At 41.9% G+C, this 144,179-nt stretch overlaps 2 protein-coding genes across 3 annotated transcripts; both read left to right on the top strand.

Moving 5' to 3' along the window:
- Positions 1-17,264: 17,264 nt before the first annotated feature.
- Positions 17,265-37,888, top strand: LOC124798072 (general transcription factor IIF subunit 1). 2 transcript variants are annotated; one of them, XM_047261311.1, is made up of 3 exons: positions 17,265-17,553; positions 30,925-31,029; positions 36,067-37,888. In XM_047261311.1, exon 3 carries the CDS (start codon positions 36,109-36,111, stop codon positions 37,660-37,662), a length of 1,554 nt encoding a protein of 517 aa, XP_047117267.1. In that variant the 5' UTR covers positions 17,265-17,553; positions 30,925-31,029; positions 36,067-36,108; the 3' UTR covers positions 37,663-37,888. The 2 variants fall into 2 exon arrangements, with proteins under 2 accessions (XP_047117267.1, XP_047117266.1); XM_047261310.1 differs by lacking the exon at positions 30,925-31,029.
- A 26,587-nt stretch (positions 37,889-64,475) lies between these two features.
- On the top strand, positions 64,476-141,234 carry LOC124798733. Its single transcript, XM_047262261.1, has 3 exons — positions 64,476-64,534; positions 90,897-91,025; positions 140,863-141,234. The coding sequence occupies exons 1-3, from the start codon at positions 64,505-64,507 to the stop codon at positions 141,232-141,234; spliced, it is 531 nt and encodes a 176-aa protein (XP_047118217.1). The 5' UTR covers positions 64,476-64,504.
- Positions 141,235-144,179: the final 2,945 nt, after the last annotated feature.

Here is a 144,179-nt window from a genome sequence, read left to right as displayed (position 1 = left end):
TTAGCTTCCATGACGCATCTAAAAGGTGAATTCCTGACAAAAATTCTGTAGCTATATTCTACTGCATTTGTGAGTGTAAACGGACTTCTCGCTTTTAGGATGTAATATTTATGTAATTTTGAAATGGGTGATACAAATTCTCTCTCTTTCTCCATTCTCAGATTCCAAATTCCACTGAATACTTTAATACTGGAAATGAAGAAGGTCAGGCAGCTAGCCGAATTATTAGTGAAATACACAACATATTTCATGCCAGAAGAGGAAGAAATGATGACTGCTCACACTGTGGCACTCTCTGTTCTAGGATTTCCTATTACCTTAGAGCAGAGCTTAACAACTGGCCGGTTTTGAGCGCAACTACTCGCGTCTGCTCAGGCACGTGCTCGCGAGCAGGTGCAAGGTCGCGGAGTTGGGTGGGAGGGGAGGGAGGGGAGGGAGGGAAATGCGCGCACACGTTTGAATAGGGCCGCAGCGTGCCTATTGAATTCGCGCCGACTATGTAACGTTTAAAGTACTACGATCAGCTCTAACAGTCACTTCGCTGGTTAAGAATCATGTCAAGTCGCCGTTGTGTAACCCCAACCATGCTTTCGCAGTTCAACCCCCATTGGGAGGAATTGTATCTGTTTACAGAAAAAGACGCTGCTGCAAAATGTTTAGTATGTCACTAAACGCTGAATTCTTTTAGGAAATTTAATTTGCAGCGACATTATATGTTGTGCCACGCGAAATACTACGGAAGTGGAAAATGTGATGGACCAGATCGTGCACAGGAAGTTATTAAACTTAAAAGGAAGCTATCGGAAGAAGATCTGGATGACAAAGAAAAATCAACTGAGGCATCTCTCAGAGTGAGTTACAAGATTGCTTTGCTTTTAGCAACTTTCCTACGCCCCTTCACTGATGGCGATTTAATAAAAGAATGTTTGGTAATTGCAGTGGAACATTTGTGTCCATCTCAAGTTGAACAGTTTCGGATTGTGCCATTATCTAACATGACAATTATGTGTCGCATACAGGAAATGACAGACGACGTCCAGAGCCAGCTTGCAAATATCTGTAAACATTTTATGGCGTATTCTCTAGCTCTGGACGAAAGTGTTGATATCACTGGAACAGCGCAGCTTGCCATATTTATTAGAGGTGTTAATAGAAATCTTCAGGTGAGGGAGGAGCTCCTCGATGTAGTAGCCATGAAGAACACTACAACCGGAGGTGATATTTTAAGTAGTGTTGAAGAAAGCGTAGAAAATATAGGATTGTCGTGGAATTTTTTAGTTTCAGTGTCTACAGACGGTGCACCAGCGGTGACAGGGAAAAAATCAGGTTTCGTTGCGCTGTTGAAGGAGAAAATGCAAAAACTGAGCGTGCCGAATGAAATAAGGGGCGTTCACTGTGTGATCCACCAGGAAAACTTATGTGCAAAGAGTATCACTCTAAAAAATGTGATGAGTGTTGTTTTTCGTACAACCAATCATATAAGGAAGCATGGGTTACAACACAGACAATTTAAAAGCTTTCTTGAGGATGTAGAAAGCCAGTATGGTAGCCTGCCTTATTACAGCAAGGTCCGCTGGCTTAGTCGTGGCGAATTATTAAATCGATTTTCTTGCCTATTAGATGAGATAAATATGTTCATGGAAATAAATAACATGTGTGTTCCTGATTTGAAAGAGCCTTCATGGAAATGTGATCTCGCATTCTTAGCAGATTTAACTAGCCATCTGAATGCTTTGAACATTTCACTACAAGGTAAAGATCTGCTAATTACTCATTTCATAGATCGAATACGAGCTTTTAAAATGAAATTGACACTTTGGGTGAGTCAGCTGGAAACAGGAAATCTAGCTCATTTTCCTAAATTATCATCCATGCAAGATGTTCACAAAGACTGTGAACGTTATTCACATAGTTTAATTGCCCTTAAGGAAGAATTTGATCAACGCTTTCAAGATCTGACAGCACTAGACAGTGATTTTGATCTGTTCTCCTCTCCATATTCAGCGAATATTGAAGAGCTTCGTCCTGAGCTGCAACTAGAAATTATTGACCTGCAGTGTGACAGAGAATACAGAGACAAATTTCAGAACAAGAAAAACATTTTGGAATTCTACAGATACTTCCCTCAGGATAGATTTCCTCGTTTGCACAAACTGGCGGCTACAATAATATCATTGTTCGGTTCCACGTATGTTTGTGAACAACTATTCTCTGCAATGAAATGTAACAAGACGTGCATGAGAAACGTATTGTCTGATTGAAATGCACAAGAACAATTACTCCGAACATAGACGCAATTGTAAAGGGCAAAAAGTACAAGATAACCGAGAATCCCACACTTCAGTGACACCTTTTATTGTGCAACAGTTCACAAATTAATACGAATGTAGAGGCATACACTAAGCTAATAAAATTATGTGGTACATGTACATTCTCCTTTATTTGATTCATTTGTCGCAGTAATAATTCGTGAGTGATATCCCTGCAGGTGGCTGAGGATTTACATTGACAGGCGGCAGCTGTTGTGTGCCCCACGTGACTCTCCCCACTCACCACTCTGGTCTGGTAGTGGGGGTAGCGTGCTCGCGCTGCTCCATGCTCGCACCTTGCTGCTCACAGCTTGCTCCGTGAGCACGTATGTTGTGAAGCCCTGCCTTGGAGCATCTGAGATACATTGCCACATCACACTTACTTCGCATAGGAAAAAAATTGAGGAAATCCGAAAATCAGCTCTATTTAGGAATAGTTTGGATATACTGATTTCTGAAACAACACAGGTAGGTGCTGAACCCTAGAATGGTCAGAAATGAACAATGAAACGAGCAGCTGTGGGGTCAGAAGATATCAAACGTTATTGTGACAACCTGAAAGAAGAAATTGCAAATGCCCCTCCTTCAAATCTGTGGAATTATGTCGAAACAGACGCTGTGGTTCATCCTGGCTTCGAAGTTCTTCTAATAGAATATGGTACCAAATATCCGGAACGAATATGAAATGCACCTAAGGTGTGTATGACTATTACGAGCTATGGGGGCTCTATTATATATTGACAACAAAGCAGGCAGTGTTTACAAATAATGGCAAAGAGGTGGACCACCTGGGGCACACTATAAGTGAACCAAATATGGATGGATAGATTTAAAAACTTTTGAAGACTGGTTTGTGGGAACAATATTACCACAGCTCAAGAAACTCCCTTGGAATAATTTTTTGGCTGGATACAATTTAAGTTCCCATTTGAGTTATGCAGTCATGAGTAAATGTCGAGAGAATTATTCACATTTGTGTGCTTCCTTCCCAACTCTGTCCATCTGATGCAACCCTTACATGTAGCTGCATTTCGGTAAATGAAAGTCTCATCGAATGACACACTAACCAACTGGAAACAAATGGGAAAGCAATGTGCAACAGTGCCAAAAGCTGTCCTCTCCAAATTAGTGAACCAATTATTTGAGATGATGAGAACAGCACAACTGAAGTAAATCTAAAATCTTGTTTCAAATCTTGAGGGATATATCCCTTTATTCAGAACAACGTTTTAGGCAAATTAAGCAGTAGCCTGTTGGCAACTGAAAGAGAGAACCTGAAAGGCCGTATATCTGATTTGTTTCTGCAGCGTTTGCAAGAAACATGAAAAGACATAGTGGGTATAGCTAAAAGAGAGCTACAACAAAATAAATGTGATTCTTGAGTTTCTCCTGGCGTATTTGATAATCAAAATATCCACTGGTGTACTGCCGGTCTACAGTGTCCAATGGGCACAATATTTCGGCGATCATACATGTCGCCATCATCAGGTGAACTGACGGACTGAGCCCCTGGGAACGTGCTGGCACGGAGATCCGTACGCTATGGCTGCTCAGAGGGAACTGGGTTCGGTCGCGGCGGCGGTCGATTTAAATACCCTCCGCCCGCGGCGCGCTCCCTCCGCTCTCCGCGCCCCGCGCCACGGTCGCGCGGTGGAACAGATTGCGACGGCGTCTGAGATGACGTCGGAGTGATGGCTCTGTTCGCTGTGGTCGTCACAACTATACGTTTGCTCGATTTACTCTTGATTAACCCAATCGCTGGTTCCCAAGCCTTGCTAAGGTTATAGCCACAGTAACGGTTTATGAGGTCGTCATTGGTGCGAATTTCGATGGCCTCTCTAACAACGCTGTCCCAGTATCTCGACGTCTGTACCAGAATCCTCGTGCGTTCATACTCCATAGCGTGATTTTCCGAAAAAACAATGTTCAGCGACCGCCGACTTGCTCGAATACATTAGTCGAATGTGCCTCTGGTCTTCACGGCATCGATCCTCTACGGTACACATCGTCTGACCAATATACGACTTGCCACACTGACACGGAATCTGGTACACGCCGGATTTTCCTCAATCCGAGGTCATCTTTGGCGCTCCCCACCAGTGCACGAGTTTTATTCGGGGGACAAAACACAGTTCCGACCCGGTGTTTCTTCAAAATGCGGGCGATTTTCCCCGAGAGTGCGCCTGCATATGGAATAAACGCAGTGCCTACCTCCTCCCTCGTGATTTCATCCATCTCCACAGGTTGTGCTGTAGTGGTTGGGCGGAGAGCACGTTGAATCTGCCACTCTGAGTACCCATTTTTTCGAAATACAGTTCTCAGATGTTCCAATTCCTGGGGTAGACTCTGTGTGTCAGAGATAGTGCGCGCCCTATGTACTAGAGTTTTAAGTTGACAATGTACAACACCAAAGGCCTTGCACAGATGAGACAGTAGCTACCTGGTGCGATTATACATTTCATTATAAGTCCAGGATAATGAGAGACAATACTGTGACAGAATTGTTTGTTTGTCAAAAGGCCTTTATATCACTGCATGGTATTTCAAAGAAAAGATTACATACTACAAGGAATTCCTTAAAAAATGAAGGCATGGGGCTAGTTGATAAACGAGGAAAACACAGAAACCAAGTTCATAAACTTTCAACAGAAACTAAGCAAAACATCTGCGCTCACATAACGTCATTTAAAGGACAGTCCACCCATTACAGCATAAATACAACACAGAAACTGTATTTGCCTGAAGAACTCTCAATCAAGAATTTGTTCAAGATGTTTCAAGAGACACATTCCACTTGTTTGGTATCATATGAAACTTATCGTAAAATATTTAATACAGAATTCAGTATCTCATTTGGTGTTCCTCAAAGAGATACATTAAGTACTTACAATAAGTTTGCTGTAATTTTCAAAGCTCCAGAGGCACAACTCACACATGCAGCAGATGAAAAGGAAAGATGAGACGTTCAAAGTAATATTAAGAGAGAGAAGTTTGAATATTAACTGCGTCGCTGTAAAGCTGATGCATTCTATCAGTGTAAAAGAAAATCTCGACAGAGGAGCAGAAAGTTTACAGACACAGAATCGATATGTACGGATTTCCAACGAAACCTTCCATGTCCAAACATCAGCACCAACATTCTCTATTATAAGCGACATCTTTCTCTGTATCTATTTACTGTCTGAGGACAGTAATGCAGTGTTTTATGTTTATCCTGAAATTATAGAGAAGAAACGTTCAAATGAAGTAGTTTCTTTCCTGCACCATTATGTTACTTCTTTTCTGGATGCTGAGGTCAAAAATTTGGAAATCTTCTGTGACTCATGTGGTGGACAAAACAAAATCTACATCCTTTTCAGGTTCATCCATTATCTTGTCCATCATGCAAAGCGATTTTAATCATTTCATGTGAGATTCCCAGTAATGGACATTCATATCTGGAAAGTGACAAAAACATGGGTCTCATCAGATGTAAGACAAATGCTGATCCCCTAAAGGACTGGTCAGACATAATTTGTTGCAACCAAAATACCAACCAAAATGTTAATTCCCGTGGCGAATTATTAAGGAGATGAAGATAGAACATCACCATCCAAGGCTTATCATATATTGTGACACTTACAATGGATCTTGGATTACATCAGTTGTTACTGCTCCTGCTGGACAAATGGAAGAGGAACCAGAATTTACAGAAGGAGAGTTTTTGTTCCCTTCACCCTGTTACGAAGGTACATTGGTAAAGACTTTCGTCACTGTAATTAAATGAAACTAGATCATATCAGTGTGTGAAATAGCGTGTCCTGCTTTATTATAACAAACCTATTGAGATACCATGCTAATAAGATGTCGCATGTCTAGTGTTTCTGGACTGTTACCTATCACCAAGGAAAAGTATCGTGATCTGCAAGAACTGAAGGTGCTCTGTGACACAGGGGCCCAAGTATACTATACTAATATTCCTTTCTGGCAGTGAATTTGCAACAAGTTTTGTGTTACTTGTTTCTAATACTTAAAATGTGAGATGTGAAGACTGTGGATTATAAAAGCTGTGATTTATGCTGATAACTGAAATTATGTCCTATTAAAAATATTTTAATATATGTCTTGTAGCCATTTATTGACTACTTGTTGGTAGTTGTATACCAGATGATTTAAAGATACAGAAGTTGAGACATGGGCTTATTGATCGTTATAATTTACATGGGTTCAATGAAAATAAAACAGAATATTGATAATCAGTATTTTTCCTAAAACCTGATCACTCATGAACATCCTGTGCAATGACTATCCTCAAAAATGAATAGATCTTTGTCAAGGGAGTTGCAGGGAGTTTTTATAGTGAAGTATCAATCCCAATATGACATTACATCCTGACTTTTACATCTAACTAGTGCATTATACGAAGAAATTAAAAAATAGACATTCAGATAAAAAGACATACAGGATCAAATTTTTAATAATACTTTCTTCCACTTTTAAGGAACTCTAAAGAAAAGGTCGTTGAATGTACTGTATGAATTACATAGCATATTTCAATAACCAATCAAATTGTAACGTTTTAAACTTTAAAACTGCTCTCCTGAAAAATCTATAAAATGGACTTGACCCCTTCTTTCCTTGTGGTCGAACCTGAAAGGCCACATGTCTGATTTGCTTCCGCAGCATTTGCAAGAAACACGAAAAGACACAATAGGCATAGTTAAAAAGGAAGTACAACAAAATAAATGTTCCTCTGGGTCAAGCCATTACATCTGATGACTTTCACCAAGAAGACCCTATTCACACAGTTACCAGCACTGGTAGTTCTTCAGAGAAAAAGCGAAACATTTCTCACAGAAAGAACAAAATCAACATTGATGACAATAGCTCTTCCAGAGATACAGATTCCTGTATCAGCTACGCAGAAAGTGATGGCAAACTGCCAACAATTGAAGAACTTTGCCCTGAAAATGACGAAAATGAACTCAGTAAACACATTTATAACGCCAGTCTATTATCTCATAACAACCCAAAATTTCATTATATAAGTTGGTTAGCATGTTGTTCTAAGCTATGAGACATCGCAATGTTATTTTAGTACTAGACAAGAACTTTAAGCTCTCATGTACGAAAAAATGTGACAAACATTGGAAATAGCCAAATACAATTGACGAAAATTGTTTCTCTTGAGAGCAAATACTATGCAAATTGCAATTCACAAAAAATATGTAGAAGGGAGATATTTCTTGTTGACATGAAATTTGAAAGTGTGTTCCTCAGATATAGTGACTTGAGATTTCTTTTTACTGATTTTTTGCCACTACTAGTGAGTTAATTGTGTAGTAGCTGATTTAGTTTATTTCAGTATAATTTGCAATAATTTTATCTAAGAAAACCAATTGACTTAAAAATTATAAATTTAAATGAATGTTGAAATAAGAACGGGGTGGTTATAATTAAACTTTCCCTATTTAACACGTTATAACACGAAAAGTAATTACCATACGAGGACCAGAATTCGTAGCATTAATGTCAAGGACGTGGGTAAGAGAAATAATGGAGAATCAGTTCAATTGAACACTTTTTATATGCTGCTACGCTACATCATACCATTACATATTGGTACCATTATTTGTACAAAAGGAGCTGAATGTGGTTCCCATCAGTGTCCAGAAGAGTCTGAAAGCGCAGAATTGCATTTAGCATAGCAGAACGAAGCATGCCCATAGATATTCTGGCTATCTCTCTTGATATGCTGCGATTCAGATCAACACATGTATGAATGTTCCCCTGGTAAACCTTGTTTTCAAGTAGCTTTAAAACGAGAAATCACAGGGTGTGAGATCAGGTGATCATGTCGGCCTAGCATTTGGAAACGATTGGCTCATAATTCGATCGCTTCCAAATGTGTTTTGGTGAAGCAGGTGACTTTCATGAGTGATGTGCGGTGACGCCCCATCTTGCATGAAAACTGTTTAGTTCAATGCATCTCTCACCTCAGTGGTAGGTATGACATGCTGGCGGAGCATATAGCAGTAATGCTGGCCAGTCACAGTGCATGTATTTGGCACTTGAGCGCCAACCTGTTCAAAAAAGAATGGGCCAATGATGAATGTAGCCCTGAAGCCCCACCATACAGTGACATGATCTCCACACATAGGAACTTCATGCATGATGATGGGAGGCGAAGATCCCCACATTCAGCAATTCTGTATGTTCACCTCAACCATCAGAGAAAAATGAGCTCGGTCCATTCACAGTCCTCATCAATTTCAATCCTTGGGAGAAAGTGGAGAGTGAAGTCATCACGTCATTGTGTGTCCTGTGGTGCAAGCTGTTGTACAATATGTATCCTGTACAGATACGATTTGAGAACGGTTTGAAGCACCTTATGTACAGTGCACCACGGGATGTTCAACAGTCGTGACACAGCACGCTCACAGCCTGATGATCGAGAATTGGGCGCAACATTGTGGGCCATAGCAACAGCGTTTTCATCGGCCACCTGTCGTGCAACCAGTCGTCTGCCTTTTCCCCAGTTCTCCAATTGATTCGAAATTCTTCATCATGCTCCATGCAGCAGGTGGAGTAAGAGGACCATTCCTTAATCCTTTTCAGCTGGCGATATTCTCGAAGTGCAGCTGCAGCATTACTGTTGTTTTGAAAACAGAGCTTCACCTAATATGCCCTGCTCCTTTTGTTCAAGCTCATATTGACATCTAAACAAGTGCACTGCGACTGGTCAGTTGTGTGAAACCTGGTGGCCACAGTTGGAACTATACAGTGGTACTGTGACGCATGGAAATCATGCATCCAATACTGCAGACATTAATGCTACCAAGTTTGGTACTCATACAGTAATTGGTTTCTGTGTTATAATGTGTTAAAAAGGTTAAGTTTAATTATAACCACCTAGTACTTTTCTGTCGTTATTTGATCTAGCTAAGCTGTTAACAGACATATCTTTATGGGATGAGAATGGTGCATTGGACCTTGTTGCAGTTTTCAGAGGTCTTTGAACTAGTGCTAAATTGGACCCACTTTATGTGGTAGCATTTGTACAAAAAAATTATTTCAAAATTTACATAATACACATAAAGGTAGTAACAACAGCTGAATAACTTGACTAGTGTGGGAGATTTAATTTGTGAAATAAAGCAGGTGTTTCTAGCAAACATAGTGTGATACATCTTCAAAAATATGTCAAAACTATGCTCAATGAGACACATATTATGGTAACAAATCCAGTTGTACTAAAATGATTTGAAGTAACTAAATTAACTATACCACATTCAACAATGTTTGGTTTATTAGATGATTTTCAACCACAAAAACAACACAAAAGTGTTTAATTTTAAATTGTTTAACTAAACTTTTATTTCAGAGTTTAATAATCGTCTTATTTTTTAACTGTTTCTTCATGATTCCTTCACCATCTATCTCTATTGCTAAATAATATCTTTTTGTTCTTCTAATTCTGCATTATGTTTTTTATCATGGACTCATTTAGCTACAGCTGCTGCTTCATCAACTAAAGAGCTGATATCTCTCAATGCTGCTAGTAAAACTGATTCAAAACCTTCCTCATGTTTAGTTAAACCTGCTCCTTCTTTCTTTTTCGTAAAATATTCAATAATGTTTTCATAACAGGTATACATACGCTTGTAGGAAAAGTTCCACTACTTTTTATCTCTCTTTCTCTTTTGAGCATCAGTTAAAAATTGGCAATACTATGTAACTGAGCATTACTGAGTATAATTTTAATTGATTTAGCTTTAGTTTTGCCACTTGGTAGAAAAGAATAATCGTTGCTGTAGTTATTTATTTACACAGATTAAGAAAACAATAAAAAAATTATAATCCATATCTATTACAATCTGCTTCAATTTCTTTACCTAATATTCTTTTCGCATACATTACTCCTCTAACTGCTGTTGCGGCACATATTTCTCCAAATGATGCATCCTCACTGTGCTTCCTTTCTTCAGTGAATACTGAATTGTTGTTCTAATTCATGTCTAAATCTATGTCATGATTTTCTCTATATGAACTATCATGTTTTTTACATACTTCATCTAATTGATTTATACCTTGATTTCCTCCAGCTAATGTTTCTTCTACTTCCTGGACCACAGTAATTATAGACAGATGGATGCATTTCAAATTTTAATTTATTAATTAATGTATTGACAATTCTTTTCAGTATTTTTATTTTTTTCTAAGATGAATAGAGTAAATTGTTCGAATAACTAATTAAATAAGGTATAATTTTGGACCACTCAATAGATGTCTTGCTCCACTTGACTTCAGTAGTGTTCCCCCACCAACCACTTCTCCATTGGCTGAAGGCCATCCCCGTCAAAAGTAGATTGCACTTACATTCTACAGGCATCATCTGACTCAACTTGACCACTTTCCATACTAAACGAATACATTGAGGTGACAATGGTCATGGGATACCTCCTCATACAGTGTCCAACCTCCTTTTTCCCGGTGTAGTGCAGCAACTCGACTTGACATGAACTTAACAAATCGATGGAAGTCCCTGCAGAAAGATTGAGTCATACAGCCTCTATAACCATGCATTATTACGAAATTGTTGCTGGTGCAGGAGTTTGTGCATGAACTGACTTGTCGATTATATCCCATAAATGTTCGATGCGATTCATGTTGGCCGATATGGGTGGCCAAATCATTCGCTCGAACTGTCCAGAATGTTCTTCAAATCAATTGTGAACAATTGTGGCCCAGTGACATGGTGCACTGTCATCCATAAAAATTCCATTGTTGTTTGGGAATATGAAGTCCATGAATGGCTGCAAATGGTCTCCAAGTACCTGAACATAATCATTTCCAGTCAACGATCGGTTCACTTGGACCAGAGGATGCAGTGCATTCTATACAAACGCAGCCCACACCATTATGGAGCCACCACCAGCTTGCATAGCTTCTTGTAAACAACTTGGGTCTGTGGCCTCATGCGGTCTGTGCCACACTCAAAACCTACCACTAGTTCTTACAAACTGAAATCGGGATGCGTCTGACCACGCCACGGTTTTCCAGTTGTCTGGGGTCCAACTGATATGGTAATGAGCGCAGGAGAGGTGCTGCACGTGATGCCGTGCTGCTACCAAAAGCACTTGTGTCAGTTGTCTTCTACCATGGCCCATTTACTTCAAATTCCACCTCACTGTTCTAACGGATAAGCTCATCATACTTTCCACATTGTTACCTGCGGTTATCTCACGCAGTGTTGCTTGTATGTTAGCATTGACAATTGTACATAAACTCAGTGGTCAACACAGCCGCAAAGGCTACCGTACCTCGCCTCCTATCAGACTCAAATTCTCAACTACTACCACACATTACTGATGTAGTAACCCTGCTCACCACCCTCATTACTCGCAGAATCCTGCCAATTCCCATAAGAGTTCTAGCTTATATGTGCATCATGTCCAAAAGAACAGACACCAAATATATAATTGAGCTGATGACTGTCAGTGATCCCTTCAGTGTAGAAGCACACAAAGCTCGAACACTTATGGGAATCAATGAGTAATGGGGCTAATGAGCAGGGGCACCACATCAGTAGGTGTAGTATTAGTTGAGAATTTGGGTCTGACAGGAGGCATGCTAGGGAAGTCTGTGTTGTTACAGTGACCACTGTGTCTTGATGACATGGTGGTCAGTGCATTTGCCAAATAAGCAGGACACTCGGGTTCAAGTCCCTGTCTGGCACAAATTTTCAACTTCCCTATTGATATCAGCCAATGCCCACTGGCAGTAAATTCCTCTAATTCCTTTGTGTGTTGATTCATAGTGGTTGTAGGCTCAAAATGGTGTCTGCTCTTTCATAGATGTCCAAAAGAACAGGCACCACTTAGAAAATAATCTCATTAATGTACAGATATACAGTATTGTTACCAAAAGAATACACTTAATTTATGAGCAGAATTGGGTCCTCAGAAGGGTAATACAAAGATGAATTTTCAAAATGAGCTATCAGAATACTATTTCCTCAGTACGCAATTTTTTACAAGGTAATGACTCTTCTATAATTCAGCAGAGGATGATAACTTTGAATCTACAGCACCATGAATTTAAAAGATAATATTCAATCCTACAATCAGCTTCCATTTAACCAGAACATAGTAACCTGTGAGGTTCCATTTCACCATGCACATGGATATTGCTGCAAGTCTGAGTGTTGAGCAATCACAGATAAACTGTGCAAAAATTTAGAATACACTGCAGAAAGAACATAATCAGTCACATAACATTCACCACAGTTAGTAATTAGAATTACCTCACCCAATTTCTTAACCACTGCAGAAATTCCAATGCAGGTCGCACTAAACAGACAAATCCAGGCCTCTTCTCAAATCCAGAAGAACCCTAACCATAACCAGAACAGAATAAAGAATGGTGGAAGCCCATTCAAACAAGGAACATGTTGCGGCTTCTAAACCAAAAAAGCTTCCTATTCTTTGAGAGGCAAGCTGACCTTACAAAGATCCGAAAACACCTCAGTGGATATACAAAGGGGCTGTTCAAGGAGCTTATTTTGATCAGTCGAAGCTGAGTATGGCAGAGATGTGTTTAGTATAGTAAATTTGATACCATAGTTTATGAAAAGTAACAGTATAGTGGGTAAAAGAAATTATCATGTGAAAGGGAACTTTCAACTGCTTGCTTGAATTTCTGATTTCAACTGTTCATTATTTGCTTACAATTCTGATTTTATTTCTGACTTTAACTGTTCACCATTTGTTTACATTTCTACTCTAAATTCACTCTACTGAACTCCAATTATTCTCACCATTTCTGCCAAATCTAGAGTCTTACTTTTCATACCTACATTATTCACATACTGATCTCAACTCTTTTTGTACCTTTCACTCACTGAAAGTCATTTTAAAATATTCACTGATAGTGTTAACAAAAATAAAATACATAGATTTTTAAAGTATTTAACTAACTTTTTGTCAGGAGTCCACTTCATCATTAATCCATGTTCCTCTTACTTTTGTGCACCACTGTTTTTGTTTTCACACATATTACATCATCACCATCTGCTTTTTCAGTGTTAATATGCAACTCTATTTCTGACAGTGGAAGACATAAAAGGCAATAGTATTTCAATCACTTTTATCATATCAAGCATGAGAAACCACCACTTTTCATATACCTTCCTTTATACTGCACAATTAAAATAAACATCAACCAAATTAATACAAATGATATGTAGTGACAATCACCATTTGTGCTCCAATTAATTATCATTGGTAAGATGTAATTACAAATATAATACTTATTTCCAGCTCCTCTTCCAATTTGGGGTTTGTTATGTGATGACTGAAACACATTTATTTGCTTTTTACATAATTTATTGATATGAAAACAATTTCTCAAAGCCCTTCTCCTCAGATATCAAGCAAAATAATAATAATTTTCGGATGAAAGAGAATCAATATATTATGTTTGCGAACTGAAATTCGGCATCTGTACAAATGGGAGTTAAAACACAGACTAAGATGCAATTGGTACAACTCGCCAATACTTATAATCTCTAATTTCCCATGAGAGTGTTGAACAAGCATATGTTTTAATTAAAATGATATCATAATTTATGCATCAATGTTGATAAAAATACACCTTTTTAGAAAGCAGAAACTTAAAGTTAGAGTAATATAATATTAGTTCATTAAATCTTTTTCAGTTTCACAAAAGATCGTTGGCAATTCAAAACTTGGCATCAGTAATGATTTTCAGACACAATGTTTATCGAAAATACAAAGTACTCTTTCATAAAGGAGATTTAAATTGAGATATGTCATTACTAATAAGAATAATTTGTACCTGTTTATGCTTTTATCCAATATCTATTTTGTAGACATGGTAATATTATCATATTTCTTTTAAAAATTGTTTTAAGTAAAACTCAATACTCTGCTACAATGTATAGATTGAGAATTAAATACTGAAAAATAAAGTTGAAGCCAAAACATTGTCAACAAAATTTCTAAATGCCTGGAAGAGAATTATCACACTTATGCTTTTAATATACTGTATAAAAGGAAAACAAAGTATTGCAGGCGTCTCTGGAATGTGACCTCTACTGATGCAGAATGACAAAACGTGGAGTGTGGTGGTGAGGGCCAGTCAGGCGCCCAGGTGCGCTAATGAGACACCATTAACGTTTTATACAATTACTGAAGGCTCTACAATTGAATCATCTACTCTGTGGCAGTGGCGATGGCACCAAAAATGGCACACAGGTTTGGAATGCACTGGTGCATACTCCTCAGTATTGCAGCAGAAGTGGCACACAGTATTGGAATGCATTGATGCATACTTCTCAGTAGTCTTGAAGGCATTGGCATAGTCAGTGTCACCAGCACAGCAGAAATGGTGATGTGCAAGATAGCAAGCCTAGCTGGTGGCAAGTCATTGGGCCTTCAGCAGTGATACCCAACAGTGTGATGACATGGCTTACTAGGGTGCTCTGGTGGATAATAAAGATAGCATTCCAGTAAGCTCCAAGTATGGCATGGCAGAGCTATGTAATGGCTTCTCCACTAAAATAAGGTCGCGGGCAGTAATTTTCATTCACAGATCAAGTTGGGGAGTAGCAGCACCTAGCGTACCTCCTGGGAACAGCGTCAGTTTGGTAGTTCACCAAACAATATCAAATTTGGTCTCAATGAGCATGTGGTAGAAGGCTCTAAGTCTTCACACCAGCAGAGGAGAGGATGGCAGCTCACAAAGGCTAAGTCCAGGAGGGTGGGCTGGCTTCTGTCTCGAAGATAGCAGTCATCTGGCAAACGGAAGTCGGTGCATCACAGGCCCTGCCTTAGAACTGGCGCACTAGCTCGAAGAAGGACTCAAAAGTCCAATTATTTTGAGCTGTGTGTCAGAGACAATGACGTTATCCATATACCAGATGACCAAATGTGTCCTGGTTTCCCAGGCACATCAATGTTCCTTCCCACACCATGCTGTCCTGACCTTTCGTTATGATTCAGACACATCGCTCAAGCAATGTGTAACGATGTCTTGGGTTGTCTGTCACACTGTTTGCACTATAGGTTCTTCTACCTGTTTCACATTCTGATGTGGACGTTGCATATGAGCCTACCTTGGTTTAGCTAAGTGCTAGCCGGGGAGAGACTTCAAAAATCTCATAGATTATTTCATTTATTCAGGAATGAAGAAAAATCTATTATGGTCTGTGTTTGCAACTTGTACAGTAAAAAAAATTTTTAAAAAATAGCTCCACAAACAAAATGCAAGAAACAGGAAGACAGGAAGATATGTCAAAGTGGTCTTGACAGTGGCTGCTTAAATGAAGGCAGGTTTCACACATAAATTTACTTCATGAGTTGCAGGGCGAGCTCGACAACAGGTTAATTGTTTGAGGATGGATTTTGAAAGGTATAATTATATTTTGACACTAATAAATCCTCATACAATATGGAAATATACTTCTATATGGACAACAATTTCTCCACATGAGCAGCTGACAGTGACGTTAAGATTTCTAGGAACAGGGAGGAGCTACAAGGGTCTAGAATTTTCTACTGCAATTTCGAAACAGCATTGACTGAAATCATACTCACCCCATGCAAAGCTATTTACGTTATCCTTAATGGTGATTTCATGAAGGCAACTTAAGTACTATACCTTAGTTCTGACGAGTTCAATGTAATATTTTTACAGTCGCAGACATTTTTGAAACGTAGTATATTTTTGAAATTATTTATGTGGCCAATGAGCTATAGTTTAGTTTGTTTCTGAGTTGGAATTTTCAGTTTTCTGTGTGAAGCCTACCAAAAACGTGTTAAAGATATTCACACAAGAATATAAAACTCTATTCTGAACCGAAGACAGGGATTCATCATTCATCTGAGAAGTTTTACTTTTAGCATTGTGACAGTGAATTCTACAGCTCACCTCCAACTCAATTTTGTTATGAGCCACATATCATATTAGAAAGTGAAAGAAGTGTAATTTTCCCTGACGGCACTGTTTCAAGGTCTTTCATTATCACCTTAACACAACTGTCTGATTGTACTCCTCTTTAGAACGAGTAGGACCTGCTTTTATTGTTTTGCTACGCTGTCTCATAAGATTGTCTCATAGGATAGTACTGAGTGAATTATGCTAGCAGTCTCCCTGCTCCATATCGAATAGATTCCGTTGCTTTGCTTAGCTCTTTCCGGTAAACAGTCCACATTCGGCAATGAGTTCTCGAGGCCAGTGATGTGTAGCTGCCATTTTAAAATTCATTATGAACATACAGCCGAGAAACACGTGACTGAACAAACAGCTATCTGAAACATGTTTCACGCGCTGCATTTGTGGCGCTCTCCTGTCTCCACGATCCGACTTGTCATCGTAAATGTAATTTTTTTTACTATTTACCTGTTTGCTGTAAGTTCAACTATTCATAAAGTCTCTATTAAAAATTATAAGCAGCTACCTCCTTATCTATCGCTCTAGTCTTTGCTCATAATTTTCTATTAACACGTATGGCTCTTACACATTTCGACACATTCGTCAATGAGTTCTCGAGGCCAGTGATGTGTAGCTACCATTTTAAAATTCATTATGCACATACAGCCGAGAAACACGGGACTGAACAAACAGCTATCTGAAACATGTTTCACGCGCTACATTTGTGGCGCTCTCCTGTCTCCACGACCCGACTTGTCATCGTAAATGTGATTTGGACAGTTTCGCTCAAACCTCCAAATTCCAGATTTGTGCACCACTCAAATCTGCGCAAATTTTCTGTTCACGCGCAACTATGTATCTGCGCGTATGTGATGTGCGAGGACATTTGCGCAAACGGATCGTTGGTTGTGGGCGGGCCTTAAATTAATCTGTGGATGAATAGATACCTAAATTGTGGTCGCTTTCAAATATCGACTATATTAGTTACCATCGATATCCGATACCATGTCGTTCAAATCGTGTGAACCTTCCTGTATCGACTACATGTCTAAGACATAGGCGATAGCGATGTGCGGATGTGTTAAACTGTTAAAGTCTGTGACGAAAATATGTAAAGTCAACCAAATCAGATGTTTACGAGTGTCGTGAAACATCAACTATCAAATACTAGTGCACTTTAAGTGTTGTCTGTCAAGGAGAGGACATGAGTGTTTAGAGTTATTACTTTGTGTTGTGGTCCAACTGTATTTGGATGCATGTGTAGTGTGAAATATTACACAACTTGCTCTTACTAAATAGGAATCGTGAGGTAAGAAACAGAAAAGAATACAGGAATACAGCTAAGAATGTTACAATGTGTGCAAATCTCGAGATAGTGGTATGTACGGGGAACAGTAGAACGCCAGATATGTCATCGTGATTTATACTTACTTCTTTTGTATAGTTTAGCTTTTGTAATTCTTGGTGCAGCTTAGATTGTGTATCATTAATCATGGTATGTTTATGAATCCTTCCCCCTGTTTGGCATATATAGTCAATCTGGTGTAAATTGCGGGTCAGTTTGTCATGCTCGAGTGGTTTGGCCTCTTCATGAGCCAACATATTTTCCATTTTCTCTACCCCCGAAGGAGCAGGAAACTCATCTTCATCACTGATTGAATTAATACAGTGGTTTAGTCAGCAACAACTAAATTAAGCCTGCGCATTTGACATTTTGAATGCTGCTAAAAGCTTCTGCACCCTTAGTTGTACTACCAATAGCCTATAGCTGTTGTTGATGTGCCATTACTAGCTTAATAAGCAGGGATGGCTAGCGGACAAATGTAAGGATGTAGAGGCTCATCTCACTAGGGGTAAGAGCTACTGCCTACAGGAAAATTAGAGAGATCTTTGGAGAAAAGAGAACCACTTGCATGAATATCAAGAGCTCAGATGGAAACCCAGTTCTAAGCAAAGAAGGGAAAGCAGAAAGGGGGAAGGACGATGTTCTTAAGGACAATATTATAGAAATAGAAGAGAATGTAGATGAAGATGAAATGGGAGATGATATTCTGCGTGAAGAGTTTGAAAGAGCACTGAAAGACCTAAGTCGAAACAAGGCCCCTGGAGTAGACAACAGTCCATTAGAACTACTGACAGCCTTGGGAGAGCCAGTCCTGACAAACTCAACCATCTGGTGAGCAAGATGTATGAGACTGGCAAAATACCCTCAGACTTCAAGAAGAATATAATAATTCCAATCCCCAAGAAAGCAGGTGTTGACAGATGTGAAAATTACTGAACTATCAGTTTAATAAGCCACTGCTGCAAAATACTAACACGAATTCTTTACATACTAATGGAAAAACTGCTAGTAGCCGTCCTCGGGGAAGATCAGTTTGGATTCCGTAGAAATGTTGGAACACGTGAGGCAATACTGACCCTACAACTTATCTTAGAAAATAGATGAAGGAAAGGCAAATGTATGTTTCTAGCATTTGCAGAAAGCTTTTGACAATGTTGACTGGAATACTCTCTTTCAAATTCTGAAGGTGGCAGGGGTAAAATACAGGGAGCGAAGGGGTATTTACAATTTGTACAGAAACCAGATGGCAGTTATGAGAATCGAGGGACATGAAAGGGAAGCAGTGGTTGGAAAGGGAGTGAGACGGGGTTGTAGCCTCTCCCTGATGTTATTCAACAAAGCAGTAAAGGTAACAAAAAAAAAAAAAAAAAAAATTTGGAGTAGAAATTAAAATCCATGGAGAAGAAATAAAAACTTTGAGGTTCGCAGATGACATTGTAATTCTGTCAGAGACAGCAAAGGACCTGGAAGAGCAGCTGAATGGAATGGACAAGGTCTTGAAAGGAAGATATAAGATGAATATCAACAAAAGCAAAACGAGAATAATGGAATGTAGTCGAATGAAATCGGGCGATGCTGAGGGAATTAGATTAGGAAATGAGACACTTAAAGTAGTAATGGAGTTTTGCTATTTCGGGAGCAAAATAGCTAATGATCGTTCAAGTAGAGAGGATATAAAATGTAGACTGGCAATGGCAAGCAAAGCGTTTCTGAAGAAGAAAAATTTGTTGAGTCGAGTATAGATTTAAGTGTCAGTAAGTCATTTCTGAAAGTATTTGTATGGAGTGTGGCCATGTATGGAAGTGAAACACGGATGACAAATAGTTTGGACAAGAAGAGAATAGAAGCTTTTGAAATGTGGTGCTACAGAAGAATGCTGAACATTATATGGGTAGATCACATAACTAATGAGGAGGTATTGAATAGAATTGGAGAGAAGAGAAATTTGTGGCACAACTTGACAAGAAGAAGGGATTGGTTGGTAGGGCATATTCTGAGGCATCAAGCGATCACCAATTTAGTATTGGAGGGCAGCATGGAGGGTAAAAATTGCAGAGGGAGACCAAGAGATGAATACACTAAGAGTTCTTTTCTTGAAAATGTAGCTAATGAGGTATTATTTTAATTTTCTTTAGAGTTCGTTTGGAATCCACATTTCTTGCTTAGGGGAAGACAGGATAGTAGACAGGAGCTTGTGGAATATCTTACTACAAGAGTATGTAACACCATCCTAAACACTTGAAAAGTAGGCAAAGTCGACATGACAATTATTGCTGTGTCCTATATTGTGAGATGTCACAGTTCAGTTGAAACTGATTTTCGTAATCAACAATGTTCAAATATTTAAATATGTCTGCTTGTGTCTGTATATGTGTGGATGGATATGTGTGTGTGCGAGTGTATACCCGTCCTTTCCCCCCCCCCCCCCCCCCCCCCCCACCGCAAGGTAAGTCTTTCCGCTCCGGGGATTGGAATGACTCCTTACCCTCTCCCTTAAAACCCACATCCTTTCGTCTTTCCCTCTCCTTCCCTCTTTCCTGATGAGGCAACAGTTTGTTGCGAAAGCTTGAATTTTGTGTGTATGTTTGTGTTTGTTTTGTGTCTATCGACGTGCCAGCGCTTTCGTTTGGTAAGTCACATCATCTTTGTTTTTAGATATATTTTTCCCACGTGGAATGTTTCCCTCTATTAATATAACCTACTCCTGCGTTACCCCAATTTGATTTTGTATTTATAACCCGGTATTCACCTTTCCAAACGTCTTGTTCCTCCTTCCACTGAACTTCACTAATTCCCACTATATCTAACTTTAACCTATCCTTTTCCCTTTTTAAATTTTCTAACCTGCCTGCCCGATTAAGGGATCTGACATTCCACGCTCTGATCCGTAGAACGCCAGTTTTCTTTCTCCTGATAACGACATCCTCTTGAGTAGTCCCCGCCCGGAGATCCGAATGGGGGACTATTTTACCCAAGAGGATGCCATCATCATTTAACCATACAGTAAAGCTGCATGCCCTCAGGAAAAATTATGGCTGTAGTTTCCCCTTGCTTTCAGCCATTTGCAGTACCAACACAGCAAGGCCGTTTTGATTAGTGTTACAAGGCCAGATCAGTCAATCATCCAGACTGTTGCCCCTGCAACTACTGAAAAGGCTGCTGCCCCTCTTCAGGAGCAACATGTTTGTCTGGCCTCTCAACAGATACCTCTCCGATGTGGTTTGCACCTATGGTACCTCCATCTGTATCGCTGAGGCATGCAAGCCTCCCCACCAACGGCTAGGTCCATGGTTCATTGGGGGGAGGATGTAAATACTTTTGGATTAGAGGAGACCACCCAGTGAAAAGCAGAAGTGTTCTGAGTCATTGATATGTACACAAAAAGAAAGAAATTGTGCAAGCTTTCGGAGTAAACCTTTTTTCAAGCTAGAGTTAACTACCACTGAAAACATACACACACACAAGCATGCATGCATACATACATACATCTGTGCCCCTACATGATGCCAATTGGATGTACACTACCAGTACTGCAGTTTGGCAGGTGGACTAGGTTTTGATGGAGATTGTGTCAGGTAGTGTGGGTATAGGAAGAGAGATGTGGAAGGCCTGGAAGGGACAGTGGTAACCATAATGTTGAGAACCCTGCACACCCAAAATCAAAATCATCTTCATCAGTGTATAGATTGAATAACATTGGGTAGAGGCTATGACCTTGTCTCACTCCATCCTAATCTACTGCTTCCCTTTCAAATCCTTCAAGTCATAATTGCAGTGTGGTTTCTGTACAAGTTGTAGATAACTTTTCGCTCCCTATATTTTATCCCTGCCACCTTCAGAATTTCAAATAATATATTTGAGTCGACACTGTCAAAAGCCTACTCGAAATCTACAAATGCTATAAATATAGCTTTGCCTTTCTCCAGTCTATGTTCAAAGATAAATTAAAGGATCAGTATGGCCTTGTGTGTTCTCCAGAATCGAACATATCTTCCTTGAGGTTTACTTCTACAAATCTTTCCATTCTGTTGTAAATAATTCATGTCCGTATCCTGCAACTGTGACAGATTCAACTGATGGTTTGTTAATATTCGCACCTATCATCTCTTTGGAATAAGAATTATGTTGTTCTTTTTGAAGTCTGAGGGTACTTCAGGCTGACTCTCCCAGTGATCTCAGTAATTCTGGCAGAATGTCATTTACTCCAGGAGACTTGTTTTGTCTTAGGTCTTTTAGAGCTCTGCCAAATTCTCTATTCATGTTGTCCGTGTTTTAATATTTCAGTTTTCCCTCTGCTCTTATATTTCACCACCCCTGGCTGCTTGACAAATACACAATTGAATTTTATTTTCTTGCCACAGTCTTTTTTGTGTTAGGTCACTGCAGATTTGTTGTGCTGCCCAAGTGAAATGTTGCACTTGTGCTCTTGTATGCATATGACTACTGGCCTGATGGTTTCACCAATGTAGAATTGTTCACACTCATGGCCCCCCACCTACACATCTGCAGTGTGGAGTCCAGCACAATCTGGATCGTTCAGGTGCTATAGAAGACAGGTCAGACACCAACTTGGCAAAGGTGTTCATCGTTTCGGTCACAAGGACACTGTAACTTTAGCCCAAACATTGGTTTCATCAGTGATAGTTATTTACAATACAAAGTATGTAAATAAAGTAATGAGGCTGATTTTTTTTTTTCACCTCTTTTGTTCCAATAACATCACAAGAGGACATTGTCCCCATCAAAGTACTTGCATTAGAAAGCCACACAGCACCGTAGATCATTCTCCGACTCCTCAAACCAGTGCTGGAACTCTGATAACGGAATAACCTTCAGTTGGTTGGTTACAGACATTTGAATGTTGTCCAGGGCCCCAAAACCATGTCCCTTGATATGCATTTTCAGTCTTGGAAAGAGGAAAATATTAAGGACTCAAGTCGCGTGAATAGGGAGGATGAAAGGCCACAGGAATGTTCTTACAGTCCAAATAATGGTTTACTGAAACTGCTGAGTTAGAAGGCACTGTGTTGTGATACAAAACCCAATTGTTTTTTATGTTTATTCTCACACACATGACTCTTTTGTTTAGTCCTTCAAGAACCTCTCTATAAGTGCTGATGAACCTCTTGGTCTTGATGCACAAACTCTTTAAAACAATTAAAAAAGCCTATCAGCATGCAGTTGATCTTTAACTTGCTGAGTGTTGCTTTTTTTGTCTTGGGTGGCTTGGAGTGTGCCATTCCATTCTGTGGTGCTTGGTACTAGGTCACACTCAAACATTCTAGTCATGTCACCTGTAATGGCATGTTTCAGAAAATGGGGATCATTTTCAGTTGATTTCAAAAAGTTAATGCATCTGTCCCCCCCCCTCCCCCCCCCCCCCCCCCCTCATGTTCTGTTGACTGTGCATGAGGTTTCTGAGAACCAATTTTGAGCAGATTTTTCTTATCCCATACCAGTATTCATTGGTCAGCATCCGATGAATGGTGGTGTGACTCAAACTCAACTTTGCCCCAATCGTTCCATTGTCAGTTAATGATCTGCATGCACAAGGTCATGGTCAACATTTGCACCAGTTCTTGAAACCAAAGGCCTTCCACTGTTAGGTTCATCTCAAATTGACTGTCTGCCTTCTGCAAATGTCTTACACTGGTGAAACACCTGGGAGCTTGACAAAACACACTATCTATAGACCAGCCAAAGCTTTGCAGACATTTCTGTTGCACTGAATTGGAATCCGAAGAAAATCTTATCGCAGACTGTTGCTCAGAATTAGTCACTTATTGTCAGAATGCACAAGCAAACCCTTCTTCATTAAAATGTCCAACAGTAGCATGGTCCAACACATACTGACGGTGCATCACAAGTTCACCTGCCTCCCTTCCAAGTGTGGCATCATCAGCATAGCTGGATCAAACACAGTGCTATCAGTTTCATTAGCTTACACCTGGTATGAGACAGTACCATACCCAGCAAACTTTCATGTAAATCTGTACATCATATTAGTAAACCTGCCAGTGTTTCACAATTACTAAATATGTCTATCCATCTCCTAATCTCTACTCTCTTTGTCCCTCTTCTCAACCCCCCCCCCCCCCAATCTCGCTCCCCCCCCCCCCCCCCCCCCCCCAGTGTATGTGTGTGTAGGTGCGCGCAGGCGCATCACCTCGATTCCACCTCTCTCTGTCCATCTCCTCTTCCCCCCTTTTCCATCTTCTGCTCCCCATTTCTGTCCATCCCTTCCTCTGCATCTCTGTCCATATCCTCCACCTCCTCCCCTCTCTCTGACCTTGAGCCGTGTTGCTTGTTATTGTGAATGAAACTTTGATTGAGAATTGAAGTTGCTTAACATGAATGGGTAATTGGTTGGGATCATTTGTGTACAGTGTCTGAGAGAGATTTCTCCAGATGTTGGATCTATGAGGATAGCATTTCTCAGTTTTAATCTGCGAATGGGTAGAATCACAAAATTTTGGACAATTCAGATTCTGTAGTTGTATTCTGATCATAATCCCCTGCTATCATTGTTAAAATTGACTACAAGAAAGAAAATGAAACAGCATAGTACAACATTTTCTTTCTGGCAATTGGGTTTAAAAGAAAACCTGTACATTTTCTTTGAAAAATATGGCCTATATTTGTCAACGAGGGGCGTTTGAAAAGTCGGTGCAAAGCCCTAGAGATGGCACCATCGGCGCGTATCGAGGTCATGTATAGTTAGTAACAACTTTGGAAAGAACACACACCAAGCTTCAGCCATATTGGTCTGCTTCTTTGTGTTTGGCATTCTTGTGAATCAAGGAAGTCGAGTGATTGTCAAAAAATGAACGAAAAAGAATTTTGTGTGGTGATTAAACATTACTTTATGAAAGGAAAAACGCCTCAGGAGACTAAAGAGAAGCTTGCTAAACATTACGGTGACTCTGCACCTTTGATTAGAACAGTTTATAAGTGGTTTCAAAATTTTTGGAGTGGCCATATGGGCACCAGTGATGCTGAATGTTCTGGTGATGGATGACAGAAAAGTTAAGGTGCATGAGATTGCTAGTGCGGTGTGAATCTCAAATGAACAGGTACATAATATTTTGCATAAACATTTGGACATGAGAAAGCTATCTGCAAGGTGGGTTCCGCGATTGCTCACACTTGACCAAAAACGGAATCGTGTGAAGTGTTGCAAGGATGATCTGCAGCGGTTCAGGAAGAATCCGCAGGACTTTAAGCGTTGTTTTGTCACTGTGGATGAAACATGGATACAACAATCCAAACAATAGGTTACCAAAGGAGAATCTGTACCAAAAAAGGCGAAGACCATTCCTTCGGCCGGAAAGGTTATGGCGACTGTCTTTTGGGATTCGCAAGGGATAATTCTCATTGACTATCTGGAAAAGGGTAAAACTATTACAGGTGCATATTATTCATCTTTATTGGACCGTTTGAAAACCGAGCTGCAAGAAAAACGCCCACAATTGGACCACAAAAAAGTCCTTTCCCATCACGACAATGCACCTGTACACACCTCAGCAGTTGTGGTTGCAAAATTATTGGAAATAGAATTCCAACTCGTTTCACATCCCCCCTATTCTCCAGACTTGGCTCCCTTGGACTACTATTTGTTCCCCAATTTGAAGAAATGACTGGCGGGACAAAGATTTTATTCAAACGAGGAGGTGATTGCAGCAACTAATAACTATTTTGCAGACTTGGACAATTCCTATTATTCGGAAGGGATCAACAGATTAGAACAGCGTTGGATGAAGTGTATAAGTCTAAAAGGAGACTATGTCGAAAAAGAAAAAAGGTTTATCCCAAACACATAAGTAGTTTTTCTTTTTGCATGGACTTTTCAAACACACATCGAAAAAGTTAGTTAGTCAAGAACCTATCAACATTTTTGGTAACAACATCAAATGATGACTTGTCTTTATATAGTAGCAGGGATTAACAGTGAAATATCACTATAATGTTTAGTGCTATCTCTGCTTGTGTCATCTAAATTTAGTAGAGCAAATTAGTAATAAAGTTACTATTTTCAAAAAAACTGCTGTCTCTTCAATTTTACTAGACAGGTGCTGTTTAACTGATATTAGTAGCTTAGTATTTACTTGATTACAGTGGTATTTTTCAAAGGAAGAGTGTATGTCACAGTTCAGTTGAAATAGATCTTTATTATCAGCAACAAAAGTCATTAAGGGGTAAATTTGTTGGGGAGTGAATGTAACAATTCAAAGATCCTTAAAAAGGGTTCTGAAAGATGTATGCTTATAAACTTTAAATAATATTCTTATTGCTTACTTCTGCTGAATAAACACTTTATTTATTTTAAGAGCATTACCCAGAAGATAACTCCATAATCCGATAAGGGTGAAAATATGCAAAGAAAATGAACACTCTTGTCTTAAGATGACAACAAGAGATGCTTCTATGGGCATAACTTGCTTAACTGAGGTTCTTGATTAGGTATTATTATTATTATTATTATAATTATTATTTTCATCGTCATGATGCCAGAAAGAGACAGATTTACATAATTAATGAACATTACAGTGTATAAAATTTGACCAAAGCTTGGCTACTTCTAGCGCATTCTTCCACAGCTGCAAATGAAGTAGTTGGACACAGACAACACTGAAACAGATACGATTAACTGTGTGATTTTCTCCACAGCTGCACTAGACACTGTCGTCTTTGTCGTAGTCCTATCTTGCCATATTAACCTTGGGTCTACTCGCTTCAGATCTCAATCTGTTCAAGGACTTCGGTGTATGTTATCCCTTGTAATAACTAGAGGTTGGAATTTCATATACTCCTTTCTATTGAAGGAGAATGGGGTCCATTTCTTTCCACATTTGTAACCTGGTTAATTCATCGGTGGTTGTGAATATGTGTGATGTTCTGAGAAGCTCCTCCTGGATTTCAGTCTGAGCACATACCTTTCATGTCCAATTAATGGATAAGTTATATCCTGCTCTATTTTCTGTCATACCTTGTTTGAAATTATTTCTCTTTGAACATAAGCTGGAGCTTGCCAAGTGTTAGTCATGTGGTGTAGATTTTAAACAGACTTTTATAAGTCTGCCTTTGCCATTGAGGGGTACATCCACATGTTTGATGTGACCTGAGTTGTACTAAACAAAAGAAGTGTATTCGGCAGCAGAATAAATAATGTCAGTGCAAAAGTACAAATTGTTTTGGGTTGACTACCCCACTGTGAACCATCCAGTTATCTAAGGCAATTATTTCTGGTGGAAATTGTCAACTTGGTGTTCGTTAAATGATTCTTGAATGTGAGAGATCTGTCGAGTGTAATTTCTAGGTGTATTGGAATATCACATTGTTCCAGTTCAACCTCCTTTTTAACTTGTTATCCAACTAGAGCTGAATCAATTTTGCTCACTATGTTTCATTCATTGTATGACCATTTATGTCTACTCTCTGCTAAAATTAAAGGTTATTCCTGTGTTGTGGAACCACATTTAGGGCTGTTCAACTGTCATTTGATCTGTCTCTGCTAGGGTTGGATTTGGACACTTGCTTGTGTCATCAGCAAGTGTTATAGTTTTTGATCTGCCCTTTAAAGATATTGGAAGATTGTCTCTGTAGGTTAAAAGCAAGACTGGGCCCATACCAATCCTCATGGCACTCCACATGGATGCTCCCCCTTTCTGATGCTATTTTAATACCTGAGCTAGTCATGAAATTTATTCCAGAAATTCAGTGTAACTGTAAAGGTACTGATGTATTACACAAAGTGGCACGTGAAAATTTGTGCCAGACTGGGATTCAAACACGGATTTTGTGCTTATCACGAGCAGTCACCTTAGCTCTTAGGCTGATCGGGCGCACTCCCTTGACTGACCCAAACTCCTGTATGTGACACACACACATCTATTTCTTCTCATAGATTATTAATTCATTTACTTGCACTCATACACCTCGTGGTTCCCATGCAGGGTTTAGAATCAAGACAATGAGAAGCAATGTCTACTGTTGTAGTCATTTTTGTCACAGTCCCATTTTCACCCTATTTATATTTACATTGGACGACGAAATGTAAATAAGATTTGTAAATAATAGATTTCAGCTATCAGTTGTCCGTTTTAAATTTCATTGGCAGATCTAGATTTCAGCTAGAAACTAGCCATTCTCAATGCACTATTATTTTTGATCAATGCATGTAATGCCTGTTGGTCGGGTTTCATCCACAGTGGATGAAGCCCGACCAACAGGCATGCATTGATCAAAAATGATAGTGCGTTGAGAATGGCTAGTTTCTAGCTGAAATCTAGATCTGCCAATGAAATTTAAAACGGACGACTGATGGCTGAAATCTATTATTTACAAGTCAATATAACAGTCGCTGAGTGCAACAGCCTTCTGAATGGAAGATAACCTGATAAACAAGACTTAGTCTGTTAATGAGTCCCTCTGCTTTCTGTTATGGAAGTAAGGTTCTGTTGCTACAAGAGGGATTCCATTAATGCTATAACACTTTAATTTGGTAAGTACAATCCTGTGATCCACACAATCAAAGGCTTTGCAAGGTTAAAGAACAGACCAGCAGGGTTATATTTTATATTTATCTGTGATGGCTCTTCTTTTGTGAGTTCTTCTATTGATTTTGGTGTGGAAAATTTTATATTGAAATTAGAGGTGGTTAACAAGTTCCGCTCATTTAAATGAGTCTGTATTCTATTAGAGGCCACTTTGTCAAACACTTTTGGAGTGACTGGAAGAAATGACAAAGGCATATAATTAGAGGCGGCTTGTCTGCCTCCAAATTTGTAGATAGCTGTTGCTACAGCATATTTGAAAGAGTCAGGAAATGCCTCCAGAGTCATTGATTGATTATAATGTAAGATTTTAATATTTTGGTAGAAACACTATCATAGCAAGCAGAATTATTACTTTTTAGTGACGTGGTTGAATTGTATAATCTCCTTAGGTGTTGTACTTGAAACTAATGTCTGTTGGTGATGCATGCAGCATCTGCATGAGTAAATGTAACACTCCTGTGTTTGATTGTTTATCAATGGGTATAGTGTTCGCAGTTGCTGTGAGTAAGTGATCATTGAATTTGGTGGCCATTGACTTGAAAGTATCGCCATTTATGCTGGATTTATTTTCCGGAGAACTCAGTTTCATGTGAATGACTGGTTTTGTTTCTTTCTTGTTTAATAGTTTTCCAAATAGTATTTACCTTAGAGAGACTGGTCTTCATGGCAGACATCTTACAATGTATATTGTGGTTAAGGCAAGGCAGATGCAGGCATTTTTATTGTGGAGTCACCAGCAGTGAGGTTTAACCATGAATGATTTTTCTCATTGTGGTTTACAGAACACTTTGTATCAAACATGTGTCTCGTGGGGAAATGGTATTCAGTATAATAACATAGGTATAGTGGAAAGAAACTAGTTTAGTGGGAATGGGGCTGTGATGTATGAAGGCATATTATGAAGCTTCACATCTTAGTAGTTGGGGGAGTAATGTTAATGCCCAGAGATACTTCAACTACAGTGGTCTGTTCTCTTGTGCAGTTGATGCAGACTCCCTATTCATTAAACCTAACTGGTGGCTGAATTTCTCACAGGTGAATATGTCAATATCCGAGATATCCAGATCTGAATCTCAGAGATCATGTGTGAAAATCAATGGAGAGATGTGCTGGAGGCCACCAAGGAGTCTTTCAGACTGCTGCATTGCTCTTCTTCAGGGACGGAATTAACTGAAAATAGACCTCCCACACAATAGAGAGCATGTTGTGTTGCTGTCAAGTATTCTGAGCTTTTCTAATTATATTCCTTGACCAGTGTTGTGTTCCCGATGTACTATTGTATTGTTATGGACTTTGGCTTATGCGGCCTGACTGCAGTTTAGCTTCAGTGCTTGGAGATGACAGTGGAAATGTGTGTGTTGAGTTGTGCGTGCATGAATATGTACATGTTTTTCATAATGTGAAGGACTTTGTCTGATGGCATAGACTACTTTTAAATGTTTTTTAAACATGCAACATGCCTGCCAGCCACACAGTGCCTCATCTGTATGGTGAGCACAATATGCAGGGTGTCCAGCAAAGGAGTTCAAGATTTCAAAATTAAATATCTTGTTAACTAAAATCAGTAGATGAGGGTGATGCAGTTATGTTTATTGTGAAAGCTCCAAGAATTTTATATAGAAGTTTTTAAATAGTTTAAGAAGCTGCTAACAGTTGGCACTGTAATCACAATGCATAGTATCTGTAAAAATGTGATGCAGCTCAGAGCAATCACTTCCACTGTTGAAACTTGAAAGGAATTTAGCATACTGAAGGAAGAAGTTGAAATCACTTATTCCATTGAACAACGTGTTTTTTTCTGAAATATTGGAATACCACAGGTTAGAACACAGTCCTACAGCAACAAAGCACAGTTTTCAGACACGATTTAATGTTCCAAAAGGTCCAGATGTGAAAACCCTTTGGAAGCTACTTGCCAAATTCTGACTGACAGACAGCGTGGCTGATGATCTAGCAGGGTGTATCAGCCCCGAGTAGATTGTAGTTACTCCTGAAAATGTTGCCACTGTTTCTGGAATTTGCTACATTACCTTTATGAAGAATATCTATTCATAATTTTGCTATATCCACTGACAAATTATAGTGCTATTTGTTATTGCATTAATTTTGAATCTTACTCATTTTTGTAGGACTGGTGGTCACTTATAGTCTCATTTTTATTGGGCAGTGTGGCATGATGGTGTGTTGACATTCCACCTTGTGTGAACACACCACCCATTTGCCATTTCATGAGTTGACATTCTGTTGATGTCCTGCATGAATCGGCATTTTAGGAAACCCTCCAGCATGTTTGGTGATAACCAAATAAGACGATTGTTTTCAGATGTTTCCATTGTGGTCTTCTCTTTTCCTGATTACTGAATCTCATAAAATCCAGGAGAAACAATGTCAGCAAGACAATGTAAGTTATCCATAAGGGTGAGCTGCAGGCAGGCTGTAAAGATGCTGCATGTCTTATTGGCAGTACTTTGATATGATATCTGTGCTGTACAGGGCTTGCATACTGTAGAAAATGCAAAGGTAATGCAGAAATCTTGATGGTGTCCGCTTGTGCTCCACATGTTATTCCTCTCAAATAGAACACAACATTATTCTCGACAATCCCCCTTAGCTTGATACTGGGAACTGCTTCTTAGATGAGATGCTTCCAGGAAAGGTTCAAGGTCCCATTGCCTCCCTGTTGCCTCGGACTGAAAGCTCTCTGTGAGTTCTCAGCTGGTATGATTTCAGTTGATTACTCTCACAGTATAGGTGTCAAGAAATTTCCCTCTCCTTTCAGATTACCTTTCTTGGGCTTGGGGTTGCACCAATGTGGAATGTAAGAGAATCCTTATGGGAAAACAAACGACAGATTCTGAACACTGGCACCACCTGCCGACTGGAGGTAACTACCACTAAAATGTTATTGATAATAAACATTTCAGACTAAGATTTTGAATTGTAAGTCATTTCCAGGAGCAGACATGGATTCTGGTCTCAATTTATTGGTTATGAACTGTAGACCAAAACTGAAGAAACTGTAAAAAGGTAGAAAATTAAGATGATGGGACCTGGATATGTTGAAAGAACAAGGGGTTATTGAGAGGTTCAGAGGAAGCATTAGGCAATGGTTGAATAGAACAGGGGTAAGGAACAAAGAAGAAGACAAATGGATAGCTTTGAGAGATCAAATAGTGGAGGCAGCAGAGAATCAAATAGCTAAAAATACAAGGCCTAGTAGAAATCCTGGCCTAAAATACAAGATATTGTATTTAACTGATGAAAGGAGGAAATATAAAAATGCAGCAAATGAAGCAGGTGAAAGCGAATTCATACGTGTAAGAAATGAGACTGATGACAAGTGTACAATGGCTAACCAGGAATGGCTTTAGGACAAATGTAAAGATTTGCATTAGGGGAAATATAGATACCACCCACAGGAAAATTAAAGAGGACTTTGAAGAAAAGGGAAACAGCTGTACAAATATCAAAAGCTAAGACAGAAAGCCAATCCGAAGCAAAGAAGGGAAAGCGGGAAGATGGAAGGAGTATATAGAGGATCTGTACAAGGGAGATGAACTTGAAGGAAATAGTACAGAAATGTAGAAGGACGTAGATGAAGATGAGATGGGAGATGTGATACTGCGAGAAGAATATGACAGAGTGCTGAAGGACCTAAGTTGAAACAAGGCCCCCAGAGAAATGACATACTGTCAGAACTACTGATAGCCTTGGTACAGGCAACCATGACAAAATTCTTCCATCTGGTGTGCAAGATGTATGAAACAGCCAGAATACCCTCAGACTTCAAGAATAATGTATTAATTCCAATTCCAAAGAAAGCAGATGCTGACAGGTGTGAATATTACCGAAGTATCAGTGTAATAAGTCATGGTTGCAAAATAATAACATGAAAATCTTTACAAGAATGTAAAAACTGGTGATCCTGACAGACTGCATTTATCACTGTGAACATGTACATCTATATGATTACTCTGCAATTTACAATTATGTGCCTGGCAGAGGGTTTATCGAACCACCTTTAAGCTGCTTCTCTACTGTTCCACTCTTGAATGGTGTGTGGGGAAAATGAACACTTAAATCTTTCTGTGTGAGCTCTGATTTCTCATATTTTATTATCATGAACATTTCTTCCGATGTAGGTGGATGCCTACAAAATATTTTCACACTATGTGGAGAAAGTTGGTGAGTGAGTGAAATTTCATGAGAAATGAAAAAAAGCGTCTGTTGTAATGACTGCCACCACAATTTTTGTATCATATCTGTGGCACTCTCTCCCTTATTTCGCGATAATACGTAACACGCTGCTCTTCTTTCAACTTTTCCGATGTCCTCTGTCAATCCTACGTGATGCAGATCCCACACTGCACAGCAATACTCTAGAAAGTTATGTACAAGTGTGGTGTAAGGTAGTCTTTAGTAGACCTGTTAAATTTTCTAAGTGTTCTGCCAATAACACTTTGGTTTGCTTTCCTCACAGCATTATCTATGTGATTGTTCCAGTTTGTTATTCATAATTGTAATCCCTAAGTATTTAGTTGAGTTTACAGGCTTTATCATGTAACTGAAATTTAGTGGATTCTTTTTAGTGCTCATGTTGATGACTTCACACTTTTCATGATTTAGAGTCAATTCCTACTTTTTGCACGATACAGATATCTTGTCTAAATTATTTTGCAATTTATTTTTGTCATCGGATGATTTTACATGACAAGAAGTGACAGCCTATATGCAAACAATCTAATATGGCAGCTCACATTGTCCCCTAAATCATTTATGTTGATCAGGAGCAATGTAGGGCCTGTAAACTTCCTTGGGGAACACCTGATATTACTTCTGTTTTACTCGCTGACTTTCCATCAGTTATTATGAACTGTGACCTTTTTGACAGGAAGTCATGTATCCAGTCACACAACTGAGATGATACTCTATAGCCATGTAATTTAATTAGAAGTCACTTGTGAGGAACATTGTCACAAGTCTTCTGGAAATCCAAAAATATGGAATCTATTTGACATCACGTGTCAATAGCACTCATATGTTAGTTGTGTTTGACAAGAACGATATTGTCTGAATCTGTGCTGACCGTGTGTCAGTAAATTGTTTTCTTCGAAGTACTTCATAATGTTCGAATACAGTATATGTTGCAAAACCCTACTGCATACGAATGTTACTGATATGGGTCTGTAGCTCAGCAGGTCACTCCTATTTCGTTTCTTGGGTATCGATGTGACTTGTAAACTTTCCAGTCTTTGGGTACCGATCTTTCTATGAGTGAGCCATTGTATATGATTGTTAAATATGGAGCGATTGTATCAGCATAGTCTGAAAGGAACCTAACTGGTATACAATCAGGACCAGAAGCCTTGCCTTTCTTAAGTGTTTTAAGCTGTTTCACAACACCGAGAATATCTACGTCCAAGTTACTCATGTTGGCAGTTGTGCGTGATTCACGTTCTGGAATAGCTACATCATCTTCTTTTGTGAAGGAATTTCAGAAAACCAGGTTTTCAGTGACTCTACTTTAGTGGTACAGTCATCGATAACATCACCATCGTTACCGCACAGTGAAGGTATTGATTGTGTTGTGCCACTGGCGCACTTTACATATGACCAGAATCTCTTAAAGTTTTCTGCCTATATTTTGAGACAGAATTTCATTGTGTGAACTATTAAAAGTATTTCACAGTGACGTTCATACTAAATTTTGAGCTTCTGTAAAACTTCGTCAATCCTGGGGATTTTGCATTCTTGTAAATTTGGCATGCTTTTTTGTTGCTTATGCAATAGTGTTCTGATCTGTTTAGTGTACCATGGGTGATCAATACCATGTCTTATTGATGTATGTGGTATATCTCTCTCAGCTGTCATTGATACTATTTCTTTGAATTTAAGCCACATCTGGTCTGCACTTACATAGTCAGATTGTAAGGAGTGGAGACAGTCTCGTAGTAATGTGTCAAGTGAATTCTATCTGCTTATTTATATAGATGTATTTTGTATTTATTTTTGGTGGGTTTACATGTTACTGTGTACAATCTAGCTAAAACCACCTTGTGGTCATTAATCTCTGTATCTGTCATGATGAAGGTGTCCTATATGCAGATAACCAACACAATGCAGCATGGGAAACCTAGTGGTGAGGGGATATCTCTCCCATAATCCCACCTCTCCCCCCTAGGAAAAAATGGTCTCTGTGAACATAATGCACACACTGCACCATCACAGAGACAGATGTATGAATTCAGTGTCAGTTTGAAGAAATGCAGAATGTGTAATGAATATTGACTAGTAGCAAGTGTACCCAGTGACATTTGTTGTGAAATCTTAAAACCATTTCACCATTCAGCCCAAAATTAAAATTTAATGACATAGACAAATCAATTAGACTATGTGAATGCACATCTTTCAGTGTGGATAACACAAATTAAAAACCTATCTCTGCATAATGGATGGTGTTTCATTTGGTCACTTAAATGTTTTGTTAATGCTAAATTCCATGATATTGAAAAAACAAAAACCTGTGGGAATAAATGCATCAGTTCACGTTGTGTAAATGAAGAGAACTCTCACAAAATTTTGATGGATAAATCCTCCCATTTATTTTATGAGCTCAAACTTAATTTTTTATTAGTTTTGTTTAGGTTAACAGTGTCTTTAGAGTCAAATAACTTGAGAATGATAACACACAAGGTGAATTTTGAAGTATGTAACTAAAACTAATACTGGTAAAATATACAGACTCTTATTTATCATTCACACAAAACAAGTGTGTTAAAGTGCTTCAAAAGTACCGGTCCATAAATCTTTGTTATCTAATTCTAGAAATATTAACATTGCAACACTCCCTTTAGAGTGGCTGTTGTAAATATTATCATATCAAAGAAAAATTCAGTCACAAAAACAAATATGAGACAGAATTGCTGCCCAACAGTTACCTGTAGGAGGTGAAATGTATAGTACTTCTGACAGACACATAAAAGTTAAAGGGACACACTACCTGTCGTTTGGAACTAGCTGCTCCCTTGTTGGGGAGGAGAGAGTGATATGTTGGGGAACACTGGAAAGAGTGGGCAGTCACTGAAACCGACATGCATTCAGGGTGAGGGTAGGCAAAGAACATGTCTGAGTGATCTGCTCTTCCTTTTCAACTTTTCCCAACATATCCCTCTCTCCTCACTGAGAAAGTAACCATTAGTTTCGAAAGCTAGGTAGTGTATTCTTTGTATTTATGTGTGTCAGTAGTGCTGCATGTTTAACCTCCTGAAAGTGATACAGCTTTGTACCACTTCTGCACAATAAATAATATTTAAAAAATATTTAAGGTTTTCATTTGATTCACCCTTGAATCATTACTTTATGAATTAATACAAAATTGTTGAGGCTTTTGTGGCCACTTGTTGACAAACTGCCTACTGGCTTTTGTCTCGGGTTCTTCGACGTTCATCTAATGGTTTTTCTGACGTTTCGCCAGCACGAGTGGCTGGCATTGTCAAAGCTTCACCCTCCATTGCCAGTGGTGAACTGGAGCCGAGCTCGCGGCTGCAGACTATATGTACCTTGAACAAGAAAGAGGAAAGCCTTAAGGTAAACGGATCCTGGCTTCCCGTACTGCAGCGAACGACGGTCGCAGGTAGCAAGAGGAGAACCGCACCGGAAATGACTGCGGAGAAGCCCTCGGACGTTGGCGCACCAGGTACATATAGTCTGCGGCCGCGAGCTCGGCTCCAGTTCACCACCGGCAATGGAGGGTGAAGCTTTGATAATGCCAGCCACTCGTGCTGGCAAAACGTCAGGAAAATCATTAGATGAACGTCGGCCAAAGAACCCGAGACAGAAGCCAGTAGGCAGTTTATGAATTAAGTTTTTCTTTTTTGTGAAATGCATGTAGGGACTGAATTTTGTTTACTTTCTGTTTCAGATTGAAAATAGAAGAAGGAACAAGACAGCATAAGTAACAAAGATGTCTTCACCTGGGGCAACCATTCAAGAATATTCCATACGTGTTCCTAAGAATGTTAAAAAGAATTTCAAAGTGATGAGATTTAACTCCTCAGTGAATGTAGATTTCACAAAATGGTCACAGGTCAAAATGGAGAGAGAGAACAACATGAAAGAATATAGAGGGCTAGACGAAGAACAACCAAAATTTGGTGCTGGCAGTGAATTTGGACGAGATGCGAGAGAAGAAGCTCGGCGGAGAAAATATGGAATAAATACTAAGAAATACCGTCCTGAAGATCAGCCGTGGATTCTGAAGATTGGTGGTAAAACTGGCAAAAAGTTTAGAGGGACCCGTGAAGGTGGTGTTGCAGAGAATGCTTCGTATTATGTGTTTACTCATGGTCAGGATGGTGTAATTGAAGCATTCCCAATTCAAGAATGGTATAATTTTCAACCCACACAGCGGTACAAGGCCTTGTCAGCAGAAGAAGCTGAACTAGAATTTAGCAGGCGTAACAAACAAGTGAATTACTTTTCGTTGATGTTAAGAAAGCGTCTGAGAGGAGATGAAGAAGCAGAAACTGAGGAAGGAGAAGAAGCAGGGAAATCAAAATCTAAAACAAAGGGAAAGAAAGGTGAACTTAAAATATCAGAAATGGATGACTGGATAGAGTCTGATGATGAGAAAGGGTCTGAAAGTGGCGAAGAAAAAGAATCAGATGAGGAAGAAAAAGAGAAAAAGAAAAAGAAAGAAGATCCAAAGAAAAAGAAAAAGAAAGATCCTCTAGATGAAGCATTTGAGGAAAGTGATGATGGTGATGAAGAAGGCAGGGAAGTTGATTATATATCAGATTCATCAGACAGTGTTTCTGATCATGAAGCAAAAGCAAGTAAAGAACTGAAAGGTGTGGCTGAAGAAGATGCACTTAGAAAACTCCTTTCATCTGGAGAAGAAGATGAAGATGAAGAAGATAAAGAAAAAGAAGAAGGCAAAGACAGTGAAGGAGAAGATAAACAGAAGGCTGAAGGTGCAGGAGGTACTAAAGAAGACAAGGAAAAGAAAAGTAAAAAGAAGAAACATGAAAAGAAAAAGAAGGATGATGGAATTGTTAATGATTCATCATCTGACATGAGTTCCGATAGTTCTGACTCTGAGACTGACAACAAGAAAAAGCATAGCACTAACAAAACTCAAAAGGAGCCAAGTAGTGCTGCCAGTTCACGGTCCGTAACACCCACTAAAGATACGACAGGACCAGAGAGCAATAAACGGAAGTCAACAATAGCTATTGAGCAAATGATGAATAAGAAGGCTCGGTTGGACAATTTTGCGTCTGCCTCAGTTCCTACATTGTCTTTGGGCAGTAACGATTCTGGTATTACAGAAGATGCAGTAAGGCGATATTTGATGAGGAAACCAATGACGACAACAGAGCTGTTACAGAAATTTAAGTCCAAAAAGACTGGTTTAACATCAGAACAGTTGGTCAATATCATGACACAAATTCTTAAACGTATTAATCCTGTAAAACAAACAATAAAAGGAAAAATGTATCTTTCAATAAAGGCTTAGTGATTAACAGTGGTATTGATGGAAAATAAGGTGAATTGTTCACCATGAAAAGGAATACAGCAGTGCAGAGGAGTATGCATGAAAACATGTAAGGAAGTTGGCAAACTCTAGGAAATAAATAAAAACAGATTTATGAGTGAGAGGTGGTATTTTTTAGAAAATATAACTTCATTGTAAGACAGATATAAGAAACAAGATAAATTAAAAATTATTATTATTTTTTTCAGTTTTGAACTTTGTTCTTATATATGTGTGAGCCCTGTTGCTACTACATGAATGTGAAAATATGCAGTGACAAATTAACAAAAGCATAATCATTATTTTATTTGTACTTGACGTGATGTTTTGGATAAGCTGTTACTTATAGAGAATCACATTCGAGTAGTGTATGGTTCCAGTAAACAGAGAAATGAGAATAGGTCACAGAGTATAATATATTGTTCTCATCCTGTTAGTTTTTAGTGCCGTGTATCATTTTTCAAAAGTCTTGTGTTTACCTTTCCAGTTATTCTAGTGATTTTCTTCTGCATCTTTTGTCTTATTCCTGACACTTTCTTGTTATATGTTTATATCATGTGCAATTGGCTCTACGATTCTTTGTTTATTGAGTTGCAGCATTTTAGATAATACGAGCTGAGTATCAATTTAAAGAAGCAATGGTTTCGATATTGGTGAACATGTTAAACTAAAAACTTCCACTGAGAAATAATCTTTTCATGTCAACTGTTCTATGAAAGAAGTACATCTGATGCAGCTCTCCATGCTACTCTATCCTGTGCAAGCCTCTTCATCTCCAAATAACTACTGCAACCTATATCATTCTGAATCTGCTTAGTGTAATCATCTCTTGATCTCCCTCAACAATTTTTACCCTCCATACTTCCTTCCAATACTAAATTGGTGATTCCTTGATGACTCAGAATGTGTCCCACCAACTGATCCCTTCTTCTAGTCAAGATGTACTATAAATTCCTTTTCTCCCCAATTTTATTCAGTACCCCCTCATTAGTTACATGATCTACCCATCTAATCTTCAGCATTCGTCTGTAGCACCACATTTCGAAAGCTTTTATTCTCTTCTTGTCTACACTGTTTATCGTCCATGTTTCACTTCCATACATGGTTACACACTATACAAACACTTTCAGAAAAGACTTCCTGACACTTAAATCTATACTCGATGATAACAAGTTTCTCTTCTTCAGAAATGCTTTCTTTGCCATAGCCGTATCCTCTCTACTTCGGCCAACATCAGTTATTTTGCTCCCGAAATAGCAAAACTGATTTAGTACTTTAAGTGTCTCATTTCCTAATCTAATTCCCTTGGCATCACCTGATTTAATTTCGACTACCTTCCATTATCCTCATTTTGCTTTTGTTGATTTTCATCTTATGTCATCCTTTCAAGACATGTCCATTCCATTCAACTGCTCTTCCACGTCCTTTGCTGTTTCTGACAGATGTACAGTGTCATTAGCAAACTCGAAGTTTTTGTTTTTTCTCCATGGATTTTATTTCCTACTCCAATTCTTTCTTTTGTTTGTCTTACTGCTTGCTCAATATACAGATTGAATAACACTGGCAATAGGCCACAAACCTGTCTCACTCCCTTCTCAATCACTGCTTCCCTTTCGTGCCCCTCGACTCTTATAACTGCAGTCTGATTTCTGTACAAGTTGTAAATAGCCTTTCACATTCTGTATTTTACACCTGCCACCTTCAGAATTTGAGGGAGAGTATTCCTGTGAACATTGACAAAAGCTTTTCCTAAGTCTACAAATGCTAGAAACATAGGTCTGCCTTTCCTTAACCTATTTTCTAAGCAAAGTCATAGCATCAGTATTGTCTTGCATGTTCCAACATTTCTATGGAATCAAAACTGATCTTCCCCATGGTCAGCTTCTGCCAGTTTTTCCATTCATTTGTAAAGAATTTGTGTTAGTATTTTGCAACCATGACATCTTCAACTGATAGTTCGGTAATCTTCACACATGTCAACAACTGCTTTTTTTGGGATCAGAATTATTATTATTCTTCTTCAAGTCTGAGGGTATTTCGCCTGTCTCATACATCTTGCTCACCAGATGGTAGAGTTTTGCCAGGGCTGGCTCTCCTAAGGCTATCAGTAGCTCTAACAGAATGTTGTCTACCCCGGGGCCTTGTTTCGATTTAAGTTTTTCAGTGCTTTGTCAAATTCTTCTTGCAGTATTATATCTTGCAGTATTATATCTCCCTTCTCATCTTCCTCTACATCCTCTTCCATTTCCATAATATTGTCCTCCAGAACATCGCCCTTCTATATACTCCTTCCACCTTTCTGCTTTCCCTTCTTTGCTTTGGACTGGTTTTCCATCTGAGCTCTTAATATTCATACAAGTGGTTCTGTTTTCTCCAAAGGCTCTGTAATTTTCCTATAGGCAGTATCTATCTTACCCCTAGTGACATATGCTTCTACATCCTTACATTTGTTCTCGAGCCGTCCATGCTTAGCCACTTTGCACTTCCTGTCGATCTTATTTTTGAGACGTTTGTATTTCATTTCGCCTGCTTCATTTACTGCATTTATGTTTTCTTCTTTCGTCAATTACAATCAGTGTCTCTTCTGCTACCCAAGGATTTCTACTATCCCTCATCTTTTTACCTACTTGATCCTCTGCTGCCTTCACTGTTTCATCTCTCAAAGCTACCCATTCTTCTTCTACTGTATTTCTTTCCTCTGTTTTTGGTCAACCGTTCCGTAATGCTGTCTCTGAAGCTCACTACAACCTCCGGTTCTTTCAGTTTATCTATGTCCCATGTCATTAAATTTCCACCTTTTTGCAGTTTCTTCAGTTTTAATCTATAGTTCATAACCAATAGATTGTGGTCAGAGTCCACATGTGCCCCTGGAAATGTCTTACAATTTAAAACCAGGTTCCTAAATCTCTATCTTAGCATTATGTATTCTATATGAAACCTTCCAGTGTTTTCAGGCCTCTTCCATATATATATACAACCTTCTTTCATGATTCTTAAACCAAGTGTTAGCTGTGATTGAATTATGCTCCGTGCGAAATTCTACCATGCAGCTTCCTCTTTCATTCTTTATTCCAAATCCATATACACCTCCTACTTTTCCTTCTCTTTCTTTTCCTACAGTCGAATTTCAGTCCCCCATGACTGTTAAGTTTTCGTCTGCCTTAACTGTCTGAATATATTTTTTTTTTATTTTTTATTTTTTTATTTTTTTTATCGCATTATTCGTTTCTACGATCTCTTCATTGGCAGAGCTAGTTGGCATATAAACTTGTACTACTGTGGTAGGTGTGGGCTTCGTGTCTACAATAATGCGTTCACTATGCTGTTCGTATCTGTGTTCCAATTTTTTATTCATTATTAAACCTACTGCTGCATTACCGTTATTTGATTTTGTATTTACAACCCAGTCTTCGCCTAGCCAGAGGTCTTGTTCCTCCTGCCACTGAACGTTTCAGTTGTCTAACCTACCCACTCAAATAACATATCTGACATTCCACGATCTGTTCTGTAGAATGCCAGTTTTGTTTCTTCTGATAACGACGTCCTCGTGAGTAGTCCCCGCACGGAGATCTGAATGGAGGACTATTTTACCTCCAGAATATTTTACCCAAGACGACGCCATCATCATTGAACCATACAGTAAAGCTGCATGTCCTCGGGAAAAATTATGGCTGCAGTTTCCTCTTGCTCAAGGTCAGGTCAGTCTGTCATCCAGACTGTTGCTCCTGCAACTACTGAAAAGGCTGCTGCCCCTCTTTAGAAACCACACGTTTGTCTGGCCTCTCAACAGATCAACACATACCCCTCCATTGTGGTTGCACCTACTGTACGGCTATCTGCATCGCCATAAAAAGTAGAACATTCAGATCTGAAGAATATGTGTAGGTATATGTTAACAAAAGACAAGCAGATTATAGAAACTTAGCCTGCACAGTAAGTTAACACTACTTTATCACTGACTTGCTTAGTGCTGTTCATGCTGAGGCTAGCTAAATTTAAACAAAATTTTAAAAAGAAAGCTGTTACTTTGAAAAAACTGCTGCTTATTTCCTATTAATAGCTATGGTTAACAATTAAAATTCAAAGAAAATAGTTCCCTATGTATGTAAATGTCTTAGTTGCGTTATCTGTATTACTACTACTCATGCAGATTAACTATGAACACTGCTGATTCTTATACAGCTAACAATATTTGTCAAACCTTGCGTCTAGATATTCAGATAATTTGTGTAAACTGTGGCAAATGAGGAACCTTTTGTAAATGATTTTCTTTTTATTCCAAATTTCTTTCTCTCTGTTAGGTGGCAGGTTGTTGAATACATCAAGTGAGGTGGCACAGTGATAAGACACTGCATTCAGGAAGATGGCTCTTCAGATCTCATCCAGACTGAAGTTTTGCATGGTTTTCTTAATTTGCTTAAGGCTAATACCAAGGCTCTTATTGTGAAAACAGCAAAGTCATTTCCCCTTTGCAATCTGAGCTTGAGCTCTGTCTTCAATGACTTTGTTCATCAATGGGTCTTTAAATTCCAGTCTTCCTTCCTTTTTTCTTGATTACCTTTGCATCAGAATATGCAGTTCTGTGAACACTAGACAAAGAGCCAAGTCCAAGTTAAGTTATTTTTGATTATTGTATTGTGATTGTATAGATCACAATTCAACTGGAATAGTAGTAGGAATTTGCAAATTGAAAGAAGGCATATTATGAGGGTCAGACTTACAGTTCTTAGAAAGTAATTCAAAATTTTCTTTCCCAAAACTCTCTCCTTCAAATTAAAGATAAGGAGCATACTTTCACATCATGTAGTGAATGTTCCCTGGGGAACATAAATCACGTGAAGTCAGATCTCAGTTATAAAATAGGTGTGGAAGTATCTGGATTTTGGATTCCACAATAAGTGCTTATGTTTTTGTTGTGAAGTTAGTGCAACAAGATCCCTTGCGCAGACCTTACTTTGCGTATTTTTTGTGGATTGTTAAAAGAAAGCATAAGAATACAGACTGCAGTATGATAAGTTGTGGCTACTACTTGTTGTAATCAAGTCCCAGTGTTCTATTTTAACTACTTGTAATGAGCACAAAGCTCTCCATTATTTCGTGTACACCCCTTGCTGTCTTTGTTTTTGTTAAATGGGCTTCGATTGGGAAGACTCAGAGGCATGGTTGTTGCGTTTTCAACACATTGATACATTTAGTTACAATGGTTCAGTATTGATTTGACATTCCAACATTAAGCCTATCTAGCATCTATTGACAGGTCACCAAATAGAGGCATCTGCTACTGAATTAGACATTGCGGTGTCCACAGACTGATAATCTTCCTAACATGAAACCTCTACTTTAAGATCCCAGACAAAAGTACTGGATCAAACAAAAGAGTACAATGTTTTTGCTGTCAGCCAATGTGGGCATGCTCCTTAGTACCAAGTGAAATCCCCAAGATAATTATTTCCACACAAATCAATTTCAGCACATGCGAAAGATACCATTCAGTGCCGTGATATGCAGTGACTGAATATCTGCAGAGCATGGCACTGAATGGTATCTTTCGCATGTGCTGGTTTTGATAGTTCCATATTGTTGACACTTGAAACTGTAGATTACATCAACTTCTATCATGTATGCATCTGATAAGTGTGTCATTGAATCAGAATTCAGCGTTTATCAAAACTCTGAATGCTGTTCCTATGTAAGTACTATAATACAGAAAAATAACAAACAGAGGTAAAATTGAGAAACTCATTCCATTAGTTCAGTTTAGAGCCTAATGTGCTTCATTACGCTATATGGAGATATAGTGGCACTTCTAAAGCAACGCCAAATTTTCTGTTAGACAGTACCTTCAAATTTTTGATTCATTAGCTTGAGCTGACAATGAAACATAACAAGGTGAAATATCTCGCTTACTATAATCCCACTCCTTAAATATTTGTTTTTCTTTTGTGTTATACAGATAATGCATTTACCCTGTGTACATGACATTGTTGAATTCTTATCCATGCTGTATTTTACTAAACTTTATAATTCAGTGTACATTTTTTTAGACCTGTGATTTTAACAGCATTATTAGCTTTTGAGGAAACTATTTCTGTCATGCAATGTTCTAAACTTACGAATCACTAAAACCACATGCACTTCAAAATTCAACCCTGCTAATAATTAGTTGTTTTAGGAGTGGCATGTGTTAATTGAAAGCTCTCATTCTCCACTTTGCAATGGACATTTATTCTTTCCAAAAATATGTATCTTTAGCTATTACTATTAAAATTACTGTAATCGTTGCACATTCAACCAATGTAAATACTATGTCATTTAAGTCAGTCAGTATCTGGTAGTCAAAATGTAAGCATCTGTGTCAATCTTTTGGGAGAGCAAGCTTGCAGTCAGTAGCAACTCTAATTGGTGTGTTCATTCATTCATTCTTTCAGCCATTTCCTATCATTCAGTGAGTGTAGTTAGTTGTCTTTTCTGCTTGTGAAATTTTGTTAAAAAACTCATAGGCTTTCTGAGTTGTTGACATGTGTGATGATAATTGTCTAAACTACTATCTGAAAGCTGAAAATATAGTGTAATTGGATAGATAAAATATCTGCTCACCAAGCAGTGGCAGGAGAACACACATAGAAAGGTATAGAAATTTGCAAGCTTTCAGAGACAGTGGCCCCTTCTTCTTGCAGAAGGGTTGAAGGTGGTAGAAGAAGAGGGGATGAGGGGAAAAGACAAGTGAGAGAGTTAATAAATGGGGAGAGCTTGGAGAAGTCACCAAGAACCCGGCCTCAGTGGAGACTTACTGGACAGGATGAGAAGTGTAAAAGAACTAAACAAGTAACATGTCTGTGCTGCATTGTTATCTTTATTTAAGAATCTATTAATTACTGAAGGAGATTTGTGAAGATGAACATCCGTGAGACTTGGGACACACAAAAACAGGTTTTTAACTTTTCAACACTGATCATAGAATTGAAATTCATTTAATGTACAAGGGAATAAACACACCAGTGAAAAGAAAGGAAGAGGAAAATAATGAGAGTGAAAGGGGGGGGGGAGGGAGGGAGGGAGGGAGCTCTATTTAGAATATCTGATCTTTTCACTCTGAGATTGTTTTATTTTTCTCAAAATATTGCTTCTACCTCTCCCCTCCTTCCCTCCCTCCCCTCTCCCACTGCCTTTCTCTCTCTCCCCTCTCCCACTGCCTTTCTCTCTCTCCCACCCATCACTTCTCCCTTTCCTTCCTCCCTGTCTTCTCTCCCACCATAACTTTTCCCAAGTGATTTGGGTGATTAGTTTTTTTTTATTATTTTTTAAATGCGAACATTTTAGGTTGAGCTTTAACGTGACTCTTATTGACGCGTTTGAAACAACAGGTTTACTATTACCCGTCACTGTTTATTTATCCCCATAATGCGTTTCAAAGGTTTAAACCTCCATCATAAGGTGGATTATACATTTGTTAGTTTGACATGTATGTTGTGTTCCTCCAGAAATCATAACACAACACACGTGTGTGCACTACACGCAGGAAGTGGCTACAAGGCTAGCGGAGTACGTGTGGAGTGCACATGTGGGTTTTTTAGGTTAGAGAATTCCCTCCCTAGGTCCAACAAGATGCCTTCCGAGATGCAACAAGGCAGCAGTAGGCAAAACGCAACAGGGAATGACAATATTAATGTGGTAATAGTAAACTGAAGGAGCGTCTATAGAAAGATCCCAGAACTGCTCTCATTAATAAACAGTTACAACGCCCTCATAGTACTAGGGACGGATAGTTGGCTGAAACCAGATGTAAACAGTACTGAAATTCTAAACTCAGACTGGAATGTATACCACAGAGAGAGGCAGGACAGTGAAGGGGGAGGTGTGTTTATAGCGATAAAAAGTGCAATAGTATCGAAGGAAATGGTTGGAGATCCGAAATGTGAAATAATTTGGGTGAAGGTCACGGTTAAAGCAGGCTCAAACATGGTAATTGGATGTCTCTATAGGGCCCCTGGCTCAGCTGCTGTTGTGGCAGAACACCTGAAGGAAAATTTGGAAAATATTTCAAGTAGATTTCCCGACCATGTCATAGTTTTGGGTAGAGATTTTAATTTACCAGATGCAGACTGGGAGACTCAAACGTTTATAACAGGTGGCAGGGACAAAGAACCCAGTGAAATTTTTTTAAGTGGATTATCTGAAAACTATCTTGAGCAGTTAAACAGAGAACCCACTCGTGGCAGTAACATATTAGACCTTCTGGTGACAAACAGACCCCAACTATTGAAACAGTTAATGCAGAGCAGGGAATCGGCTATCATAAAGCAGTTACAGCATCAGTGATTTCAGCCGTAAATATAAATATTAAAAAAAAGTTATGAACATTTTTCTGTTTAGCAAAAGTGACAAAAAGCAGATCCCAGAGTACTTGACAGCTAACACAAAAGTTTTATCTCAAGTACAGATAATGTTGAGGATCAGTGGACAAAGTTCAAAACCATCATACAATTTGCATTAGACTAGTATGTGCCAAGCAAGATCATAAGAGATGGAAAAGAGCCACCGTGGTACAACAACCGAGTTAGAAAACTGCTATGGAAGCAAAGGGAACTTCACAGCAAACATAACCATAGCCAAAGCCTTGCAGACAAACAAAAATTACACAAAGCAAAATGTTGTGTGAGGAGGTCTATGCGAGAGGCGTTCAACGAATTCGAAAGTAAAGTTCTATGTACTGACTTGGCAGAAAATCCTAAGAAATTTTGGTCTTATGTCAAAGCAGTAGGTGGATCAAAACAAAATATCCACACTCTCTGTGACCAAACTGGTACTGAAACAGAGGATGACAGACTAAAGGCCGAAATACTAAATGTCTTTTTCTAGAGCTGTTTCACGGGGAAGATTGCACTGTAGTTCCTTCACTAGATTCTTGCACAGATGACAAAATGCTAGATATTGAAATAGATGACAGAGGATTTCAGGTGTGCCACAGGGGAATGTCATAGGACTGTTGCTATTCACAATATACATAAATGACCTAGTGGATGGCATCGGAAGTTCACTGAGGCTTTTTGTGGATGTGCTGTGGTATATCGAGAGGTTGTAACAGTGGAAAATTGTACTGAAATGCAGGAGGCTCTGCAACAAATTGACGCATGGTGCAGGGAATGGCAATTGAATCTCAATATAGACAAGTGTAATGTGCTGCGAATACACAGAAACATCCTTTATCATTTAGCTACAATATAGCAGGTCAGCAACTGGAAGCAGTTAATTCCATAAATTATCTGGGAGTAGGCATTGGGAGTGATTTAAAATGGAATAACCATACAAAATTAATGATCGGCGAACCAGATGCCAAACTGAGATTCGTTGAAAGAATCCTAAGGAAATGCAATCGGAAAACAAAGTAAGTAGGTTACAGTACGCTTGTTCGCTCACTGCTTGAATACTGCTCAGCAGTGTGTGATCCATACCAGATAGGGTTGATAGAAGAGAGAGAGAAGATCCAACGGAGAACAGTGTGCTTCGTTACAGGATCATTTAGTAATCGCGAAAGTGTTACGGAGATGATAGATAAACTCCAATGGAAGACTCTGCAGGAGAGACGCTCATTAGCTCAGTACGGGCTTTTGTTGAAGTTTTGAGAACATACCTTCATTGAGGAGTCAAGCAGTACATTGCTCCCTCCTACATATATCTCGCGAGGAGACCATGAGGATAAAATCAGAGAGATTAGAGCCCACACAGAGGCATACCGACAGTCTTTCTTTCCACGAACAATACGAGACTGGAATAGAAGGGAGAACAAATAGAGGTACTCAAGGTACCCTCTGCCACAGACCGCCAGGCAGTTTGCGGAGTGTGGATGTAGATGTAGATACTAAGAAATGTACACCCACATGATGATGGAGGTGTAAACCTTTGAAGCTCATCGTGGAGTTAAATAAACTTTGGTAACAGTAAACTTGGTTCATTGGATGATTAGTTTTATTTTACTTTATTTCACTATGACAGCTGCAAACCACCTGCATCTATTCATGTTTGTAAAAAATGAAACTCCTCCAGCTGTACTTATGATTTTATATTTATTTAGCTACTAGTTTCGACGTTGCATCAACACCATCTTCAGGCTCTATATAACAACAGCACACATAAAACAAACAATGTGAGATATCAGTAGTCTGTGAACTAGTGTACAAAATAAATATATTATAAACATATTATACACAGGATGAATTCATTAAAAGTAGTTACATTTCGTTCATTTTCACTAAGATGCAATTTACCTTGACATTAACAATTTTTATGGTACAAACAAGTACAAATGATGTTAAATATACACGGTTATTTCCGTTATAGATCAATACCAGGCATTAGAATAAAAATGGGGTTACATATAAGTCTAGGTGACATGCCATTACTCAGAGATAATAATATAGGCATAACACAGTACTAAAACTGTGTTAAAAACGAATATTAATACCGGTACCCTAAAACTCGTCTTTGTGTGTACAGTTTAACTAACAGGAAGGAAAATATGCATTGCCAATCAGACGTATGTAAGGTACTATTCCATTGTTCATAAATAGTGAATGGTGGGAAAGGTGGAAAGGATTTACTTTGCATAACACTGTATCATCATCACTATAAAGTAACAAAGTGAAACAGGTTACTGAAACATAATCATTCTTAACGATATGAAACACAAGTGAGGAGGAACTGGAAGAATGGTATGGAACCCAGTTAATATATTAAAAGGTAGTCAATGGTGTAAAATAAATGTGTATGAGTCAATTCATTAATCTCATTCCAACAAGAGAAATGTAAGCTAACATGACACAAAAATGTACCATTTCAATGTCGGTGCCTCATCTAAGGCCGTGGCCCAGGTCTAAGGTAATCTAATTCTAACATGCCCGCATTAGTAAAAGAACGATAACCTACATAATAATGCTCCAGTTAGAAGTAAACAGGGTGCTGTCAGTCAAAACAGTTACTTATGCAAAATACTCGTAGTTCCTCTAATAACTAAAGAAGAGTACACAGTAAGGTATACAAAGTAAAACTCTAGTATTGTTATATATAATCCAGTCAAGGGTTGCCATAAGTTAACAATAATCATAGAAATGCCTAATCACCCACTTACCTGGACGACTAAAGTCTAACATTTGTATCATCACTACACTAAATGTTAAGACTTTAGTCGTCCAGATAAGTGGACTGGGTTACGTATAACAATACGAGAGTTATACTTTGTATACCTTACTGTGTACTCTTCTTTAGTAATTAGTGTTTTCGATTACGACCACAGGTTCCAAGCAAGTCTCCCGAAAATATAACACTGCCTCCCACCAGCCTGCGTCTGTGGCGCATTGCACGCTTCGAATCGCCATTCAACTTGATGACGGCGTTTGTGGATACGACCGTTGACCTACTGTAGTAAAAATGTGATTCACCTGAAGAGCCGACATGTTTCCATTGATTGAGAGTCGAATTCCGATGGTCCAATGCCCTGTGCAATTGTAATTGACGGTGTAGTTGGGTCAACATGTGAACAAGTAAGGGTGGTCTGCTGTGGAGCTCCATGTTCAACAGTATACGATAAACGGCGTGTACCAGCATTTTGCTCTTTCGGCAGAGATGCCATCTACCCTACTTTACTGAACAGAAAAGCCTCCAAACCCCAAGTTCTATGAAGAGTCATGGACGTCCAATCATTTAGCGCCTAGTGGTTATTTCAGTGCCCTCCTACCTCTTTCTGTTGACGTTCACAGCAGTAGCATATGAACATTCGACCAGCTTTGCCGTTTTCGAGATACTTATTCACAGGCTCTGCGTCATAATAATCTGGCCTTTGTCAGAGTCGTTTATCTCCATGGATTTCCCTATTTGCAGCCCATATCATCACTAGGGTGAACCCTTGTCCCTGTCTACTCCGCTTGCACACTTTTGGTGCCGTGTCCCGTGTCCGGACACCGAGCGAGGTGGCGCAGTGGTTAGACACTGAACTCGCATTCGTGAGGACGACGGTTCAATCCCGCGTCCGGCCATCCCGATTTAGGTTTTCCGTGATTTCCCTAAATCGCTCCAGGCAAATGCCGGGATGGTTCCTTTCAAAGGGCATGGCCGACTTCTTTCCTCGTCCTTCCCTAATCCGATGAGACCGATACCGATGACCTCGCTGTCTGGTCTCCTTCCCGAAACAATCCCCCCCCTCCCCCCTTGTCTGGAATGCCACCAGGCGGCATCCAACATTGTTGTGGGCAGTGGTCGTAATGTTTTGGCTGATCAGTGTGTGTATTTTGAAGTGAAAAAAGTCTTGGGATGTACCCTAATATCCTTTTGCTTGGCATAGTGCAGCAACTCAACGTGGCATGGACTCAACACGTCTGAAGTTCGCTGCAGAAATATTGAGCCACGCTGTCTCTATAGCCCTCCATAACAGCCAAAGTGTTGGTGTACAGGATTTAGTACACGAGCTGACCTCTCGATTCTGTTCCATAGATGCTCGATGGCATTCAGTTCAGGCGATCTGGGTGGCCAAACCATTCGCTTGAATTGTCCAGAATGTTCCGCAAACCAATAGTGAACAACTGTGGCCTGGTGACATGGCGCATTGTCGTCGATTGCAATTCCATCGTTGTTTGGGGACGTGAAGTCCGCCGATGTCTGCAGGTGGTCTCCAAGTAGCCGAACATAACCATTTCCAATCAGTGATCAGTTTAGTTGGGCCATAGGACGCAGTCCACTCCGTGTAAACACAGTCCACACTAATATACACACTAATACACTTTCCCAGCTAGTGCGCCGCTCATGATATCGCGAGTAACGCCACTAGTGTCCCTTCAGCTAATAGCGGCCTTACTGTCTGTCAAACAGCGTAACAGGCAAGGAGGCACAGTGCAACCAACTTATCGTCAATTCACATTTATTCTTAGCGTACCTTAAAGGAAACAATAAGTGAGATGCAAACTGGAACAAAACCAAGAGTAAACAATAAACTAATTTTAAGCAAAAACACCAATTTTCCTCTACTATAACACATGAAGGAAACTTGACATCAAAGGACGTACCCACATTTCTGCACGGTATCTTGTGGACCCTGTAAACGGATTTTCGAAGTGTTTTGGAATTTTAATTGTGCTGAGATGCAGATAAACTTGTCCTATTCTCCCTGATTGTAAAACGACAAACTAAAGCGAAGTCTGCTATCGAGCCCACATTTAACCTGGATGAGCACAAGGAGAAGTGTAAAACTCTTACGCTCGTAGGCTTTTGCCTATCCAGGCCGACGGATCCGTAAGTTAAACCACGCAACCATACCAACGTGTGTTTGTAGCTCCGGTTCTCGTTTGTCTAACTACTAAACACACACTTTCCTGCAAAACAACCAGTCAACTAACACGTGCTGGACCCGGCTATCTGTTTGTTGACAGGAGATATGGGAGGGACAAGAGAGATCCTGCTTTAAACCTTAAGGAACAAATCACAGGAGTCCATAGAGCCCCACAATTTTTCCATACTATCCATCCACTGCCTGCGTGAAGCGCTACGATAACAACAACTGGATTTTCACGAAAGTGAAGCTTTCATTCTAATTGTCTTCACTTAATAACGTAAAATTTTAATTTGTATGTGAGATAAATATAAGCTAGCTGTGTCTTTGTTGTTGACGATTTTCTTTGTTTGTGTTGTTCAGAAGTGCGATGCAATGTTCCTTCGGACATGGATCGTACTTCTGAACAACACAGGCACGGAGTATCGGAACACATTATTTATATACCTGCTAGGTGTTGTATATCAATGTAAAAATATTGCCTTTCGGGCGCAAGTGCTCTACCATCTGAGCTACCGAAGCACGACTCACGGCTGGTACTCACAGCTTTACTTCTGCCAGTATCTCGTCTCCTACCTTCCAAACTTTACAGAAGCTCTCCTGCGAAAGCTTCTGTAAAGTTTGGAAGGTAGGAGACGAGATACTGGCAGAAGTAAAGCTGTGAGTACCGGCCGTGAGTCGTGCTTCGGTAGCTCAGATGGTAGAGCACTTGCCCGCGAAAGGCAAAGGTCCCGAGTTCGAGTCTCGGTCGGGCACACAGTTTTAATCTGCCAGGAAGTTTCAAAGAAGGGAAAGCAGAAAGGTGAAAGGAGTATATAGAGGGTCTATACAAGGGCGATGTACTTGAAGACAATATTATGGAAATGGAAGAGGATATAGATGAAGATGAAATGGGAGATACGATACTGGGTGAAAAGTTTGATAGAGCACTGAAAGACCTGAGTCAAGACAAGGCCCCCGGTGTAGACAACATTCCATTAGAACTACTGACGGCCTTGGGAGAGCCAGTCCTGACAAAACTCTACCATCTGGTGAGCAAGATGCACGAGACAGGCAAAATACCCTCAGACTTCAAGAAGAATATAATAATTCCCATCCCAAAGAAAGCAGGTGTTGACAGATGTGAAAATTACCGAACTATCAGTTTAATAAGTCACAGCTGCAAAATACTAACGCGAATTCTTTACAGACGAATGAAAAAACTGATAGAAGCCGACCTCGGGGAAGATCAGTTTGGATTCCGTAGAAATGTTGGAACACGTGAGGCAATACTGACCCTACGACTTATCTTAGAAGAAAGATTAAGGAAAGGCAAACCTACGTTTCTAACATTTGTAGACTTAGAGAATGCTTTTGACAATGTTGATGGGAATACTCTCTTTCAAATTCCGAAGGTGGCAGGGGTAAAATACAGGGAGCGAAAGGCTATTTACAATTTGTACAGAAACCAGATGGCACTTATAAGAGTTGAAGGGTATGAAAGGGAACCTGTGGTTGGGAAGGGAGTGAGACAGGGTTGTAGCCTATCCCCGCTGTTATTCAATCTGTATATTGATAAAGCAGTAAAGGAAACAAAAGAAAAGTTCGGAGTAGGTATTAAAATCCATGGAGAAGAAATAAAAACTCTGAGGTTCGCCGATGACATTGTAATTCTGTCAGAGACAGCAAAGGACTTGTAAGAGCAGTTGAACGGAATGGACAGTGTCTTGAAAGGTGGGTATAAGATGAAAATCAACAAAAGCAAAACGAGGATAATGGAATGTAGTCGAATTAAGTCGGGTGATCCTGAGGGAATTAGATTAGGAAATGAGACATTTAAAGCAGTAAAGGAGTTTTGTTATTTGGGGATCAAAATAACTGATGATGGTCGAAGTAGAGAGGATATAAAATGTAGACTGGCAATGGCAAGGAAAGCGTTTCTGAAGAAGAGAAATTTGTTAACATCGAGTATAGATTTAAATGTCAGGAAGTCGTGTATGGAGTGTAGCCATGTATGGAAGTGAAACATGGACGATAAATGGTTTGGACAAGAAGAGAATAGAAGCTTTCGAAATGTGGTGCTACAGAAGAATGCTGAAGATTAGATGGGTAGATCACGTAACTAATGAGGAGGTATTGAATAGAATTGGGGAGAAGAGGAGCTTGTGGCACAACTTGACTAGAAGAAGGGATCGGTTGGTAGGACATGTTCTGAGACATCGAGGGATCACCAATTTAGTATTGGAGGGCAGCGTGGAGGGTAAAAATCGTAGAGGAAGACCAAGAGGTGAATACACTAAGCAGATCAGAAGGATGTAGGCTGCAGTAGGTACTGGGAGATGAAGAATCTTGCACAGGATAGAGTAGCTTGGAGAGCTGCATCAAACCAGCCTCAGGACTGAAGACCACAACAACAACAACTCCTTAAACTTAGTTCTTGCAGCAAATTATTGCCCATCTACATTCTGAACAACTGCGCGCCAAATGGCCAAATCTATTACAAATAAAACATTTCTTTGGCACCCACTTTGTACATGGTAATCCGTGGCCTGACAGGTTACAAAAATTACATCACTTAGGCGCTATGTTATCATGTCTCCCATTTCCCCTGAATCCAAATAAATCTACAGGCCCCTCTGGCTTTACAAAGACGCCTTTAAAAAGTCCATCCTCATTAGCAAAAGAATGACACATAAACCATAAATCAAATGTCACTCACCCCTCCACATCGTGCACGTGTGCAGGTGAACAGTCCTGCTTTCCTCTCTATACTGGTATGGACGAACAACTCCCGAACGACAAGATGTAGCAAGAAGTGCACGACCACCTGTCACAAACGCAACCAAACACCTCAACTACCCCTCTACACAGACACATCTCAATGCTACTTGCTCGACATAAGATGTGGGAGTAGAAATCCAGTACCATCATAGTAACCGGCACCACTTCTGATACCACTGTTGCTGGGTTGGTTGTCGAACCTGGGACTCCGGATGGCAGAGCTGAAGCTGGGACCCAAAATGCCCTATTTTGTCAGGAGGCTGAGAAAGTTCAAGAGCATTGAGGGGCAGTGCAGCGTGATACAGTGGTATTCGGTAACATTCGTTTATTCAACTAATTTACAGTACTCAATGGGTGAAGCATAATGTCACATGGCGCCGTGTGCTGCCCTGCGAGTCCAGCCAGCTTAGCAAACTCCTGGTATGCTGACGCCACTGCTGCCATCATCAAGGTCGCCCGCTGATGGAAGTTGGCTGCACTCTCCCAGTTGCCACCCGCCGGGGCGTTGCGACTGGCGCTGCTCTGCTGCCCGCCATTCTGGAGACTGCTACAGACCCTGGACCTTGCCACCCTCTATCCCACTTGGCCTGCTCTGTCCGACCATGGGATGAAGGTGGGTGTACTGGTCACCTGTGGCCCCTGGGCCGACGCTGCTCCCAGGACAGTACCGGACTCGAACCCATGCCCTCCTGGACATTGTGCCCCAACTTTCCACTAGTGGTGCTTGCCAGATGGCAACACCTGCCACCGTCTTTGTCGCAGTGTTGCTGCGCCTGCCACAGCGTATGACTCACCCGGATCCTAGTATGCCAGGTGGGAAGCAAACGTGGCCCTTAGCCTCGAGTGGAACCGAGCTCTTCCTGGGCCCGCTGCAGACTGCTGTCACTGTCCTCCTTCAGGCAGACTGTGTGATCTCCAAGTTCCAGGCTGCTGTTCTATCCCACCCTGGTGTTGTGTCCCCGGAGGCGGAATATAACCCAAACAAGTATATAGAAACAGAGTACAAGTTTATGCAGAGTACTTATACTATTGGTGCCAGACTGGCCCCTATAAGTGTAGACCAGCACAGGTCCGTCCCGACACTCGACTGACCGGGCACACTCTGTCTCAAGCTAAAACTGCCCATCTGTTTATATTGGTTTTTCCCTCACTTCTGACGTAGTGTCAGAGAGCGACAGAAACTATGGCAGGGATAAATTCACACATGTCAGTCACTTACAAATCACTGCTCTTGGCTCTGGCCTAGTGCACCACCTCATACATCGCAATAACTTAAAGCAACGCTGCAGTTTCCTGCCTTGGTGTTGCTCCACTCAAAACAAATCGTGCGTGCAATACCGCCATCGCAGCTCCGTGCCCACGAGTCCATGTTTATCTTGCTTGGCCTGCTGGCCACTGACTGTTACCACACTCTGTCAGCGGACCCAGATTTCATCGCCCAACCTTGCCTTCACTGAATTTGGACAAAATTTCCCTTTCCTTCGACTAGGACTAATACTAGCGCAGCAGTTATTAAATTTTCATCTCCCTTCACTATCTGAATAATTTCTTGTATCTCACCATACATTTCTTCAATCTCTTCGTCGTCTGCCGTGCTAGTTGGCATATAAACTTGTATTACTGTGATAGGTGTGGGCTTCATGTCTGTCTTGGCTACAATAATGCATTCACTATGCTGTTTGTAGTAGCTTTCCTGCACTCCTATTTTTTAATTCATTATTAAATCTACTCCTGCATTACCCGTATTTGATTCTGTGTTTATAACACTATATTCACATGACCAAAAGTCTTGTTCCTCCTGCCACCAAACTTCACTAATTCCTACTATATTTAACTTTAACCTATCCATTTCCCTTATTAAGTTTTCTAACGTACCTGCCTGATTAAGGGATCTGACATTCCATGCTCTGATCCTTAGAACGCCAGTTTTCTTTCTCCTGATAATGACATCCTCCTGAGTAGTCTGCGCCTGGAGATTCTAATGTGGGACTATTTTACCCCCGGAATATTTTACTCAAGAGGACGCCATCATCATTTAACCATACAGTGAAGCTGCATGCCCTCAGGAAAAATTATGGCTATAGTTTCCCCTTACTTTCAGCCGTTCGCAGTGCCAGCATAGCAAGGCCATTTTGATTAATGTTACAAAGCCAGATCAGTCAATCATCCGGACTGTTGCTCCTGTAACTACTGAAAAGGCTGCTGCCGCTCTTCGGGAACCACTCTTTTGTCTGGCCTCTCAAGAGATACCCCTCTGTTATGGTTGCACCTGCAGTATGGCTATCTGCATCACTGAGGCATGCAAGCCTCCCCACCAATGGCAAGGTCCATGGTTCATGAGGGGCAGGAAAATACTTATGTTCTTGTAATCCGAGAGTGTGGAGATAGCTGTAGAAAGCAAGGAAGCAATCAGGTTGGGGCCAGAAACAGTAACGCCTTTTTGTCGAGGGGAACCAATCCAGCCTTTGTACAACAGTTCAGAGAGTGACCTCAGTCTGTTGAGGGCACTCTGGTCATGCATCAGGCCAATGTGTGCAGGTGCAGATTACTTGTGAACGTCGGCTGCAGTGGATGACCTGCCGAGCTCGTGGGTAATATCTAGTGCTGTGAGGACTATATACAGACCATGTGGTTATTCTGTCTGTCTTCTTGGTATATGTACCAGTATCTGATGGTCGATAGCTATATGCAAGATGCAGCGGTGGTGATTTTGCATGGTGCAGGATACGAATTGTGTGTTTACTACATCGATGCGGTATGTGGTGATGTGTAGCTGGGTTGGAGATCAGTTTCACGCTGAAATATTCAAGCTTCTGTCGTCAGTGGCAGAGCAGTGTAATTGGGAAAGTGTCTTTTCGTATTTGACGACCTGTAGACCACTTTTGCTGAGTTTAACTGTCAGTGCAATATGGCGACCCGTACAAAATACTTTTGCCGCTCGAAGTCTTGTCTGCAGAAAAAAAGGCATACAGTTCACCCACACTGCAGCATCAGTAATTTGGCGGGTAAATTCAGTAAGAGCGTATCAGAATGCTCCATTCATTCACAAGACATCCTTTGTGCTGGGACATAGGAGCCTCTACAGAATGGGTCGAACATGATGGGGGCAAGGTGTCCATGGAAAGTTCTGAGAGTAACATGATATCTTCTTTGTTCAAGTGTTCAAAGACAAGTTCGAGCAGACCATCCATATCTGGCGAGATGCTGGCCCTCATCCACCACTGTGGCATTATTACACCTCCAAACCAATAGCTGTAGGACACCGAGAATTTCCGCCATTTTTTTCTTCTGTTGGACAGCAGTGCTTCGAATTCTGTTTGCATAATTGTTCTGATTTTCCCATCTGTGCTTAGACAGTGCTCTCTTTTCAAACAACAAGCATGCTTTTATGATTAACTGTGTTTTCGCAGGCATGCACAGACATTATGAAGGCTTTTACAAGTGAGAACATGAGCGAAACGTTTACCGTTTCTGAGATATATGTTGAAAGCAGGATGTTACGATTTCAGGGAAGGGTAACACGTGGTGCACAGGTTGCTCGTTAGGACCATCAGGGGGAATGCATTCGGCGTTATTCTAGGCTATATTCGTAAACAGGTCCTGTTAGGACAAGAATTTCATTGCAGACGAACTGAGACATCACAAAAGCTCCTACAACAACAAAAATGATTGTTAACTATTTCTGTGGCACTTTGCGATTTCCGGGAAGGGTTATGCGTAATGGACAGGCTGTCCTGTTAGGATCTCTAGGAGAATGCATGCTGTGTTATTCTGGGATATTTTTGTAAACAGTTTCTGAAAGCACTGCAAACGATTTCTATAGTGTGTCTACAGGGAGCCATGGTTGAAATGGCTCTGAGCACTATGGGACTCAACTGCTGAGGTCATTAGTCCCCTAGAACTTAGAACTAGTTAAACCTAACTAACCTAAGGACATCACAAACATCCATGCCCGAGGCAGGATTCGAACCTGCGACCGTAGCGGTCTTGCGGTTCAAGACTGCAGCTCCTTTAACCGCACGGCCACTTCGGCCGGCACAGGGAGCCATGTCTGTTATTTACTTAGACGTGTGAGGACAGTATAACACTGACAACCTTTTAGCTGCACCTGTGAGGGTGAGTCGATAGGTAAACATCTCGCTGGAACTGCAGGCAGAAAGGCTATTGTCATTGCACCAGCAACGGTGGTTAGGTAAACACTTGTGTGCCTGGAGACCTCTCGCATGTGGTGCAGGCTGGACCGGCGTACACCCCAACACATGAGTCATCATTATGGCTTGTATCTCTGTAAGGAACAGGTCTCTGATACGTTACAGTCGAATTTCTTAACGATAGTTCGAAAGCGGTTTTGCATGCAATGAGTGTTTGTGAAATGCATTGTTTTGGCAGTTTCAGCATTGTGAGTGTGTTTGCAGAGCATTATTCATGCAATATTTTGACAGTTTTACGCTTAGTGAACGTGTCTGTGCATCTGTGTACTGCATTATTTTGTGAAAGTGTCTGTAGGCTGTGCAATGCAGTATTTCCGCAGTCTACAATCAGTGAGTGTGTTTGCAGAGCGTTTTACATGCATTATTTTGACAGTTTAGAAGTTGTTTGCGTGTCTGTACATCAGTGCACTGTATTATTACGGCAATTTACGAGCAGTTTGCAGGTCTGTAGGCTATTTATTGTAACCCCAAGCACGTCATGGCGAGTGTTTTGTGTCAGCATAATAAATTCATAAGCTACGTGAAATCCATCCCTAAATAAATTGTTCCAACATCATACTGAAAAAAACGTAGATTCCTTCCTCTCTCCAGCAGCTGGACACAAACGGAGTCCTTTTCCTGCCATTTTCCCCAGCCCGCCATCTTGGATTACACCACACGAGGGATGATAGCGCCCTCAGGTGGCGTTACTATGTACTAGGTCAGTTGGACTCTGGACCTCATGGTGAACACGCTGGATGGAACTACTGGCTATGACAACTCAAATTGTTTGAATAAAAATGCAAAATAAAGACTCTTGCCCATCCTATCCAGCAGCCAAACATAGAGTGAGTCCTTTTCCCACCAATTCCAAGGAGGAGGTGGTAGTTGGATGACTTAGGTTAGTGGAGGTAGCCAAAAATTGACCTATTTCCCACGAAATTTTCCCGGCACTTTCTTAGGTTAGTGGGGATAGCCCAAGTGACCTTTTTCCCACAATCTTTTTCCTGCAAAATTTTGCCGCGATTTTCTTGGGAAGGGAAAGGGAGGGGATGGATGAGGGGAGGAGAGGGGGTTAGGTTAGTGGTGGTAGCCCAATTGACCTATTTTTCCGCCAAAATTTGAACTTCCCACCATGACTTCATTGGAAAGTTGCCACATCTATTGCCACCATCTTGGATCCACCATATTTAAAAATCTGGCAACAATGCAGAGTGGGATGATACGAACTTTGTCCTACTACTGCCATGGCCAGTAGATGGGAAGTAACTTAAATCTGCACTCTCATTTTTTCTAAATATTAAGCGGGGTTCCTCCATTCCGCACTTGCATGGTGACCATCTGAAAAGATGTGTCTCCTTTGCTTTGGTTAGTATCTGAAAAAAATACAGCTGAAAATGGAGTCATTTATTATCGCCTGGCCTGTTAACCAATTGTAACATTCTGAGAAGCATCATGAGTGACGAATTTTGGGTAAAACCTTATATGTTTCTCTTGCTGCCGTGTTCAAATATGCTTCATTTGCTATAACACAGCAGAGTTTACATAGTCTCAGCTCTCTAATACTCTGTGCAGACGCAACTGGGAAACAGTTGTGAAACAGTGGTTTATTAAGTGAGAAATTAAGGAAAAGTAAGGTCACTAGCTTATGAAAAAGCACATCCTCGGTACAGAATAAACGTGTAATATTGAGTGTAAAACGGCATTCCCCTCCAGCACCGATTGCATTTCTCGTTTCACCAGATGCTGATGGCCCTAAAAAATTAATTCTTTCATCGAAAAAGTTGTTGCTGAAGTAATGAGTTAGATAATTAAGTTTTGCGTAGTAAGCGTGTGGCAATATACTTCATTCTGGCTTTATCGCTGGCGCAGCACGATAGCAAATCAATGTGCTTCATCAGATCAGTTTTCTTGAGACTTGTGACTGCAAGAGACCTTCGCCGAAGTGCAAAGAAAAATTCAGTATGCTAGCTAAATTTCATATGCAGCAAAATATTATATAATATGCACCAAACGCAAAATCTTAGCGACCCCTATTTTTCACTGCAAACTTTTTCGAATTTCGCGCAGTGTGTTACTTCCACGCACATATCACAATAACTGTGACCTTTAACAAAATGATGGACACATCATCTTGAGCCCGATATAGAAAGCTACAAGCAGTGTAAAAATGAATTTTTTTTTACAAAATAGACTCTGTAAAATCACTGAAGAAAGATTACAGGGCGTGCGTCTCGATTCTGTCATCACCGATTGCCCGAAAGGAGATAAACACTGACGGCCTCCCGAACAAACGAATGAACTCGCCCAGCGCTTTGGACGAAACTTGGTCACTGGGCATCGGCCTCCGCATCCCGCGCTGCGCGGACTGTAATAGCTGGGAGCGCCGGCCGGAGTGACCGAGCGGTTCTAGGCGCTTCAGTCTGGAAGCGCGCGACCGCTACAGTCACAGGTTCGGATCCTGCCTCGGGCATGGATGTGTGTGATGTCCTTAGGTTAGTTAGATTTAAGTAGTTCTAAGTTCTAGGGGAATGATGACCTCAGTTGTTAAATCCCATATTGCTCAGAACCATCTGAACCATTTGAGCCAATAGCTGGGAGCAATATCAGTACTGTACAGTGGATGAGGAAATACCTCGCATTTGAAAGGTCGAGTAGTTCTAGAGTGCGATTTGCCATCTGTGGTTCAAATCAAATTGCTCTGAGCACTATGGAAATTAACATCAGAGGTCATCAGTCCCCTAGACCTTAGAACTACTTAAACCTAACTAACCTAAGTACATCACACACATCTATGCCCGAGGCAGGATTCGAACCTACGACCGTAGCGGTCGCCCGGTTCCAGACTGAAGCGCCTAGAACCGCTCTGCTACACCGGCCGGCCGCCATCTGTGGTCAAGCGTTATAGTGCAAGAATAAAATTTTTGAGGTCAGCTTTCTTCTACGCTTATTCTGAATTACTCAAGTTTTCCGAAGGTTAGTTGCCCTTTCTGACTGATTCGTAACACAACGCCAGTTGCAGTTAATTCTTGCAAGCGGCAGTGTAGCGTCTTGGCAGTGCAAGAGAACTATATTCTGACTGTGTAGTATACGCCTGTGAATGATATATTGAATTTTAACTGGACCATTTGTGTTTGTGTTTGTATCGTGCACAATGAGAATCGACATAAACAATTTGTTAGAGGTTTTATACCCAACTGAATCACCGCATCCATGAAGTGAAGTACATGAAGGGGAAGAGACACTACAAACACTATCTTCCATTTCATCAAGAAACAACACCATCTTCCGTTTGATCAAGAAACTTGATAGCGCCACTATCACTGAAATTCTGGAGAATATGTCTTCCGAGAACATCGCTGATGTCGAACCAATTTATGAGCCTTTTGCTGATGATGTAGCTAATAACTATGTTCCTTTCGATCATGTCAAGAAGTAATGAAGCCAGAAATGAAGGCTGGTCATTGAGAATAATTATGCATCACTTCAGAAGGTTCAAGGTCAGGAACTATCTATCCCGTATCAGAGATATTATGAACAGTAACGAACAAATCGTGAGAAACTAAAGGGCATAGTGGAGTATTTTTGGTCTACTTTTCAAGAGGCAAGGCCTAATTCCATGGCTGTGTATGATGTTGATATAAGGCGGTGGGCATGCACGTGAGCTAGAGTGCTTAAAACTCTGGATCTACCTAGGTATGGAATTTTAAGGCAGTTCACAAGATTGTGAGTCGCACAGTTACGAACTTTGTAAGAGACAGAGAATTCTGCGATTGCATTTGGTATTGAATTCACTGACACTGTCGTTCATTATTATTCAGCAGCTGAAATTCTACATACCGACCAATCTGGATTTAATTACGACATTCATAGTGACTGAACACTATCTAGCATGAGTGAATGGCTGCACGGGACGCTATTGTTGGGGTACAATCAGCGTCCGAAATATCACGTTCGTATACTACTCACCCAATTATTTCCATACAATATAGCCTTCTTTCTCCACTACTCATTTTCTTCCGTGAATCAAGTGGTACATTTGGTCCACTTGTGCAAAAGGAAATGAACCGACCTCCGAACGTGTACATAACGGCTTCAAAATCAGGCGAAGTGGACAAGAGTATTCTCGAACAATGGCGGGATAACAATCTCTCTCCTAATATCAGAACAAAATATTGCCTGGTTCTGGATGCATTTTCATTCCGTCAGCAGGACTGTTCGTAATTCCACATAAACACATACAGGTAACAACCATTGCACCTGGCGCAACCTTTACATGTATACTTTTTCCGCCAGCGGGAAAAGTGCACTAAAAGCTTTTTATGAGCGAGTTTTATTCGGCGACATTGATACTGAAGTCCACATTCGTAACGCTGCCATCGACCTTCATGCACTTATCCATTATCAGTTTAGAGCCCCCATATTTAATAAGATGATCAAGAAAACTATATTTCCAGCTGAATGTGATGCTTCTGAAGCTCCTGACAATGTGTTCTGGAATACGGAAGATTCAAGTTGGTCAACACCCAACTACGCAACTGTGTCATTTATCCAATGCTCATATTGTCGTTTACATTTGTGTTTAACAGATTTATTGACCAAGACCCACAAACATCTTAATAATAGTTAAGTACAGCTAAATGGAATAAATAAATAAACAATAATAATCAATATGTTATCAGACCAATGAGTAAGAATCTCCTTCAATTTATTTATTATGGTGACCGGTTTCGACCACTACTGTGGTCATCTTCAGACCAATGAGTAAGAATCTCCTTCTGCTGGACAATCACTACTCCAGCAGAAGGAGGTTCTTACTCATTGGTCTGAAGATGACCACAGTAGTGGTCGAAACCGGTCACCGTAATAGATAAATTGTGATCAAGACTGTTGTTAATAGTAAATATTAGTAACTAATTTTATTTCAATATCTGCGAGACACTTTGCGAATATATCTTGTCAGACTTCATACAACCCCACCAACAAAAATCTAATAGCGTAAGGTCTGGCGATCTTGGTAACCGTTTAATTGCACTATCACGACTATTCCAGTAATTTGGGTAAATGCAGCTGAGATGTTTCCTCACGCGTGTGGTAAAATGTGGAGGGTCTCCGACACACCAGAAATTCGTTGCAGTCCGCATGGCCAAAGGAACGTCCTTAAGGTGTTCAACGAACGAGTTTTCCAAAAAATGCAAATAATTCTGTAACATCATTCGCTCTTCAAAAACCACTGAACAGCCCAAAAACAAATGTACATTAAAGGTGTTCAATCTCGGAAACCATTAGAAATAGCACTTGTATCTGTACGAAGTTTTTTTTTGTTTCAGTTGAGTGTTCCTGTCATATCCCTGAATATTGGCCATTCCCTCTGGGAAGGCCTGTCTAATCTGACAGCGGTTACTTCGGGCCCTGGAGCTTTGTTCGGTTTGAACAATTTCAGCTGTATCTCGAAGCCACTGATACTATCTATTTCACTGGTCTTTGCAGTGGTATAAGAATTAAACTGGGGGAGACACTCCCACATTTCCCTTTGTAAAGGAACATTTGAAAACAGAGTTAAACATTTCTGTTTTTGCTTTACCATCTTCAAATTCAGATCCTGTCTCGTCCACGAATCAGAATTTCTGTGGGGTTTGTGTGGGAAAATATTCTGCTACGGCTGTCGTTGAAGCCTTAACGCTTCGGCTTTTTGACAGGTTTATTTTAACGCCTCCAACGTAGGAAGTATATTTTACTTCTATACATTTTAAGTTCGTTATCCTCTGCCATTTTATAGCGAGGCACCGATTTTTTCTCTCTGAATTTTCAATTGTCTTTCTCTCTGGGGAGATGCAGACAATAGCTCTGGTTCTTTAGTCAAATAAGCTAGAAGCTTTTCGGAAAGCTTACTTTTATGAAAGCTTACTTTAACGAAATATTATGCAGCATATGAAGTATTAAGCATAGTCATATTAAGAATGTACTCGGCACGTGTTGGAAGTTAACGTCTGCAGTGCCCAAAAATAATTAAAGAACTACGTACTAAATTCTCGTCGGTTAACGGTAACAATCTTTAAGAAATTTATGTTGGCAGAGCTAGCTGCCTAACAGTGACGGAAGATCACAGACAAAATAATTGTTCTCATATCTCGGACGTGGTAACCAAAAAGACAAAACATTAATCATTCGAATTTAAGACTTTTGGAAGTTATAAAAAATCTTTTAATCGAGATACGAGAGCAGCCAAATGCGTTTTTCACTCAGCACCTCTCCTATGCTTCGCTTTACACCTGCTATGCAGCAGTAGCTGTATCTTTAGCAGTACCCATACAGAGACTGTATACTGTGGAGCGTCCTTCCCGTCACGACAAGATCCTGTATAAAACGAGTCACAATTTTGGCCTTCTATCCGCTGCGCGCGTCGCGTGGCGTTATCGACCGCTCTGGACGTGGCGGCGGCACCAGTGTGGGTTTTTCGTCGGGCGCGCATGCGCGGCGACGCCCTGCGGGTTGCCGGCCTCTCAGAGTGTCATGGCAGCGCGCTAGTCCTCGCAGTGCCGTCAGAGACTGGTAAGAGATGTGGCGGCTACAGCGGCATCCTCTGCAGGTAAGCGCGGCGCCTCAGCCTCGTGTGCGCAAAGCACTTGCCCGTTGCTGGGGCCGCTCTGTTTGCCTTAATGAGAACTGGCGCGGAATACAGCTTCTAGTTGAGACAGTCTGTTTAGGTGGGAACTATGTCCTGGAAATAATTGATTGATTCGGGGAGGGGACCAATCCTGGAAATGTCTGCATTTTCGCAATGGAAGTGGTCACAGTTAATGTGCATCGATAACACTAGAGTCTAATCACAATTTTAATTGGGCAGCAGTGGTAACGTAGATCGGTCGCGACTAGGTACAACGAACCGTTTCCTAGCAGAGTGTTTTATGGAAGCCACAATAAACTGAAATAAGAACGGCAGGACGATTACAAGATATGTCCTGCGTCGTGACCACTATGGAATTTCGTCCTCTAATTTTCGTATAAGTTATTTACCAGCACGGATCCCGCGAACATCGGTCATGAGAAACCCTATTCGCGTTTTTCTCCACGTCACAATGAAAGCCACGGATCAAGGCAGTCACGTACTTGAAGTATTTCTTGATTTTAGAAAAGTGTTTGATTCACTACAACACCCACCCGTATTATCGAAAGTACGATCGTAGTGGGTATCAAGAGAAATTTGAGAACGGACTGCCGGCCGCGGTGGTCTAGCGGTTCTAGGCGCTCAGTCCGGAACCGCAGGACTGCTACGGTCGCAGGTTCGAATCTTGCCTCGGGCATGGATGTGTGTGCTGTCCTTAGGTTAGTTAGGTTTAATTAGTTCTAAGTTATAGGCGACTGATGACACCAGAAGTTAAATCGCATAGTGCTCAGAGCCATTTGAACCATTTGAGAACGGACTTCTTGGTAGGGAGTACTGAGCATGGCTTGGCTCAAATGGCTCTGAGCACTATGGGACTTAACATCTGTGGTCATCAGTCCCCTAGAACTTAGAACTACATAAACCTAACTAACCTAAGGACATCACACACATCCATGCCCGAGGCAGGATTCGAACCTGCGACCGTAGCGGTCGCGCGGTTCCAGACTGTAGCGCCTAGAACCGCTCGGCTACCCTGGCCGGCGTACTCAGCATGTTCTCTTGGGTGTAGGGTCATCGACACATGTAAAAGTAACTTCAAGTGTGGCCCAGGGAATTATGCTGAGAACGTTGCAGTTCACATTGTATGTTAATGACATTGCAGACAATAGTAATATCAGACTTTTCGCAGGTGATGGCAGTTATCTGTATTGAAACAGTCCGAAAAAAGGCTCAGAAATATTCAGTCGGACCTTGAAACGATTTCAGATTGGAGCAGAGACTGCCATCGTGTTTAAATATTCAGAAACGTAAATTTGCACTTTTCAAAACGAATAAACGTAGTGTCCTAGACTACAGTAACAACGAGTCACAGCTAGAATCAGTCAGCTCATACAAATACCCGGGTGTAACAATTTGCTGGGATATGAAATGGAACGAAGAGTAGGATTGGATTGGACTGTTTGGGGGAAGAGACCAAACAGCGGGGTCATCGGGGAAGGAAGTCGGCCGTGCCCTTGCAAAGGAACCATCCCAGCATTTGTCTGGAGCGATTTAGGGAAATCACGGAAAACCTAAATCAGGATGGCCGGACGCGGGATTGAACCGTCGTCCTCCCGAATGCGAGTCCAGTGTGCTACCACTGCGCCACCTCGCTCGGTGAACGACGAATAGGTTCAGTCGTAGGTACAGCAGGTGGCTGACTTCGGTCCATTTGTATGTGAGTAGGAAAATGCAGTTATATCAAAGAGACAGCTTACAAATTGCTAGTGCGCTCCATCCTATAATATTGCTCAAGTGTGAAAATATTAGGCTGGCGCTTAGGATCCTAGTGTTTTTGTTTTGCATGTTGGTATTCCCGCTGCTGTGGGTTTGTTTATCGATTGTCATTTTGTATTTGTAGTTCACTGTTCAAATGGCTCTGAGCACTATGGGACTTAACATCTGAGGTCATCAATCGCCTAGAACTTAGAACTGCTTAAACCTAACTAACCTAAGGACACCATACACATCCATGCCCGAGGCAGGATTCGAACCTGCGACCGCAGCGGTCGCGCGGTTCCAGACTGAAGCGCCTAGAACGGCTCGGCCACAGCGGCCGGCAGTTCACTGTTGCTGTCTGAGTTTACATATTGTTATTTGGAGATAGTTGTCCTCTATGGTGAGTGTTCAGCGGAGGTGAGAGTATCATCTGGAGTGCCCCAGGGAAGTGTGGTAGGTCCGTTGTTGTTTTCTATCTACCTAAATGATCTTTTGGATAGGATAAACAGCAATGTGCGGCTGTTTGCTGTGGTGTACGGGAAGGTGTCGTCGTTGAGTGACTGTAGGAGGATACAAGATGACTTGGACAGGATTTGTGATTGGTGTAAAGAATGGCAGCTAACTCTAAATATAGATAAATGTAAATTAATGCAGATGAATAGGAAAAAGAATGCTGTAATGTTTGAATACTCCATTAGTAGTGTAGCGCTTGACACAGTCACGTCGATTAAATATTTGGACGTAACATTGCAGAGCGATACGAAGTGGAACAAGCATGTAATGTCAGTTGTGGGGAAGGCGGATAGTCGTCTTCGGTTCATTGGCAGAATTTTGGGAAGATGTGGTTCATCTGTAAAGGAGACCGCTTATAAAATACTAATACGACCTATTCTTGAGTACTGCTCGAGCGTTTGAGATCCTTATCAGATCGGATTGAGGGAGGACATAGAAGCAATTCAGAGGCGGGCTGCTAGATTTGTTACTGGTAGGTTTGATCATCACGCGAGTGTTACGGAAATGATTCAGAAACTCGGGTGGGAGTCTCTGGAGGAAAGGAGGCGTTCTTTTCGTGAATCGCTACTGAGGAAATTTAGAGAAGCAACATTTGAGACTGACTGCAGTACAATTTTACTGCCGCCAACTTACATTTCGCGGAAAGACCACAAAGATAAGAGAGATTAAGGCTCGTACATAGGCATATAGGCAGTCATTTTTCCCTCGTTCTGTTTGGGACTGGAACAGGTAGAGAAGATGCTAGTTGTGGTACGAGGTACCCTCCGCCACGCACCGTATGGTGGATTGCGGAGTATGTATGTAGATGTAGATAGTGTGTGGAGCTGTGGCCGCTACCAAATGGAGTGGCAAGTGGAGAAATCGGAACATTTCCGAATTATTCTCCTGTTTGAATTCAGTAGAGGGGCGAGAGCAGCGGAGGCAGCCAGAAACATATGCGCCGTGAAGGGGGATGACGCCGTTGGACAGAGCATGCAATGAAAATAGTTTTCTCGTTTTAAGCAGGATCGTTTTGAAATTAGTGACTCTCCACGTTCAGGAGACCTTCGGGGTTTGATGAAGATGGTTTAAACGCATTAATCCGCAGCGCTCCACGTCAATGTACTCGAGAGCTGGTGAATCGGATGGAAGCGTGATCATGCCACCATCGTGCGACATCTGGATGCAGTGGGGAAGGTTAAAAAATGTAGCGTATGTGTAACGCATGCTCTAAGTCGTAATTACAAAAATCCGCGGGTGGTCATGGGTGCATCGTTGCTTCCTCGTCGTCAACTGGCTCGTGAACAACACCGATCATTCCTATCCTGTATCGTTACTGGCGACAAGAGAGGGTGCCTTTATGTTAACGTAAGGAAAAGAAAGCAATGGTTAAGGCCAGACAAAGCAGCGACTACCCGTGCAGAGAACCGCGCGCATCCACAAAAGATAATGTTTCGCATCTGGTGGAACAGCGACGGTGTGGGGGGCTTCGAGTTGCTTCCTCGAGGTGTAATCGTCGCTGACGACATTTACTGTCAACAACTGAGACGCGTTCCAACAGCAACGACCATAGAGACTGCCGCCTGCATTCTGCTAGACTGACAAGGGGAGGCCGCCAATTGTGAAATTCAGATTCGATTCATACTGCGCATAATAAAAGCTCATGGCCAGAGGTGTAATGTGGCAAAGCACCAAGATGCACTTCTCAGCCGTTGTCGAGAAAATCGACAGTTAAAAGAAACCGTTGCGGTGAAATACTCTCTACGATTAACACTTTTCTACAGCGTCGTGGCGCAGCGGTAAGCGCTCGGGTTCGTAATCCGAAGGTCGCCGGATCGAATCTCGCGCCATGTAACTTTTTTTTTAGTGTTTGTTTTTTGTAATTCAAATGTGTACACACACACACACACACACACACACATATATATATAATTCCCGGCAGTCAGTTTCAACAATTATGCATATAATAAGTTGTTGAAACTCGTTTGTCGTGGAAAAACTGGCGACTTCGAACATCATTATGTTTTCCGCAAACAAAGTTGTATTTCACAAATGTTACTAATTGTCTTCACAATGTTAACCACGTATAGTTAACGGAAGACGTAGAAACGATATTCCGAAACGAATACGTATAGCGTAAGTCAAACGCTCGAATTGGAATAGAGACCCCACGAACACAAATTTGCTGTGGCAGGTATGAAATATAAACTCCGTTACTCGCTCGTTACACTTGAAGGACAGATGTTGAATGGGCCGAAACGAGCTGCCGCATAACAGCGTAGTAACCTGCTAACTTCGAAAGAAGGTAGATGCGGTCCCTAGCGCAGCTTATAACATCGTTAAAAATCAGTGCGGACGTGGGAGCTTTGGTACACCCTGTTAAAAAAAACGGAAAAATGGAGGCGGTAGAATCGGAGGGCGATCCGCCTTCACCAACATGCATAAGCAATTCATTAATAGTTTATATATATATATATATATATATATATATATATATATATATATATATATATATATATATATGAATTACAAAAAACTAATAATAAAAAATATTGCATGGCGCGAGATTGGATCCGGCGACCTTCGGATTAGGAACCCGAGCGCTTACCGCTGCGCCACGACGCTCTAAAAAATTATTAATCGTAGAGAGTATTTCACCGCAACGGTTTCTTTTAACTGTCGATTTTCTCGACAACGGCTGAGAAGTGCATCTTGGTGCTTTGCCACATTACACCTCTGGCCATGAGCTTTTATTATGCGAAGTATGAATCGAATCTGAAATTCACAATAGGCGGCCTCCCCTTGTGAGAAAAAAACACTGTACAGCGCTGGGAAGTCATTCCGCTACCACCTTATTCTCTTGGTCCTGCGCCCTCAGATTTCACCTTTCCGCTATCTATCGAACAGTCTTCAAGGAACTTCCTTCGCGGATGAAAATACGCTCCGGAGATGGCTCGACGAGTTCTTTCCCGGAAAACCACGTGATTTCTACAGTCGCGGAAGAGGAAGACCGCACTGCAGTTCCTTCTCTAAATCCTCGCACAAACGAAAAAATGGCTGACATCGAAACAAGTGTCCAAGGAATAGAAAAGCAACTGGAATCACTCAACAGAGGAAAGTCCACTGGACCTGACGGGATACCAATTAGATTCTACACAGAGTACGCGAAAGAACTTGCCCCCCTTCTAACAGCCGTGAACCGCAAGTCTCTAGAGGAACGGAAGGTTCCAAATGATTGGAAAAGAGCACAGGTAGTCCCAGTCTTCAACAAGGGTCGTCGAACAGATGGGGAAAACTATAGACCTCTATCTCTGACGTCGATCTGTTGTAGAATTTTAGAACATGTTTTTTGCTCGCGTATCATGCCGTTTTTGGAAACCCAGAATCTACTCTGTAGGAATCAACATGGATTCCGGAAACAGCGATCGTGTGAGACCCAACTCGCTTTATTTGTTCATTAGACCAAGAAAATATTAGGTACAGGCTCCCAGGTAGATGCCATTTTCCTTGACTTCTGGAAGGCGTTCGATACAGTTCCGCACTGTCGCCTGATAAACAAAGTAAGAGCCTACGGAATATCAGACCAGCTGTGTGGCTGGATTGAAGAGTTTTTAGCAAACAGAACACAGCATGTTGTTGTCAATGGAGAGACGTCTACAGACATTAAAGTAACCTCTGGCGTGCCACAGGGAAGTGTTATGGGACAATTGCTTTTCACAATATATATAAATGACCTAGTGGATAGTGTCGGAAGTTCCATGCGGCTTTTCGCGGATGATACTGTATTATACAGAGAAGTTGCAGCATTAGAAAATTGCAGCGAAATGCAGGAAGATCTGCAGCGGATAGGCACTTGGTGCAGGGAGCGGCAACTGACCCTTAACATTGACAAATGTAATGTACTGCGAATACATAGAAAGAAGGATCCTTTATTGTATGATTATATGATAGCGGAACAAACACTGGTAGCAGTTACTTCTGTAAAATATCTGGGAGTATGCGTGCGGAACCATTTGAAGTGGAATGATCATATAAAATTAATTGTCAGTAAGGCGGGTGCCAGGTTGAGATTGATTGGGAGAGTCCTTAGAAAATGTAGTCCATCGACAAAGGTGGTGGCTTACAAAACACTCGTTCGACCTATACTTGAGTATTGTTCATCAGTGTGGGATCCGTACCAGGTCGGGTTGACGGAGGAGATAGAGAAGATCCAAAGATGAGCGGCGCGTTTCGTCACAGGATTATTTGGTAAGCGTGATAGCGTTACGGAGATGTTTAGCAAACTCAAGTAGCAGACTCTGCAAGAGAGGCGCTCTGCATCGCGGTGTAGCTTGCTGTCCAGGTTTCGAGAGAGTGCGTTTCTGGATGAGGTATCGAATATATTGCTTCCCCCTACTTATACCTCCCGAGGAGATCACGAATGTACAATTAGAGAGATTCGAGCGCGCACGGAGGCTTTCCGGCAGTCGTTCTTCCCGCGAACCATACGCGACTGAACAGGAAAGGGATGTAATGACAGTGGCACGTAAAATGCCCTCCGCCACACACCGTTGGGTGGCTTGCGGAGTATAAATGTAGATGTAGATGTAGAATCGAAAAGTTGCCTCAGTTTTCCAGACCGCTGTAAATTGTGAAGGAGAGTACATTATGATGACCAAGGTCTCTGCTATGTGTGTGTGTTGTATTTGCTAACCACATGGAAAAACTCTCCGACCTTATGCACCATCCCAGTATTTTCAAGATCCTCGTGTGCTTGCTCGGTAGCCGTGGATACCGAAGCGTAAAATAAAAAGAAATGAGTAACACAGTGAACAGGCAGGGTGTCTGCAAGTTACCGACGGCCTGACTGCTAGAGATGACAGTTCATCGGGCGGTATGCTCTCGCCAGCCCGGGTTCGACTGTATAAACAAGCAGCCACCAGGGAACAGTCATGAGGCATCGCTGGAGGAAATCACTATCACCGGATACAATCTACCGATTCGTTATTTTCTATCAATCACCTGACATAATAACAGAGACAATAACCAGCTGTACAGCCACTTCTCCATAGCAATTTTTACTTCGAATTGTCCGGTGGCATCCCAAAATGTGACGTCGGTGGCCATCTGGCAACCGAAATAAGACAGTACGTAGGGGAAGATCATCACCAGAATCCAGCAGCTAGTTGCCAGAAGGGAGCCGCTGCAAATTCGATCGAAACGTCGGTATTTTACTTGTTTCAGTGTTTCATAATGACGTAGTCTAGTCCCAAATTGATTTTATTCGAAATGAACCAGGATCTTTAATTCAGCTTAATTGCTGAGTAAATGTTTGTACATCTACATCTTCAGCTACATCTACATACAGGGTGTTTAAAAAATGACCGGTATATTTGAAACGGCAATAAAAACTAAACGAGCAGCGATAGAAATACACCGTTTGTTGCAATATGCTTGGGACAACAGTACATTTTCAGGCGGACAAACTTTCGAAATTACAGTAGTTACAATTTTCAACAATAGATGGCGCTGCAAGTGATGTGAAAGATATAGAAGACAACGCAGTCTGTGGGTGCGCCATTCTGTACGTCGGCTTTCTGCTGTAAGCGTGTGCTGTTCACAACGTGCAAGTGTGCTGTGGACAACATGGTTTATTCCTTAGAACAGAGGATTTTTCTGGTGTTGGAATTCCACCGCCTAGAACACAGTGTTGTTGCAACAAGACGAAGTTTTCAACGGAGGTTTAATGTAACCAAAGGACCGAAAAGCGATACAATAAAGGATCTGTTTGAAAAATTTCAACGGACTGGGAACGTGATGGATGAACGTGCTGGAAAGGTAGGGCGACCGCGTACGGCAACCACAGAGGGCAATGCGCAGCTAGTGCAGCAGGTGATCCGACAGCGGCCTCGGGTTTCCGTTCGCCGTGTTGCAGCTGCGGTCCAAATTACGCCAACGTCCACGTATCGTCTCATGCGCCAGAGTTTACACCTCTATCCATACAAAATTCAAACGCGGCAACCCCTCAGCGCTGCTACCATTGCTGCACGAGAGACATTCGCTAACGATATAGTGCACAGGATTGATGACGGCGATATGCATGTGGGCAGCATTTGGTTTACTGACGAAGCTTATTTTTACCTGGACGGCTTCGTCAATAAACAGAACTGGCGCATATGGGGAACCGAAAAGCCCCATGTTGCAGTCCCATCGTCCCTGCATCCTCAAAAAGTACTGGTCTGGGCCGCCATTTCTTCCAAAGGAATCATTGGCCCATTTTTCAGATCCGAAACGATTACTGCATCACGCTATCTGGACATTCTTCGTGAATTTGTGGCGGTACAAACTGCCTTAGACGACACTGCAAACACCTCGTGGTTTATGCAAGATGGTGCCCGGCCACATCGCACGGCCGACGTCTTTAATTTCCTGAATGAATATTTCGATGATCGTGTGATTGCTTTGGGCTATCCGAAACATACAGGAGGCGGCGTGGATTGGCCTCCCTATTCGCCAGACATGAACCCCTGTGACTTCTTTCTGTGGGGACACTTGAAAGACCAGGTGTACCGCCAGAATCCAGAAACAATTGAACAGCTGAAGCAGTACATCTCATCTGCATGTGAAGCCATTCCGCCAGACACGTTGTCAAAGGTTTCGGGTAATTTCATTCAGAGACTACGCCATATTATTGCTACGCATGGTGGATATGTGGAAAATATCGTACTATAGAGTTTCCCAGACCGCAGCGCCATCTGTTGTTGACAATTGTAACTACTGTAATTTCGAAAGTTTGTCTGCCTGAAAATGTACTGTTGTCCCAAGCATATTGCAACAAACGGTGTATTTCTATCGCTGCTCGTTTCGTTTGTATTGCCGTTTCAAATATACCGGTCATTTTTGAAACACCCTGTAGATACTCCGCGAGCTACCGTATGGTGCGTGGCAGAGCACACCTTCTACCACTACTAGTGATTTCCTTTCCCGTTCCACTCTCAAATAGAGCGAGGGAAAAGTAGCTACTTATATGTCGTCGTATGAGCTCTAATATCTAGAGTCTTATCGTCGTTGTCCTTACTTACAGTGTATGTTGGCTACAGTAGAATCGTACGGCAGCCAACTTCAAATGACGGTTTTCTATATTTTCTCAATAGCATATTTCGAAAAGAACACCGTCTTCCCATCAGGGATTCCCATTTGAGTTCCCGAAGCATCTCCGTAACACTTACGTGTTGTTCGAACCTACCGGTAACAAAGCTAGCAGTTCGCCTCTGGACTGTTTCGTTGTCTTTCTTCAATCCGACCTGATGCAGATCCACAACACTCGAACAGTATTCAAGAGTAGGTCCCACCAGCGTCCTATATGTGGTCTCCTTTACAGATGAACCATTCATTCCTAAAATCTTCCCAATAAACAGAAGATGACCATTCGCCATCCTTATCACAGTTGTCACATGCTCGTTGCATTGTATACCACTCTGCAGCGTTACGCCCAGATATTTAAAAGGTTTGACAGTGTCAGGCAGGACACTGGTAATACTGCATCCGAACATCACAGGTTCTACCTACTCATCCGCACTAACTTAATTTTTTTTCCACAGTTAAAGCTAGCTGCCACTCATCACACGACCTGGAAATTTTCTCTAAGTCGTCTTGTATCCTCCTATACTCACTCAACTTTGGCGCCGTACCGTACACCACGGCATCATCATTGCTGCTCATCCTGTCCGCCAAATCAATTGTGTATATAGACAACAAGAGCGGTCCTATTACACTACATGGGGCATTCCTGACGATACCCGTGTCTTCGATGAATATTCGCCGTCGAGGACAGCATACTGAATTCTATTGCTTACGAAGTTTTCGAGCCGCTCACATATCTGTGAACTTATTCCACATGATCGTACTTCCGTTAACAACCTATAATGGGGCACCGTGTCAAACGCTTTCCGGAAATCTAGAAATATGGAATCTTGGCCTTGTGACACGGACAGTTACCCTGCTCAAGGACGCCAACGTCATTGGGGGGGACATCGGGCATGAAGGGATGCAGTTGGTGGTCAGCAACGTTCACATAGTCTACAGCCGTCATTACTTCCTCGATTAGTGCTACAAGTCCTAGGGAATCCCAGGAGACTGTCCCTTATAGCACAATAGTGTCCAAACCAGCCTGTGTCAGTAGCGAAGTGCGTGTTTCAAGAAGGCGTTCACCTCGATGGCGGTGTATCCAGACGCGACCGCCGATCTTGTGTAACAAGAAACGTGATTCATTCGACCAGAGGACATGTTTCCATTGATCGACGGCACTGCCTCGTTGATACTGTGCGCGCTGCAATCGTAAATGACGATGTCGTTGTGTCAGTATGGGAACATGTAGAGGTCTTCTGCTGCAGATACCCATGCTCAGCAATGTGCGCCGAACGGAGTGTGTCTGCACCAGTGTTTTACTCTGTCATAAAATCTGCCACAGGTCGCCGCTTATGCTGCTTTACAGAACGAGCAAGGCTCTGACATTCACGTTCTATGATGACGAGCCCACATACAACACTTTTAACGCTGTTTCACTGTCTTTCAACCACTTTGCGCAGCCGACCAGCTTCGCCGGTTTGAGAGATGCACGTTTGCAGTCGGTGGGCCAAAACAGTCTGTTGTTTGTCAAAATCGCTTATGTCAGTGAATTTCCCCCTTTGGCGTCAGTGTCATCGTTAAAATGTGTTTCCATAACAAGCTTTAGTAATGGCTGGTTTCCGTGTCCCAACAAAGTGAAGTGGCTTTGTCGTTATGTTTCCTAACGTGTTGGTTGGTCTCTCTTGTATTGCTCTCCTGTATGTGTTTCATTACCGGTGCTGCCAAAACTTCAGTTCCACAGCAGGTGGGATCATGCACAGCACGTGTGTTCCAGGAGGGTGTACGTGGCGATTTGGTGGTCTCTTTTAGTAGAAGATCCGCACAACCATTGAGGACCTCTCGCAAATAGGAGGTACCTGGCTGATCCTGCATAGGTCGGCAGAGGCAGATGCATGCCGAGACGAATCGCCCCGTTCTGAAGTCCGTAAAGCCACTTTACGCCCGTCTCTGCAGCACTGCCCCATACGATGCACACGTCCAGGAGGTTGGGACTGATTAGCGTCACACACATGGTGACTCCAACAAGAGAGGCGGGGGAGTTAAGATTGTGGGTTAAGAAAGGAGAAGAGTATCTGCAGCCTACCTGTCACCTTTTAGTCAAGGTCATTCGTTGTGTTGACTTCAGGACGGTCTGACGGAGGAGATAGAGAAGATCCAAAGAAGAGCGGCGCGTTTCGTCACAGGGTTATTTGGTAACCGTGATAGCGTTACGGAGATGTTTAATAAACTCAAGTGGCAGACTCTGCAAGAGAGGCGCTCTGCATCGCGGTGTAGCTTGCTCGCCAGGTTTCGAAAGGGTGCGTTTCTGGATGAGGTATCGAATATATTGCTTGCCCCTACTTATACCTCCCGAGGAGATCACGAATGTAAAATTAGAGAGATTAGAGCACGCACGGAGGCTTTCAGACAGTCGTTTTTCCCGCGAACCATACGCGACTGGAACAGGAAAGGGAGGTAATGACAGTGGCACGTAAAGTGCCCTCCGCCACACACCGTTGGGTGGCTTGCGGAGTATCAATGTAGATGTAGATGTAGACTGCGACTGCAGCCTTTGGAGAGCGACAGCTGCCATTCTACACGTTTTCGTCCGAAAGAGAGAAACTATTGAAGATCTTTTTAATGGTGTGCTTCACAAATTCAAGTTGGACCATGTACAACAGCACCTCTATGTCCTTGGATTCTGGTGCGGCCTGCACTCTGTTACATGCCTCTCATTACTGATGATGTAAGAAGCCACTGGTGCGAGTGTGGTGAGCGTCATGTTCCTACACCGTGGCACCTGGTGCATTCCCGTGACACAGAGAACTTACAAGAGGGGAGACTCGCAATGCTGGAACTGTAATTTTGTTAGCCACATTGCGCGACGCTTCCACTCTGCTGCAGTGCGTCAGATACTCTGCGGAAAGCCAGCCATGACTGCACTCGCAAAATCGAAGAATCACCGCCCTTCTACGCAGACTGTCGCCAATGACGTGCATCGGCTATTGCGACCGTTTCTGCTTCAAGCGTACTGCCACATCGAGACGAGATATATATCCCAAAGCCTCAAAAGCATCGACCAATCGTCCAGGAGCTAGTTTTTTACAGACTCCTCCCTGGCGTTGGAAAACTTCACCACCACTTGCAAAAAAACTGCAGCCACCAGTGGGGAAGGGAAGCAACCTCGCCGCACCTAGCGCTCCCAGTCACGCATCTGAGATGACTCATCCTCCACTGTCGAGGATAGTAGTTTACGGGCAGTACGCCTAGCTGATCTTCTGGCCAACATTGTTCCGTCTATCTCAGGAAGAAGAACGCCAGGAGAGCGTCACTGCAGCATCTCCACCATAAGAATTATCAAGTGTCATAGACATGTTCAAGTCGCTTCTCATTTTTATGGAACAACTGCTAAAGAGCATCCCACAACAAATCCCAGCTGCAATCAAGGAGGCCATCTAGGTTATTACACCACGTCATGAATAGATGGTCGATGGTGAGGCCCAGGTATTTAGCAACGTGTCCCAAGATACTGCCATTCCCTGGACTTTTACTGATGTGCTGTCTGCAGGAACGAGTCTTCTGGCAATTATGAGGTCTGCGCCTTTCTCAGTTCGAATTTTAGTCGCCACTGCATATCCCACAGTGTCAGAACATCGAAGGCCAGGCCCACTGGAGACGACGTTGAAACTGAACGCCGTTCATGCCACTTGGGTAGAGAGCCATCTGGACTTGGGGGAAAGAGGAAAATCCTTGGTATATCTGCTGTGTACAGCAGAGTGGGCCAAGGACGGAGACTTCTGGGAGCCACTGAGGATGTTGCACTCTGTCTATGTGCCATCCGCATGGACATGGAAGGCGCTTCGTACTAGGTAATATTTCATGAGATGAACATGTGACAGGGGCACCCCCAAGTTGGGAGACTGTAGAGGAGCCCCTCGTGCCACAGAAAATCGAAGGCTCTTGAAACATTGAGTAGTACTGTCCTGATGTTCTCCCTCTTTCCGAGGGTGTCCGACGCTTCCTCCACTAGGCACTGCAGCTAGTGGTTCTTTGGACGTCCCTGACGAAATCCCGATGGTTTGTCTAGTAGTAATTCACTGACTACGACGTGTTGGAGCAGATGACACATGTATATCGATTCAAACAGATTGCTGATGGCTAGCAGCAACTTGATGGGCCAGTAAGTATTTGGGAGTTGTGGTTTCTACCCTGCCTTATGGGATGGCCATGCTTTTGGCTTTCTTCAAATCCAGTGCGTACCTCCATGGACGCAGGATATTGTTGAAAATCCCCACTATATGGTCTGTGGCGGCGGCAGGCATCTATTGCAGAAGTTGATTGGTGAGTAAAAATGGTTCAAATGGCTCTGAGCACTATGGGACTTAACTTCTGAGGTCATCAGTTCCCTAGAAATTAGAACTACTTAAACCTAACTAACCTAAGGACATCACACACATCCATGCCCGAGGCATGATTCGAACCTGCGTCCGCAGCGGTCGCGCGGCTCCAGACTGTAGCGCCTAGAACCGCTCGGTCACACCGGCCGGCTGATTGGTGAGTAGATAGGAGTCTCCTGCATTCCGAGTATTGAGGCAGTGGAGTTGTTAAACCACCTCTTCTGCATCGACTTCTTCCAGCTGCTGTGCCTCATCTGCATTGGCTGCTAAAAACAACTAGAAGTCGTTAATTTACGAGAGTGATGTGGTCTGGGGCATACAGAATCTCCTATCGAAGTGAAATTGGTCTCAAAGATATCTCCAGGGATGGTGGATTTGGCTGCCAGCTCACAGAAAACTTCTTGGTTGATTCACAGTGGTGGTGTGTCCTCTACACAGGAAGGTTTTCGTGTCCTCTCCTCTTTCCCCCTATGCCGACTCATCTCTGACACGTAGCATCGCCAGGTGGTTCGACCAGTCCTGGTAATTACGATATTGCAGTGCCTGTGTTGTTAAAAAGAATGATGCACTGTGGCAACTACAGTCATTATGAAATATATGAAATGTATTCGCAGTTGTGAATACAAACAGCCATCAGCTGTATAAGGAAATGACGACAATGAAAATTTGTGCTGGACTGGGATCCGAACCTGGATTTCCCGCTTTATGCCTTCACCGTTTTGGCTATCCGTGCACGACCCAATGTAAAACACAAACTTCGTCGTGCCTGTATGGCAACCTGCACTCGTACACACCTTATGCTACAATATCGTATTTATCTGTCGATACCAGTCATGCATGTCCGAAGGAACACGGAATCGTTCTTCTTAACAGCACATGCATTGCAATATCGTATTTATCCGCTGATAACAGGCAGCGACTTTCAATTAAAATATCCTCTGCTGTATGGGAATTACATAATGTTTGTACGAGTGCAGGTGGTGGCGGAGGAATGACAACATATGGAAGTCAGGGTCTGACCTTGACTCGTACACGTATCGCCAAAGCGATTAAAACGACAGCTCACGTAAAGCAGGTAATCCATATTCGAATCCCGGTCAGGCACAAATTTTCATGGTCGTCATTTCGTTATAAAGTTGAAGACAGCTCGCATTGGTAACTACGAATACATTTCATATAGTCCAGATAGTGATTGGTCGATGGCGACTTTAACCTCACGCCGCATCAGCTTAAGCAGGCGCTTGATTGCCTGGTGTCGTATTTGCTGCCACTCCCGGAATCCTCTATTTTTCTCAGTATTGATGCCATTATGTACGAATGCAATCGCTGACAACGATCTGTCGGTTCCTGTCTTTGTAAAGGAAGGAAGATCAGTTTAACGTCCTTTTGAAAGCACAGTCATTAGGTTCGGATTACCAAAGAATGGGGAAGGAAATCAGATGTGCTCTTTTCAAAGGAACCCATCCAGCAAATACCTATAGCGATTTAGAGAAATCACGGAAATCCTGAGTTTGGATGGCAGGACGAGGCTTTGAGCCCCCCCTACTCTCGAACCCGCGTCAAATGTGCTAACTAGGGTAATTTCCTGCCGTGGTGTTGCAGCTATGACAGCGTCTAGTACCTGTTGTTTGTGATGACATACGTATGGCTGCCAACCCCTTCAGGTGCAGAGGCTGAAGCCAGTACCCCATCTAATCGCGCCCAATAATGCTCCCAATTTATATGAAGGGTGTCCAGACTGGTGTGGTGGTGATCTTCCATCGATGTCGAGATCGAAAATGTTGGGCTCGTGGTCTAAGATGATGGTGGTGCATGTGCTCACTGATATAATATAGGGTAGTCCACTTTCAAGGGGTACATCAAGAATCGCTCACTGGTGGCTAGTCGATATATTGTGGGCCGGTGGGACGTGTGGACCAATCGCCTGTCATTGGCATTAGTGATATGAGAGTTCCATGCACCATGCTTAGCGTTAATGTCTCCCCCAACGAAGACTTTGCTGGTGGGAGTGTAGGGGGAAGGCGAGAGGAGGGCTTTCACGTCAGCTGGGTCCAGTAGGCCTTTTGGTGAATTATACGCCCCTATGAAAGTGATACTCTGGTGAGATGTGTCACTGATGGTAAGCTGTGACCTCCATAGATTGGAGCAGAGGAAGTTGTATATGGTGGTAGGTGAGAGACTTGTGCAAGTTGCCTGCATTTCCGCCGCTGGTTGTGCATCTACCCATCCAGTAACAGAAGTAATTGACTGAATCCACATTCTGGTCTTCAGATGGGTCTCGCTCGCCAGACACGCGTAGGCGGCCTTTTCACACAAGAACTGCTGAAACCCCCACCCCGTGTACGGAGGCTATTGGTGTTCCATACACAGATAGTTAGGTCTCCCAGACTACGGGTCACGGTGGGTTTCCGACGGTGATGTGACAGTTACACAGATGGCCTCATTGATAGCAGTTGCTCTGTAGCAGTTGTTCCATAAAAGTGATAAGCGTCTTGAACATGGATATGACGTGTGGTAATTCATCTTGTGGAGATACTGCAGTGACGTTGTCTTGGCGTTCTTATTCCTGAGATAGATAGAACAGTACTGATGGGTGCATTGTCTGTTGACCACTACCCCCAAAAGAGTTCTTGGCCGAGGGTGAGTCATCTCAGATTTTTGCCTGGAACCGCTTGCTGTGGTAAGGTTGCTTCCCTTTCCCATCGGTGGCTGGGGTTGTCTCACAGGGTGGTGCTGTTTTCCACTGCCCAGGCGAAGAAAGTGAGAACAAACCTCACTCCTGGCTGAGGGATCAACTATTTTGCGGCCTTAGAATTCAAATCTCATCTCCATATGGTGATATGCTTGAAGCGGGAACGGTCACGACGGTTGGCGATGTGTTGTTGGCCGCAGCGTGCACAGTGTGTTGGTGACTTTTCCATTTTGCGAGAGCAGCCACAGCTGGCGTCTTCGGCAGTGCATTTTAGGCATCGCAGTGGCATCGAACAGTGCAGTACAACGTGGCCAACGACATGACAGTTGTAGATCCTGTTGCAAAAGTTCACCTTCGCCACGGGGATCGCTGTGATGTGTGTCACGTACCAGATGCCACGGGGATGGGGCAAGTCACTCTCCACAATAAGTACCAGTGGCTTCTCTTTGTGCGTCTTCAGTGGTGGGAGGACAGTGACAGGGTGCAAGCCACATGCGAATACGAGGTCGTCAAGGTGTTGTACGTGGTCCCAAGTTGAATTTGTTCACCAAATCACGAAAAACGATCTTCAATAGTTTCACCTACTTGGGCGTAAAAGTGTAGTATGGCAACTATCACTCTCCAAAAGCTGCAGCTGTAGTCCTAGAGTTTGGAGCCAGTCTCAGTGAAACCTTATAGACGTCATTCCCCATTGGCCTAAGAGAAAAGCTCTCGCTGCTTGACAATTTGGTATCGTTCGTCGTGGTCTCTGCCGAATTTGAAGACAACTGGAGGAGATTTTGTTTCCTTTGCGGGCTTTTAACACTAGAAGTCGGTCGGATAGCATAGTAATGTCCATCTCGCTATCCACTAACATGGCGGAGTTGATCGCAGAAGGGCGGTCGACTGCAGCAGACGACGGATTAACACACTTGCCGGCAGGCGATATTCCGAACTCCGAGCTTGGGTCCCTCCGCAACGAGCTCGACAACCTCAGCGACAGAGCTAACTCGAATGAGTCCCGTTTCGTCTCCGCTCCGGTTAGATACTAGGTTAGTGGATGAGTTTGTAGTGTTTTTGTTGTGGATGTTGATATTTCGTTTGCTGTGGGTGTACTTATCGATTATCAATTTTTATTTGTAGTCCACTGTTGCTGTTTGAGTAAACATATTGTCATTTTGTCATGTGGAAACAGTGAGAATAGAGAGCGGACGATAGAAAATGGGGTGCCAAGCGGAGAAACCGGAATATTTCTGACATATTCTTTCGTTTGAATTCAGTAGAGGGATGACAGCAGCCGAGGCAGCCAGAAATATTTCCTCCGTGAAGTGGGATGACGACATTGGACAAAGCTCGGCAGGAAAATGCTGTTCACTATTTGTGGAGTATTGTTTTGACATAAGTGACTCTCACGTTCTGAAAGATCTTCGAGGTTTGATGAAGATCGCTTAAACGCGTTAATCCACGATGATCCAAGTCAGTGTATTCGACAACTGGTAAATGTGATGAAGTGTGATGATTCCACATCATCGTGTGACATTTGCATGCAATGGGGAAGATTCCGAAATCAGGTGTATGGATACCGCATGCACTACCCCCCCCCCCCCCTTTCCCGGGGCACAAAGTTTCAAATACCGGCTCCATGGCCATTGTTCGGTCTTCACAGCTGAGCTCTTTGCCCTCTACCAGGCTGTTCTTTACATTTGCCGCCACCGACATTCTGCTTATGTCATCTGCTCCGATTCCCTGAGCGCCATCCAGAGCCTCAGTGATCCGTATCCGGTTCACCCTTTCGTGCACCGGATCCAACGCTGTCTCCAGCAGCTGGTGGACGACGGTTCTCCGGTTAGCTTTATGTGGGCTCCTGGACATGTCGGTATGCCTGGGAACGAAGCTGCAGATGCCGTGGCCAAGTCTGCGGTCCTCCATCCTCGGACAGCTTCTTGTTGTGTCCCTTCATCAGATTGTAGCAGGGTCATTTGTGGCATGCCGATTGGGCTGCACTTACGGACAACAAGCTTCGGGCCTTGAAACCTCTTCCCGCGGCTTGGACGTCCTCCTCACGGCCTTCTCGGCGGGAGGAGGTCGTTTTGGCCCGGTTACGAATTGGACACTGCCGGTTCAGCCATTGCCATCTGCTGACGGCTGCGCCGGCGCCGTTCTGCCCATGTGGGCAATTGCTGACGGTCCGCCACATTTTAACGTACTGTCCGGATTTTAATACACTGCGTCTTGTTCTTGGCCTGCCATGTACTCTGGATGCCATTTTAGCGGATGACCCAGGAGCAGTTGCTCGCGTTCTTCGTTTTATCAACTTGACAAACCTAAGGACATTTGATTATGCTGTTTTTTTAATCCTATGCCTGCCAATCTGTCTTTTATCGTGTTTTCCCTTTAAGCTGCTGTTTTAAACTTGTGCCTCGCGGTGCATTCCTAACGTAGTCTGGGCGCTAATGACCATTGTAGTTGTGCGCCCTAAAACCACAAAAAAAACAAAAAAAAATTTTGCGTGTGGTCATATGTGCATCTCTGGTTGCTCGTCATCATTGCCTCGTGAACAACACCGACCATTCCTATGTGTATTTTTGTTGGTCACAAGAAATGGTGTCTTTATGCTAACGCAAAGAAAAGAAAGGAATGGTTGAGCCCAAACAAAGCATCAGTTCCCGTACAAACACCTGCGAGCATCCACAAAAGCTAATTTTATGCATCTGGTGGAACAGCTTCCCCGAGTTGTAACCGCCACTGCTGACATTTACTGTCAACTGAATACTTGGAGACGTAATCCAAAAACAACGACCAGGAAGACTGCCTGAAGTGATGCTACTCCATGATAACGCTCCCCTGCATTCTGTTAGACTACACAGGAGTTGGGTTGGGAGGGCATTGCGCATCCACCGTATTCGCCTGACCCTGCGTCCTCAGATTTTCACCTTTCTCGATCTCTATCGAACAGTCTTCAAGGAGCTTCCTTTGCGGATGAAAATGCGCTCCGAACATGGCTCGACGAGCTCTTCGCCTCAAAACCACCTGATTCCTACATTCGCGGAATCGAAAAGTTACCCCAGCGTTGCAAGAGTGTTGTAAACAGTGAAGGAAAATATTTAGTGATGACTTAAGTCCCTGCTACGTGTATGTTACGGCGTTACGTGCCGGCAACGCAGGTGGCATTCATTCTCGCCGTGAGCGTTGGTCGGTTTTTTTTGGCTCATCAGAGAATAGTTTACTTTCTTTTAAACTTGCATGGCAATTGGCATCTGACCTCCCGGAACCCACTGGAAGTGATGTATCAAAAGGTACACATAAGGCTTCAGCAGAATGGCCTTTATTGTTGGAGACCTGCTGTGTGTGTACCTCTTACGCGTCTTCACAGAAGCGAACGTCTAGAGTGGAGTCGTCAACAAGTCACCTGGACAGTCGGTCAGTGGGCCAGTGTTCGTTTCGCAGAAGAGTCCTGATTTGGTCTGGAGACGGATTCGCATCTGGAGGGAATGCGGAACACGATTTCCGGATCCAAACATTGCGGAAAGAGACCGATATCTAGAAGGATCCGTAATGGTGTGGTAAGGGATTACGTTGGCTAGGCGAACACCACTTCATGAAATTGTACGGGTGAATCGGTGAGGTTTAACTGCTGTCAGGTATCGTGACGAGATCTTGGAACCTTATCGCGGATGTTGCGAGGTGCTGTGGGCCCAGACTTCGTACTGATGGACGATAACGCTCGACCTCACGAGTGGTCGATGTTTTCTTGGAAGATATTGCAAGCATGGCTTGGTCTGATCGCTCTCCCGATTTTAATCCTATAGAGCATGTCAGGGATGCACTAGGGAGACGGCTTGCATCACGTCAGCATCCACCAGCCTCTCTCCAAGGCTTGTGAGCAGCTCTGCAGGAAGAATGGGCGTCATTGCCTCAATGTGAGGCTGGCGACATCATTCACTACATGCCCCATCGTTGTCAGATCTGTACTGCTGCCAAAGGTGGTCACACCCCATGTTGTTGTTGTTGTGGTCTTCAGTCCTGAGACTGGTTTGATGCAGCTCTCCATGCTACTCTATCCTGTGCAAGCTTCTTCATCTCCCAGTACCTACTGCAACCTACATCCTTCTGAATCTGCTTAGTGTATTCATCTCTTGGTCTCCCTCTACGATTTTTACCCTCCACGGTGCCCTCCAATGCTAAATTGGTGATCCCTTGATGCCTCAAAACATGTCCTACCAACCGATCCCTTCTTCTAATCAAGTTGTGCCACAAACTTCTCGTCTCCCCAATCCTATTCAATACCTCCTCATTAGTTACGTGATCTACCCACCTTATCTTCAGCATTCTTCTGTAGCACCACATTTCGAAAGCTTCTATTCTCTTCTTGTCCAAACTAGTTATCGTCCATGTTTCACTTCCATACATGGCTACACTCCATACAAATACTTTCAGAAACGACTTCCTGACATTTAAATCTATACTCGATGTTAACAAATTTCTCTTCTTGAGAAACGCTTTCCTTGCCATTGCCAGTCTACATTTTATATCCTCTCTACTTCGACCATCATCAGTTATTTTACTCCCTAAATAGCAAAACTCCTTTACTACTTTAAGTGTCTCATTTCCTAATCTAATTCCCTCAGCATCACCCGACTTAATTAGACTACATTCCATTATCCTTGTTTTGCTTTTGTTGATGTTCATCTTATATCCTCCTTTCAAGACACTGTCCATTCCGTTCAACTGCTCTTCCAAGTCCTTTGCTGTCTCTGACGGAATTACAATGTCATCGGCGAACCTCAAAGTTTTTACTTCTTCTCCATGAATTTTAATATCTACTCCGAATCTTTCTTTTGTTTCCTTTACTGCTTGCTCAATATACAGATTGAATAACATCGGGGAGAGGCTACAACCCTGTCTCACTCCTTTCCCTTTCACACCCCATACTGAGCACATTAACCAATTGTCGGAATTTGTATACAAATCCATTAAATTGGAAAGAAATTAAGAATATTTTGTCTACCGGTATATATTGTGTAGTTGTTTACGTTCTGCATTCTTTACATTGTTTCTACTTTGCTGTCACCTGTTTATAGTGTTTTGTGGCAAAATAAACGAATCTTGTAAAATTTTCGCTCGTTGCTTTAATTTTGGACACCAGTGTAACAACAATATTTATTAAACGTTTTAATGTTTGAGCATGTAAACTGTACTTGCGCCAAAAGTAATTGCTTTGTTTACGTAAAAGAGCAGAAGCGATCAGCTTATTGTTACAACTTATAAAATACAATTTATATTTTGTTCAAAATGGTTCAAATGGCTCTGAGCACTATGGGACTCAACTGCTGAGGTCATTAGTCCCCTAGAACTTAGAACTAATTAAACCTAACTAACCTAAGGACATCACAAACATCCATGCCCGAGGCAGGATTCGAACCTACGACCATAGCGGTCTTGCGGTTCCAGACTGCAGTGCCTTTAACCGCACGGCCACTTCGGCCGGCTATATTTTGTAAGGATATAAAATACGCAATGGAGTAAAACTGAACTATGTGAGCTTCCAATCGTGTTCAGAACAAACAAAATAAACGAGAAGTCGTCGGCTCCCAGTTTCTCTCTCAGACATTCACTTATGTTTCTTTCTCTAACAACACCAACATTACCATTTACTACTTCATTTGTGTACTGTACCAAAACTATCGAACAGTAGCTTTGGCAGAGCGCAACTCTAGTTATATCACATGCAATAAAATGAGAATAAGCTATAATATCGGAGAAAAGTATGGAGACTATGTCGCTCTGCGTAAGCAAACGACCCTTACTTATCGAATACTCCAGGTCCCAAACTGTGTTGCCTTGGGGCCCAGTTGTTTACTCGGGTTGCTGGTACGTGTTGTGTGGAGCTGTCCTGTGCCACACATATGCGTCACGGCCTCGGTATGCCGGCAGATGGGCTCATTGGCCGCTGCGTGCGCCATTTACGTGAATGGCAGCGAAGGCCGCGAGTCCGGCCCGTGGTCACGTGCGGCGCGACAGGTCACGAGGTTCAAGTCGCCACTGGTGCCGGCTGGCTGCGTAATTGGACCTCACAAGGCCACAGTCCGTGCGGCAGGAGAAGAGCCCTGATACTTAAACTGGGCTTGGCGCCGCTGCTTCGCGTGTCTGCCACAACCAACTACTTAACACCGTTTTGTATTCGCCTATATTGCATCGATTCATTGTTGGCGCATCGATTCATTGTTGGCGCAGATATACGTAGGGATTCCCGATATTTCGGGCTAATGATCCTAAACAAAGAAGGAAAAGCTGAAAGATGAAATGAATATACAGTGTGTCTGTACGAGGGAGATCTTGAACGCAATATGACAGAAATAGGACGTAGATGAAGATGAGATGGGAGATGTGTTACTGCGAGAAGAATTTGACCCCTGAAAGATCTAAGTAGAAACAAGGCCCCGGAAATAGAGGACATTCCGTCAGAACTATAGATAGCCTGCCGAGAGCCAAATGTGACATAACCCTTCCATCTTGTGTGCAAGATGTATGAGAAAACCCTCAGACTTCAAGAAGAATCTAATAGTTCTAATTCCAAAGGAAGCAGGTGCTAGAGGTGTGAATATTACCGAACTATCAATTTAGTACGTCATAAAAATACTAATACGAATTCTTTACAGAAGAACGGAAAAACTCCAAAAAGCTGACCTTGAGGGAGAACGGTTTGGATTCCGAAGAAATGTAGGAACACGCGAGGCAATAATGACCCTTCGACTCACCTTAGAAGATAGGTTAAGGAAAAGCAAACCTCGGTCTGTATCATTTGTAGACTTAGAGGAAGCTTTTCACAATGTTGACTAGAACAATTTTTCTGAAATGCTCAAGGTAGCAAGGTTAGAATACAGGGAGCGAAAGGCTATTTACAACTTGTACAGAAACCAGAAGGCAGTTATATGCGTCGAAGGGCATGAAAAGGAAGCTAGTTGAGAAGAGTGTGAGACAGGGCTGTAGCCTATCCCTGATGTTATTCAGCAGTAATGGAAACCAAAGAAAAATTTGGAGTAGAAATTAAAGTCCAGGGAGCAGAAATAAAAACTTTGAGTTTTACCGATGACACTGTAATTCTGTCGGAGACAGCAAAGGACTTAGAAGAGCAGTTGGACAGAATGAGCAGTGTCTTGAAAGGAGGGTATAACATGAACCTCAACAAAAGCAAAACGAAGGTAATGCAATGTAATAATGCTGAGGGAATCAGATTAGGGAATGAGACATTTAAAGTAGTGGACAAGTTTTGCTATTTGGGCAGTAAATTAACTGATGATGGCCAAAGTAGACAGGATATAAAATGCCGACTTGGCAATGGCAAGAAAAGCGTTTCTGAAGAAGAGAAATTTCCTGACATTGAGGATAGATTTAGGTGATGGGAAATCTTTTGTGAAGGCATTTCTGTGGACTGTAGCCATGTATGGACGTGAAACATTGACGATAAACAGTTTATACAAAAAAAGAATGGGAGCTTTCGAAATGTGGTGCAACAGAAGAATGCTAAAATTTTGATCAGTAGATCATGTAACTAATGAGGAAGTACTGAATGAAATTAGGAAGACAAGAAATATGTGGTAAAACTTGACTAAAGGAAGGGAACGTTAGATCGGACACATTCTGACACATGAAGGGAGCATAAGTTTAGTATTGGAGGGAAGTGTGTGTGTGTGAGGGGGGGGGGGGGGGGGTTAAAAATCGTAGGGAGACACCAAGAGATTAACACAGTAATTGAATTCAGAACAATGTAGACTGTAGTAGTTATTCAGAGATGAATAGGCTTGCACACGATAGAGTAGTGCGAAGAGCTGCATCAGACCAGTCTTCGGAGTGAAGACCACAACAACAACGAGCCTACAATGATCAACCAGTACCGCATGGATTTTGGATGGGTTGAGTTTTAACCCTATGCCCTGTACCCATTTTTATAGTGCACACTGCCCAGTACTGAGATTCTCTGTAGTTATCTTCAGGTTTATTGGTTTTGCACCTAGATACAAATGGATGTAATCATAGTACATATGATATTAGCAATACGACAAAACTGATAGCACATCGTTGACATACAATGAGAAGAGAGTGGCAATAATACCGAACCCTGGGGGACACCTAATACTCCCTGCCTTCATTGTGACTTTAAGGTGTCAGACGACGCATTCCTAACGAGATGAGCTCCCTGATCTGCAGTAATGAACCATAATTTCATCCTACTTAGGTTCTTAAGACGTCTAAGCTTTTTTGAAACTTCATGTCGTTTATTTCTTGCGTAGTAATTTGCCACCCTTTTTTTTATTACGGTACTTGTACATATTACTTTTCACGGCCCGTAACTCTGGTTCCAGACGTATTTCATTCATGAAATTAATTGTTCTGCCATTGCACTGATGAACCTCAGTAATTGTACTGCACTTTGCGAGGAATTTAGGCTGTTAAGTTTGGCAAGTAAAATGTCGACGTCGTCAGTGTCAAAGGCTTCGCTGAAGTCTAAAAAACAGCAGCTTCCTGTGCCTCCAATGCAAGTTGAGGTCATCTGAAGGCAGATGTTGTGCAGCAATGTTTACGAAAAACTGATTGGTATTCATCTAGTAGATTGTTCGTAGTTAGTTTGTTAGCTGATCGTGGACTACCAGATCTGTTCAAAAAATTCCGGAACTTTGTCTACAAAATTTTCTACGCTTATCTGTTACTTATTGTGGATGGTCTTCGAAATCCTCTCCTCCACAATTGATACACAGCTCCGAATGCCGTTTCCAATTCCAGAAGTAGTCTTGGTACGCCTCTTGCTGGATCGCTCTGGTCTATCGTTGCAAATCTTCGTCCTTTCAATGGGGTTTTCAACTATGAAAATAATAAAAAGTCCTCAGGGGCAAGGTCTGGAGAGTACGGAGGCTGAGGCTGCACAGTGTTTTCGTTTTTTTGTGCAACAATGACACACCAACAGGGATGAATGAGCAGGTGCGTTATCGAGATGCAAGAGGCATGAATTGTCTCACCACATTTCGGGCCGTTTCCTTAGTGTTTGTCCCTGTGTCACTAATTCATGATGAAGGAATCCTTCAAAGTCAAAGAAAACTATCAGGATGGCTCTGACTTTTGACTTGACCTGACGAGCTTTTTTCTGTCTTTGAGAACCTTTGCCGGCCGCGGTGGCCGTGCGGTTCTAGGCCCTTCAGTCCGGAACCGCGGGACTGCTACGGTCGCAGGTTCGAATCCTGCCTTGGGCATGGATGTGTGTAATGTCCTTAAGTTAGTTAGGTTTAAGTAGTTCTAAGTTCTAGGGGACTGATGACCTAAGATGTTAAGTCCCATAGTGCTCAGAGCCATTCTTTTTAGAACCTTTCCCAACCCATTGTGAAGTTTGAACCTTGGTCTCAACATCATTACCGCAGATCCACGTCTCATCGACAGTTATGATTTCTTCGAGGAACTTCTAGTTCTCATTTACGCGATCCAAAAGCTCTTCACAGATAGCGAGGCGAAGGTCTTTCTGGTCTTGACTCACGAGTCGTGGGACGAACTTTGGCGGCAGCACGATGCATGCTGTGTTAGGATTTTATGACATGATGCGACTGAAATGTTACATTCATCTGCAATCTCTCAGACAGTTAGTTTTCGATTGGCACGTACAGTTTCTTTGACGTTCCAGACATGAGCGTCGTCGGTAGATGTCGAAGGGCGTCCTGAACGAGGGTCATCTTTAACTTCTGTCCGGCCATTTTTAAACCGTACGAACCTTACGTACGACTCTGTCAATCCCAGGCAGAACCTACTCTCGACATGCGACAACGGGTGCCGTGTGATATGTGGTTGGTACGGAAAAATCTCCTCGAACCGGTCCTGGTAACACTTGTATCGTATGAAGTACATGTGCCTTGAGTTTCAGCTATGGAAGTCCGCGTCACCTCGCTGTGTTGGACAGGTGTGCGTCTGGCGGTGGGCGGCGACGACGGCGGCGTGTCTGCTGGTGGCGCTGCAAGCGGAGGAGGCGGAGGCGAGGGCCACCAAGCGCAGCGTCACCGACACCTCCGTCATGGGCTACCTCACAGAGGTGAGTGCACAGGAGCTTCGCAGACACCTCTGTCATAGGCTACTGCGTGGATAGCAGTGAAACGGATACCTCCGTCGTGGGCTACCTCACAGAGGTGAGTGCACAGGAGCGTCGCAGACACCTCTGTCATAGGCTACTATGTGGATAGTAACGTCACAGACACCTCCGTCATGGGCTACCTCACCGAGGTGCGTACACAGGAGCGTCGCAGAAACCTCTGTCAAAGGCTACTGCGTGGATAGCAGTGTCACGGATACCTCCGTCGTGGAATACCTCAAAGATGTGAGTGCACAGCAACGTCTCAGACACCTCCGTAATGGCTTACCTCACGGAGGTGAGTGCACAGAAGCATCACAGACGTTTCTGTCACTCGCTACCACATGGAGGTGAGGGCACAGCAGTATCATGAATACGTCTTCGATGGTCTACCACATTTTGGTGAGAGAGCAGAAGTGTTACTTCCGTGAGATAATCCGTGACGGGGGTGTCTGTAATGCTAGACACCCCCGTCATGGATTACCTCACGGAGGTGAGTGCACAGAAGCGTCACACACACATCCGTTACGAGTTACCTCATGGAGGTAAGTGCACAGAAGCATCGCAGACATCTGCATCATGGGTTACCTCACGACTGCACAGAAGCGTCACAGACACCTCCATCGTGGGCTACTTCATGGAGGAGAGTGCACAGTAGCATCACAGACACCCCGTCACGGATTACCTCACAGAGGTGAGTGCACAGTAGCATGAGACACCCCCATCACAGGTTACCTCACGGAGGTGAGTGCACTGAAGTATCACAGACTCCTCTGTCATGGGTTACCTTACGTAGGTAATTGCGCAAAAGTGTCACAGACATGTCTGTCATGGGCTACCACATAGAGATGAGTGAATAGCAGCATCATGAATTCCTCTGTTTGAACTAGAACATTTTGATGAGAGTACAGAAGTGTCACAGACACCTCCATCATGGGCTACCTCACAGAGGTGAGTGCACAGGAGCGTCGCAGAAACCTCTGTCATAGGCTACTATGTGGATAACAGCGTCATGGATACCTCCGTCGTGGGATACCTCAAAGAGGTGAGTGCACAGCAACGTCTCAGACACCTCCGTAAAGGCTTACCTCACGGAGGTGAGTGCACAGAAACAGCACAGACGTTTCTGTCACTCGCTACCACATGGAGGTGAGGGCACAGCAGTATCATGAATACGTCTTCGATGGTCTACCACATTTTGGTGAGAGCGCAGAAGTGTTACTTCCGTGAGATAATCCGTGACGGGGGTGTCTGTGATGCTAGACACCCCCGTCACGGATTACCTGACGGAGGTGAGTGCACAGAAGCGTCACACACACATCTGTCACGAGTTACCTCATGGAGGTAAGTGCACAGAAGCATCACAGACATCTGCATCATGGGTTACCTCACGACTGCACAGAAGCGTCACAGACACCTCCATCATGGGCTACCTCACAGAGGTGAGTGCACAGGAGCTTCGCAGACACCTCTGTCATAGGCTACTACGTGGATAGCAGCGTCACGGACACCACCGTCATGGGCTACCTCACAGATGTGAGTGCACAGGAGCGTCGCAGAAACCTCTGTCATAGGCTACTACGTGGATAACAGCGTCACAGATACCTCCGTCGTGGGATACCTCAAAGAGGTGAGTGCACAGCAACGTCTCAGACACCTCCGTAATGGCTTACCTCACGGAGGTGAGTGCACAGAAACATCACAGACGTTTCTGTCACTCGCTACCACATGGAGGTGAGGGCACAGCAGTATCATGAATACGTCTTCGATGGTCTACCACATTTTGGTGAGAGCGCAGAAGTGTTACTTCCGTGAGATAATCCGTGACGGGGGTGTCTGTGATGCTAGACACCCCCGTCACGGATTACCTGACGGAGGTGAGTGCACAGAAGCGTCACACACACATCCGTCACGAGTTACGTCACGGAGGTAAGTGCACAGAAGCATCACAGACATCTGCATCATGGGCTACCTCACGACTGCACAGAAGCGTCACAGACACCTCGATCATGGGCTACCTCATGGAGGAGAGTGCACAGTAGCATCACAGACACCCCCGTCACGGATTACCTCACAGAGGTGAGTGCACAGTAGCATGAGACACCCCCATCACAGGTTACCTCACGGAGGTGAGTGCACAGAAACATCACAGACGTTTCTGTCACTCGCTACCACATGGAGGTGAGGGCACAGCAGTATCATGAATACGTCTTCGATGGTCTACCTCATTTTGGTGAGAGCGCAGAAGTGTTACTTCCATGAGATAATCCGTGACGGGGGTGTCTGTGATGCTAGACACCCCCGTCACGGATTACCTCACGGAGGTGAGTGCACAGAAGCGTCACACACACATCCGTCACGAGTTACGTCATGGAGGTAAGTGCACAGAAGCATCACAGACATCTACATCATGGGTTACCTCACGACTGCACAGAAGTGTCACAGACACCTCGATCATTGGCTATCTCATGGAGGAGAGTGCACAGTAGCATCACAGACACCCCCGTCACGGATTACCTCACAGAGGTGAGTGCACAGTAGCATGAGACACCCCCATCACAGGTTACCTCACGGAGGTGAGTGCACTGAAGTATCACAGACTCCTCTGTCATGGGTTACCTTACGTAGGTAAGTGCGCAGAAGTGTCACAGACATGTCTGTCGTGGGCTACCACATAGAGATGAGTGAGTAGCAGCATCATGAATACCTCTGTTTGAACTACCACATTTTGATGAGAGTACAGAAGTGTCACAGACACCTCCATCATGGGCTACCTCACAGAAGTGAGTCTGCAGAGCTCATCACTGCAGACTGCGGGGCAGGTGTTTGTAGCCAACAGTGCTGTGCTCTGTCAGCATTTCCATAGAACAACTTCAGAGTTGACAAGACAAAACTCTCACAGAAAATATTTATAAGCCTGACTCACAACTGACCCTAGTTAACGAACAGGAGAACTGCCCATTGGAGGCAATGCTGGAAACTGTGATTTGGATCCAATAATCGGTTGCTGTCAAATGTCTGTGCATGTGTATCTTCCACATGATCTGTCCCGAATATTTCGTTGTTTTATTACATCTGATTGAGTGAGAGTAGATGACACTGCTTTCCTCGCCCTCTGCCTTACACTCCAGAAATCCCAACAGTCCTTCCAAATCTACCTCAATCAGTTTATCTCCTGGTGTAACCGATGGCTTGTAAAATCAGTCCCTCCAAAACTCAGGCAATAATTGTAGGACTAGCTGCCTGCACCTTCCCCTGTACGAGTTCTACCTTACTATTTACGACTGTCCTACTATCCTATCCACTAACGCACTAAAATGTCTTAGACTAATGCTCAACTGGCAACTAACGTGGAAACCTCACTTATTAATCATCCAACGGAAAACCCACACTAGACTAAAACTACTAACCAGCCAAATTTGGGATTACACCCCTCCAGTACGCTCCAAACCTACAAAACCCTGACCTGACCTATCCTATGCTATGCAAGTGTTGCATAGATCTCCACCCCATCAAAGTTCTATAAGTCTCTCCAAATCGTCAAAAACTATGCACTCCGCCTCATTTTCCTCTCCCGTTAACTGTCCCCCACATGGTTTATCTATCATCTTATCAAATTTCCACCCCTCCTCAACCACATCGAACACCTCCACATCTCCTATACTATCCGCAAACTAGATTCCAATAACCCTATTCTCCCCTCTGACCACCAACCCTAGTATGCTGCTGCGCCTTCACAACCACATCCCTCCATCCCTACACCTCCACACACTCCATATCCCATCTCAACTCTACTTCAACCAACTCCCTCTCCCAGACAATGAGATCCGCCCCAATATTTATCCCTCTTACCAACTTTAACTCTTCCCTACCTCTCCCACCCCACTTTAGAACCTCCAACTCCTTTTCCCTCTCTATCCATCCCTGTCACTTTGCTCTTGTAAGCACTACTCTCCCCATACACCACACTACTCCTCACACTATGCCTTTCCCACTGACTGTATTCCCACTATCTGCCTCACCTCCTACCTATCATACCACAGTTTCCTCACCTAACAGCCCCTACCTCTTTATGCACATCCCTCAATCCTATGGAACATGTTCTCTCCTGCCACTACATTTCCTATCCAGTCCAGGTCCTTCAGATTTTAAGTGAAAGCGCAGTGTTCCAGTGTTTTTTTCTTTTTTTTTTTCACGGAAGAATATCACCACATTGCAATTGTGTTTTTTAAATTGTACATATTGTTTGTCCTTGTAGCTGTCTACCGTTAAGATCCTTAATTTAAAACGAAAATTCATGATATTCTTTTGTCTCTCATATTTGTAAGAATGTTCTTGGCGGAAGAGCGGAGTATTGAACTGCTGACAGCCCCCCCTGCCCCATCCATATGGAGCGAGAGGTATGAAATAACAATACGGAAAAAGGTGAGTGAGAGGAGTACCAAAAGTTGGTTGTTCATCAATTTTACTGGCATAACAGGTGATAAAAATCAACTATGTTTTTTGATTATGTAGCGGGCACTTCATACACCAGCAGATCTAGTGGACTCTGAGTTTGATTGTTATCCCCTGCTATGAAAATATGGAAAGTTGGTTATAGGTCCAGTTTTTGCCAGTAGAGGGGCCTGATGACAGTGCAGCGTGTCATCGAAACCAGTCACATTTGAATGAGGAGATTGAAACACGCGGCTGAAGATGTTACCATTAATTCTCATGTATAGTCGTTCATCTTCTGTGAGTTAATCCGCATATAAATTAAACAGTTTCTGGACTTAACTGATTAGCATTAATTCTCGTATACTGAGCAGCTGTTGTCCCATTCTCCATCCAAAACAAAAGATGGTTATACGAAAGAAAGGCTAAATGGGCATTTTCAGCGAGACTGAGCAACAGTACGCACTGACTCGATAACCTAGTCAAGAGCGCATGAGGTGTTCTGTGAAAATAGGACAATCATCAGAAGCAGCAAAATCTGCTGGCCACCTCGATCGCCTGGTCTCTCACCTTGTGGTTTTTATGTATGGGGAAAATTGAAGGTCAGGTGGACTCACATAATGCCCATACACTGGAAGAGTTGAAGCAGAATACTGAAATGTTATTGCTGCTATCCCTCAGGCAAAGCTGCTATGTGTGTCTCTGCTCTGCATCGATGTGAACGTTGTCCATTTCCGGCATCTTCTGTGACATTCATTAACAAGGGTATATCCTACGTCAATCTTATCAATATAAATAAAAAGTAAATTTTTCCTTTGGTCAGAATTGTTAATCTGTGAAAGTTCTTGATGGATTGCTTTCAAATTTAGACAAAATGTTACATTCTAAAACAGGCGTGTTTTTAGGTAAGTATTTCTTTGTTTCCCTACTATTAAATGTTTGTCACAGTGTTTCCCTATTATTAAGTTTATAAAAAATTGTATATTACATATATCAAAAAATAGTTATATAAAACACAATACAGGGCTATTACAAATGATTGAAGCGATTTCATAAATTCACTGTAGCTCCATTCATTGACATATGGTCACGACACACTACAGATACGTAGAAAAACTCATAAAGTTTTGTTCGTCTGAGGCCGCAGTTCAGGTTTCTGCCGCCAGAGCGCTCGAGAGCGCAGTGAGACAAAATGGCGATAGGAGCCGAGAAAGCGTATGTCGTGCTTGAAATGCACTCACATCAGTCAGTCATAACAGTGCAACGACACTTCAGGACGAAGTTTAACAAAGATCCACCAACTGCTAACTCCATTCGGCGATGGTATGCGCAGTTTAAAGCTTCTGGATGCCTCTGTAAGGGGAAATCAACGGGTCGGCCTGCAGTGAGCGAAGAAACGGTTGAACGCGTGCGGGCAAGTTTCACGCGTAGCCCGCGGAAGTCGACGAATAAAGCAAGCTGGGAGCTAAACGTACCACAGCCGACGGTTTGGAAAATCTTACGGAAAAGGCTAAAGCAGAAGCCTTACCGTTTACAATTGCTACAAGCCCTGACACCCGATGACAAGTCAAACGCTTTGAATTTTCGGCGCGGTTGCAACAGCTCATGGAAGAGGATGCGTTCAGTGCGAAACTTGTTTTCAGTGATGAAGCAACATTTTTTCTTAATGGTGAAGTGAACAGACACAATGTGCGAATCTGGGCGGTAGAGAATCCTCACGCATTCATGCAGCAAATTCGCAATTCACCAAAAGTTAACGTGTTTTGTGCAATCTCACGGTTTAAAGTTTACAGCCCCTTTTTCTTCTGCGACAAAAACGTTACAGGACACGTGTATCTGGACATGCTGGAAAATTGGCTCATGCCACAACTGGAGACCGACAGCGCCGACTTCATCTTTCAACAGGATGGTGCTCCACCGCACTTCCATCATGATGTTCGGCATTTCTTAAACAGGAGATTGGAAAACCGATGGATCGGTCGTGGTGGAGATCATGATCAGCAATTCATGTCATGGCCTCCATGCTCTCCCGACTTAACCCCATGCGATTTCTTTCTGTGGGGTTATGTGAAAGATTCAGTGTTTAAACCTCCTCTACCAAGAAACGTGCCAGAACTGCGAGCTCGCATCAACGATGCTTTCGAATTCATGGGGACATGCTGCGCTGAGTGTGGAAGGAACTTGATTATCGGCTTGATGTCTGCCGAATCACTAAAGGGTCACATATCGAACATTTGTGAATGCCTAAAAAAACTTTTTGAGTTTTAGTATGATTGTGAAAATATCTCGAATAATAAAGTTATTGTAGAGCTGTGAAATCGCTTCAATCATATGTGATAACCCTGTATATATGTAATATACAATAAATTTAATAGTATGGAAATAAATGTAATAATAGGGAAACATTGTTACAAAATTATTACATTTATTTACTTATTATTAAATTTATAAAAAATTGTACATTACATATAATAAAAAATATGTATATAAAACACATGGGTATTCCAATGTAACCATTGTATCAAAATTTCAAAGCATTTGCTCATAAACTTATGGAGATTTGCGATTAGAAACTTTTACAAACGTTGATGTTCGTTTCTTCAAAATCTCAAAGCTCCAAAAGCTCTTCACGGATTGCTTTCAAATTTTGACACAACATAGCATTCGAACACTCATGTGTTTATATTTACCTATGGGAACGCCATCTGGTATATATGTAATCAGTATGTAGTAAAAAGGGTAATGTTATAAAAATGTAAATACGGGTTTGTACAAAATCGTTGGTCTCCGAAAGTTCTTGACCGATTGATTTGAAATTTTGACACAACGTTGAATTCTAATACAGGCGTATTTTATGTACCTAATTATTTAATATACGCATATTTTCAATATATATATAAAGGGAAAACATTGTTACCAAAAATCTCAAAATATATCTTTCCTAATCACTTCAAATTTCTGCATGTTACTGTAATAAACGTTTAGGTTATATACATAACAGTGAAACGTTATTAGCAAACAGGAAAGTTTTATTTATGGCTCATTGATTTACGATTATAATATTATTATAGAATATGAATCTGCAATAGTAATAAACAAGGCTGAAGGTCAGTGACAGTGGGAGGAGGGGGGAGAGGAGATGGACAGAGGGATGGGACGAAATGAACAGAGAGGGGGACAGAAGGAGAGAGGGGGGGCAGGAGAAGATGGACAGAGAAATGGGGGGAGGAGATTAGGACGTGTATCCATTTCCCATACATATAAGAAAGGTGTACTTTCTCTTTTCTTTCTTTTCCGTTTAAGCAGACCCTGCCGCAGCAAACTGTGGTCGGGTACAACTAGTCGCAAATATTTTCTTGGCCAATTATATATTGCCCACGTCGTACATGTTCCGGCGAGGCCAACTGTAGATGGGCGGGAATTAACTCCCTATTGAAAACTTTTTATAACTGTATTGATACTTAACCAAGTTTCATGAACAAAAACATTTTATTGTTTACAAAGGTAAAACTGTTATCCATAGCTAATATTCGACATAATTTACATTATTATCCACGAGTTGCCACTAACTGATGGGGATGTTCTGCAAATAATCCAACAATACTTTTCCAAAACATAGCGAATGCGTTCCAACTCATCAGGAATTTTGATTTTGTACAATGAGCATTCTATTTCGCGCACCTACAATAGAAGTCGAAGGACGTTTGGGGGATGGGGGGAGGAGAAGTTCCTTGCTGGCCATTCCAGGGGACCACGCTGCCCCAACTAGCGCCCTGCAAAGTGGATGTCGAGCCATGCAAGGACAGGTCTTGCGAGGTGAAGTGCGGCCCCATCTTGCATGCAGATTAGGTCCTTGTAATTGCAGTATGTGGATACAATTCCGTGAGGGCCATCTTCAAGCAAATACGCATTGAGTCCACAGTAAGATACTGACTGACAACTTTCGTTGATGTCATAGCGCTCCACACTGCGACATTTCGGCGATGTTGGTTTTTTCAGCGACCAACATCGCATCCTCCTTTTCTCAGCAATAACAACTGTGTCGGTTAAAAAATCCTCCAACGTGAAACACAGTCACATCGGATCACAGGGTATTATCGAAAAATTGAGCCCGTCTTCATACCGAGTAAGCATCATTTCCTCACATTCCAACTTATGACCACAGTCTGCTGGCGATAATTCCTGGCAGTAATGTTCTTTCCAAGTCCGAAAATTTAACTCAGTCTTCAGAACAGTTTGAATTGCATGCCAGGTCAAACTACTTCCGCGAGGTTCCTGTCTTTGTGTCTTTTGGTTTTACGAGGGCTTGGAGCGAAGTTTTCGTAACGCACTTGTAATTTTTCCTCCGTCCTGGTTCGACTGCTTCTACCCAAATCTCACACAGAGCCTGCGTCCATCAACTTGTAGTGGCAATTCCTTGCGGTCTTTACATCTGCCAGGCCACCATCGCTGTACTTGTACCGGGATGCCAGTTGGAGTTGCTCATGCAAAGTTAGACGTTGCGCCATGATCGGCTGGTGATATGAGCAATGGCATAAATGAATTATTGTGTAACAAATTTTACCATTGTAAGTTTTTCTTCCATGAAAATTGTAGTCATAAACAGTTTTCAATTGGGAGTTAATTCCCGCCCACATTATGGATACACCTTTAAATAAAGTGCTTGGCATAAAGAATTTCTTCCAAGGTCTGTTACCGAAAACATTTATTAAATAGGCCAACATTTAACAGAACGTTTAAAAATAAACATGCATTTCAATCAAAGTTGCACAGTGATAGGTATAAAATTGCCAGTACTAAATTTACATTGGTGAGAAACATCGGTTTTGCGATCTGTCAGCGGTTGTAGCTTGTGAGTTTTCCAGTGTAAAGTAACGATTCATGTTAAGTCCACAATCATCGACGCTAGTATTGCATCTCCTTCTCACTGTCACACGCTCTCTTCTGAGAAGTAAACATGAAATATAGATCAAAATTGCTCTCCAAAAATATACTTTGTTTTTAAAAATATTTAGCGGGAGGTACAGCTGTATCTCCAAAACCTGATGCTAAGTTATTCAATGCATTGCGTAATTTTTAAATGAGGAGCCGTACCACTGTTGTTTTACGCAACACGTCGAAGACAGTCGACGCCAATTGAAAAAAAATGCCGCCATCTTGTGTGAAGCATTACGGATGTTATAAATTTTATTTCTTTTTATTCTCAGTGCAAATTTAAGTTATGCTGAAACACATTTACTTACAGATAATGACTGATAGAAAATTCGGAGAGAACGTAAGTAAAATCTCTTTTGGATGAAGCGAAAGTCGGATCTACGAATTAGGTTTTTGCAGGGTTTCCATTTTAGAGGCCAAAGCTCTCCAGTGTTTTTTGTTGTGGTTTTCAGTCCGAATACTGGTCTGACGCAGCTCTCCATGCTTGTCTATCCTCTACTTAACTGTTGTAACCTACTCGAATATCCATTTGAACTTTCGTACTGTAGCCATGCCTTGATCTCTGTCTTGAATTTTTATCCCCTACCCCTCCCCGTCGTCCCTCGCACTTAGCACCATGATCAAGCTGACCATTTTTTGGTGCCTCATTATGTATCCTTCCATTCACTGTCTTTTTTTAGTCAAGGTGTGTCATAACACTCGTTTCCCCCCAATTCGATTCAGTACTTCCGCATTACTTATTCGATCTACCAATCTTATTTTCAGTATTCTTCTGCAGTACGACACTACATAAGCTTTTACTTGCTTCTTGCCTACACTGCTAATCATCCACCATTTACTTGCCTACAGATATCCGTAGAAAAACAACTAAACACTAAAATTTATTCTAGAGCTCAATAAACTTATCTTTTTCTGAGTCTTTTCTTACTATTGATAATTTGTACGTTAGATCCTCTCTGCTTCGGACATCGTCAGTTATCTTGCTTCCCAAACAGCAAAAGTCACGTCCTACTTTTAAAGTCTTATTTTCTAATCTAATTCCCTCAGCGTCACCCAGCTTAATTCGTATACCCTCCATTTCACTTGTTTTCCTTTTTTGATGTTCATCATGTAACCTCTTTTCGAGATACAATTCAGTCCGTCCAACTAATGTTCCAGATCCTTTCCCGTCTCTGACAGAATTACGAAGTCATTGGCAAACCTCAAACCTTTTATTTCTTCTCCATCATGAACTTAAAATCCCTTTCCACAGAACTGATTGAATAACATGGGGGAGGGCGGGGGGGGGGGGGGGGGGGGGGGGAGAGAGCACACCTACAACCTGTGCTTCGAAAATTTTTGCGACAAGCTACCGCTGCCGTCATCTTTTCAAGAGACAAGAGTTTAAATATAAAAATGAAGAGGAGATTGCCAACTGGAGAAGTGAATTGGCGGTTTCTAGCGAATAAATTCATGGGAAATTAATAATTAAAATGGCTTATGCTTGTAATACCAATGCTTAATTGGCCAATAGAATATAATAACTGCAAACAGCCAGAGCACCTAGTCACCTCAGAAAATTGTCCCCAACTTCTGTCTTCGTCGCATGAAATGTGACATCGACAGCACATTTAATTGAATAAATCGCAATGTTGCAAATAAGAGCGGAAAACCAGCCTCGAAAGCCTTACGGCGGCAAGGAAGGCACTGATTTTGGCAGTTAGGCGGTAGGATATATGTGGTCCCGACACCCTGTCGCCGAGGGCACTGAACACAATACACCTCCGCAATATAAATTTTTCTATATGATTTACGAAAATGTTGGCTAATGTTCATGAAGTAGGTGAACCCATGGGTAAACATTCTTCTTGTATGTAGTATTCTTGATTGAATTCAAAATAATTTTGTTGTAATAACTTTATTGTATCACATGTGTGTTCATGAGCTAGCTGTAGTGTGTTTTCGGGTCTTCTTCAACTATTTTTATGGTTTCGTTAACATCGATGCGACTATACATACTTTATACATCAAAGGATAGTAGTTGTGCTGTGCCATGGATTTCTTATTGGTGTATCATTATCTAGTTTATAGTATTGGGTGAGCTGTGACTGCATTTGTTTTGCTAGTAGATACGTACGAGCTGCTCTGCAATTCAGTATTGGACGGACTGGATAATTTTCTTTATGGATCTTTGATTGACATCTCAAGTTGGCGGGTTGAGGATTTTTTTGTACAAGTCTCTGTTTCTGTGTGTAAATGTGTATGTTTTTGATTGTGTTTTTAACATGTGTTTGAAATATGTTAGATGTGTTTGATTTTAACTTTTTTATGTTGTTTTTGCTGATGAATTCTTCTGCTTTTTTCTACGTATTTTCTGTGTATTTACAACTTTGTACAGAAACCAGACGGCAGTTGTAAGAGTTGGTCATAAAAAGGAAGCAGTGGTTGAGAAGTGAGCTAGACAGGGCTGTAGCCTATACCGTATGTTATTTAGTCTGTACACAGAGCAAGCAATAGAGGAATCCAAAGAAAAATTTGGTGTAGGACTTAACGTCCAGGGAGCAGAAATAAAAACCTTGAGATTAGTCGATGATATTGCAATTCTGTCAGAAACAGCAAAGGACCTGGAAGAGCAGTTAAACGGAATGGACAGTGTCTTGATAAGAAGATATATGGTAAGATGAAGGTCGAAAAAATCAAAACGAGGATAACTGACTGCAGTAGAATTAAATCGGGTGATGCTGAGGGATTTAGATTAGGAATCGAGACACTTAAGGTAGTAGATGAGTTTTCCTATTTGGGCAGCAAAACAACTGATGATGGCAGAAGTAGAGAGGATATAAAATGTAGACTGGCAATGGCAAAAAAAATCGTATCTGAACAAGAGAAATTTGCTGACGTCGAGTATAGATTTGTCAGGAAGCGTTTTCTTAAAGTTTAAAGTTTCTGTATGGAGTGTATGGAAGTAAAACATGGATGCTAAACACTTTAGACAAGAAAAGAAGCCTCTGAAATGTGGTGTTACAGAGGAATGCTGAAGATTAGATGGGTAGATCACATAACTAATGAGGAGGTACTGAACAGAATTAGGGTACAAAGAAATTTGTGGTAGGGCACATTCTGAGATAATTTAGTACTGGAGAGAAGTGTGGGAGGAGAGGGGATGGTAATAATCGTAGAGGGAGACCAAGATGAATGCAGTAAGCAGATTCAGAAGAATGTAAGTTGCAGTAGTTACTCAGAGATAAAGAGGCTTGTACAGGATAGAATAGCATGGAGAGCAGCATCAAACCAATCTTCGGACTGAAGACCACAACAAACATTTGCGAATGAAGGCACTTAAGCCTCTGAGTTCCAATAAGATAAAAGATTCATTTTAACATTTTTCACGAAATTAACCTTTATAGTCATAGTAATTTACAAATACAAGAAAAATTTGCTAAAAGTAAATATTCAAACATTTTCACTTTGGAATATAATTAACGCTTATTTTTATCGTAGTAAGCAGCAATAAAAGAAGAAATTAGCAAACCTAAACAATCAGTTGTGTTGAAGTTGTAGAACCACTGAGACATTCAGTTTTCTATCATCCATCATTTCATGAGATATATTTGTAAGCAATTTCGCATTTTCCCTAGAGATAATCCCACATCTCGAAACTTCCGTGAATTCGTAATACCTAAAACAAATTAGGGTCTTACGTAAAAAGCAGAAATGTGCCTAAAATTTAATAAATTAATATCAGAAGTACATGCTGGTTGGTTGATTTAGGGGAGGGGACCAGACAGCGATGTCACCGGTCCCGTCGGATTAGGGAAGGAAGTCGGCCGTGCCCTTTCAAAGGAACCGTTTGCCTGAAACAATTTAGGGAAATGACGGAAAACCTAAATAAGGATGACCGGCCGCGGGTGTGAACAGTCGTCCAGTGTGCTGACCGTAGCGCCACCTCGCTCGCTGATAGATGCTGCTACAATTCGAAATCGCTTATGACAACAGCAGCACAAACTCAGATTTACGTTACAGTAAACTGTAGATGTACTTACTTCACCGTCAACGTTCTCCTCGGTACGATCCCTATCAAAATACCACATGCGACAGCCTGTTACAATCACGTAACACGGTCCCTGCGCTAACTGATGGTTTGAACGCTGCCAGTGACTGCCGCTATGTACTAAGTTCGTAGAAGCACCTCATTGTAGCAGTAGATCCCTCTGTCTTGCAGCAGCATCGCTGGTTTCAAGCGAAAGGCGCTGGTAGTTTAAAATAACAGCAAAATGGTGGTTTCAGGCCGAAACCATTGGTACTGAAAGAGTTACCAAATTCCAACAAGGTTTACGAATAATTTCAAACTTTTTCGGAATTTTCTACCGCTGACACCCCACACAAAGTGATGAAAGAAAAAACAGTTTATCGCCTAATCCGTAACGTCCCAGGTACTGTCTCACAGACCGGAAGCGTTTGTTGTTTCTCTGTTGCTAATGCATAGAGGTGGGGTAGGGGACCAGTGCGTTGTCTGGTTGTTCTTCCCGCAGCTGCCGTTGTTTGCCGGATCGACGCGTGCCGATCCTGTTACTGCTTCTTTCGTTGTAGCGGTCTCTGAGACCGCACTGGGATTTTGCGTTATGGATTCCGTAGCTAGGTCTTCATCTATCATTCGTGGTACAGCTGACTTTGAGGATACTGTTTTCAAATCGTTTGAAGATAGTTTAGGAAGTGATGTTTGATCAGATAGTGAAAATTAAATTGAAAGGGAAGATAGTTCATAATCCGAACAGAGTGGATAGAAAACGAATTTGTTGTGCCGTGAATTCACTGAATGAAACAAGTGGTCAAAGAGATGGAAACAGAAGTGTAGAGACTAAATGTTTTGTTAAAGGTTCTGTTAGAAATATATTTGGGCGAAACAAATATCGGTGATCTGTGAAGTCTCATCAATTTCATGTTTGGCAGCATAACATCATTCGTATGCTAACAGTAAAACTAACTGCTGAAGGAGGAAAAATCCAGATCCTCTTACTATTCGAAATTTACTTATGAGTGACGACATTGCCAGCCGCTGTGGACGAGCGGCTCTAGGCGCTTCAGCCCGGAACCGCACTGCTGCTACGGTCGCAGGTTCGAATCCTGCCTCGGTCATGGATGTGTGTGATGTCGTTAGGTTAGTTAGGTTTAAGTAGTTCTGAGTCTAGGGGACTGATGACCTCAGATGTTAAGTCCCGTAGTGCTTGGAGCCATTTGAACCATTTTGAAGTGACGACATTTTGAGTATTATACTGAAACTGGTAACGTAAAAATAAACAAATAAAAGCCTGAAAATGATGCAAGTATTTGACATGAACCTGATTTGTGTGGCCTAAAAGCATTTCTTCGTGCTTCCATTCACCGTGCTTTGGCTGTAGCAGAACCAAGCACAGAAGTCTTTGTAGAACGACTGAAAAAACGCAGAACATTCTCCACCTCACCCCAAATAAAAAACAGAGGATGTCCCCTTATGTCTGCTACTGTTGCAAGAAGCCAGTTTGCTGTGAATGCTCTACAAAAATTTGCAGCTAGAAGGAGACTAAAAAGCTAAAAAGTACTAGTCTAATTTGAATTTCTATTACTGTTTTATGAGAGTTTCTTATGCATTGATTACTACATGTACACTGAACCGCGAAAGAAAGTGATATGGGCATTCGTTTTCAAATACAGAGATATATAAAGAGGCAGAAGACGCCGTTGCCGTCGGTAGCACCTATGGTACAGTATATAATACAAGTGTCTGGCGCTGTTGTTAGATCGGTTACTGCTGCTACAATGGCGGGTTACCAAGATTTAATTGAGTTGGAACGTGGTGTTATAGTCGGGGCACGAGCGATGGGACACAGCATCTCTGAGGTAGCGATGAAGTAGGGATTTTCCTGTACGACCATTTCACGAGTGTACCGCGAATCCGGTAAAACATCAGATCTCCGACATCGCTACGGCCGGAAAGAGATCCTGCACGAATGGGACCAACGACGACTGAAGACAATCGTTCAGCGTGACGGAAGTGCAACACTTCCGCAAATTGCTGCCGATTTCAGTACTGGGCCATCAAAAAGTGTCAGCGTGCGAACCATTCAACGAGAGCCCACTGGTGTACCCTTGATGATTACACGATGCAAAGCTTTACGCCTCGCCTGCCCTCGTCAACACCGACATTGGACTGTTGATGACTGCAAACATGTTGCCTGGTCGGACGAGTCTCGTTTCAAATTGTATCGAGCGGATGGAGACAATCGCATGAATCCATAGACCCTGCGTGTCAGCAGGGGACTATTCAAGTTGGTGGAGGCTCTGTACTGGTGTGTTGGGTCTGATCACCTGCATCCATTGGTAAATTCCAGCAGGACAACTCAGCATCCTAAACCTTCAGAATTGCTACAGAGTGACTCCATGAACACTTCTCTGAGTTTAAACACTTCCACTGGCCAGCAAGCTCCCCAGAGCATACTGAGCATATCTGGGATTCCTTGCAACGTGCTGCCCAGAAGAGACGTCCATCCCGCCGTACTCTTACGGGTTTATGGACAGCCCTGCAATGTTCATGGTGTCAATTCCCTCCAGGACTACTTCAGACATTAGTCGAGTCCATGCCACGTCGTGTTGCGGCACTTCTGCGTGCTCGCGGAGGCTCTACACAACATTAGGCACGTGTACCAGTTTCTTTGGCTCTTCAGTGTATAATAGACAGCAAAAATACAGCAAGAAGTGAAATTTAGAGTACACGGTTTTTGGGTTTTTATTGCATTAGCGCTATCGTTGAATCTTCTTCTTCTTCTTGCGTTACGGTCTCTATAGGACCATGGGTAGCCCCTTCGCAATTTTCCTCTTCTTCTCCCAGAACCTCTTCATTCTTTCTCTTCTTCTCTTCCGTTCTTTTTCCGAGATCTTCAGTGTCCTTTTCTCCTGTCGGCTCCACTGGAGACACTCTAAATCTTTTCCTGTATTCTTCCCTGTCGTTGATCTCCGGCATATTCGTCGGTGTTTATTTGTCCCTCCAATTTTCCTTTCCTTCGACCCTGATCCCCAATTCCAACCAGTCCTTCTGAAGTTCAACAACCCACTTGTCCTCCCTGTTGTTTCCCACACTCTCTTCGTCATTCTGTCCATACTCATCCTAACTACATGTCCAGCAAATCTCGCCCTTTTGAGTCCGATTTCCCCAGATATTGTTCTCGTATTCCGGTACAACTCTGCCCTAGGTCTTCGCATCCACCTCTCTCTACCTCTTTTGGGACCTAGTATTTTTCTGTCTTCTTTCTCTAGTTGTTCTGCCCGATTTCTTCCTAGTGTCATCGTCTCAGCAGCATATAATACTGCATTCCTCACTGTTACCTTGTAGTGGCTTATCTTTGCCTCTGTGGATGTATTCTTTTTATTGTATATCTCTCTCGTCATACAGAAGGCTGACCTCATCTTATTTATCCTCTCTGTTATTCCCTCCTTGCTCCTGTTCCTCCCCGTTATAAATTCTCCCAGGTATTTAAATATGTCCACCATTTGCACAGTGCCTTCCAGTGTTTCCCAGTCTGCAGTGGTGTTTGATGTCATTGTCTTGTTACAGGCCATCCTCAGTCCCACCTTTCTGGCTACCTTACTTAAGTTGTTCATTTTGTGCAGCTTTCTGATTAAATGTGTTTCTTTCGTAATAATAAACTTTAAAATCGCCTGAATATTTGTGTGTGTGTGTGTTATTAACGTAACATTTTCCATAAAAATCTGAATTGTTTCAGTGAAATTTCTGGATTCAATTTTTATGGCTATTTAAATACAGCAGTCTGTCAGACCACACCAGGGCAGGAAGTGAAAAAAAAAAAAAAGGGACTGGGAAGTTAAGTGTTAATACATTGTCGTTGTTCATGCAGTTGAACTTCAGCATCCGGTAGGACGTTATAAATTATTACTTCTTTATTACTAATTGTATTCGTAACATATTTTTCATATATCATCGACATATACCACTAAATGTCATATTATTCACTGTGCGGCACGTATTTCAGAAGATATGACGTCATAATCACTGAGATACGTGAAAATAAATATTTTCTTAAAACGGAATGCAAATTAGCCAGACTGCGCTCATTCAGTGTTTGGTAATGAGAGTGCTCAGCAGTTTCCGAAGTGATGTAATCAGACTTTTGAAGCAGTTTTGTACATGTCAGTGCGACTCTTTAAGGAGTCGGGGAGTGAAGAGGGATTTCTGTTACACAAGAGACCAGAAGATAAGAATGCTGTGTCAGCTGTGGTTTTCAGTACTGAAACTGGTTAGTCCCAGGTCTGCAGCAGCGTCCCACGTCTTTTCTCAAATAAAGAAATTCCTTTTCAGAGTGAGTACGGCTCGAAAACATCCTGGAGCAGCAACGCCTGCGGACCAGTGAGACAGCACAAAGAGCGACAGGCGGCTCTGAGTTGCCGCCGTGCTCGCTTTGTTCTCCGTGCCGTTGCGCCGGCGAGACGGCGGGATCAATGGCGAGTTCCGGGCGGCGCTACGCAGCGCAGCACCAGATAGCCGCGGTCGCCCGCCCGTTGTTCTGAGAGTTCTTTTGCGAGAAAGGCCTGCTGCGCTGCTGCCGATGTTGCTGCTGTTGCCCGTCTGAATGGGGCCACAAGCGAGTTACGGATTCGGCGCATCAGCGTGAATGGGGGACCTCTGACCGCCAACTTCTACCTGCCACGTGGAAAATAATTTATTGATCCTTTTTGTTCATTAAACCAGTTAGGTGAATCAATTGAACGGGTATTCACGTTTTTCCCTGCAGAATGTAATGACACATTCCAACGCAGATATATGCAATACCTTAAAGGTGTGCCAAAGATTAAATTGAGAGGGATGTAGAGTATAATCTCAGTAACGTTCATATTGGATTCTCTTTTGCTTCATGCTCCAAGAAGGAGTTAAGACACACTTTCGATTGTTACCTTGTAGGGGATGGGCATAATTTTTGGTGTGTGCGGAAAGGCAGCCATCTTGTTAGTATTTATGGTTTGTGCGACGAGCAGAGCAAGTCTTATTGTCTTGTGAATAAAAAATAGTGAGAATTATCTAAGTTTTACGAGAATTATTTAAAGCGACGTAGCATTGTATTCCTTGGTTTCCACCGCCTTTGTGAAGTGAACTGATGCCGACTCAGGAAGATACACACGGTCAACAAAGAGAAGAACATCGATGGCGACTAATGAATTAATATTGTGGCAGAAGGACGAATTCTACGTCTAAGGTGAGACCTCTGAATAAATCAACAACGACGTAGAATTCAAAAATTTAATTATTCGGAATGGTAAATTATATTACAGGCAAATTTCACACAGCACTGAATTTGTCCGCATTCAAATCGGTCAATACAGTCAGTAAAATAGCCTTTCAAAAATTCTAAATTTAGTCCCATATCCATAATTTTTTCTCTTTTCAAAAAATCAATAAATTTAAATTTTTTAAAATTTATTTCGCCACAAGAATCATCATCACCACTGCTCCGACAGCTCTTTATGATTCTTTGCCTTCTGTAGGACATTATTCCATTCTGTCCTGTTTAGTGCCGAACTATTCCAATTCCAATTTTCCTTGTGTCCTCTCTGACACATTCCTCCTACATTAGCTTTGGTCTTTCACCCTCCTCTTGGTGCCTTCATGCCCTTAATATCTTCCTAATCGTTCGATCATTATCTCTCATTACTTGTAATGGCCTTTTAATACAACTGACAAAAACTAGTTTTAATGGGACTGACAATGTCTGGTTCATTTTATAGAATGTTTCAGGAGGGGGAGTAACTATTTTACACAGTGGGGTAAATAAAAGTGGCCTGGACGAGTGGGTGCGATTGGACGCGAATGTATGCATGTGATCACACCCGGCGACGCGCACACCACGTGATCCACAGCGGTTCAGAGCGTAGTGCGGACTGCGTCAGTGTGAGTGGAGCAGTGCAAAGTAGAGTTGGGCAACACGATTCGATTTCCCGATTCGATTCCCACGATTCAATTTCACATTGCGAATCGATTCCTACGATTCGTTCACGATTCTTTCACGATTCATTCTAGTCTGCGATGGCACGATTCTTACGGAATGCAAAAAGTTCTACATCTTACTCACAGATGGCAGGACACGTCTGAAATTGTCAATGGGGTTAGAATCGAACTGTGTCATGATAAGATATGACAGAGATAGTTTATTTATGAGTAAACATGCGTATGACGTTACAAGTGTGATTCTCGATTTATATGTGTCATACCTTAATTGATGAAAGGACACGTTGGATTCGATTGCATCTATTGTTTTATTTCAGTATGCCAGAAAAGAGGAGTCGATTTGTGCGAAAGGTGCTGCAAAATTACGTGGTATGCCAGTTTGGTTGTGTGCTGTAAGGAAAGACACCTATATACAGATAAACTTAAAAACCAAAACCTTAACTACATTCAATACGTACTAACAAAGTTTTACGAGATGGAGTTATAAAAACATGTGAAATAGCGTTTTTATAAAATAAAATTGCGTTTTTACGAATGGAACTATGTAGATATATAAATTGTAAAATTGACTTTTTACGAAAGAATGGAACTACGTAGGTGAACTCGAAAAGCAAAAACCAGTCTAAATACAAAATTTCATCCAGATCGTTAGGGCCGTTTTCGAGATACGCGAAATATAATACATAATCCAAGTGCTATTGCTCGTGTGTAAAGAAGGTATGTATGTTTTGCATTGCATCTGCACGTATTTAATCATCATACTTTGATTTCTTGATTATAATCGTGTGTATTGGGAGCTGTGTACTCTGTGTACTCGCTGTATATCGTTTCTGTCATCACTAGTTCGTGTATTACTCGCGCAAACTAAGCTGACGTCGGCGCGGTGGCTGATGGTAGCGACGGTAAATGGGAAATGCCTTTACGCTCGTTCCCGTCAGCCACCGCCAAGTGTCAGCTTGGTTTTCACGAGTAATATTAAGACCCACGAACTTCGTTTGTTCGTTCCGAGCTTCCTTTTTTCACACGCATCCTCCACTTGACTGCCATATGGCGGTCGTAATCATTCGGCACGGAAGTTGCTTTCGAAGCATAGCGTACTAAGAATCGATGAATCGTTGGAACTTGGAATCGTTACGATTCTTTTGGACGACGATTCGTCCGTATCACGATTCGATTCTTACGATTCTTTATTTAGAGTCGTTCAAATGAACGACTCATTCACGAATCGCCACAACTCTAGTGCAAAGGGGACGGTGGTACTGATAGTGGAGCAGCGGGTGTTCGCTGTGCGAAGTTATGTGACAACAAAGACGTGGAATTTGTATGGTCAGTTGTTTGCTGAGAAGTCTAACGGTGTCAAAGTGCCAGCAAAGAGTGCCATGCAACGCTTAATCCGAAAATGGTGTCAGACAGAATCTGTTTTGAACAAGTCAATATACGTTCCGAAACGTGCCCACACGCTAGAAAATGTGGCTGCATTTCACCAAAATATGTTTCAGAGTCCTACCAAATCAATCCGACGTCTTTCGCAAGAGACTGACATATCACATCGATCATCTGGACGAATACTCCACCTGGACATGCACATGCATCCCTAACGAGTGTCTGTTGTTCATGCATTGAAAGCAGCAGATTCTCCTCAGCGCCCCCACTTTTGTGAGTAGCTGATCACTGACATAACAATGAACGACTTGGACACGGAACTGTTCGTTATGTCTGACGAAGCCTGGTTTCACCTGAGTAGTTATGTCAACTCATAGAATCACGGGTTCTGGGCAGCGGAGAATCCACACAACTTCCACGAAACAACACTGCAAGATCAGAAGGATGGCGATTGGTGAGAGGTGTCTGCAGTGTTTTCTTTATATATATATATTGAGTCTAGCAAACTCTGCTTCTTTTTCAGTGAGTTTAACTTAACTTTCACACGTGTAAGCCTTTGAGTTACTAAAACTATGTCGTATTTTTAATACAAATGTGAAGGGTATCCTTCTTCAGGCCAGTGAAAGTTGGAAAGGAGACAAGAAGATAGCGTCTCAGTCACAGAGCTTCATAAATTGGTGTTTTCGACGCCTAATGAATATCTGGTGGCCAGAAAAAATAAGAAATGGGAAGCTCCGGAGGAGAACAAATCATATGCGTATACAGTACCATACTATATACGTGTGACTAAGTGACGATGAATGGGGCACACGCTGCGAAAGTCAGACGGAGAAGTCGAGAAGAAGGCATAGGAAGCAAAACCACAGGAAACAAGGAAGACAGTCTAACATTCTGCGTGGTGTCTGTTTGTTCTATATCGTGTCTCCCTACCACTTTCACGCAACGACGCTCTGAGCGTGTTTTTTAGGGAATTGACTAGTTTGAACCTGTGACCTGTTGCTGATAAGGAGACGCCAGACCACACATGACATGTAGAGTTCAGAAGAGTTCAGTGAGACTAGCGATGATATAACCAAATACTTAATGATTTCAGCGTCAGCTCCACTGCACTCCCTGTAAAAGAATCTTAATACTAACTAAATTTAGTGAAAGGGGTTCAAGGCTTTCCTATTTTTAGTTAGCTGGTAAAATAACGTCGAAAAAGCAGTTAAGTTTACCATTGGAAATTTTATTCTACTCACAAAACATTGTTTATAAATTGCACTATTGACAAAAGGAAATGTTTTAATACAGGATGGTAAAAACCAACTGCGTCCAACAAAAATGTGAACGAATATTCCCTGAATGGGTTTCCAAGTTCCACAATGGATCGAAGGATGACCTATGCCATATCACATCTATAATCTAGGTTTAAATTAAGTTTCACGAATGAGAAAACTATCAAAATGGTCTACAGTGACCCTCAATTATCTTTAATTACTTATCTAACTTGTCGTAAATTACAGTGGCTGATGTGGCTTCTCAATAACTATATAACAGAAAAATCATCGCATTTCAGATTTTTACTTCAAGTGGCAAATGTGAACACCATGAGCTTTAATTGACGATCGACACTAGTATTACGCAAAAAGGGGGTGTAACAGATGAGACTTCTGCAGTTCTGAGTGAAGCTTAATGCGCTGTTATGCAGCATTGCGTGCATTCATTACCTTGTCGGTGTTCGTCAGGGGACGGCGGACAGCACAGCTCCGCTCACCTCGCCGTCTCGGAAGCAACTCTCCCCTAACCTCTCCTTACTACAATTTACCGAAGTTGGTTTAAAAAAACTATCTGACTGTGTTTTCATCCGACCAATCAGGGTCTCAATGTTAACCTTAATCTCCGCCTACAAAAATTCTGTCCATCCAATGAGAAACGTTATACTTTTCGTGGTGGGGCAATGTTTTTAAAGTTTGCAACGTAACAGAGAAGCGAAAAAGTCTCACGCTAAAACTTGCAGCTGGTGTGGACCTTTTAGTATTATCGTAAGATCTATACTGTTCTTCTGGAGGGCTCTAGCTTTTAACATGGTCTGGGGATGGTCCTAGCGGTTAGCTGGCGACGTGGGTGTCTGTCCCTTATCGTAGGGCCTTCTAGCTTAACACGGTTCTGCTCTCGGCTTCTGTTCTCGTTTCTCCCCTCGGAACTGCGCCTGTCTCACGGTGGGAAGGTATGACATTCATTTAGGCATTCTTGTGGTAGTCTGTGGTATTCCATTTGCTCACTCGTTACTCGTATTACTTTGGTTAACCATTTTTTGTGCGTGGGAGGGGCCCCATCAAATCTGTTGCAGCTATTTGTTTTAATCTTTTAGGGATTATTGGAAACATAGGTGGCGTGGTTTGGAAAGTGACGTGTTTAGCCCTCATACATTTTTTGCATTTGACTAATACTGTTCTTATTCATTGTTCCATATTAGGAAAATGGCTTGTTTGTTTTATTTTTAAAAAGCATTTCTTAGGTCCAAAGTGGCCATTACTTAAATGTGTATACCATATGTACTTATTAATTAGTTCATCTGGGATATAAATTAACCATTCATTCGTTGCAACATTTCGTCTAAAAAAGAAAACATTGTTTTTTACGAGATAGTGCTGTCGAATGTCTGGAAAATCTTTACTTCTCCACTTGTGTTTGATTCCTAGTATTTCGGTGTCCTTGTCCTGTTCTTTGCCTGTTTTTCAATGCTGTCGTAATGTAGTTTTCGAAAGGTACTTGTTTCATATAGTACATTGTAAACTGGTCTTCTGCTGCTTCCAAACCTACGTTATTGGATGCACCCTGTGGACATCGTGATAAAGCATCTGCTAATACATTCGCTGGTCCTGGTATGTGTGTAATAGTGAAGTCAAATTCTTGTAGTATTAACATCCATCTGGCTAACCTCCCATGAGTTAGTTTGGCGGATAACAGAAATTCTAATGCTTTGTGGTCAGTGTATACTTTTGTTTTTCTTCCGAATAGGAAGTATCGAAAACGTTGGAAGCCCATACAATGGCCAATGCTTCCAGCTCCGCGACTGAATAGTTTTTCTCGGTTTTTGTGAGTACCCGACTGGCAAATGCAATTGTTCTATTTGATCTTAGCCCTGCCTGTTCGTATTCTTGGAATAAAACAACTCCTAAACCTGTTTTCGCGCTATCAGTGGCCATACAAAAATTTTTTGTTAGATCAGGATGTGGTAAAATAGGTACTGTTGTTAGTGCGTTTTTCACTTTTAAAAATTCTTCATTGGCTTGTTGATTCCATACCCATGGCGTGTTTTTTCCAGTCAATGCACATAGGCGTGGTGTTGCGAGAGAGTCGATCCAAATAAATATTTTATAGAATCCGGAGAGACCTAGAAATCCTCTGAGAGTTTTCTGATTATATGGAGTACAGAATTCTTTGATTGCCGTTAGTTTTTCTGGGTCGGGCATTACCCATTTCTCGGAAATTATGTGTCCTAGAAATATGACCTCTCGCCTTCCAAATTTGGATTTTGTTATATTTACTGTGACCCCATGCTCTTTCATGATCTGTAAAAACTGATTTAATGTGTCGTTGTGATGTTCCCAAGAGGGTTCTGCTATAATCACATCATCAACATAAGAAGTAATTTTTTGTAAAATTTCAGGACTGAGTATAGTATTAAATCCCCTAATAAACGCTGCTGATGATATGTTTAAACCAAATGGCAATCGTTTAAACTGGTAACATCTACCGAATACGATAAATACTGTAAATTTTCTACATTCTGGGGCCAATTCAATTTGCCAGAAACAACTCTGTAAATCAATTGATGAAAATATCTTAGCACCGTGGAAGCTTTGTATCAATTCCTCTAATTTTCCTGGGCGATCTGTCTCAGTGATTATGATTGTGTTGATCTGTCCGGAATCAAGCACTAACCTGATGCTCCCATCTCGTTTTTGTACAATATGGAGCGGGCTGTTATATGTGGAGGAAGCTGGTTCATAATATCGTCATCTAACATTTTAGATATCTCCTGGAATACTTTATTCCTGTAGCTTAATGAGATTGTATAGGGTGGCACTCTAAATGGTTTGTGCTGTTTTACTTCAAACTTGTACTGAAAGTGTTTAATACAGCCAGTCTTAGGTAAAAATACCTCTGCTTTATCTCGTAAAATACCCTCTAATTCTCTTTTATTGTGTTCCGAAATACCTTGAACTTCTTGCAATTTTTCATCGGTTTCTTTATGGACTTCTAACATGAGTTGAGGCGATTCCCCCTTTTGTGCATACCCTTCTAATTCTTCATCCTCTTTATCTCGCGTCTTTCTTAATTGTTTGTTTATAACTGGTATTTCTTCTAATTTTAGCTTTTGCTCAAAGAGAAGTGTGACATTCCCGAATGTTACGCTACCTTTCCCCGTATCTATTATCGCTTCGTCTCTCATTTAAAAATCTGCACCTATAATCAAATCTACAGTTAGTTTAGGTATTATCACGAAGTTGGCTTCGATCTTTTGACCTTGACACGAAAGAGTTAACCTTGTTTGTCTCGTAACTTCCGCAGCATTGTTTCTAATAGGACCTCTTACTTTAATCTTACGTGTTTTCAGAACTGGCAATTCCTCATTGGCATTACACTGCATGAATAAATTTTCTGAGATCGCAGTCAGTTCACTTCCGCTATCAATTACAATATTGACTGGGATATGCTTTACCATGGCCTTCACAATTGGTTGAATTTGAAAGGGTTGGTTCTGTTCTTCTTCTTCTTGCATCAACGAATCCTCCACTGAGTCATACATGTGTCTTTTTAGGAATTTCCCTTGTGAATTCGAACTTTCTGTAGGATAAGCTTCGACTGCTACTTCTCTCTCTTTTATTTCCTCTTCTCTATTTCTTCCTTCATTTACGCTTTCTTCAACATCCTCTACTTTTTCCTCATCCTCGTCTATCTTCTTGTAATATCTCTTTATATTCGATGAATTATTTTGATACAATTCTGCCCTTGAATGACGTTTACTAATTTTCTATCTTCATACTCGCAGAATCCATGCGAAAAGTAGTTCATACAATACCTATGCCATGAGCGCGTAAGTATTCTTTTTAGTACTCTCTCTGGTGGTTGTTAGAAAAAAAAAGTGGAAAAAAAAGAAAGCTTCGGAGATTGTCTTCGTGCCGATTAGCCTGAGCTTGGTTTGGAAGAACTGTAATCTGATTATTGAGATTTATCACAGGAGATAACTGATACAAACTGCACGATTAAAAAGGAAATATATATAGATCGCTCCTTCAAAAAAAAGGTGTGTATTTGAAATTTGAGAATTAATGATATTTATCGATATATTGCGTAGTTGTTAATCAGAAGGGAACTTCCGAAAGACTGGATACGAAACTGCATTTAATAATCCAAGAGCTCCATTACTTCTTCGGAAGGTTAAACTTCATCAAAGCCAAATATCCGCTTGATATGAGGTTTCCCGACTGATTATACAACGCTCCCAAAATTACGAGGTATTTTATTTGTACAGATTAGCAGACTGCCGCAAAGCACGAGCCTGCAGAGAAGAAGAATCGTCGCCTAATTTCATTCTAACAAGTAAAATTTCAGAATCATTTTGAGTGACTGAGCTATGACTGTGTTTCCTATCATGAATGATTGATTGCTCGAACGAATTGAGAGCTACAGAATTACGTAGAAAAGAAGGAAAAAAATTGCAGTGGCGCCAGTGTGACAGGACTCTCTTGGATTGTTATATAATATATGTATTTTTTGTTTCATGAAAACCAACGAGAACGAGAGGTAACTAATCTGAAGAGAGATTCGGTGTCCGTAGTAAAAGATTGCTGATACCGATTTCAACTACTGGACAACACCGAGACTGCAGAACAAGGCCAGAGAAATCTAATTTTTTTTATCCTGTAGTTAAAATAGTTTGAAATCAATTTAGAAAGAACTTTTTTCCAGCTAGTAGTTAGATTGTAGAACTGTATATTGTATGATTTTCGTAACTGGACATTGAACTTTATACCATCTGTAAAGTAATCTGAAAGTTAAGTGTGTCCACGACAGTAAATTTGAAACTGTATTTAGTGATTAGAATCTGATATTGACAGTTATTTAATGGTATTGACTAGAGCGGCATTTAAAATGTCATTGAATCATCAACGAGACGTGCAATAGCCTTCAGCTGTTTGAGCAGAAGCAGAGGCCATGGATAGCAATTCTGAGACTGTTGTGGCTAGCGGTAGCAATATAAATAATCCCGCTGGTTCAGAAAACATTCATACAACAGCTGATCAGACTGTTGTTGACACCTTAGTTGTTATTATGCAACAGTTGTCTCTATTAGCCGAAGGCCAAGCGGAGGTAAAACGAGACTTACCTGTTATACAAAATGGACTCCAAAATCAATTAGCCGAAAATCAAACAGAATTACAAAATCAGTTAAGAGCAACCTTTACCGAATTAGATCGGAGATTAAATACCCAGATACAGGAAATAAAAGAACGGGCAGAAAGGACCGAACAGAATCTTATTGCTCAAATTGAGCAGGTCTGCCAACAATGCCAAGAAAACAATAGTAAATTAAAAGCGGAACTAACCGAATATGTATCCGTCAAAATTGACACGATACAAAAACAAGTAGAGCTGTTTCCTCAAGTAATACAAGCTCAAGAGGACATACAGTATTCCGTAGCTATGATACCAGAAATTATAGAATCCCAAGATAATCTAAAGAAGCAATTTGACGAAGTGAAGGAAAAACGGGAGACAGTGGAACATAGAATGAATGTACTTGCGGGAAAGTTTTCAGAAACGACATTACAGCGGCAAAATTTTCCTTCGGAAACCAAAGAAGAAACTGTGAAAGTAGCTTTACAGTCAATTTCACAGAGTTCCGAGGAGAATTTTTTCAACAAAGGGTTAAAGGAAGTTCGAGAACAACTTGGCGAAGAATTCTCGCGTTGGAAAGAAAATATCGAAAGATCACTAAATCTCTCGCAGGAGGATTTAGAAACAGCGAGAAGTAGGAAACAACATTCTCAATTTGCGCGTGAAATTCCGTCCACGTCAAGATCCGATGTAGACAGAACTGGAACGTCACAAGTTAGATTCGACATAACGGATAGCCACAAGGAAGAGTACGAACAGGATGATTTTTGGAATCGTAGTACCGTTGAGGAAAAGATGATTAAACAGAGACAATTTCAAATCTTTAACCCTGACAAAAGGAATGTTCATCCTGTAGTCTTTATTCGAAGTTTCAGAGGTCTATTTCCACGATCTTGGACAGAATGGCAAAAGATTAGTTTTGTATCTGGATATATACAAGGATCAGGAGCATTGTGGGCATCCGAACAAACATCTTCTTGTAAATGTTACAAAGAATTTGAGCAGGCTTTTCTAGCAAAATATTGGTCTGCTGGAGTACAAGAAAGACTTAGGCAGGAAGTATTATATCCTGAGCCTTTCTCATTTTTTAGAGGATCTCTAAAGAGATATTTTGAGAACTACATTAATAAATCTTTGTATTGGGATGTACCGATTCGTTTGCCGGATATACAGATCGAGTGTTCCGGTATCGGAAGTATTTGTTGAAATAGAGGAAGTTCCAACGAATGTGATATTAGACACCGCCGCTTCCGCCAATGTCATCTCAGGCGCTCTTTTTCGGAGAATTATTAGGAAGAAGAAGGTACCAATTTTGCCAGTACAGAACTGCAAAATCATCGGAGCTGTTGGAGCACGCTCTCCCAATGTCAAAATACAAACACAATTAGAGATGAAAATGGGAAATGTAGCCATAAAATGCACGTTCCTTGTAGTGGAGAAGTTATTAGTGGACCGTATTCTTGGTATTGGGAGTATGCAGGAGTACGATCGTCAGATTGATTTTTTGGAAGGAATAGTTAAATTTAGATTAAATGGAGAAGTGATAGCACTGGATTTAAACAGAAAGGAAACGGTGCATGAGAAATACTGTCGCGGTGCCATAATTCAATTAATTGACACTACAAACGGTCGTTGGAAGGAGCTTTCAAAGGATTTGGTACAACAGGAGGACTTTAACCAAACAACAATGATAAAAGCTAGTGAATCAAATCAGCTTACCGGAGAACAAAGGCAGCAGCTTCATTATTTGTTAGAGGCATATGAAGAGATTTTTGATGAGAAACCAGGAATTATTAAAGGGTATATTTGTCACCTACAAGTGAAGCCACATCAGACTTACTGTTACACGCACTATCCGATGCCCTGGCGTTTAAAACAATCCGTTCAAAGGGAGATAAATAGAATGTTAGAATGGAACTTGATTGAGCCATCAACTAGTCCATATTGTTCTCCGCTCTTAGTCGTCCCAAAACCTGGAGGTAACGTTAGATTAGTTCTGGATGCGAGAGAGATTAATAAAATAATAGTACCTGTAAGAACTCATCCGGAAAATATAAATGAATTAATTCAAAATTTCCAGGATGTTTCGTACTTAACTAGTGTTGATTTGAGAAGTTCGTACTGGCAGGTCCAAATGGATGAAGAATCTAGGAAATATACTGCATTTATCTATGCTGGGAGAAGTTACCAATTTAGAGTTGTCCCGTTCGGTCTTAATATTAGTACCGGAATATTTATTTCAGCGTTGGATTATGTTCTTGGACCAGAATTGCGTAGTCGTATAACTGTGTTTGTTGACGACTTATTAATAGCCACGAAAACATGGGAAGAGCATTTGCATATTTTGGAAAGGATTTTTGCTGTTTTCAAGAAAACCGGAATTACAGTAAACTTACAAAAGTCTCATTTTGCTTTACCGCAAATTAAGTTCTTAGGACATATGATAGATGCGAAAGGTATCCTGGCTACCGAGAAGAAGATAAGTGCAATTCGAAATTTTCCATCACCACGGAATAAAAGACAGCTGAAGGGATTTATAGGTATGGCATCGTTCTTCCGTCGTTTCATAAAGACTCAAGCCATGAATTCTGAGGCATTAAACCGGCTTCTACGGAAGGATGTGCCATGGCAATGGACTGAAGAATGTGAACTAGCTTTTCGAGACATTAAAGACCAACTAGTTAACGCATCCTTATTATATCACCCTGATATGAATTGTGAGTTCTGTCTGTCCACGGATTCATCGGATGTTGGATTAGGTGCTTGTCTCTTCCAAATAAGGAAAATGAAAGGGGTGCCAACATTCTGTCCGATAGCATTTGCCAGTCGAGTGTTGTCGCCCTGTGAAAGAGCCTATACGACCACAGAACTTGAAGGACTTGCAGTTATCTGGGCATTCAAGAAGTTTAACTATTATTTATATGGTTCGAAAACGATTGTGTATTGTGACCATCAATCACTAACCTTTTTGCAAACATGTAAATTATTACATCCTAGACTGTGACGTTGGACAATGACACTACAACAGTACCAATTTAAAATTATTCATGTGTCTGGCAAAGAAAATATTATTGCGGATGCACTGTCAAGATCCCCAGAAGGTTTAACGCCGGAAATAGAATCAGTAAATACTTCGGATTTTCCAGTATTACTGTTGCAGGACAATATCTACAAGACTTATTATGTACATCTTTGTAAAGATATGGAAAATTTACAACGAAAAGACCCTCGATGGAAGAAGATAATTCAGCTAAAGGAACAACAAAATTAAAGGGCTAGTTTAGATCATTATAAATTAGTAAATGGAGTATTATTCTTCAGACGTGGGAAGGACAACAATCCACGGTGGTGTGTATGTATCCCGAAGGAATATGAGGAAAAATTAATTTGGTTTACCCACTTATCATGGGGACATTTTGGTGCAATTAAATGTGCCAATAAAATAGGAGCGTACTGTTATTTTCCGAATATTCGGAGAAAAGTGCACCAAACAATACAAAACTGTTTACTCTGTCAAAAGGCAAAACCGGATAATAGAGGTAGTAAGCATGTTCTGCATTCAATTATTCCACGAGAGCCAAGGGCGTTAATTTCGTGTGATATCTGCGGCCCTCTCCCACGATTAAGAGGAGGAGTCAAATTCATTGTTGGATTCTTTGACGTGTTTACAAAATATGTGAAACTATATCCATTAAAGTGTGCTACTGCCAGAGCTGTTGTAGTGAGATTGGTGCGTGACTATCTTCCGCATGTAGGTTTACCGAAATCCATAATTACAGACAATGACAGAATTTTTACTGGATTTAAATGGAAGCAAACATTAACACAACTTGGTATTCGACAAATTTTGACATCATGTTACCATCCACAAGGTAGTCCAATAGAACGAGTTTTCCGAGAATTAAACCGATTTATGCGTAGATACTGTCACAGTAAACAAACATCATGGGCTGATTATTTGTCAGAATTTGAACAAATATTTAATAATCTGACACATACCTCAACTAACTTCACTCCAACAGATCTTATGTTTAGTCAGATTGAAAAGAACTTCTGGATAAACCATCTGCCAAAATATGAAGACCAGAATTTAAAATGGGAGGAAAAGATTCGACTCGCACTTGTCAATTTAACTAAAAAGGCAATACAGCGGAAATTGACATATGATAAACGGATTCACCGGATTCAGACGTTTCATCTTGAAGAAAAGGTTTTATTGAGGCGACACATCCATTCCTCGAAACTGATGAAGAACATAAAGAAATGGAATCTTATTTATACCGGACCATATGTTATTGTAAATATACCAAATCCTGGATCATACTTGTTGGCATATCCCGAATCGAAAAGAATAAAGGGATTATTCCCGCATAATGATATTAAGAAATTTTTTGAAGGACCGTAGATCTGTGATACCAAATATGGAGAAGAAGTTAGAGTGGAATTTGACTATGAGTCGAATGTGTATATAAATATCAAGAAGTTTATGTTGTCTAGGGGTTAAGAGACAGTGAGATTACTCCTGTGATAGGTTAAGAGGCAGTGAGATTGCTCTTGTGATAGGTTAAGAGACAGTGAGATTACTCCTGTGATAGGTTAAAAGACAGTGAGACTACTCCGGTGATAGTTTAGCACAAAAATTTTAAGATAGGTAGAAGAATTGTTAAATACTAGAGTTTTTAAGTGTGGACTATGAGCAGAAGCCATAGTGATATACAATGAAAGTGCATCTACATTTCCTCAAGACACGGCACTTATGTGAGAACTGCGTGTGAAACTTGAACAGTGTGAGATATGTAGGTAAATACGCTGTGTGTATGATGTGCGCTGTTCGCGCAAGAAAACAAATGAACTGTGAAATGAAGCAACAGTCGATAACGTCACTGTTGCAAAGAATTGAAGAAATTCTCTGGTTGCGCAAGAGAAAATTATTATAATTTTTAGATTTTTCATTATGCCTTCTTTACCTGGAGAATTAATTTAAGAATTTTAATTAACATTTTATGAATAGCAGTTTGTGTGTTTCATATTATGGACATAATTGTTGAAATATATTTCCATAAATGTTCATGAGAGGATGAAGAAGATTCTGCGAGTGGATGATTTGTTAAATGAACATACGTCATCATTAATGATATTTATTTGCAAGTGGATCTATAAATCAATTAATTATAAGAATAATGAAAATTTTTCAAATTATTCATTTTGTGGAGTCAGTGTTATATGCCTATGTTTAAAATTTTTCATCAGGTGTAAACTTAAATTTTATCCATAATTCCGTAATTGAAAGCAAACCTTGGACAGATTCAATGCTCTACTTCCACCTGCACTATAACAAAACGAAGATTAGATTAAAAATTTTTTTGAGAGGAATACATTCGATACGAGCTACAACAAAATTTAAATGCCCACAGTCTATTTGGCAATGTTTTGGACAATCAGCAGTTGTAATGCAAAACAACTTTGGTATTGAGGACTACAAAAAAATTCGCGATTGTCAGAACTGATGGATGTTCCAGTCTAGTACAGATGGAAGAATATAAGAATCCTCTCCGATTTTGAGTTCAACGATGAAATATGTACTTTGTTGCCTTAATCCACTCTCTTCCAGGAATTTATTCAGTCAGAACCTTTTCTTATTCCACTTTAAACCTGTTTCATGTTCACGTCCCTGACCATCTGTTCCTGAGATCATCTTCCTGTTTCTACGGCACATTACCAGCTTCTATCCTGTACCATAAGCCATCACCTGTCCTCCGTGCCGCCTCCACCAAACGCTGAACGTCGCCTACCCGGTGCCCGTACCCAGTGTTCCTGTTCCATCGACTTCACAACGAGATCGCCGGCTACATCGTCGAAAGAAGAATTTTGAAAATTTTTTTTGAGGAGTATTGTAAAATTTTTTTTGGCTATGAGGCACTTTTCCTTCGATTTAATCTATGGAGCTTCTATATATTTCAAAATTACTGTATTTAGGCTTTCCTATCTTCTTTAATACCTGAGCTGGGGTCTATTCTTCCGGGTTTTCCAGGGTTTCCCTGTGAAGACCAGTTCCCAAATGGGTAGACCTTTTTCGTAATTACACCAATCTACATCTTCCCTGATTATGTACTCGGGATGCGGGTATACCCCAGTACATGTAAAAGCTACAGCTTAGGTATTCTCGTAACTTATTGTCTTAACATGTTACCCATACTCTCTATAGTAAAATTCTACTAATTCAAAATATTCCTCTTTTGAATAAACAACCCAACAAATTTTTTCTGTTAGCTCGCAAAGTGTATTATCATTAACTTTGCTCGCTGCGAGGGGCAATTGTAATATCTCTTTATATTCGATGAATTATTCTGATACAATTCTACCCTTGAATGACGTTTACTAATTTTCTATCTTCATACTCGCAGAATCCATGCGAAAAGTAGTTCATACAATACCTATGCCATGAGCGCATAAGTATTCTTTGTAGTACTCTCTCTGGTGGTTGTTAGAAAAAAAAGAAGAAAAAAAAGAAGAAAAAAAAGAAAGCTTCGGAGATTGGTTCGTGCCGATTAGCCTGAGCTTGGTTTGGAAGAGCTGTAATCTGATTATTGAGATTTATTACAGAAGATAACTGATACAAACTGTACGATTAAAAAGGAAATATATATAGATTGCTCCTTCAAAAAAAAGGTGTGTATTTGAAATTTGAGAATTAATGATATTTATCGATATATTGCGTAGTTGTTAATCAGAAGGGAACTTCCGAAAGACTGGATACGAAACTGCATTTAATAATCCAAGAGCTCCATTACTTCTTCGGAAGGTTATACTTCATCAAAGCCAAATATCCGCTTGATATGAGGTTTCCCGACTGATTATACAACGCTCCCAAAATTACGAGGCATTTTATTTGTACAGATTAGCAGACTGTCGCAAAGCACGAGCCTGCAGAGAAGAAGAATCATCGCCTGATTTCATTCTAACAAGTAAAATTTCAGAACCATTTTGAGTGACTGAGCTGTGACTGTGTTTCCTATCATGAATGATTGATTGCTCGAACGAATTGAGAGCTACAGAATTACGTAGAAAAGAAGGAAAAAAATTACATTCTCCTTCTTCGTCGCTACTTCCACATAATCGCATCTAAATGCTCTAATTATCGCTTCATAACTTCCTTCATTATATACGTTGGGTTATGTGCCCACTCGTAACTTATTTTCAACTTCTGTCGACTGCGCATTATCCTCACTCAATTCGCTTTCCCTGGTTTCCATCTCAAATAGCTCTGCAATGCTCATTACTTCGTCCTTTCCTCCTACATTCGTTGTGCATGCCTCTGGTAATTCATCTTCCTCGTCAGTATTCTCCCAATTAATTTCGTCCCAACACGATGTTGTTATTTTCTTGTCTTCGTTTTTATCTGGTCCTTGCGGATTTGTTTCTTCCTTCTTCTCTTCTCGTGATAAGATTTTTACTTCTCTGTTCAAGGTGCTGCAATTTTCCTGGGTAGGTGCGTCATTCTCTTTGGCATGGGCGCTTAGCTGTCAATTCGACGTTTATTGGGGTTTGGTGGTCTTAACTCCACCTCTCCTATCTGTATTCTCTTTTCTTGTTCAGCTTGTTGATAGTGGTTGATAATTTGTCGGTCTATTGGTTCTCCAGTACCCGTTCCGGTTGTCGTTATTCCCTCTGTAATAGTTGTTGCCGTTCCTGGGTGAATTATAGTTATTGCCATATTCTCTTCTAAATCCATAACCGGTTCTTTGTTGAAATCTATTGTCGTTTCTTGGTGCGAAGTTATCACGTGGTTCGTAATTATTGTTTCTTCGTACTGTGTCTTGTGGATTCCACTGCTTTTTGCTTTCGTTTTCACGAGCGCTTCGTCTCTTTCTTGCGTCACCTTCCGAAAATATGAACTCTAGTTCCCTTAGAATATCTTTAAATACTTCGACGTCATTGCCTCCGCGACCTACTAATGATTGCTGGTATTTCAATGGTAACTTCATCGCGCATAATTTAATCAACTCTCCGTCACTGTATGGTACATCTAAGCACTGATTTTTCTTTGCCATTAATTCGAAAAATTTCACGGGACTCTTCTCTCCTGAATTTTCAAAATATGGGTTTTGTAATAATTTGTACTTCACTCTGTTCTGTGCTTCGCTGGACCAATATCGTGAGAGAAACTTCTCTCTGAAATCTTCGTACGATCGGCATGTCGCTGCAACATTCTGCATGGTTTCTGCGACTGTTCCTGACATGTGTGCACATATAAAGTCTAATTTGTGTGCTAGCGTCCAGTGTTCTGGTAATCCTACTCGGAATTGATCAATAAAAGTTCGTGGATGTAATGAGTTTCCTTCTCGAAAGTGTTGAAATTTTCTGACTGTGAGGAAATGATTGTTGTCGTACTTCGTCATAGTTCCATATGAAATTCGCGATTCTTCGCCACTTTTGTTTCTGATCATTTCCCCCGTCGTTCTTTCCGGTTGTGGTAGATCAATTGGATATTGTCCACTGTAACTTTCGCCTACCCTTGCGTAGTATCGTTGGAGTGGTACGCAATAATTTTCTTCCATCGGTTGTGAACGTGTAGCTGAATGCATTGTGCTGTACTCTTCGCGACATGGCTTTCCATTGTCAGGTATTGGTTCGATATCGTGTCTGGCTAACCTTGCTGCTTCATTGCACGATCCAAACTGTCTTGAACCATACATTTGTGGTTCCGCATGTGTTTGTGATGACGTTTGTTCATCAAGAATTTCGAAACGTGTTTGTTGCTGTGCAGGCTGTCTGATTTCACGTATGTTACTTTCCGCCTGTGATTGGAATCGCAAATGAGTAATATCTTCGTTAATTGCTTGTTTTTCCGGTGCTGTTACAAATACGAATGTGGTTGCAGACTCTGTGCTTGTTCGATCCTGTTCACTACGCTCTTCAATGGTTTGCAACAACTCTGTTCGCAATTTCTGAAATTGTCGCTTCGTTTGCGCTTCTATTTTGACCATGCGGTTATCATATCTTTGCAGCGCTGCTTTTGTGATACGTTTGTGTAACACACTGTTTTCAACAATTTCACGCGCTGTACCTGCTGCTTGTCTAGTAATTTCGTTTATCTGTTTCTCTAGTTTCTTGATTTCTCCTTGGGTGTTGTTACGTAATGTTTTGATCTCGTCCTGAATGTCATTACGCAATGTTTGTACGTCCGCTTGTACCTTGTCAATGTCTGTTCTCAATTGATTGTGACCTGTTATTAAGTTTCCTATCACTTCTCGAGATTCTTTTGCCTCGTCTTCAATATGACTTAGGTGTAACTGAATTTTTTTGTTTTGTTCTTTAATCGCACGCATTTGTCTCGTGGTTTCTCCATTCTGAATTTGAATTTGGTTCGCTATGTCTTTATTTTGCCTTGTCATGGTTTCCGTAATTTGTTGTAATAATTCTGCCAGATTGGTGGGTCCTATTGCGTTTTGTTCCGACGTCCTAGGCTCTGTGTTTTCGCCCAAGTGTTGGTTCGCAACCTATTGCAGTGAACTGTGCTGTGACACGTTTCTGCTCGCATTCCTTGTACTCTGTGGTGAGGGAGCTCTGATTACTTGTACTATGGGTTCTACGTATTCAAGACGCAAGTTAGAATCCTCATCGACTGTCTCTCTACTTTCCTGCTCCTCTGTCGTATGCTGTCTTACGTTTTCTATGCCTTGACGTACATTATCCTCGTTGTGGTGCGTTATATGTCCTATTTCTCGCGATACTGCATCGTCTGTTGTACTGTCCTCTATTGTCTGCCCATTTTCATGCTGGGTCTCTACCTCAATTCGGTCAAGGCCTCGATCTGCCATTGCTAATCTTTCCGAATCCCTTATTTTCTGTTTTAAAAGCAATTCACGCGCCCTACTTCGAGTCAACATGCGCTCATACCATCACACGCGCTTCATAAACTTCTTGTTCACACGACTTGACACTTATCATACCCAAGACTGACAATCCATTCACTTACTTGTTGGGTCAGAACCAACTTGTCAACGATGTATCCGCCACCTGTGCGCTTGCATTGAGGAGAAAACTTAATTCTAACAATTTTTAAAATTCATAACTTAATTATGCTATTGTCTCTGCTAGAATGTCTCACTATCTATCGCTGCAGCTACTGTTTTCAACTATTTATGCCTTTCAAAAAAAATTTTTTTTTATTACGATAAATTTTTAACAGGATATTTTTCTGACCTAGTTGGGCATGTGGTCGAACTTCAATCATGGTATATTACCATCCTGGAAGGGTCGCTATTTTCTAACATTCTGCGTGGTGTCTGTTTGTTCTATATCGTGTCTCCCTACCACTTTCGCGCAACGACGCTCTGAGCGTGTTTTTTAGGGAATTGACTAGTTTGAACCTGGGACCTGTTGCTGGGAAGGAGAGCCAGACCACACGTGACATGTAGAGTTCAGAAGAGTTCAGTGAGACTAGCGATGATATAACCAAGTACTTAATGATTTCAGTGTCAGCTCCACTGCACTCCGTGTAAATGAATCTTAATACTAACTAAATTTAGTGGAAGGGGTTCAAGGCTTTCCTATTTTTAGTTAGCTGGTAAAATAACGTCGAAAAAGCAGTTAAGTTTACAATTGGAAATTTTATTCTACTCACAAAACATTGTTTATTAATTGCACTATTGATAAAAGGAAATGTTTTAATACAGGATGGTAAAAACCAACTGCGTCCAACAAAAATGTGAACGAATATTCCCTGAATGGGTTTCCAAGTTCTACAATGGATCGAAGGATGACCTATGCCATATCACATCTATAATCTCGGTTTAAATTAAGTTTCACAAAAGAGAAAACTATCAAAATGGTCTACAGTGACCCTCAATTATCTTTAATTACTTATCTAACTTGTCGTAAATTACAGTGGCTGATGTGGCTTCTCAATAACTATATAACAGAAAAATTATCGCATTTCAGATTTTTACTTCAAGTGGCAAATGTGAACACCATGAGCTTTAATTGATGATCGACACTAGAGTATTACGCAAAAAGGGGGTGTAACAGATGAGACTTCCGCAGTTCTGAGTGAAGCTTTATGCGCTGTTATGCGGCATCACGTGCGTTCATTACCTTGTCGGTGTTTGTCAGGGGGCGGCGGACAGCACAGCTCTGCTCACCTCGCCGTCTCGGAAGCAACTCTCCCCTAATTTCTCCTTACTACAATTTACCGAAGTTGGTTTAAAAAGACTATCTGGCTGTGTTTTCATCTGACCAATCAGGGTCTCAATGTTAACCTTAAGCTCCACCTACAAAAATTCTGTCTATCCAATGAGAATCGTTATACTTTTCGTGGTGGGGCAATGTTTTTAAAGTTTGCAACGTAACAGAGACGCGAAAAAGTCTCACGCTAAAACTTGCAGCTGGTGTGGACCTTTTAGTATATCGTAAGATCTATACTGTTCTTCTGGAGGGCTCTATCTTTTAACATGCGCTGGGGGGTGGTCCTGACGTAACAGAGACGCGAAAAAGTCTCACGCTAAAACTTGCGGCTGGGATGGCCCTTTTTGTGTTATCATAAGATCTATACCGTTCTTCTGGAGGGCTCTAGCTTTTAACATGGGCTGGGGATGGTCCTAGCGGTTAGCTGGCGACGTGGGTGTCCGTCCCTTATCGTAGGGCCTTCTAGCTTAACACGGTTCTGCTCTCGGCTTCTGTTCTCGTTTCTCCCCTCGCAACTGCGCCTGTCTCACGGTGGGAAGGTATGACATGCATTTAGGCATTCTTGTGTTAGTCTGTGGTATTCCATTTGCTCACTCGTTACTCGTATTACTTTGGTTAATTTAATGTCACGATTTATTCGGAGCTGTGTGACATACTACGAGATTTGCTTATCATGCCAGGGTTTTCATGGAAGGTGTTGGATTTCCGTGACACCTTACATATCACCACCCTTCGAACTTAATTTTTGTACTGAAGTTAGGCAATGATTGAATCGTTGTCTAAGCCAGTCAAAAATTATTCCGTTATCTAAATTTTGTTGCCTACTGTTCAGCCACGTTATTCTGTTCTATGCTAGTTTTTATTACTAATTTTTATATTCTTCCACATTATTATCAAAAATATGTTTATATTGACAAGGGAAGAATATTTTTATTCTATTATAATTATTATTTTTTAATTATTTTCATTCTTTATTTAACTGTGAAGTTTGTTTTTTAAGAAGTTTGTTATCGAAAGTGAGGAGTCTTTCACATCGATTTTCTTAGAAATATTGTTTTTATAAATGTAGTATTTAAGTAAAATCTATTCCTAAATATCATGTACAAGTAAAATTTTTTGTTTCTAGACACTCATTTCAACATTGTTACACTAACAAATAAGAATTATTTCCAAGAATTGCTTTGACAAAGAAATATACATACACAAGTATTGAGATATTATCCTAAGAAATGGTACAAATGTTAAAAAAAGGGAAAACATCCAACAAGATAATTTTTTATTCTTTGTTTTTATAAAGAGAAAATAAGTAAAATATAGTTATTCTTTTATTTTTATGAGGAGAAAATAAGTGGCATATAGTTTTAGTGTTTATTATGCCTTACTTTTGTTCTTTATATACTGTCCATTTCGAACTAATGACTTATTTTTATCGATAGTCTATTTTTCACTTAAGTCCATAGTCAATGACTGTTATTTTGTAGTTTATTAGCTGTCTGGTGTGCTTAACTTATTTAGTTTTTCACACGTTTCTTTTGCACAATTCCTACATCACATAATTTGATTTCACACATTCACACAATCCTATGAATGTTTAAGCATGAGGTTGGCGAATGTTTTTTGCACGAAGGTGATGGACTTGAGCGAGATGGATGTGGGCAAGTATTTGATGTACAGCTTCGTTCGTCGTTCGTTGTTGGCTTTGCAAATGTGTGTTGCTGTTGTGGAGGTCCCATAATGGAATGGAGCTGTGAGTGCAGAATCTCGTGGTTTAAGCTCCGCCTACAAAATTCTGTCCATCCAATGAGAAACGTTATACTTCTCGTGGTGGGGCAATGTTTTTAAAGTTTGCAACGTAACAGAGACGCGAAAAAGTCTCACGCTAAAACTTGCGGCTGGGGTGGCCCTTTTAGTGTTATCGTAAGATCTATACTGTTCTTCTGGAGGGCTCTAGCTTTTAACATGGGCTGGGGGGTGGTCCTAGCGGTTAGCTGGCGACGTGGGTGTCCGTCCCTTATCGTAGGGCCTTCTAGCTTAACACGGTTCTGCTCTCGGCTTCTGTTCTCGTTTCTCTCCTCGGAACTGCGTCTGTCTCACGGTGGCAAGGTATGACATGCATTTAGGCATTCTTGTGTGTCTGTGGTATTCCATTTGCTCACTCGTTACTCGTATTACTTTGGTTAACCATTTTTTGTGCGTGGGAGGGGCCCCATCAAATCTGTTGCAGCTATTTGTTTTAATCTTTTAGGGATTATTGGAAACATAGGTGGCGTGGTTTGGAAAGTGACGTGTTTAGCCCTCATACATTTTTTGCATTTGACTAATACTGTTCTTATTCATTGTTCCATATTAGGAAAATGGCTTGTTTGTTTTATTTTTAAAAAGCATTTCTTAGGTCCAAAGTGGCCATTACTTAAATGTGTATACCATATGTACTTATTAATTAGTTCATCTGGGATATAAATTAACCATTCATTCGTTGCAACATTTCGTCTAAAAAAGAAAACATTGTTTTTTACGAGATAGTGCTGTCGAATGTCTGGAAAATCTTTACTTCTCCACTTGTGTTTGATTCCTAGTATTTCGGGGTCCTTGTCCTGTTCTTTGCCTGTTTTTCAGTGCTGTCGTAATGTAGTTTTCGAAAGGTACTTGTTTCATATAGTACATTGTAAACTGGTCTTCTGCTGCTTCCAAACCTACGTTATTGGATGCACCCTGTGGACATCGTGATAAAGCATCTGCTAATACATTCGCTGGTCCTGGTATGTGTGTAATAGTGAAGTCAAATTCTTGTAGTATTAACATCCATCTGGCTAACCTCCCATGAGTTAGTTTGGCGGATAACAGAAATTCTAATGCTTTGTGGTCAGTGTATACTTTTGTTTTTCTTCCGAATAGGAAGTATCGAAAACGTTGGAAGCCCATACAATGGCCAATGCTTCCAGCTCCGCGACTGAATAGTTTTTCTCGGTTTTTGTGAGTACCCGACTGGCAAATGCAATTGTTCTATTTGATCTTAGCCCTGCCTGTTCGTATTCTTGGAATAAAACAACTCCTAAACCTGTTTTCGCGCTATCAGTGGCCATACAAAAATTTTTTGTTAGATCAGGATGTGGTAAAATAGGTACTGTTGTTAGTGCGTTTTTCACTTTTAAAAATTCTTCATTGGCTTGTTGATTCCATACCCATGGCGTGTTTTTTCCAGTCAATGCACATAGGCGTGGTGTTGCGAGAGAGTCGATCCAAATAAATATTTTATAGAATCCGGAGAGACCTAGAAATCCTCTGAGAGTTTTCTGATTATATGGAGTACAGAATTCTTTGATTGCTCTTACTTTAATCTTACGTGTTTTCAGAACTGGCAATTCCTCATTGGCATTACACTGCATGAATAAATTTTCTGAGATCGCAGTCAGTTCACTTCCGCTATCAATTACAATATTGACTGGGATATGCTTTACCATGGCCTTCACAATTGGTTGAATTTGAAAGGGTTGGTTCTGTTCTTCTTCTTCTTGCATCAACGAATCCTCCACTGAATCATACATGAGTCTTTTTAGGAATTTCCCTTGTGAATTCGAACTTTCTGTAGGATAAGCTTCGACTGCTACTTTTCTCTCTTTTATTTCCTCTTCTCTATTTCTTCCTTCATTTACGCTTTCTTCAACATCCTCTACTTTTTCCTCATCCTCGTCTATCTTCTCCTTCTTCGTCGCTACTTCCACATAATCGCATCTAAATGCTCTAATTATCGCTTCATAACTTCCTTCATTATATACGTTGGGTTGTGTGCCCACTCGTAACTTATTTTCAACTTCTGTCGACGGCGCATTATCCTCACTCAATTCGCTTTCCCTGGTTTCCATCGCAAATAGCTCTGCAATACTCATTACTTCGTCCTTTCCTCCTACATTCGTTGTGCATGCCTCTGGTAATTCATCTTCCTCGTCAGTATTCTCCCAATTAATTTCGTCTCAACACGATATTGTTATTTTCTTGTCTTCGTTTTTATCTGGTCCTTGCGGATTTGTTTCTTCCTTCTTCTCTTCTCGTGATAAGATTTTTACTTCCCTGTTCAAGGTGCTGCAATTTTCCTGGGTCGGTGCGTCATTCTCTTTGGCACGGGCGCTTAGCTGCCCATTCGAACGATTATCGGGGTTTGGTGGTCTTACCTCCACCTCTTCTATCTATATTCTCTTTTCTTGTTCAGCTTGTTGATAGTGGTTTCTTTGTTGATAATTTGTCGGTCTATTGGTTCTCCAGTACCCGTCTAACGTTCTGCGTGGTGTCTGTTTGTTCTATATCGTGTCTCCCTACCACTTTCGCGCAACGACGCTCTGAGCGTGTTTTTTAGGGAATTGACTAGTTTGAACACCATGAGCTTTAATTGACGATCAACATTAGTATTACGCAAAAAGGGGGTGTAACAGATGAGACTTCTGAAGTTCTGAGTGAAGCTTTATGCGCTGTTATGCGGCATCGCATGCGTTCATTACCTTGTCGGTGTTCGTCAGGGGGTGGCGGCCAGCACAGCTCCGCCCACCTCGCCGTCTCGGAAGCAACTCTCCCCTAACTTCTCCTTACTACAATTTACCGATGTTGGTTTAAAAAAACTATCTGGCTGTGTTTTCATCTGACCAATCAGGGTCTCAATGTTATCCTTAAGCTCCACCTACAAAAATTCTGTCTATCCAATGAGAATCGTTATACTTTTCGTGGTGGGGCAATGTTTTTGAAGTTTGCAACGTAACAGAGACGCGAAAAACTTTCACGCTAAAACTTGCAGCTGGTGTGGACCTTTTAGTATTTTCGTAAGATCTGTACTGTTCTTCTAGAGGGCTCTATCTTTTAACATGGGCTGGAGATGGTCCTAGCGGTTAGCTGGCGACGTGGATGTCCGTCCCTTATCGTAGGGCCTTCTAGCTTAACACGGTTCTGCTCTCGGCTTCTGTTCTCGTTTCTCCCTTCGGAACTGCGCCTGTCTCACGGTGGGAAGGTATGACATGCATTTAGGCATTCTTGTGTTAGTCTGTAGTATTCCATTTGCTCACTCGTTACTCGTATTACTTTGGTTAATTTAATGTCACGATTTATTCGGAGCTATGTGACGTACTACTGGATTAGATTATCATGCCAGGAGTTTCATGGAAGGTGATGGATTTGCCTGACACCTTACAACATATAGGTCTAGATGTACGTGGAAGAAAAAAGTGGTTCAAATGGCTCTGAGCACTATGGGACTCAACTGCTGGGGTCATAAGTCCCCTAGAACTTAGAACTACTTAAACCTAACTAACCTAAGGACATCACACACATCCATTCCCGAGGCAGGATTCGAACCTGCGACCGTAGCAGTCTCACGGTTCCGGACTGCGCGCCTAGATACGTGGAAGAGGACCGTGGAAGGGTAAGAAGGAGATTTTGCAAGACCTGGGTGGAACTGAGGGAAATGCCCTATTCTCCCACATGGACCAAAAGAATTAAGTGAAATCATTGTTTGTAATCCTAACAGTTAATCTTTTTTATTTACTGTTTCTTTGTAGACTTTGCCTCTCAAGCATCCCCACAGTCAAAAATTTAGAGGGATGAAGTTTGGGGACCACCGTGGCGCATAAAAGTGATTATTTCTATCGATCCATCTTCAGGTTTATTTTAGATTTAGGTAATGTGTCACCTGACGAGTATAATGTGTAGAATGCGATTGAAAGAGGGCTCTATTCAGAGTATTGTTATCTGTGGAGTTCCTCTGCCCGATTGACATTTCATCTAACTTCAACCGCAATAAAAGTAATGATGGTCCAATTTTAATCATGGACTGCCGTTACTGTCCCAACGTGTTTAAAAGTACTCCAGTATTGTGCTACATGTAAATAAAGAAAAAGGTTGTTGCTGTTTCAGTTCTGCTAACTTACTTTCGCCGTAGATGAGTACCATTTCTACCTTCTTTTCGTTGCTGTACGTTCTACTCACACATATCTTCGAGTGTAGCTGGTTGACTGAATGACCAGCGTCCGTTTCCCTTGTGTTTCCATTTGTTTACTGTTAACTCCAGCAAGTGGTTGAGTTACGTTATCCCGGGTACTGCACGTGCTAATACAGTCTATTTTGTGCTACTTTTTAAAGTCGCCTACTGGTATCGGCAGATAAGTATAATATTGTAGTGTCTGTGTTATTAAGAAGACTGTGGGGATGCTACAGTCCGGTACGTTTTTGAACAGGTCTTGAGGAGAGGAAGTGGATTAACGAATGAAAAATATAGGCTGCTATTTAAAAAAAGACATACCGCTGTTCATACCTTCGTAACGAACGAAGTTACCAGAAAGACAATCATGCTGATTAATATCTCCATGGTAGCTTTTACTCGATGGATGAATTGTATTCGGAGTTGCTAATACGAACAGCGATCAGTTGTGTACGGGAATGACGACAACGAGAATCTGTGCCGGTCCGGGATTCGAACTCAGATTTCCCGATTTACGCGAGCAGTCGCCGTAACAGCTTCGGCTACCCGTGCGCGGCTCACGGCCAGATCCAAACTTCCATATGTCGTTGTTCCTGCGTCTCACCCTGTACTCGTATACATATTTTGTAATTCCCGTACAGGGGAGGACATGTTAACGGAAAGTCGCCTACTGGTATCGGCAGATAAGTATAATATTGTAGTGTCTGTGTTATTAAGAAGAACGATACACCGTTCCTTCTGACATACATGCACAAGCACTGCATCGTGCATCGGCTAAAGCCATTATGCTGCAGTTGCGAATGCGAACTACCATTAGTAGTGTAAGGGAATGACGACAATGAAAATTTGTGCCGGAGCGGTACTCGATCGCGAACAGTCGCCTTGACAGTGCACGAATAGCCAAAACAAGTACGTCAGCCTCTTGCATAAAATGGAAATTCGAATTCGAGTCTCTGTTAGGCACAAATTTTCATTGTTGGAAACTGGAAATTTGTCGTAAGTTCCTATGGGACCAGACTCAAATGGTTCAAATGGCTCTGAGCATTATGGGACTTAACATCGGAGGTCATCAGTCCCCCAGAACTTAGAACTGCTTAAACCTAACTAACCTACGGACATCACACACATCCATGTCCGAGGCAGGATTCGAATCTGCGATCGTAGCGGTCGCGCGGTTCCAGACTGAAGCGCCTAGAACCACTCGGCCACCCCGCCCGGTGGGACTAAACTGCTGAGGTCATCGGTCCCTAGGCTTACACACTACTTAATCTAACTTACGCTAAGGACAACGCACACAGCCATGCACGAGGGAGGACTCGAGCCTCCGAGGGGGGAGAGCCGCGCGAACCGTGGCAAGGGGCCTGCGACTGCACGGCTACCCCGCGCGGTTTTCATTGTTGTCATTCCCTTATATAGTTCGTATTTGCAACTGCGAGTACACTTCATTTATTTCATAACGGTCGTAGTCACCGCAGTAATGTCCGAAGAAACACAGCATCGTTATTCTTAACAACAGAGGTACTGCAATATACACTGAAGAGCCAAAGGAACTGCCTAATATCGTGTAGGGTCCCCCACGAGCACGCAGAAGTGCCTCAACACGACGTGGCATGGACTCGACATGTCTGAAGTACTGCTGGAGGGAACTGACACCATGAATACTGCAGGGATGTCCATAAACAGGTAAGAGTACGACGGATGGAGATCTCTTCTGAACAGCACGTTGGAAGGCATCCCAGATATGCTCAATAATGTTTATGTCTGAGGAGTCTGGTGGTCACCGGAGGTGTTTAAACTCACAAGAGGGTTCCTGCATCCACTCTGCAGCGATTCTGGACGTGTGAGTTGCCGCATCGTCCTGCCGGAATTGTCCAAGTCCGTCGGAATTCGCAGTGGACATGAATGGATGCAGGTGCCAAAGTCGTGTGTAGACGTATTAGGGGTCACATACCACTCCAACTGCACACGCCCCACACCATTACAGAGCCTCCACCAGCTTGAACAGTCCCCTGCTGACATGCAGGGACCATGGATTCATCACGTTTTCTCCATAGCCGTACACGTCCATCCTCTCGATACAATTTGAACGAGACTCGTCCTATCAGAGGAAATGTTCCAGTCAACGACAGTCCAATGTCGGTGTTGACGGGCCCAGGAAAGGCGTAAAGCTTTCTGTCGTGCAGTCATCAAGGGCACACGAGTGGGTCTTTGGCTCTGAAAGCCCATATCGATGATGTTTCGTTGAATGGTTCACACGTTGACACTTGTTGATGGCCCAGCATTGAAATCTGCAACAATTTGCGAAATAATTGCGCCTCTGTCACGTTGAACAATTCTCTTCAGTCGTCGATGGTTCCGTTCTTCTAGGATCTTTTTCCGGCCGCAGCTACCAGATTGAAACTCCCTGGCAGATTAAAACTGTGTGCCGGGCCGAGACTCGAACTCGGGACCTTCGACTTTCGCGGGCAAGTTCTCTACCAACTGAGCTACCCAAGCACGACTCACGCCCCGTCCTCACAGCTTTACTTCCTGCCAGTACCTCGTCTCCTACCTCCCAAGGTACTGGCAGAAGTAAAGCTGTGAGGACGGGGCCTGAGCTGTGCTTAGGTAGCTCAGTTGGTAGAGAACTTGCCCGTGAAAGGCAAAGGTCCCGAGTTCGAGTCTCGGTCCGGCACATAGTTTTAATCTGCCAGGGAGTTTCGTTTCAACGCACCGCTGCAGATTGAAAATCTCATTCTTTTACCAGATTCCTGATATTCACGGTACACTTGTGAAATGGTCGTATTCGGAGATGCTGTATCCCATCGCTCGTGCGCCGACTGTAACACTAAGTTCGAACTCACTTAAATCTTGATCACCTGCCATTGTAGGAGCAGTAACCGATCTACCAACTGCGCCAGACACGTGCTGTCTTACGTAGGCGTTGCCGACCGCTGCGCCGTATTCTGCCTGTTTATATGAGGGCTATTCGGAAAGTAAGGAACGATAGTTCGCGAAATGGAAACCACAGTGAAAATCAAAACTTTTTTATTCACAACAGTTAGATACAACTTCCAGCTCCTTATCTTCAGAGCCGCCTATCCGACTTAGATGTTTGTCGTAGTGTTGTAGCAAATTTCCAATACCCTCGTTATAGAAGGCAGCCGCCAGCGCTTTCCGCCAATTCTCTGCGCTGGCCTACAGCTCCTGGTCAGTGCCAAAATGTTGTCTTCATAGCCAGCTGTTCATGTGAGCAGAGATGAAACTCAGAGGGAGACAGTTGCGGGCTGTATTGTGGGAAAAACATTTCCAACTGAAAACGATGCAGAAGCATCTTCATTGCCCCTGCAGAATGCGGTTGAGAACTGTCTTGAAGAAGAAAACGCACGACAGTTATGTAATGTTGGCTGCATAGCTTCAGGCAAAATTTCTCACCAGGCCCTCGTACTTGGCGGCAGACACTAGTGTTCTAGGTATCTTTATATGCTCCCTGGTTTCTCAGAACTAAAAAGAACGACGGGCATACTGGAGACACTGCCCAACACACCTGTGCAAAACTTCATCGGATTTTCACTGTGGTTTCCATTTCGCGACCGATCGTTCCTTACTTTCCGAATAACCCTCGTATATCTCCGTATTTGATTGCACATGCCTATACCAGTTTCTTTGGTATAGTATTTAGTTCACACAGTTTCCATTTGGCTTCTGTCCGCCCCTGGTAGCTGCGTGGTCAGCGCGAAGGAATGTCATATCTAACGGCCTGTGTTCGATTCCCGGCTGGGTCGGAGATTTTCTCCACTCAGGGACTGGGTGTTGTATTGTCCTTATCATCGTTATTTCATCCCCATGGAAGTGGCGTCAACTCGAAAGACTTGCACCAGGTGAACGGTCTACCCGACGGGTCGGCCATAGCCAAGCGGCATTTCCATTTGGTTTCTGGATGGTTCAAATGGTTCAAATGACTCTGAGGACTATGGGACTTAACATCTGAGGTCAACAGTCCCCTAGAACTTAGAACTACTTAAACCTAACTAACCTAAGGACAACACACACATCCATGCCCGAGGCAGGATTTGAGTCTCATGTCCATTATAATTATCCGGGCTGTTATGCCGTGGTCGGTTGATGAATTCTGTGTCAATTCCCAACGTTTCGTCTTCGACTGCGGGAGACATCTTCAGGTGGGTCCGTATCTCGATGGAAGGTCCAACACACCCACTGGCTCGCTACTGACTGCCGCTAAATTCCGTGTCCGCGCGCTCCCACGCCGCGGCGTGACGTCACGTGTTTTGAAAACGTCAGTGCAATTGGCCGCTGTCCGTACCGTCGATCGCCGTTGCCATCACCCAGTAGTGGACGGGTGATCCATATACCGTTTAATTTCATGCCCTCCTCCTTTCGGTTGAAATTATTTGGGTGTTTAGCGATTTCGATTGCCTCCCTGTAGAGCCTTTCGTAATATCCCCTTGGGGCAGCTAGTACTTGCGTCTCCTCGAAACGAATATTGTGGTTCCCTGGCTGGAAAGCATGCTCCGCAACAGCTGATCGTTCCGTTTCTCCTCTTCTACAATTTCCCTTGTGCTCTTCCAAACGTTTAGAAACAGTTCTTTTAGTGGTACCCACATAAACATCACAGCTGCATGGGATCCTATACACTCCAGCTTTTTCCAATGGTTTGCGAACGTCCTTGGCAGGCTTAAGGTATTCCTGTATCTTCCTGGTTGGCTTGTAAATTACGGTAATATTCCGCTTCGTCAAGATCCTCCCTATTGTCTCTGTTAAATTTTTAACAAACGGCAGGAAAACCTTAGATTTTGCAGTAGCCTGTACGTCAGTATGATTTCTGCGTGGCTGCCTCAACGTACGTTTTATTTCGGCGGACGAATATCCGTTCATCATTAGTGCATTGTGGAGATGTTCCATCTCAGCGTCGAGCAACTCAGGTTCACAAATATTTCTAGCTCTGTCCGCTAACGTCTTGATAACACCCCGCTTCTGTTGTGGGTGGTGGTTCGAATCCCGGTGCAAATAACGGTCCGTGTGCGTGGGTTTGCGGTATACTGAGTAGCCCAAACTACCATTTTCGTTTCTAAAAACAAGCACATCGAGGAAATGTAATTTGCCGTCTACCTCCTCCTCCATTGTAAACTGAATTCTCGAGTTTATACTGTTCAGATGTTCGTGGAACCGGCTTAGTTCCTCCCTACCGTGTCTCCACAGCACAAACGTGTCATCCACTTATTGGATAATTATAATGGATATGATATTTCCGGCCGTGAAAGTCTACATTTTAGTATAGGATTTGAATCTGCGACCGTAGCGGTCGCGCGGTTCCAGACTGAAGCGCCTAGAACCGCTCGGCCACACCGGCTGGCTTGGCTTCTGGACAAAACGTTATTTGGAGTGGTAAAGATAAATCGGATACACCGTATATCTTTGATTTACCACGACGTCGTTCCCGCTTCTATGGCTACGGTCAGGAGTCTGTACCTTTGATGATGTTTACCAGACACTGTTTCCGACACTGGCGTGTGACAGGGCGGTGTGGTGTGTGGGTGTTGCAGCGGACGTGCTGGTGGAACGAGATCTGCAAGGAGGAGTTCCAGACGCTGTTCCGCTGCAAGTGCCCCGTGTGGTCGTTCTGCCGCAGCCCGGGCCGCTACTACAACGCCTTCTGCACGATGACGGGCACCGGCTACATCTGGACGCAGCCCGAGCCGTCGTGGGGCCGCCGCCAGAGCGCGCCCGGCGCAGACTTCGACGCCGCCGAAGGCGGCGACCCGCAGCAGCGCGCCAGGTGCCCACCCACACCTCACCACTCGTCCCCCTCAGTCACCTTACCCACAGCCCTGTGTAGTGCTGGGAAACACGGCCAAGTTGCCGGAGGTCGCCGAACTGGGCGTACCACGATGCTGCTCATGCAGGGCGCTCACTAAAGTCCCAGTTTCAAAACACTGTAAAAGGAGATCCACTTCTCACAATGTCGTGAGATTGGAAGAGCATTTTATTCACGTGCGGGGAACCGTCATGAAAGAAAAAAAATAACGAAAATTTGACTAATACAGGGTGGTGATGGTGGTTAGTGTTTAACGTCCCGTCGACAACGAGATCATTAGAGACGGAGCGCAAGCTCGGGTTAGGGAAGGATTGGGAAGGAAATCGGCCGTGCCCTTTCAAAGGAACCATCCCGGCATTTGCCTGAAACGATTTAGGGAAATCACGGAAAACCTAAATCAGGATGGCCGGAGACGGGATTGAACCGTCGTCCTCCCGAATGCGAGTCCATTGTGCTAATACAGGGTGACTTACAGCTCTGTGTAGTACTGAGAAACATTGGTAAGTTGCTGGAGATCGCCGTGCTGGGCGTATCACGATGCTGCTTATACAGCATATTCATATTTAAACTCCCAGTTTCAAAACACTGTGAAAAGAGATCCACTGCTCCGAATGTCGTCAGATTGGAACAGCATTTTGTTCACGTAGGGAGAAAAGTCATGGAAAAAAAAATTAGCAAAAATTTGAAGGGGGAAGGAAAATTCGTGCATTCGTACTTCACAGCGTAGTTCCTCACATATTAGCAGTACAAAAATGTCTCTCAGAAAATTGCGTCTTAGGGATATTTCGGGCAGTAAACGGAAGTTTGGAAATCTGGCAATAATGTAATCACATTTACGGTAACTGCCTCTGTCAGCATATAGCAGCAATGCTGGGCAGTTGATGGAGTCGCTAGCATTTCGGGGAAGCAGGAGATCGAGGGTTCGAGTCTGGGTGAAGGCGTCTTCTTGTCTGCTGCACGTAGTCTGCATGGTAAGATACCTGGCGTCTTAGTCGTCGTACAGCATTTTACAGCGAGTCTTCTACAAAACATTCCAGGAACGTACTACGATCACAGAAATGGAACTACAATCGCTTTCATTGGTCAGCTTTTAAGGAAGCCTTTTGCACGTCGTGGATGCGAATTTTTTCGTGCCACTGCATCTATTAGATTCAAAAACTGTTCTCCGTGTACCCTCCCCCAACGGACCCATCGAAATTAATTGCAAAGCGCGTTGCTAGCCCTATTGGTGACATAAGGAAATGTAGTGGACCTGAACGTCGCAAGAATAGTAGTTGATATTAACCGATCGGGCCATTATGGCAGAGTATACACAAAACAAGTTTGGAACCTAGTAGATGCAGTGATGCGAAACAATTCGTGTCGATGGCGTGTAATTGGCTTCTTTACATGCTGCCGAGTGAAGACGGTTGTACTTCCATTTCTGTGTTCGTAATACGTAACTGCAAATGTTTTATAGAGGGCCCACTGTAATCGCTGTATGACGATTAAGACACTAGATACCGTACCATGCATAATGATAACCTAAGACGCTATCAATTGCTCCAACTGCACTGGTACTATGTGCTAGCAGAGGTAGTTACCGTACATGTGATTACATGTTGTTGTTGTTGTTGTTGTGGTCTTCAGTCTTGATTCGGGTTTGATGCAGCTCTCCATGCTACTCTATCCTGTGCAATCTTCTTCGTCTCCCTGTACCTACTGCAACCTACATCCTGAATCTGTTTAATGTACTCATCTCTTGGTCTCCCTTTACGATTTTTACCCTCCACACTGCCCTCCAGTACTAAATTGGTGATCCCTTGATGCCTCAGAACATGTCCTACCAACTGATCCCTTCTTCTAGTCAAGTTATGCCACAAACTCCTGTTCTCCCCAATTATATTCAATACCTCCTCTTAGTTGTGTGATATACCCATCTAATCTTCAGCATTCTTCTGTAGCACCACATTTCGATAGCTTCTATTCTCTTCTTGTCAAAACTATTTATCGTTCATGTTTCACTTCCATACATGGCTACACTCCACACAAATACTTTCAGAAACGACTTCCTGACACTTAAATCTATACTCGATGTTAACAAAAAAAAAAACATAGTTAAAATGGCTCTGAACACTATGGGACTTAACTTCTGAGGTCATCAGTCCCCTAGAATTTAGAATTACTTAAACCTAACTAACCTAAGGACATCGCACACATCCATCCCGAGGCAGGATTCGAACCTGCGACCGTAGTGGTCGCGCGGTTCCAGACTGTAGCGCCTAGAACCGCTCGGCCACTCCGGCCGGCCGATGTTAACAAATTTCTCTTCTTCAGGAAAGCTTTCCTTGCCATTGCCCGTCTACATTTTATATATTCTCTACTTCGACCTCTCACATATTAGCAGTACAAAAATGTCTCTCGGAAAATTTCGTCTGGCGCATATTTCGGGCAGTAAATGGACGTTGAAGATTGGAAATCTGCCAACACTGTAATTACATGTTGGGTAACCACCACTATCAGCAGATTGCAGCAGTGCTGTGCAGTTGGTGTGCAGTCGCTATCGTTTTACGGTAGCATGCAGCAGATCGAGGGTTCGAGTCTGGCTCGAGGCGTATTTGTTTTTATCTGCAAAATGTAGTCTGTGGGGTAAGGTACCTGGCGTCTTAGTTGTCATACAGCGTTTACAGTAGGTCTTTTACAAAACATTTGCAGTTAGTACGACAAACACAGAAGTGGAAGTGCAATCGTTTTCATTGGTCAGCTTTTAAAGAAGCTTTTTGCACGTCGTGGACGCGAATTGTTTCGCGCCACTATATCTAATAGATTCCAAACCTGCTCTCTGTGTACCCTCCCCCAGTGGGCCAATCGAAATTAATTGCAAAGCGCGTTACTAGCCCTGCTGGTGACGTAAGGCCCTAACGAAATGTAATGGACCTGAACGTCGCAAGAATAGTAGTTGATATTAACCGATTGGGCTATTATGGGAGATTATACACTAAACAAGTTTGGTACCTAGTAGATGCAGTGGTGCGAAACAATTCCTGTCCATGATGTGCAAAAGGC

This window comes from Schistocerca piceifrons, chromosome 5, assembly GCF_021461385.2.
Source record: "Schistocerca piceifrons isolate TAMUIC-IGC-003096 chromosome 5, iqSchPice1.1, whole genome shotgun sequence".
Taxonomy (NCBI): domain Eukaryota; kingdom Metazoa; phylum Arthropoda; class Insecta; order Orthoptera; family Acrididae; genus Schistocerca; species Schistocerca piceifrons.
The sequence above is the reverse complement of the archived record's forward strand: the minus strand, read 5'-3'. Positions and strand labels throughout refer to the sequence as shown.

What these genes read in the sequence shown, in the direction of transcription:
- LOC124798072 (XM_047261310.1), top strand. Translation starts at nt 36,109, where the DNA reads ATGTCTTCACCTGGGGCAACCATTCAAGAATATTCCATACGTGTTCCT.
- LOC124798733 (XM_047262261.1), top strand. Translation starts at nt 64,505, where the DNA reads ATGTGGCGGCTACAGCGGCATCCTCTGCAG. An exon ending in TACAGCGGCATCCTCTGCAG is followed by an intron (nt 64,535 to 90,896) that starts GTAAGCGCGGCG and finishes TGTGTTGGACAG; the next exon opens with GTGTGCGTCTGGCGGTGGGC. An exon ending in TCATGGGCTACCTCACAGAG is followed by an intron (nt 91,026 to 140,862) that starts GTGAGTGCACAG and finishes TGGGTGTTGCAG; the next exon opens with CGGACGTGCTGGTGGAACGA.